The 144,179-nt window shown below is 42.1% G+C and overlaps 1 protein-coding gene across 11 annotated transcripts; it reads right to left on the reverse strand.

Annotated features, from left to right (window-relative positions):
* Positions 1–28,503: 28,503 nt before the first annotated feature.
* On the reverse strand, positions 28,504–116,522 carry PRRX1 (paired related homeobox 1). 11 transcript variants are annotated; one of them, XR_010321603.1, is made up of 6 exons: positions 115,202–116,513; positions 56,893–57,083; positions 50,488–50,669; positions 46,606–46,677; positions 40,660–40,780; positions 39,068–39,082 (listed from the first exon to the last, which is right to left on the reverse strand). XR_010321603.1 is itself a non-coding variant. In XM_064282939.1 (5 exons), the coding sequence occupies exons 1-4, from the start codon at positions 115,440–115,442 to the stop codon at positions 46,623–46,625; spliced, it is 669 nt and encodes a 222-aa protein (XP_064139009.1). In that variant the 5' UTR covers positions 115,443–116,515; the 3' UTR covers positions 28,505–30,892; positions 46,606–46,622. The 11 variants fall into 11 exon arrangements, 9 of the variants coding, with proteins under 9 accessions (XP_064139010.1, XP_064139009.1, XP_064139006.1 ...); XR_010321604.1 differs by having other exon boundaries at positions 56,893–57,068; positions 115,202–116,505; XM_064282939.1 differs by lacking the exons at positions 39,068–39,082; positions 40,660–40,780 and adding an exon at positions 28,505–30,892 and having other exon boundaries at positions 115,202–116,515.
* Positions 116,523–144,179: the final 27,657 nt, after the last annotated feature.

A 144,179-nucleotide genomic window follows, 5' to 3' on the forward strand; every position in this document is an offset into this window, starting at 1 on the left:
CTCTGTCCTGTGCTCTAGTCTTGGGTTGTTATCGGATGTTACCGACTTTCTAATCAGAGAATTCCCTTTAGTATTTATCGTAGTTTTGGTTTGGTTTTTACAAATTCCCCAAACTTCTGTTTATCTGAAAATGCCCTAATTTCACCATAATATTTGAGACATGTATATATATAATTCTTGCCTAGCAGTTTTTTTCCTTCAAAGCTTTATATATGTCATCCGATTGCCTTCTTGCCTCCATGGTTTCTGCCGAACAGTCCTAGTTTAGTCTTATTGATTCTCCTTTGTAGGTGGCTTTTCATTTATCCCTAGCCACTCTTAAAATTCTCTCTTTATCTTTGGTTTTGGCAAATTTGATTATAATACATCTTGGTGACTTTCTTTTGGGATCTACCTCTTTTGGGGTTTGATGAGTTTTTTGGATCTATATCTTCTAATCTTTCATGACATCAAGGAAGTTTTCTGCGAACAAATCTTCAACAATTCTCTCTATATCCTCTATTATGCGCCCCCCCCCCCCATTCTGGTACTCCAGTCACTTGTGGGTTACTCCTCTTGACAGAGTCTCACATAATTCTCAGGGTTTTTTCATTTTTTTTTTTTATTCTTTGATTTTTCCTCAAATAAGTTGGTGTCAAGTGCTTTATCTTCAATCTCACTGATTCTGACTTCGATTGTCTCAATTCTGCTCCTATGATTTTTTACTGAGTTATCTAATTCTGATATTTTGTTGTTAATCTTCTGGACTTCTGTTTGCTGTCTCTCTTTGGGTTCTTGCTGCCCATTAAATTTGTCATTATGCTCTTCTATAACCTTCTTAAGTTCCTTTATTGCTTAATCTGTGTGTTCCTTGGCTTGTTCTGCATTTTGCCTGATCTTTCTGATCTCTTGAAGCATTCTATGTATTAGTCTTTTGAATTCTACCTCTGGTAATTCCAAGAAAGTCTCTTCATCTAGAAGTTTTCTTGATTCTTTGTTTTGGTGGCTGCTGAAGCCATCATGGTCTGCCTCTTTATGTGATTTGATATTGACTATTATCTCCAAGTCATCAATAAGTTATTATATTTATTTATTTTATGTTTGCTTACTATGTCTTAGCTTCTTGTTTTGTTTTGTTCTGATATGCCCAAATAGACTGGTTGTGTAAACTAGTTTGATTGTTGGTGTCTTTGAAGCTCTCACATCCTGTCTCCAGGTGGCTAGAGCTGTTACTAGGTATGTGAGCTCAGGAGTCCATTCACTTTTCCTATGTGGAATTCAGCTTAGGTGTTGAGGTCATCAGTAATTGAGTGTGTGGTGCAGGCTCTCACCTACAGTCCTAGACGGGAAGAGGTGATTGGAGTAGGCACAGGTATCTGGCTGCAGTAGGGCGTCATGTGCAGATCAAGGCATGGGGCTGACTGTTGCCCTTGAGTGGGTGGAAGGTGTGCCCCTGTTCCCTAAAGTGCATAAGTAGGTGGGTTTTGCAGCCAGACTATGGTTACCCAGTGCTGTTGGCTGTAAGAACTGGGAGTTGCCACTTAGTCTTGGACTCCTGTCGTGGGTGGCTCAGTAATGTGGATGGAGCCACCAGTCTTCAGGCCCCTGATGTGGGTAGGTGAGAACCCTGCTTAATGGGCAGGGCAGTGCCAAATGTAACAAATCCACCACTCCCTCTTATAGCAGACACAGATGAAAATAGGTTTCAGGGGTATACCCTGGGCTAATGAAGGCCTACATTGTTGAAATGGGCCCACACAGGTCTATGCAGGGGTGAAAAGCATTCAAAGTCCATGAACTCCTTATGACTGATCTTAGACAAAGGGGCTGTGCTTGCTGGCTTAGGGGAGGTGGCAGATTATTTTGCCTGTTTGTTAATGTGTTCCCTCTCTAAAGCTGGGAGAATGGCTCAGGATGTGGGACAGGTCCTACTTCCAGCCCAGGGAGTGCCGCAATCACTGAAGCCAGCCCAGGACCTGGAACAGAGTAGGGAGGGGGCAGGTAAATGGGAGAAAGGTACTTCCCAAAAGGGTTTTTTTGTTGTTGTTGTTCTGTGCAGTAGGTTAAATGCTTTGTACTTATCTTTCACAGATTGAGTGCTGTTTTTCGCTGCTGGTTCTGGAGGCTTGAACAGACTCTGTGCCACTTGGTCTCTCCCAATATGGAAAATATGCCCTGAGTGCCACTGTTTGCCTCACCACGTGTGCCAGCTGATCCAGCATGCATGGTGCTAATGCCAGCCAGGTCAGATCTAACAAGTCCTCACTGCTTCTGAACAGTCTCTCCCTCCCCCTACCACTCAGTCTGATTCCTCAACTTTGTCTTTGATGATCAGGGCTCCTAGACTGTCATATATAATAGATTCACTTATTTTTTCGAGTCTTTGTTGTAAGAGGGACCAAGGAAGCATCTGACTACTCTGCCATCTTGGCCCCACCTCCAAAATAGATATTTTGATCTTGACTTTTCAAAATTGGAAGCTAACTTTAATAAGTAAGTAATTCTCTCAAGGTTACATAGTTAACCCTGGAAGGGTCAGCATAGAAACCCAGGTCTGTACCTCACTGAAGCACTTGCTGTTTCTACCATACTAGCCTTCCTTTCAGAGATGAAAGACATAGCCCTGTCCTCAAGGAATTTACATCTACTGGGGGGGGGGTGGCAAGGGAGTCCCTAGGAGGTGCAAATGGTTAACGCACTCTTCTACTAACCAAAAAGTTGGAGGTTCAAGTTGGAGGAATGACTTGGGAATCTAGTTCCAAAAGATCAGCCACTGAGAACTCCATGGAGCACACAATTCTACTTTGGCACACGTGGGATTACCATGAGTCAGAAATGATTCAAAAGTAACTACTTTGAGGGAGAAAGACATGTAAACTGGGCAGCGACCACAGGCACAGAGTGCTGTGAGGTTCCCATCTGCCTGGGAGAGCATCAGAGAAAACATTCATAAAGTATAATAATCTAAAATATTTCTTTGAAACATTTAAGAAAGTATTTCTGATACTGAGGAAATTTTCTCTTTCTAACTGTGGTGCATTTGTGAAATTCTCACAATGCCCAGAGAAAGGAGCTGCACAGGGAGGAAAACTGCTTTTGTGCATGTGGCACTCTCAATGCAGTTCTTTGAGGCACCACCATGTGGTATTGTTGTGCAATTAAAATAACTGCTGCTTTCAACAATCTGCCTTTTCCTTTGACTAGTTATAATCTAAGATCTTTACCGAATCTTACTCTGTCAATTCCATGTTGTCAGCCTTTCTGTTAGCAGTCAAGTGCTTAACTGTTGCACTACCAGGGCTCCTTTTTCAGGTAGAGCTTTTTAAAGTTCCTGTAGTCTCAAATTTCTCCAGAGGCTGAGGGAATGGCTGGTAGTGTATGTTTGTTCAGAAAAAGTCATGAGGGCACTTTTGCCCATGTCATTACTTCAAAGCAGAGGTACTATTCTGTACTTGTTGTCTGGCCGCATTTCATCACGGCACCTCACTGGGCAGCAGGGCTTGGCACAGACCCCATCAGGAGAGGCCCCATTGCCTGTGCACAGGGTATTGCCACATGGATACACCGGCGTGAGTTGTTCTCGATGCTCTCCAACTCTTCCATCATGAGTGACACATAAAAGCACAAGTAAAGTCATATCTCCCTAAGGGAGCTATTGCTGGTAGTGCAATAGAAGGCATGTACTGAGGTTTGGGATTTGCTATCAGAAGTCCTGGAATCTCCTTGGTAATCTCTACAAAGCTTCAGGCCTCAAGTTTCCCACTTGTGCTTGAAAGATTATTCTTGCTTACTTTCCATCACAATCATCATCATTAGTGTTTATTAAGCTTTTATCGATTTTTGATTATTTTGCTGTAATGTCCAGACACCCTAAAGAGTAATTCCTTGTATTTGAAGGGAGACAGCACATCAAATCAAATATAAAGATGCACCTAAGGCAAATAGTAACACTTAGCTTTTTTTTTTTTTTAATGGAAACTCTGATGGTGTAGCAGTTGAGAGCTACGGCTGCTAACCAAAAGGTTGGCAGTTCGAATTCATCAGGTGCTCCTTGGAAACCTTATGGGGCAATTCTAGTCCATTGTATAGGGTCACTATAAGTCAGAATCAACTCGATAGCAACTGGGTTTAGTATTTTTAGGGAGCCCTGTTGGCGCAGTGGTTAAGAACCTGGCTGCTAACCAAAAGGTCATCAGTTCAAGTCCACTAGTCACTCTTTGTAAACCCTATGTGGCAGTTCTACTCTGTCTCACAGGGTCACTATGAGTTGGAATAAACTTGCTGGCAAAGGGTATTTTTATATTATGTAGGGGTCTTCAATGTGTTTTCTCACACATTGTCTCATTCATTCCCACAGCTGTCCTTCAAGGCAGGTATTGTTAAAAACAAGGAGGAAACTGAGCTTCTATGAGGCTAAACGTTTCTCCTCAAATCACAAAATGACAGACGCAAGGTGGAACTCAGGATCCTGATTCTTAGTGCAGTGCACTTCCACTGTACCTCAGCTACCCAGCTAAGTGGCAGAATATTACTAGTAAATGTTGCCCAACAAATGGGGCTTGGAATAAAGGGCAAAGGTAAGAACATAAGTTCTGGGAAAGTGGGGGAACAGAGGTCTCCCATGAACTGAGTGGGATTTTAATAATTAAAATATAGTACTTGCTTTGACGGGCTCTGGTGGCACAGTGGTTAAGAGCTCAGATGCTGTCTTAGTTACCTAGTGCTGATATAACAGAAATACTACAAGTGGATGGCTTTAACAAAGAGAAATTTATTCTCTCACAGTCTAGGAGGCTAGAAGTCCAAATTCAGGGTGTCAGCTCCAGGGGAAGGCTCTCTCTCTCTGTCAGCTCTGGGGGAAAGTCCTCGTCATCAATCTTCCCCTGGTTGAGGAGCTTCTCAGCACAGGGACCCCAGGTCCAAAGGACACACTGTTCTCCTGGCTCTTGTTTCTTGGTGATACGAGGTCCCCATGTCTCTCTGCTTGCTTCTCTCTTTTGTATCTCAAAATAGATTGATTTAAGACACAAACTAATTTCATAGGTTGAATCCTGCCTCATTAATGTAACTGCTGCTAATCCTGCCTCATTAATATCATAGAGGCAGGATTTACAACACATAGGAAAATCACATGAGATGACAAAACAGTAGACAATCACACAATACTGGGAATCACGGCCTAGCCAAGTTGACAGATATTTTGGGGGGACACAATTCAATCCGTTACAGCTGCTAACCAAAAAGTCAACAGTTTGAATCTACCAGCTGCTCCTTGGAGCAGTTCTCCTATGGGAAATTCTACTTTGTAGTATAGGGTCTCTATGAGTTGGAACTGGCTTAATGCCAATGGGTTCACTTGCTTTGAACTTCCCTTAGGTAGAATTCTTAGAAAATATCTTGGAAGACAGCAGGAAAGTTGATTCCACAGCTTAAAAAGCCCTCAACAACTAATGTTTGTCATGATGTCTTTCATTTGAAAATGTGCTTTGCACATGTGAGTGCCTAATAAATGCTAGCTGATAATGACAATGAGGACTGATGAACTGAGATCACCTTTGGCACCACACTTGTCAGCTTTCATATGAGTAGCAGATGATGAAAAACTCTGTGTGGCATTAACAGCTTGCTGAACACTTAGGCCTGTAATAGCAGCTTTTTGAACACACTGTGGAGGGATATAGGATTGATAACACAAGACCATATACACCCAATGCCAATCATTCCAATGAAAACTGAAAGATTCAGTCAATCACCTGGAGATTTATCCACACTACCGTAAACATCTGGATGACTGTTCCCAGTTTGCACCAGGATGGTGCCGTGTGAATGATCACATCTACGCTGAGATATCAGTAATGCTCCAAAGTAAATAAAATGTAAAATAGCATGGCATATTTGGGAGCCACAAGATGCCAGTGTATATTTCATTAATTCATTCCCTCAGTAAATATGTTTGCAGGGTGGAGTGCAATGCACCATCATTCTTTTGGTGCAAGGGACCAAATATGATGATTCAAGTCCCTTCCCGCAAAGCATTCCCAGTCTATTAGTGGAAATAGTGATACAATACAATGTTATAAAGCCTTTCAGGAAGGCATAAATAAAATACCAAGGGAATGCAAAACAAGAATAGGCCAACTCTGCCTGGGACAGTCTGCAAAGCTTCAAAGTTGAAGTGGCGTTTGAACAAGGTCTTGTGGTACTTGAAATGAGCAGACACTACTGTCTTAGGTGAAAAAGAAAGGCAGAGGGGGTGGCATATGCACAGACAAAGAGATATTTATTTTAAAAAGAGAAATTGCAGGCAGAGCCAAGATGGTGGAATAGACAGACGCTTCCGGTGAGCCCTCTTACAACAAAGACCCTAAGAAACAAGTGAAACGAGTATATTTATGAAAAGCTAGGAGCCCAGAGCACAAAGGCAAGCTTAGAAAATGAACTGAGGGACAGGGGGAGTAAGAGATGGTTCGAAAGCAGAGAGGAGTTACCAGACCTGAATCACAGGGAGCCCTCAGGCTCCATTCCCAGGAGTGGTGGTGGTGGGCTGGTACTAGCATCTGGCCACAGTTTCCTCAAGGAGAAGCAGCCAGCCACACAGCCTACTCACACTTCCAGAACCAGAGAAGATCGGCATTCTCAGCAAAAGCTAAGTACTTGGGTATATTTTACTGTGCCCCCGCCCCACCAGCTCCAAAGCTGGCTTCAGCGGATGATTTGCCTGGGCCTGAGATAGGCCCTGTTGAGCGCCTAGAGCCACCCTCCTGGCCTCGGAGAAGGAATAAATTTGCAATCGGGGAAAAGAAAATTTGCCAGCTCCACTAACCAGGGGACCTCAGGACAGAAGTGGCTCCTGTCCAGGCATAAACAGTCTGTGGACTTTGAGTACTTTTCCCCTCTGCATGGACCTGTGTGAGCCTGTTTCAGGAGAATAGGCCCTTGTTGGCAGACTCCAACCATTTCAGCCATGAAGCGGAGAGTTGGGTGTTTGATGTTTGACATTGCTTTACCTGTTAAACAGGGTCCTCACCTACCCACATCAGGGGCCTAAGCACTGGTAGCTCCACTCAGGTCACCCAGCCACCTGCAACAGGGGTCTAAGGATAACTGGTACCTCCCAGTCCTTACTACCAAAAACATTGGGTGCCCATGGTCCATCTGCAGAACCCACCCACCTGTACACTCTAGGGAACAGGGACATGCTTTCCTCAGAGACACAAGGGGGATGAATCTCAGCCTCCCACCTTGTTCAGAGTGTGACCCCCTGCTGCAGCCAGTTACCAGTACCTACACCAATCACCCCTGCCTCTCTAAGACTGTAGGACAGAGCCTGTACCACACACTTGATGGTCAGCTACCTGGACACCTCAGCTGAATTCATCCAAGAAAAGTGAATGGACTCCTAGACTGGTATACCTGATAACAGGTCTAACCATCTTGGGACAGGATGTCAGAGCTCCAAAGGCAAAAATAATTAAGCTAGCTCACTCAAGCAACCCATTTGGGCATCTCAAAACAAAACAGAGCAAGAAGCTATGACACAGTAAGCAAACATAAAATAAACTAATACAAGAACTTATAGATGGCTTGGAACAACAGTCAATATCAAATTGCATAAAGAAACAGACCATGATCACCTCAACAAGCTCTCAAAACAAAGAATCCAGGGATCTTCTAGATGAAAATGCCTTCCTGGAATTACGAGGGGCAGGATACAAAGGATTAATATGCAGAACCCTTCAAGATATCAGGAAGGAAATGAGGCAATATGCAGAGCAAGCCAAGGAACACACAGATAAAGCAATTGAAGAAATTAAAAAGATTATTCAGGAACATAATGAAAAATTTAGTAAGCTGGAAAAATCCATAGACAGCAATCAGAAATTCAGAAGATTAACAATAAAATTACAGAAGTAGACAACTCAGTAGAAAGTCACAGGAGCAGAATTGAGCAAGTGGAAGGCAGAATTTCTGAACTCGAAGATAAAGCACTTGGCACTAATATACTGGAGGAAAAGTCAGATAAAAGAATTTAAAAAAAGAAGACATCTTAAGAATAATTTGGGACTCTATCAAGAGAAATAACTTATGAGTGATTAGAGTACTAGAACAGGGAGGGATAACAGAAAATACAGAGAGAATTGTTGAAGATATGTTGGTAGAAAATTTCCCTGATATCATGAAAGATGAGAAGACATCTATCCAAGATGCTCATCGAACTCCACATAAGGTAGATTTTAAAAGAAAGTCACCAAGATATATTATAATCAAACTTGCCAAAGCCAAAGGTAAAGACAGAATTTTAAGCGCAGCTAGGGATAAACAAAAAGTCACCTACAAAGGAGAGTCAATAAGACTAAGCTAAAACTACTCGGCAGAAACCGTGCAGGCAAGAAAGCAATGGGATGACTTATATAAAAAATTGAAGGAAAAAATTGACAGCCAAGAATCTTATATCCAGCAAAGCTGTCTCTCAAATATGAAGGTGAAATTAGGACATTTTCAGATAAACAGAAGTTTAGGGGATTTGTAAAAATGAAACCAAAACTGCAGTAAATACTAAAGGGAGTTCTTTGGTTAGAAAATGAATATCAGGTATCAACCCAAGACTAGAACACTGGGCAGAGCAATCAGAAGTCAACCCACACAGGGAAATCACAAAAATAAATCAAGATAAAAATAAGTCTCAAAATAGGGAAACAACGATGTTATTATGTAAAAGGAGACAACATTAAAACAATATTAATTAATTAATTAAAACAATAAATTTAATTAATTAATAAAATTAATTAATTAAAACAATAAAAAGGGACTAAGAAATAGATCTTCCATATGGACAGGAAGTCAAGGTGATACAAAGAAATAAAACTTAGGTTTAAATTTAGAAAAATGGAGGTAAATAATAAGGTAACCACAAAGGAGACGAACTATCCTACACATTAAAATAAAATGTAAGAAAAAAATAGTCAGCAGAAACAAAATCAACAATAAAGAATATGAGGAAAGGACAATATATAAAGATAATCTACTCAGCACATAAAATGAAATGGGAAAAAGAAACAGTCAACAACACAGAAAGAAAGACATCAAAATGATAGCATTAAATTCATAAAAAAACAAACAAATTCATACCTATCTGTAATTACGCTAAATGTAAATGGACTAAATTCACCAATAAAGAGACAGAGTGGCAGAATGGATTAAAAACCACTATTCGTCTATACGCTGCCTACAAGAGACAGACCTTAGACTTAGAGACAAAAACAAACTAAAAAAAGAGAAATTGGTGGGGGGAGGGTATACATACAGTATAGTGGCAGTACCTGTTCTCAGCTCTGAGTGTTAGAGAGCCAGGCATCAGCCCTCCTAGCCCTCCTCCAGCTACATGCCTTCCCATAAGACATGAAGTCCATGGGCAAAGAAGACATGCTCATCCAGAGCCCACACCCATACCTCCCTAAACTGACCACAATCTGGTTTCCTGGGATCTAGAATTTCCTGCCCAAATGGCCCCAAAACTCACCTGAAGGCTTGCACAGGCTTCTTAGGGAATTCCATCCTCCAAGGGTGGATAGTGTGCCTGTTGTGAGCACCCCTACACTAAGGTGAGATCAAGGTTCTGCTGTTTATGGGGTGTGGACACATTTGGATATGTGATCTGGAGTCCACGTGGTGTGCATGAGGCCTCTTGCGCTTCGGGCCACAGAGGATATGGGGAGGAAAGTGGAACCGGTTGAAAGGCTGGGGCTGAGGGCCAGCTATCCTCACCACACCTTGTTCAACTGTGGAATTCCCAAGAGTTCAAGAATTCTAAATCTAAAGCTAGACTTCCAAATTGTTATAAAGGTACTATTTCTCAAAGTAGGAAAATATGACATATTCTATTTAACCCTTTGTTATCCTGCTTTATAACATTTAAATATTTAGATACATGGTCTGTGAGTCTCCATTGATACATTTGACCTGAGCATCACAAATGTTAGGGACAGGCCTGTGTTTTGGGAAAGTGGTAAAGGAAACAGCTGGAGAGAAAAGTTGGAACTAGACTGTGAAGGGCTGTACATGGTAGGCATAGTTTAGACATTTCTAAAAGTAGATATGTGAGATGTTAAATTGTTCAAATCCTTCCCCTTTCATATTTCTCCAACCCCTCCTGTCCCCAGAGAAGCTTCATTTTCTAAACTACTATTGTAATTATTATCCATAGTATACAATTTAGATGTTAATTATGGAATATCTAATGGCTTAATGAATATCAATCTTATCTCTCCAATCTGACCATAAGCCCTAATATTAGATAATAAATATCTAATATTCTTTTCTCTCTTTCATAGGTGTCTTGCATAGTTTTAGCTTGTCGGTTTTTTTTTTTTTCTGATAACTACTTATTGACTCATTGAAAATAATCTGTCTATGAAAAATTCCAGAGTGACAACTGAGCCATGTTCCAGTGCCAACTCTTTTGTATTCCTCTAGCTCTTTGAGAGCTAGAGGAATATAATTTGTGGCTATATAATGTGGGATTTGATGCAAAATTAAAGTGTGAGGCTCCTTGTTCAAAAATGATTAAGAATTTCAAGACTGTGACAGCAGAGCCCTTCAGCTGGGGCCCTTCTGAGTGTGGGGCCCTGTGTGACTGCACAGGTCAGCTTCCCTTTACTCATTTAAGGCATGATGCCCTTTCTTCAGCCTTTTTCAGTAAACTCAGTGAAAATAGTCAATGTCAATCTTCCCCAAAGCGTGGTCCAGTGGTACACAAGACGGTTCACAGATGGATATTTGTTTAGTGCAATACCTATGTTATGATATATGTAGTCATTGTGTAAATGTGCTTTAAGAAAATATCATTTGTACATCAATCAATAATTCCATGTTTATTATTGCTTGGGATGAGGCTAAATTTAAAAATGGGCCAGATTTAAGAAAAATATTAAGTAAATAAGAGTACGGGTGTTATGCAGATGTGTCAGAAGGAGTAAAATGGTTTTTAAATGACTAAAGTTCAGAAACAATGAAAAAATTGGATGGCTAAGATATCCTAATGATCTTAAGTATTTCAGTAGCATTCTTGGATTACTTCTGACTTTCTATTTTCTGTTTTGGTTGGTCCCTTTGTCTAGGTTGTTCCATTAGACTGGCAAAAGAGCTCCCACTATTGAAAAAAGAAAGGCCACTGATTCTGGAGCCTCATTGGAGGCAGTCACCAGAAACTTCCTAGGTCGCAAAGTCTACTAGCCACTCACCAAACTCTTTTCTGAACCTATTTTGCAGAGGGGAAGGCTCTTCACTAGGGAAAAATTCTTAGGACTAGTCCTAAAACTCCTTCTACCAATTCCCTAGTCTCCTCTCCACTCCAGTGATTCCCTTTCCCAATTATATACATTAGTATGCAAAATTTAACAAAGAACACTTGAAATAATTACTAGTGTGTATATCCCTTATATATCTAAAGCACATAAAAGGGTACAACATTAAATTCCCAATCTTATTTGATTTTATCAACAATCCTGTGAAGGAAAGCATTAATATTTCCATACTGTAGGCACTGGGTTTGTTTAGAAAAGAAAACTTAGTCTCAGAAGGCCAAATGGCTTGCCCAAGGCTGTCTAGGGGGCAAGTCTCTGAAGGAAGGGTTATATCTAGCTATTACAGTTCCCAAGTCCAAAAGTTTTTCACTAATCCTTGCTAGGGCACTGTGATAGTTGAAGGAAAGAGTAGCCATTCAGTTGAAAGGGAGTTTCCTTGGCAGTGTGGCCTACATCCAATATAGGTGGACTCTCTGGCAAGGCTTGAAGGCTTTTGCTCACTCTGGATCCTGCAGCTGGCTTCTGTTCATCTGACCTCTGGTTCTTCGGACTTGAGCTAGCAGCTTACCTGCCATCTTGCCTGACAACCTTGTGAGTTGTCAGTCTTCGAAGCCTGTGAGCCAGAGCCCTTCTGTCTGACCTGCTGATCTTGGGTTTGCCACCCCAGTGTCTATGTGAATTAGAAGCCTCCAGCCTGAACCACCGGCTGGGGACATTCCAGCCCCTACAACCATGTGAGTCATTTCCTTGATACAAACCTCTCTGTAAATATATTTACACACTTTACTGGTTTTGCTTTTCTAGAGAACCCAGACTAAGACATTTGGTACCAGGAGTGGTTCCAGAGAAACAAAGTTGTAAGGATGAGTTTTCTAAATTGGTTTGCAAGTCTGTTTAGTCTTAAAAATGATGATGATTCTGCTTCTAGCAGTAAAGAGGGCACTCCTAATCCATGGCTGGAAGTGGCAATAGAACTACAGAAAATATCATGATCCATAGATTAGGTATTGGTGAGAGGTGAGGCTCTGGATGATTGCATGTTTGATACCTTTCTACAATTTTGTCATAATGAAAAGTATAAGGAAACTGGTTGGTTAGTCCTGCTTTCACTACACAGAGTGGTGAAAGAAAGAGATGAGCTCAGGGCTTCAGAGTCAAAGCTCAAGCACTGCATAAACGACCTCAAAGTTTCCACTTGAGCCTTGAAAGAAACCCTTATTTCTTGCAGTAATACAGCTGATGGTGCCAAAAACCAAAACCAGAATCATATTATAAGAGTGGCTGAATTATAATGCCAGCTGAATTCTCAACCTCAAGTGGCATCTGAGGTCAAAGTGAGGGCACTGACTGGGAAGAAATGGGATCCTGAAACTTGGGATGGGGACATATGGGCAGGTAATCAGAAAGCTGGGAACACTGAGCCCCTAAATTCTGTTGAACTACTCCTGCCAACAGAGCGAGCCTTCTAACTCTCATCTGAAGAGGGCAGTCCATCTTTATTTGCTAAGCCACCCTCCCCAATAAAACTATTATCCCCTCCGCCCCCATCTGATGAGATTAGTCCAGTTATATCTGAAGAGCCTTTGTCTGAGTCACTGCCTCTGGCATTACCTGAGGTAGATTTCTTATAACACAATGCTGAATGTTCTCAAAACATATCCCCATGACCCATTTTGGCTTCTAGACCTATACCTAGACTTAAATCCCAGCACGACCCAAAAGGCGAAGTACAAACTGTGACCCAGGAGGGTGTGTGCTATACTTCAAAAGAACTGCTTGAGTGTTCTAATATATACAAAAAGGGATATGTGTGGGGAATATGTGTGGGGATGGTTATTAAAGGTGTGGGATAATGGTGCAAGGAACATAAAGATGGATCAGTTTGAGTTTATTGATATGGTCCCACTAAGCACAGATTCTTCCGTCAATGTTTCAGCTAGAGAGGTTAGAAAAGGAGCTAATAGTTTATTTGGTTGGGTCACTGAAGTATGGCTTATTCAGTGACCTACACTAAATCAGGAAACCCTTGTGGCATAGCGGTTAAGTGCTACGGCTGCTGCCCAAGAAGTCGGCAGTTCGAATCCACCAGGCACTCCTTGGAAACTGTATAGGGCAGTTCTACTCTGTCCTATAGGGTCGTTATGAGTTGGAATTGAGTTGACAGGAGTGGGTTTGGTTTTGGCTTACACTAAATCAAGTTGAAACACCAGATCTGCCTTGGTATACTGCAGAAGAAAGTATTCAAAGACTTAGGGAAATTAGCATGTTAGAGTAGATTTATCAGGTTAGACCCACATACAGAGTGCCCAGAGGACATCTTTTACTGCAAGAGTGAAGAACAAATTTGTGAAGGGAGTTCCAGCATCCTTGAAGACTGCTGTGATTGCTATTTTATGTAAGTCAGATTCGACAGTGGGAAATGGCCCAGCTGAATTAAGATGCCTTAACTACAATAGGGCTGATTGGACCCCATGGTGGTAGGGGCCGAGCTGTGGCACTCAATCAGCAAAGACTAAGTGGGCATAGTTACTGTGATGGAGAGTAGAGTCAAAGCAGCAATCAGGATAGTCTGATTCATATGGACTTATGGCATTGGCTGCTTAGTTATGGTCTCCCTAGGAGTGAAATAGATAAGAAATCTACTAAATATTTGCTTGATCCATACAAGTGAAAGAATTCTAGGTCAAGTGAACAACAGTCAAATTCGAATTGCCAGAATAGAAAGTCATAACCCATCAATCCATTCCCAAACTTGAGCAAGTTTACAGGCCCATGACCCCTTAATGAAGGAGAGGCTGGGTCCCGTTGAGGAAGAACTCCAACACACTGTCAAAAACTTATTCTGTTAATCTTTCTCCCAGACTTCCCTAAAGGAATCTACAGCCTTTTACAATAGTGACTGTTCAATGGGGAAAAGGAAATAATCACACTTTTCTGGGGTTACTGAATACTGGCTCTGAAATGACACTAACTCCAGGAGACCCAAAATGTCACAGTGGCCTACCAGTCTTAGTGGGAGCATATGGAGGTTAGGTTATTAATGGAGTCTTTGCTCATATCCATCTCACAGTAGGTCCAGTGAGTCCCTCAACCCATCCTGTAGTGATTTCCCCAGTTCCAGAATGCATATTTGGAATAGATACACTCAGCAACCAGCAGAACTCCCACAATGAATTCCTGACTTGTGGAGTAAGGGCTATTATGGTAGAAAACCAAGTGGAAGCCATTAGAACTGCCCTTGCCTAGGAAAATAGTAAACCCAAAACAATACCACATTCCTGGAGGGATTGCAGAGATTACTGCCACCATTAAGGACTTCAAGGATGCAGGGGTGGTGATTCCCACCACACTCCCATTCAACACACCTGTCTGACACATGCAAGAAAAAAAAAAATAGATAGATCTTGGAGAATGACAGTGGATTATCGAAAACTTAACCAGGTGGTGACTCTAATTGCAGCTGCTATTCCAGATTGGTTTCATTGCTTGAGCAAATTAATACATCTCCCGGTACCTGGTATGCAACTGTTAATCTGACGAATGCCTTTTTCTCCATACCTGTTTCAAAGGACCACCAGAGGCAGTTTGTCTTCAGTTGGCAAGGCCAGCAATACACCTTCAGCATACTAACTTAAAAGTATATCAACTCTCCAACCCTATGACATGATTTAGTCTGCAGCGACCTTGAACATCTTTCCCTTCCACAAGACATCACACTGGTCTGTTACATTGATGACATTATGCTGATTGGGCTTAGTAAGTAAGAAGTGTCAATGACTCTGGACTTATTGGTAAAACATTTTTGCGATAGAGGGTGGGAAAATAATCCCACAAAAATTCAGGTGCCTTCTACCTCAGTGAAATTTCTAGGAGTCTAGTTGTGTGGGGCATGTTGAGATATTCCTTCCAAAGTGAAGGATAACTTATTGCATCTGGCTCCTCCCACAAATAAAAAGGAGGCCAATGCCTAGTGGGCCTTTTTGAATTTTGGAGGTAACCTATCCCTCATTTGGGTGTGCTACTCCAGCCTATTTATCAAGTGACTCAAAAAGCTGCTATTTTTGAGCATGGCCCAAAACAAGAGAAGGCTCTACAACAGGTTAAGGCTGCCGTGCAAGCAGCTTTGCCACTTCGGCCATATGATTTGGCTGCTCCAATGGAGCTTGAAGTGTCAGTGACAGATTGAGACGTCGTTTAGAGTCTTTGACAGGCACCTATTGGTGAATCACAGCTCGGTCCCTTAGGATTTTGAAGCAAAGCCCTTCCATCCTCTGCAGATAACCACTCTTTTTTTTTTTTTTTTTTTTTTTGAGACAGCATTTGGCTTGTAATTGGGCCTTAGTAAAGACTAAACACTTAACCACGGGCCACCAAGTCACCATGCAGCCTGAGCTGCCCATCATGAACTGGATGTTTTCTGAACCACACAGCCATGAAGTTGGACATGCCCAGCAGCACTCCATCATTAAATGGCAGTGGTATATATGAGATCAGGACCTGAAGGCACAAGTAAGTTGCATGAGGAGGTGGCCTAAATACCTATGGCCTCCACTGCTGTCACATTATCTTCCATCTCTAAGTCTGCACCTGTGACCTCATGGGGAGTTCCTTATGATCAGTTGACTAAGGAAAAGAAAACTCATGCCTGGTTTACAGATGGTTCTGTGCAATATGTAAGCACAACTCAAAAGTGGACAGTGGCAGCACTACAGTCCCTTTCTGGGACCTCCCTGAAGGACAGTGGTGGAGGGAAATTCTCCCAATGGGCAGAACTTCAAGCAGTGCATCTGGTTGTTCACTTTGCTTGGAAGGAGAAATGGACAGATGCGTGAGATTGTATCCTGATTCATGGACTTTGCCCAATGGTTTGGCTGAATGGTCAGGGGCTTGGATGGAACATGACTGGAAAATTGGTGACAAGGTATTATGGAGAAGAGGTATATGAATAGACATCTGAGTGGGCCAAAGAGGTGAAGATATTTGTGTCTCATGTGAATGGTCACCAGAGGGTGACCTCAGCAGAGGAGGATTTTAACAATCAAGTGGATAGGATGATGAGCTCTGTGGAAAGCAGTCATCCTCTTTTCCCAGCCACTCTCTTCATTGCCCAGTGGGCTCACGAATAAAGTGGCCATGGTTGTAGGGGTGGAGATTATGCATGGGCTCAGCAACATAGACTGGTACTCGCCAAAGCCGACTTGGCTACAGCCACTGCATGTGTACCCAGTCTGTCAGCAGCAGAAACCAACTTTGAATCCCCAATATGGCATCGTTCCTTGCGGTGATCAGCCAGGAACCTAGTGGCAGGTTGACTACATTGGACTACTTCCATCATGGAAAGGGCAGAGTTTTGTTCTTCTTGGAATAGACACTTACTATGGATATGGGTTTACTTTCCCTACATGCAATGCTTCTCCTAAAATTACCATCCATGAACTTACAGAATGCCTTATACAATGTCATGGTATCCAACACAGCATGGCCTCAGATCAAGGGACTCACTTCACAGCAAATGAAGTGTGGCAGTGGGACCCATGATCATGGAATTCACTGGTCTTGCCATGTACCCCGTTATCCTGAAGCAGCCGGCTTGATAGAATGATGGAATGGACTTCTAAAGACACAATTACAGTACCAGCTAAGTGGCAATACTTTGCAAGGTCGGGGCATTATTCCCTGTTGTTGTTGTTGGGTGCTGTTGAGTCAATTCCAACTCATAGTGACCCTACAGGACAGAGTAAAACTGCCCCACAGGGCTTCCAATGAGCGGCTGGTGGATTCAAACTGGTAACCTTTTGGTGAGCAGCCTGAGCTCTTAACCACTATGAGGCTGTATATGCTGTAAACCAGCTTCCAATGTATGCTGCTGTTTCTCACATAGCCAGGATTCATGTGTCCAGGAATCAAGGGATGGAAATGGGAGTGGCACCACTCACTATTACTCCTAGTGACCCACTCACCAAATTTTTGCTTTCTGTCCCCATCACCGTATGCTCTGTAGGTCTAGATGTCTTAGTTCCAAAAGGAAGAATACTCCTACCTGGAGACAAAACAGTGATTCCATTGAACTGGAAATTAAGAATACCACCTGGCCACTTTGGGCTCCTATGTCTTTGGATGAACAGGAAAAGAAGGGAGTTACCATATTGGCTGGTGTGATTGCTACTGATTACCAAGAAGAAATCTGATTGATATTACATAATGGAGGTAAAGAAGAGTATGTATGGAATGCAAGTGATCTCTTAGGGCATCTCTTAATAGTATCATGCCCTGAGATTAAAATCAATGGACAACTACAGCAACCCAATTCCAACATCATTACTAATGGCTGTGACCCTTCTGGAATGAAGGTTTAGGTCATCCCACCAGACAACAAACCACAGCCAGCTGAGGTGCTTACTGAGGGCATAGGGAATATGGAATGAGTGGTGGAAGAGAAGGTAGTTCTAAATACCAGTTATGACCACGTGACTGATTGCAGAAACAAGGACTGTAATAGTTATGAGTATTTCTGCCTTGTATGTGTGTTCATTGTATCTTGTTAAGCACAAGTATGACTTTTATAATTATCTTTATTCAGAGATTATGTATGGTTTAAGGAGATGTGTACAGGTGCCAAGTTGACAAGTGGTGGACTGTTTTGGTTAAGGTTGTGCGTCAACTTGGCTGGACCATGATTCTCAGTGATTTGGCAGTATGATGTATTTTGGCAGTTGTATGATGATGTAATCATTTCGATGATGAGATTTGATATAATGGGATCACCTCTCTGATGGAATCTGCTCCGAGTAACCAGTCATTTGAAAGGGAGTTTCTTTGAGGGTGTGGCCTCCATTCAATATACGTGGACCCTCTGGCAAGACTCCCAGGCTTTTGCTTGCTCTGGATCCTGCAGCTGACTCCTGTTCATGTGACTTCTGGTTTTGGGGACTTGAGCTAGCAGCTTACCTGCCGTATTACCTGCTGATCTTGGGATTCGTCAGTCTTCACAGCCTGTGAGCCAAAGCCCTGCTGTCTGACCTGTTGATCTTGGGGTCACCAGCCCCTGTGTCTACGTGAATCACGAGAAGCCTCCAGCCTGACCCGTAGACTGGGGATGTTCTAGCCTCTACAACCATGTGAGCCATTCCTTGTTGTAAATCTCTCTCTCTCTCTCTCTCTCTATACATATATTTATACACTTTGCCTAAGACAGGCACTTAGTACTGGGGGCCTAGTGCTCCGTTCTTGAATGATGTTTCTTCTAACTTCACCAATAGCTGTTGTTGTTGTTAGATGCCACTGAGTCAGTTCCAACTCATAGTGACCCTATGCACAACAGAACAAAACACCGCCTGGTCCTGCGGCATCCTCACAAATACCCAACAATTGTAAGGATGATGCACCAATAGCTAGTGTTTCCTAATTCCCAACAAATAATAATCTTAGGGATATGGGAATAAGAAATTGGAATTTCTGGGAATTCCCAAGAATCCCTCCAGTGATAAGCTATTCTTAAAATACTTTCAACTATCTTTATACTGTTTACCCCTTACTGTGGATATCTAAAAATTGTTTAATAAATAAGAAATATTAACTTTAGATATAGAGGTAAAGCCAACCTGGCACCCTAGACAACCACACCATGCCATCCCTCTGTGGCAAAGACTGGAAAAACTAAGTAAAACAGATACAAACATCAACCCTGGAACTCTAGGCATCAAACAAAGGGATAAAGAACTAGATAAAACCCCAGATGGAAGAAGAAACTGACAGAAAACAGATCAAGGAGAGATACAGAGTGGAAGTCCCCTGCCAACTAACACAACACAACATCATCATCTTGGAAAACAGCCAGCAACAACCCCAGACAGGGAGTATGGAATGGCAACTTCAAGCAGCTCCCAACAGGAAACAGAGCACCCTATAACCAAAAAAGTATGCTTTCCTACCTCTCACCCTTCTGATAACATCAAGAAAACCTCCACCCCAGCAGCCCCCACCACTGGAGTCCACAATATAAGCCACTCCCATTTTGCATTTTTTTCCCCCTCTATTTCTTCCTTTTCTTTCTCCCTAACAATTAGCCCCTTACACCACCTCCCCACCTTCCCAAAGGCCTCCACCACACCACGGTGGCCAGAGAGCCATGAGCCCACCGTCATCCCATGTCCACCCAGCCCCAACCCTCCGACTCCCACCATGCTGCCATTTTTATTTATTTTCTTTTTCCCCCTTCTCCCTTTTTTTTCTCCCTCTCACCAACCCTGTTACATTACCTTCCCCCACCTCCCACTGAAAGCCACCAGCTCACCACTGCCTCAGGTCCACTCCACTCCCACTCACTGGCTCTCACCACACCACCATTTTTTTCTTTCATTCATTTTTTATTTTTTCTTTCTCTTCTGTCTTTTCTTTCTCCCTCCCACCTAGCGCTGTACATCACCTCCCCACCCTTCCCACCAGCCCCCATATCTGACCTGCCACCACCTGCTGGCTCCAACCATGCAACAGTTTTTTTGGTTTGTTTGTTTTTTACTGGTTTCTTTTACTCCTTTTTTTCTTTCCCTCCTACCTAGCCCCATACAACACACCCTCCCTTCATGCTGAACCCCTGCTGTACTACTAGAGCTAGAGAGCCATCAACCTGCCACTGCCCCAGGTCTGCCCCCACCCACACAGTTCCATCCCCACTGCTCAGCCATTTATTTATTTTTTATTATTTTGTTAACTTCTTTTTTCTTTTTCTTTCTGTTCTTTCTCCCTGCCACCTATCCCCATACACCACCTCACTCCCCTTCCCTCTGCCCCCCAGGTCCAACCCATCCCCACCCAGCCATGTTTCTGTGGCTAGAGCCTCCCTGGTGCTCAGGCCCACTGCCACACTGCTGGGTCTGCACCACCCCACCCCTCCTGATACTCAACCAATTGCTGAAAGGCAGGATGTGAGTCCATACTCCCCATATGATACCCTGCCCATCTGGCAAGAGGCTGTGAACACTCCCACATGCTGGACCAACATCAGGAGGCAGACAGCACCTGCTCAGTCTGCCCTCAGCCACCTCACTAAACCAGTGAATAGGGAAGTGGGCTTGCCATTCCTGCTGCTGCCCTGCCCACCTGGACAAGGTGGTGAAAGCTATCATGCCCACAGACAAGCAAGCAGCAATGCACACCCAGCCTGCCTGCCCTGACATATCAAAACAAAACAAAAAGCAAGATGAAAAAAAAATATAACATAAAAAAGAAAAGAATACCTCAATGTCTCAGAGACAGCAGACAACATGAAAACATATCAAAAAGTAGGACAAGATGGCTCCAGCAAATGACCAAAACAAACACTCAGATAACCTTCCGGTAGAAGAAAAGGCAGTGGAACTACCTGATATGAAATTCAGAAGACTGGTAGTTAAGGCTTTCCAAGAGATTAAGAATGAGATCAAGGAAAACACAGGCAAAACCAAGCAAAAAATAGACAAAATCATGTAAAACATAGGCCAAACCAACATATACATAGCCAAGATCAAGGAAAACACAGACAAAGCAATAGAAGAATTTGGGAAAATAATGCAAGAACAAAATGTCAAAATAAAAAACAATTAGAAATCACACAAAAACAGCAACTAGAAATCCAAAAGAGAAACAACAAAATTTCAGAAATGGACTATGCAATAGAAAGTTTTAGGAGAAAACTTGAAACAATGGAAGACAGAGTTAGTGAGATTGAAGAAAAATCATGAATGCCGCTTTGTTAAAGGAAAAATCAGAGAAAAGAATGAAGAAAACCTAAGAATTATGTGGAACACAATCAAGAGCAAAAATTTGTGCATCATTGAAGTTCCAGAACAGGGGGAGAAAATGGAAAACACAGAGAAGATTGTTGAAGATTTGCTGACAGAAAACTTCTCAAATATCATGAAAGATGAAAAGCTGACTATCCAAGAAGATCAATGAACCCCATATAGGGTAGATCTTCCAAAAGAAAGTCACCAAGACACATCATAATCATATTACCAAAATCAAAGAAAGAATCCTGAGAGCAGCTTGAGAAAAACGAAAAGTCACTTACAAAGTGAAAACAAAGAGACTGAACTCTGATTACTTGTTAGAAACTATGCAGGCAAGAAAGCAATGGAATGACATACATAAAATCTTGAAGGGAAAAAATTGCCAACCAAGAAAAATATATCCTGCCATACTGTCTCTCAAATATGATGGCAAAATTAGAACATTTCCAGATAAACAGAAATTAAGGGAAGTCACAAAAACCAAATCAAGCATACAAGAAATATTAAAGGGAGTCCTTCAGTTAGAGAGTCAACATCAGACAAGAACCTGAGTCTAGGACACAGGACAGCATTAGCCAGATACCAACCTAGGTATAGAACTCTCAAAAATAGAGCTAAAAGACTTAAAACAGAGACATCAATCTGTAAATGACCACCACGTTAAAACAATAAAAGGAGGAAAAAAACGGTATAGGTATAGAACTTTCAAATGGAGAAGGCAAGGCGATATCAAGGAATAAAAGACTGGTTCAAACTTAAGAAGAGTAAATTTCAAGGTAACCCCAAAGAAAATTAACAAACCTCCTCATCAAAATAAAGAAGAAAAATATGAAGACTCAGTAAACACAAAATCTATAGTAATGAAAGAAAAGAAAATTCACAACAAAAATAGCTCAGCACAGGAAAGAGGAACAAAGAAAATGTCAGCACCACATGACAAAGCACAATAATATGGCAGCAATGAGCTCTTCCCCGACCCAGTGTCGCTGAGTCGATTCCGACTCATAGTGACCCTATCGGACAGAGTAGAACTGCCCCACAGAGTTTCCAAGGAGCTCCTGGCAGATTCAAACTGCCAGCCCTTTGGTTAGCAGCCGTAGCACTTAACCACTATGCCACCAGGGTTTACCTATTGACAATGACACTGAATGTAAGTGGCTTAAATGCACCCATAAAGAGATAGAGTGTGGCAGAATGGATTAAAAAAAAAAACAAAAACACAGCCCATCAAGAGACATACCTTAGACACGAAGGCACAAATATATTGAAAGTCAAAGGGTGGAAAAAATTATATCAAACAAACAGTAACCACAAAAGAGCAGGACTGGTAATACCAATCTCAGATAAAACAGACTTAAAGGCTGAATCAACCACAAAAGACAAGGAACAACATTGTATAATGATTAAAGGGACAGTCCTCCAAGAAGACATAAGCCTGATAAATGTCTATGCACCCAACGACAGGGCTCCAAAATACGTAAAACAAACTCTGAAAGCACTGAAAAATTTCGATTGTACCTGCCGCCAAGCTGACTCCAACTCATGGCAACCTCATGCCCAACAGAACAAAATGTCGTCTGGTCCTTCGTCATCCTCAGGATCACCAGTATGTTTCAGTCCATTGTCGTGGCTATTGTGTCAGTCCATTTCACAAGGGTCTCCCATATCCTTTTTGGCCCTCTACTTCAACAAACGTGATGACTTCTAGCAACTGATTGCTCCTGATGATGTATTCAAAGCAAGATGAACAATATAGTCTCTCGTGATTCGTAAGTTTTTCGTTGGCTGATTTTTGGAAGTAGTCTGGAAGCTCTGCTGAAACCTGTCCACCATGGGTGACCAGGCTGGTATTTGAAATACCAGTGGCATAGCTTCCAGCATAGCTTCTGACACTCAAGCCACCACAGTAAGACAAACTGACAGATGGGTATTAAATTTAGCTTGTATTAAAAAGAACTATATCCTATAACAAATATCTATATCCTATAACAAATATTCAAGCACTGGGAAACATCAGAAAATCCTATTGGATAATATTTTAATAATGTGACATTCAGACCTTCTAACAAGGTTAATAGCAATACATAGAATCACAAGTCAATATTACCAATTTAAGGACTTACTGTGCTTTTAAAACATGTTATTTCTTGAAACATCATTCATAAAACTTGCATCAAATATACCATGTGATTAAACTTACTAGTATTTATTAAACTTACAAGAATGACTCACCATTAGCAGCATACAGGGCCATGAGCACACACATACATCATGGCAATAGCTGCAATCAAGTCTGACTGATTAGGCTGTGATTGCTTCTCTCCTATGCACTCCTGTTCTGGTACCAAAAATGCCACCCTTAGCCTTTCACTTCGAAGAGCACAGGCAGCTCAGTAATTAAGCACTTGGCTGCTAACCAAAAGGTGGGTAGTTTGAACCCACCAGCCACTCTGCAGGAGAAAGATGTGGCAATCTGCTTTCATAAATATTTATAGCCTTGAAAACCCTATGGGGCAATTCTACCCTGTCCTTTAGGGTCACTATGAGTCGGAATCAACTCGTTGACCCCAGATTTAACCTTCTACTTCACATGTCACTGTTTCTTGTGATTCCTTTGACTCAGTAATTATAACGTTTATTAAGTTTAATTTCTCATGAGATGTAATACTTTTTCCCATTTTCCCAATTTCTTAACTGATTTTTCTTGGCATTCAGGATTTAGAAAAGGATTAAAAAAAAAAAAAGACTGGGGAAGAATATTTCAGCGGAAACACTACCTAGGACAGGCAACAATCTGGGATATGAGCATTTGGGCAAGCAGTTAGGTCAAATTATTGTGTTCCAAGAGAGAAGGGCAACAACTAAATAAGGTTTTTAACAGCACTTCCTCCTTTTTGAAATAAAGAGCACTTTAAACCTTATGTTAGCTAATGGGTGTTCTACGTGGAATTAAAATCTACTATCTTCCCAGGAAGAACTATTATTTAGGAGTTAATTGCTAGTTGCTTGTTTAGTCTTTCTGTGGCTGTCAGATTATTGCCGAGTGGGGGCCTCATAAACAAGAAGCTTCCTAGCATGTCCTCTGCAGACCAAAAGGACATGTGTTTCCCATTTAAACATTTCATTACCCCAACTGAAAACAAATCAGCTGTGTCTTTGAGTTCTTAAGGGGAGAAGGTTGGGATTTATTCCTGGACAAGCCTGAGGAAAACATTACCCTAATGGATGAAATATGTTTGTACTAAAGACTTCTTAAAAGTGTTGAATTAGTCTTTCCCAACTTGATCTCCTATTCCTTGCAAAGAGAGAAAATGCAAAAAAAAAAAAGTCCACCTGGTTTTAGCCTAGCTTTTTCCTTAATGGAGGAGTAAGGGATAAGCCTTGTTTTGGTTTACAAAAGCATCAAAAGGAATAGTTACTGTCTCTAGAGTTGATTTGCACACCTTCAACAATGTGGTCTAGAAGTCCAATTCTCTCTTGGCTGTATACATCAATAGAAACCCACTTCCTGTTTTCTAAAGGCAAATTTCTCCATCAATTCAATTTTTCCCAAGAAGGCTGTCACTGATTTCTCAATGCTCAGTGTGGTCAGAAAGAAAATTGGTTCTGGAAAAAGCATTTGACTTTCTGCGTAGAAAATAACCGTCTCCTCCAGACTGCAAGCCCACTGTGGAGGAACGTTAGCTTATTTTATGTTTTGTACCCTCATGGAGCATAGGAAATAGAAGATAAATTTTCTTTGGCAGACCTGGGGTACGCTTAGTTTAGCACTTAGACAATTTTTAGAGTCCAAGGTGGGCAGCACAACATGAAGCCACTCCTAAAATTTTGTGTCAGGCTCTCAAGCATAATTAGGAAAATTCATCAACGCTAATGATTTTATTCTGAAATCTACATGATAGGATAGCCCAACAAATAGTATGTTATGTATTTTTCCTTTTTCTTAGTTTAATTTTTGCCATTAAAAAGTTCAGAAACTCAAAGAAATTGAGAGCTGGAAAATACCACAATGTACCCAAAGAATTGCACTGTGCTGGATAACCAGAAGCTGGCATCTTGTTTCTGTTGGAGCCAGGCCACTCAAGCACCAGAAATACATCAGAATCATGTTTTTTGGTTTTTTATTAAGTATTTGATAATTACGCTCATACAGATATTTGATTCAAATTTAGAATGAAATGTAGAAGTCACTTTTCCATCACTTAATTAGGCGCGCCTCCATCTGGAGAGAGTACGATATATAGCTCTTCTTGATTTAAGCTTGCTTCTAGAACCATCTTGAATTTGTGTCTCTTAACAGAGAAAATTTTAACAATCATTAAGCTTCAATTCTGTGATTTTATCTAAATTGTCTTCTGGCTTTATTATTCCATAATCGTGGTATCCTTTTTTTAATTTAAAATTTTTGAGCTAAGTAAGACCCTAAGGTTTTCCTTAGAATTGTCATTCTGTAATGTAGAGTGAGGCTTTGCTGACAAGATAGTTCACATTCATGTGAAATATAAACACATTAGCTCTCGCTGGGAAATAACATTCATTTGTATTTGGTACCAACATTCTCATCTCCATTAAGAGGATGAACTTGAATTTCAGGAAACTTTACTGTAAACACGTACATATATTATTTGCCAAGACAAGTATAAATATAATCAAACATAATGTAATAATTATGATATTATAATTATCGTTACTTCTTTTCAGACTCTAGTCTACATCCTTTAGGTCTTGAGGGTTTTTTGGAATATTATATATTTCAGTTATTTGAACTAACCAAACATAGCAAGAGTTTGTTCATTGCTTTCCAGCTGGGCCATTATTAACAACTTTTGTTCCTAGATTCTTTTTTTTTTTAATCCTTTATCCCGGAGCCATTTAGGGAGCTTCTGTTTCTACCACTGCAGATTTTATTGGTCAGGCTCCCGTTTGTTCTTAAAGTTCTACAATCAGGATATTTTTTAAATCAACTTTATTGAAGTACAATTTACATACAATAAAATGTACATATTTTGAGTAAACAATTTAGTGGGCTTTGACAAATATATATAGTCATGTAAGCACCACCTCAGTCAAGATACGGAACTGTTCCATTTCCTCAGAAAGACCCCTCAGGACACTTTGCAGCCATTCCTCTCTGTCTACTCTAGGGGAAGGTCCTTTCTTGTCTCTCCTAGCTTCTGGTAGCCACAGGAGTCTCTTGGCATCTCTTGGCTTGTAGGTGTTGTATGCGGGGTGGCCATGAGTCAGAACCAACTTGATGGCAACTGGCAAAAACAACAGTGATCGTTCTTCTCCCTAATAGTGACTTTTTGCCTTGAAATCTACACATCTGTCATTAGTATGGATACACAAAATTTTTTCCCTAGTATTCATTTTTTTTTATTCATTTTATTTAAATTTTCCCATACTTTTATCTTCAAAATTCTGTGTTCTTTTTCTTTATCTCAACAGCATATTTGCAGCATAATTTTTAATTGTACCTGACCATCAACAATTTATTTGGTGTTGGGGTGAGGTGAGGAAAGAGGTACATGCTTTCCTGGAGAGGGCAAGGCTGAATTAGTATCTAGCGATACAGACAGCAGGGGCATGTGGAGCCTGCCCCAGACATCAATTTCCTGATGCGCAGAGAAGGACAAGTCAGCAGTTGTCCTTGGGCATTCATGGTGACTGCTTTTTTCCTCGCCATTCCCCCAATAGTTATCTTTAAGGAGACCCTTTGAAAACTCACCTGAAATGAGGAGAGGTCAGGTTCGGGGAGCAGGTGGAGTAGAGACTACTGTTTGGGATGATGGAAGTTCTTCATAGATGACCACCATCCCTGATGAGAGGGGCATTTCACAGGAAAGAAATAGCAGGGAGAGGGAATTGAAGTAAACACTTCTATCACTAGTTAACTCTGTGCTCTGCTGCTTTGGGGCTGGGCTCTGGGGTTACTAAGGAGGAAGAAATGTATCAGAACTCTCTTTAGCTACTGTTCTATAGAATTTCCATTGGGCTGGGAAAGAGCTTTTAAGCTTGAGTGCCACTTTTTACCCAAGCCAAAAGATAAAGAGAGAGAGAGAGAGAGATTGGCTGGTAACCAGTTCTACTCTGCAACACATGGGGTCGCTATGATTAGAAGTAATCAGGCAGCAGGGAAAACATCTTATGTCTAATTCTGAGAAGAGCAGGACAGTCATACACATTCTATATGTTCTCTCTTTTCTATTCTGCATTCTTTTTCCTCCTATTGCTGCCACACTTTTCTCACCTTTGAATCCCTTCTGCTATAATGCTTTGGAAACCACGGTGGCATAGTGGTTAAGATCTACAGCTGCTAACCAAAAGGTTGGCAGTTTGAATCCACCAGGTGCTCCTTGGAAACTCTATAGGGCAGTTCTACTCTGTCCTACAGGGTCACTATGAGTCAGAATCGACTAGATGTCAATTTTTTTTTTAATGATGCTGTACAAAGAGCCTATGCCTCCTGACGTACAGCCCAGTACTCTCTCTGTATCAGATTTTTCCTTGATCATATGGTAGTAAAAGGAACCCTACTGTATGATACAGGTCCTGTGTTAATTCTTTATGTGTATTGTCTCATTTAATTCTCCCAGTTAACCTATGATGTAGATATGACTTTACAGAAGAAGAAAATGAGACTAGTACAGGGTAAGTAACTTGCCCAAGATGGAACTGAAAATAAGCAGCCAAGCAGGAACTGGAATCAAGGCCTATGCTTTTCCTATTACATCATGCTGTCCCCTGAAACTCCCTCTGTCAAGTTCCCATCAATGTTTGCTATTCTGCAGCAGGACTCCCACACCCACACCCATACTTCTCTTTTGCCCCATTCCATACATCAAACCTAAATCCTATTCCTTTAAGACCAGGCTGTAGTGATAAAGGCTAGTAGTGACCTCAAGGCATCTAGTGTTTTGCTAAAGCAAAGCCTAGTATTACATAAACACACTGCCCAGCCCACATCTCCCCAGCTGAGGTTGTAAGATATGTGTGCCCCTTCTTTATTCCTACATTAAAATGCTTTGAAATATAACAAACTCAGAGAGAAGTACAGACATTAAGATCATGAACTCTCTGTACTCACCATCCAGCTTTGTCAAATGTTAATATCTCACTATATTTGCTTTTTATCTTTTTTAAGAAATAAATTTGGCCCCCAGACACTCTGTTAACCCAGAACTAAAATCATTCCCGAAGACAGCTCTTCAGACAAAGATTGGACTGGACCATAAAACCTAAAATAATACTCATGAAGAGTGTGCTTCTTAGATGACGAAGACTGAATGGGTAGCTCCTGTCTGGAGGTGGGATGAGAAGGCAGAAAGGGACAGGAGCTGGTTGAATGGACATGGGAAACCTGGAGTGGAAAGGGGTAGTATGCTGTCACATTACAGGGATTGCAACTAGGGTATATAACGATATGTGTATAAATTTTTGTAGGAGAAATTAACTTCAGCTGTAAACTTACACCTAAAAACAATTAAAAAAATTAAAAAAAAACCAAGCTTATATACACTATTATTACTAGCTGTAAACTTAAATTTTATGTGCATATACCTTTTTTAAAAAGTAAATTGCATTCCCTTCCCATTCCATCCAGAAAAAAAAAAAAAGAAATTATTTCAAACACATTTGAAGCACCAAGCATACCCCTCCCAGCCAATCCCCTTCCTCTCTTCAGAAATGTTTTCTTCTGATACTTTTATGCTGAAATTGATTTTAATTCCCAGGCATTTTTAAATATTTTTGCTCTGTGCATATGTTTACAAACAATACATGGATATAGCATATACTTTTAAACTTTACGTAAATAGCAACAAGTATCCTTTGGCAACTTGCCTCCCCACCATGTTAGGTTTCTCAAAGGTGTCCAAGTGGATATATGTAGCCATGGTTCATTCATTTTTTATTTCTGAATAGTATTCCATTGTATAAATATATCACAGTTTGTTTATTCTCCCGTTGATGGACAGTTCGTTTGTTTCCAATATTTTGTTATTACAAACCATGAGGCAATGAACATTTCTGTTCATGTCTTCCTGTGCACATGTGTGAGTTTCTCTAGCTGTCCAAGATTGCTAGCCTTATTTTACCTCTGCTTAACTGAGTGACACTAAGCAAATAAATATGTCTCTAAGAAATAGTTTTCAGATGCCTTCAATTTGTAGGTGAGCTGGCTATCTTCGTTTTAGGAATGCTGCCCTTTTATAGCTAGAATAACATTTTGAGATATTTCCCAGGCACATCATTAATTTATTGAAAGTGCTATTTAGTGTATTCATTTACTATAACATTCAATTAATTTTTTTAGGTTGTAAACAAAAGGTCACATGATGTCACAAAATTATACATTATATATTCAAATATCCTGATGTGGAAGAACAATTTCTCCTGATCAATGATAGCAATGAGTCTAAGAGTTATGACAGGGATCCTGAAATACTGAAGGGAAGGAAGGAAGGAAAGGAGGGAGGGAGGGAGGAAGGAAGGAAGGAAAGGAGGCAGTAAGGCAGGAAAGAAGGAAGGAAGGGAGGCAGGGAGGCAGGGAGGGAGGAAGAGAATAAGGAAGGAGGAAAGAAGAAAAAAAAGAGGGAGGTGATATGTAAGTTAGGTCAGGCTAAGCTGCAGTAGCAAATAAGCAGTTGCCCAGGGGCAAATTATCCAATAGGCGAAGTAAGCACGGTGCTTACCTTGCTTACCAGATCATCTGTAGTGAAAAATTTCACATTTTTTCACCACATCAAAGATTCTGCTTCTAGGTATGGCTGGCATCTGTCTCTCTTCCAACCCCACAGCATCTTCCTACAAAATCAAAGCCTTTTTTCAAATTTACAATCCCTGACAGGGTTGGATGACTCAGTAAACAAGGTAAGCACTTGTGCTTACTTACTGATCTATAGTGAAAATTTTCACATAAGTTTCTCCATGTGAAATTGTTCAATACAGATGATGTGGCAAGCAAAGTTAGCACCATGTTTACCTTGCCTGCTGGGTAATCCACCCCTGCCAGTTGCTGTTGGGTCAACTCTGATTCATGGCGACCTCAGGTGTGTCAGAGTAGAACTGGACTCCATTGGATATTCAATGGCTGAACTTCAGAATTAGCTCGCCAGACATTTCTTTTGAGGCACTTCTGGGTCAACTTGAACTGCCATCCTTTTCATTAGTTTGCAACACCCAGGGACTCCACAGTAACAAAGAGACCTTGTTATGTCATGCCTCAACAGAATAGAACGTTATTTCACTGTCATATGATGGTTCCACTTCAGTGAGGGTTGCAGCTTAGCTTCCCATGGTCATTTTTCAGGGTTCCAGAATGACGGCTACTTTACTATCTTTAAAGTGTAGTTCCCAAAGTTGATTGGAAGTTGTCATGTCAGTCAGCCAGAAGGAAGAAAGATCAAGGAAGAGTGAAAATGGAAGATATTTTCATTAGCCAGAATTGACATTGGCAAACGCTTCTGCTGACATTCCATTAGCTAGAAATTAGTGAGGGGCCACATCTAGATGCCAAGGATGCTGGGAAATGAGATCTACCTGTGTGCCCAGAAAGTAGAGTAAATAGACTTTGTTGAAATTCTAGCTCTCTTTTCCACAGGAAAGAGAAAAGGATTTGGTATATTTTTAATTGAAGTATTTGCAACAAATATTTGCCAACATTGGTAAGAAGTAGTTATAATCAATTGATCTGGAAAACAATCTACAATCAAAAGCTTCCTCTCTTCTTCTTGCTCTGGAGGACCAAGCTTTGATTTTTGTCTCCTTACATTTCATTTCCTCCTCCTTCTGGTTACAACAGGTCACCATTACTCAATGCACACGGTTTTGGTGAGGTTGTCCCTGGCAAAAGAGCATAGGGTCTTGTGTTAGCCTGGGACCTCCCACCCCCTCACCCACCACCAAAAAAAAACAGCAGAGTCTGAGGTAAAGGCTGGCATGCAGGTAGTTTATTTGGAAAATGATCCCAGGGAGCAGGAATGAGGGACCAAGGAATGGAATAGTTAAAAAGGAAAAACACATGATGCATTATCAAGGTGGCCAGCATCACTGTGAAGGCTGGTGCTAAATAATTATCCGCCTGTAGATGCAAGTGGGGAGCATTTATCCATTGCTTCAGTTGAGATTCTGTCTGCAAGGCTGGTCAAAATATCCTGGGGGCTGTCCAGTGTAGTAGTGACTGGAGCTGGAGGTGGGACAAGAGGAGTTGCATTGGTGCTCAAGCAATATCTGATAGAAGCAGGCACCCAGGTCTGGCTACTCAGGACACCTCCACCCCAGGGCACAGTGACTGGTTCATGGGTGGGCACAAACCAAGTCAGGCCAATACAGTCCCCTCAGATCTTTCTCCCAGAAGTTGAATGGGTACACATCTGTATCTGCCAGTTGTCATTTTCCCTACTACATAGAAAAACCTTACCTGCAGAGGTGAATCCTGGTAAGATGAGATCTCAGCTCCAGTACCTGAGGTTCTCAGAGTTACCCTGATTTCTGTAGCTTTTCCTTTCATTATATGACCTAACTTTTACCCCTATATTAAATTTCCTAATCAAATCACCATAACTTAATCTGAGTTGGGTTTTTGCCACTTGAAACTAAAGCAAGGTACCTGAAAATATAGATATTGATAGGTGAAAATGGAGTGTTATTAATTATAGGCCTTAAAATCTAGAACTATATGACTTAAGATAGTTTGGGGAGCAGAGAATAACCCAACCCAAAGCCAGCTTGCCAAGACTCCTAAGGTCATACAATAGCAAACTCTGCCCAACTGCAAAAGGATTTTCCCTTTTTTAAGCAAAGTAAGAAGTTTGAAACATAGCAGGGTATGAGAAGAGCTAGAGAAATGACTGGAAGTCTCCTTTCTCAATCCCTTCCAAACCTCTCCTTCTTCTCCCACTTCCTCACAGGCCTGCATCACATAATAAACACTACGGCTGCTAATCAAAAGTTCGGCCATTCAAATCCATCAGTTGCTCCTTGGAAACCATATCGGGCAGTTCTACTCTGCCCTATAGTGTCACTATGAGTCAGAATCAATTCAACAGCAATGAATTTTTGCACTGTAAATAACAATCTACTGGAATGTTGTCTGAGAGTAGATGATAGGTTACTGCATCACCCTGTCCCAAGGCAGAAGACTCAACAAGGCTTCTGGCGTTGGTTACTAGCTAATGGAGTCTCCACAAATTAAATCAAAATGCAGCTAAGCTAGGTCTTAAAGGAGATGTATGTCACTCCTCCACTGGGATGTTAGAGCAATGCAGCTTTCAAGAGCCCTCCCCCGACCTGGCCATGGAGGACAACGGTGGAAGGGGATTCTGCCAATGGGCACGAGAGGTGGCAGCCAGATCTACTGGCCAAGCAACTCATTTTATTGCCAAGGAAATGAGTCCTCAACACTTCTGGTGTCGAATGCTACAGACTAGTGACCAGTATATATAATTTTCCCTTCTTATTTCCCCAAATGAGAATTTTTATTGTGGTCAGCCTCTCTTCTCCCTTCCCATTCCCATTGCTGTTGAGTTAATTCTGACTCACGGTGACATCCACTAGAGATGGTTAAAATGATCACTTAGCTATAGACTGTACAATTCTACTGATCTGACTGAAAAGTACATGTGCCTCTAAGTTTCTAAATCAGTACTTTATGGAGTAAGTAAATATGTTTTCAGCATCATGTTAGGCAAAGGCATTTTTGAAATTGTATGAATGGGAAGAAGGTGGTGTTTGTGTGTGCTGAGGAGCCAAGCATGGAATGCACTGGACAGGTATTGTTTTCTGTCAGTCCATTATCTCTTCCCTTCTGGTAATAGTATTTCTCCCTCTTGTAGGAGGCTGTCCCTGCTCCACAACCGTTTCCACATGGTACTAGTGAACTGTCAGGTTATTCCACATGAAGCAGTCTGGCCAATCAGAGCACTCTATCCCCCTGACCACAGTGACCCATTCAGGGATGGCCATATAACCTGAACCAGGCCACTCAGAATCCTTCCTTTGGATCTTTCTGCTTAGAGTCAGCATGGAAGATCCCTTGCCTTTGGAAGCATGTGTATCTAAAGCTGCTACTAGTAGTGTTTTCCATGACAAAGTATGAATAATATTGCAAAGAATGAGACTTACAGAACACTTAATTGTGCTCATGTGGAACATATACACAGACCAAGAGGCAGTCATTCAAACAGATCAAGGGGATATCACGTGGTTTAAAATCAGGAAAGGTGTGCTTCAGGGTTGTGTCCTTTTACCATATTTATTCAATCTATATGCTGAGCAGATAATCCAAGAAGCTGGACTCTATGAAGAAGAATGTGGCATCAGGATTGGTAGAAGGCTCATTAACAACCTGCACTATGTAGATGACACAACTTGCTGAAAGTGAAGTGGATTCAAAGTACTTACTGATGAAGATCGAAGACTACAACCTTCAGTATGGATTACACTTCAACATAAAAAAAAAAACAACCCACTGCTGTCGAGTTGATTCCGACTCATAGCAACCCTAAAGGACAGAGTAGAACTGCCCCATAGAGTTTCCAAGAAGTGCCTGGTGGATTTGAACTGCCGACCTCTTGGCCAGCAGCCATAGCACTTAACCACTACGCTACCAGGGTTTCCGCTTCAACATAAAGAAAAGAAAAATCTTCACAACTAGACCAATAAGCAACATCACAATAAATGGAGAAAAGATTGAAGTTGTCAAGGATTTCATTTTACTTGGATCCACAATCAATGCCCATGGAAGCAGCCAGTCAAAAAATCAAATGATGCATTCCACTGGTCAAATCTGCTGCAAAAGAACTTTAAAAATGTTAAAAAGTAAAGATGTCACCCTGAAGACTAAGGTGTGCCTGACCCAAGCCATGGTGTTTTCAATCACCTCATATACATGGGAAAGTTGGATGAAGACTAAGGAAGACTGAAGAATTGATGACTTTAAATTATGGTGTTGGCAAAGAATATTGACTATACCATGCAGTGCCAGAAGAACGAACAAGTCTGTCTTGAAAGAAGTACAGCCAGAGTGCTCCTTGGAAGCAAGGATGGCGAGACTTTGTCTCACGTACTTTGGACCTTTTATCAGGAGGGACCAGTCCCTGGAGAAGGACATCATGCTTCATAAGATAGGGGGTCAGCATAAAAGAGGAAGACCCTTAACAAGGCGGATTGACACAGTGGCTGCAACAATGGGCTCAAAGATGGCACCAATTGTGAGGATGGTACAGTACCCGGCAGTGTTTCATTCTGTTGTACATAGGGTCGTCATGAATTGAAATCAACTCGATGGCACTCAACAAGAACAACAGCTCAAAATCTGATCAGCTGGAACAAACTTAGATAAGCAGAGAAAGTAAGAGGCAAATCCCCCATCCCCCCAAAAAAAACAAACCCACTGCAGTCAAGTCAATTCTGATTCATAGCGATCCTATAGGACAGAGTAGAACTGCCCCATTGGGTTTCCAAGTCTGTAAGTATTTTTCAAAAGCAGACTGCCACATTCTTCTACCTTGTAGAGGCTGGTGGGTTCAAACCACCGACCTTTTGGTTAGCAGCCAGCACTTAACCTCTGAGCCACCAGGGCTCCTTAGGAAGCAAAAAACAGGTGAAAAAAGAGACTTCTTGACGGTTGAGGCCTCGTCAAGCCCCACCCCCAGGGTAAGAGTGCAAATGAAGGTCCACGTATTTATGCCCATGTATTTACATATAAATCAAGCTAATGAATGTTACACAAATTATGTTCTTAACAAATATTCAGAATGACCTAAAAAGCCCGGTTTAAATTTAGAGCCCTCAGACTATTCGGAGTTCCTTTCCAGATCTTGGCACTGTGGGGAGGGTTGGGCCCTAGCCCTCAGGCCCCAGCCTGCAAACTTCCCTTCTAACCCCAGTTCCATCCTGCACAAAAGTAGACACACATCTGTCTCTGACAACTCCAGCGCGCACATTCAAGGTCCATCCACACAACCCCACTCCCACAAACAGCAGCCCCTTGGCCTCTCCTCAAAAGTATGAACAAGGGGAAAGTGGTATAGGTATGCGTGGTATAGTATGAACCCTGAAAGTGGGTCTGGGCTCATTTGGGGAGGGGATCCTGAATCCCAAGTGCCTGGAGTGTGGTCTAGAACAGAGGGAGAAAGGGAAGGGGGGCAGGCACTTATCTATATCATAACTTGCCAAAGTTAGTCTTCTTCCTCTAACACTCTAGTAAACTGCACTCTTGAAAGTCCAATGGCTTTTTCTTGATCCCCAGTTGGCTGGTCTACTCTACAGTATTTGAGTATATTAAACATTCCCTTCTTTTTGAAAACTTCTCTTTTCTTAACTGCTGGGATAAAAAACAAGCATGATTTTCCTCCAAACTTTCCAGACAGCTCTTTTTAAATTGCCTCTTATAGCCCTGTCCCAAACTGTAGATGTTCTTCAAGGTCCAATCTTCCTCCCTGGACTGAAACTATTTCCAAAAGCCATTTATCAAAATTATTATTTTGAGTCACAATGACACTCTTTCATTTCAAAGAACAAACTCATTCTTATAGACCTTAAGGTGTTACCTCCTTAAAGATTAATCCCAGATTTATATAAGTGGCCCCTGACTTTACCATGGTCCCATTCTGATGACTCTCTTGTTAAGTGGGTTCTGATGTAAGTTGAGTATCTCTTTTTTTTCCTCATTATTATTGCCTTCTATTATCAGTATCTTTATAAATCTGATCTTTATTTGTCTTTGGGGGTTGGAAATAGTGCTTATAAACTTACAGATATGATGACATCAGTAAATTAGACATTGCAACATTATATGTAGTACATATTACTAACAATAAGGTGCAAAAAAAAGGACCACCATAAGAGCCAAACCCATTGCCATGGAATCAATTACGACTCATAGCAACCCTACAGGACAGAGTAGAACTGCCCTATAGGGTTTCCAAGGAGCCACTGGTGGATTTGAACTGCTGACTTTTTGGTTGGCAGCTGAGCTTTTAACCACCACACCACCAGGGCTAGTATCTTGAATGCATCGTAAGTTGAGGTTTGAGTGTATCTTCAGTCTTGGTCTCGGTACTAAACCTAACTTTCATATCTTCATGCACTGAACATTTATATTTGAGTTTTCAAATTCAATACTACATCTAAATTGAACTGAAACGATCTTCTCCTGAATTGAGGTTACTCCCTTGGTTTTTTGTTTGTTTGGTTGGTTTTTTGTTTGGCTGGTTTGTCAGTTTTTGTTCATTTTGTCCATGATTTTTTCTCTCAGTCTTCAAGTTTCAAAAGTGTTATCTTTGATTCTGTTTACCATGAAATTCTATCACTTTCTCCCCTTGCAAGATGTTTCCTATTCATCCTTTCTTTATTGGTTCTCATTGCAACAAGCTCAATATGATCTCCTGCTTCCAGCTCTTGTTCTGCTCCAGTTTATCTTCATTCTCTTACCAAAATAATCCTGCTGAAGTAGCATTTTTTGAGTGGCATTATTATTATTGTTATTTTCCCGGCTTGAAAACCATCAGTGGATTTCTATGGCCTGAGGAAAAGTCCAAATTCCTTTATCTGATACTCAGGGCCTTGCAAGAGGAAGGCTCATGAATCTCTAATCTTTTCTTCCACTCTGCTTCAAGATAAACTCTCCATCCTGTCCAGGACCCTTCTGCCACAGTTCCTGAACACAGATTTCTCTTCCCTGTATCCGCCAACTCTTCACCAAATCCTTGCTGGTGAGACTCGAGTCCCGGCTCCTCCATGAAATCCTCTCCCTTTCCAGAGTGCAGTGTATTCTTTCTTCCTCTTCTGAATTCCTTCTGCCTGCTCTGTTTGTTTGACACTTGAATTAATTCATTGTCTTAAACTGAATTTGTTCATGCTACACTTGCCTTTTAAAGCAGATTTTAACTTGTGTAGAAACAGAACCCTTGTCTCAAAATTTGTTTTATCTATTCTCCCCATTACCACACACCCAACAATATACTCAATTAAAAAAAAAACTCAATAGGTGCCTAAAAAAAACTTAGTTTGCTACTTCTTTGTTTTAAAATTAAAGGCTGTGCTTTATGTGAATTATTTTTTGTTTTATGGTACCTGGTATTGTGGATACTAAAGATGTTGGTAAATATCTGCTAAACTCTTTCATGAAATTCCATTCCACACTTACCCATTATACTAATAAATGTTCCCTCTTTTTTCCCACAATTAGATTTGCTTTTGAATAACAAGTTATTTTTCTCTTTTATAGAAAATGTCAGACTCTGGGGAAAAAAAAAAACCACTCATGTTTTCACACTTTTCTGAATGTCGTCTCAGATCCTAGCAGATCTGTGTTTTCAAAATTCAGAAAGAGAAGAATCAACACTCAAATATATAACAGAAGACATAGTAGTATCCTTCTTTCTTTTTATTGAAAAGGAATAATTTCTATTCTAGCGCAAATAATGTATATTTTACATCATAAAGCAAGATATAATTTACATATTACATTTCTTATGAGATCTTTATACCCTAAATGTCATTCCCTTTTTTATTCCCTCATCTTTTTTGGTTTGATTGAAACTGCCAAGTACCTTAGGAATCAGCGTCTTGTTGGGGAAGGATTAGGAACGCAGAGAGATTGTTTGCATGTATTCACCTGTTCTCCATATATCGGTGATGGTGAGGAGCAGGGACGTACCTTGAACTTCATGGCCCTGAGGACCTCCTCGACATCTGGTTTAGGGGCCAGAAGACTACTCCTCCAAATCATGTATAAAAATTTGTATCATTAAAAAAATAATAAACAGAAATGAGTGCTTGCACCGCATGTATGTTTCTTGATCAAGTGCTTAGATAATAGAAGCCTGGGGTATGGGATCGCTAGCAATGGAAGCTCCTATGGCTGACCAGTACTGGCTATGCTATGTATGATGCTCCCAGATACCGCCTGGCCAAGCATTGGCCAGTGTCACCTAGCATTTGGGTTATGATGGTTCAGGCTCTTTCTGTTCTCCACTGAAAATGAATGTCAAGATACAAATGTTAAGTGATTTTGTTTCATGTGACCCACTCTCTCTCCACCTCCTCTCAGATAGTCTCCCTTCTCCATGTATGATTTCAGTTCCCTGCACTGTAATCCCAGCCCTCTTTTCACAGTTCTCCCCAAGCTCCAAGTCCTACAAATCTACTAATTTCTTGGATTGCACTCACTTCACAAATCAAAGAACGTTTCAGTCTGTTAGGATACACTACTGGCTGGAATTTGATAATCCGCAGTGGCCAGTAAGATAAAAGAATGAGTGTTCAGGAAGTGTTCAGCCAACCTGCATGATCCATTCAGTGAGAAATGTTTTCAAAGTGGGTTAAAAGAAGGAGGAATCAGTTGATGAAATCATCAGATGGGCTTCCTTCTTGTTGTTCTCAGAAGTACTTCTGTAACATTTAGAATACATTTTCAGATTGGTGGCCGTTAGATTTAAAAATACCATTTGTTCAGTCTGATATGCCAAGGGAAATACAAGTTTGCACTGAAAGTGTACCTTAAAACCAAAATTCCTTGCCTGCCGCTCACAATACAAAGTTAGCACATTTGGCCAGAGTCAGAGTAAAGCTTTTTAATCACTAATAATTAAAATTATTAGCACCAAGCTGGTCAGACGAGAATATAAGTGAAAAAAAAAAATGTTTGTTGCATGTGGCTTAAATTACTCTTTGGTCAAATGAAGTGATGTTTGAGAGATCTGGAAATATAAATCTATTTTTCATTTCCAAGTACAAGGTTTTAACTATTTACAGCAAGGTAGCAATTCCTTGCCAGAAAACAAGGCTACCAGGTACCGTATCATTCTGCTAATATTCTACACTGTTACCACCCCTTCCCTCCCATGGCTACAAAGTGCTGGACTTACAGGACATACAGGAAAGAAGGAAGGAGCAAATGAATAGAGCCTCACAACACCCCTGTGAGGTAGGTAAGTATTGTTAAACCCATTTTACAGACAGGCAAACTGAGGCACAGCATGGTAATGCAGTTTGGTCAAGTCCACTTGGGAAGTTTCAAAAGCCTGGCTGGGAACAGAGAGAAAGAAACAAAGAACGATCAGTCCTGGCTCCCAGCCCTAGACACTAAACTATTTCAAAATGTTAAAAAAAAAAAAAAAAAGCCCACAATGGCCTTTTAAATATTTGGAATTTAGACAAACCTTTAAGTATTCCACTTAAACATGTGTCTTTCAATTTCCTGTTAAATGGAGAAAAGGCAAATGGCTAAACGGCTTTCCCTTCTCTCTAAGTGCAATCCCCATGCAATCCCCACGGTAGATGGAAGCATACCATCGTTCCACTGGAGCTTGGGCTCCAAACGAAAGGACTTTTTTTTTTTTTTTTTTTTGATAGCCTCAAATGCTTTCTAATTCATCTAAAGCCATAATGTGAAGATGAGGCCTGTTGTCAAAGAGCTGACCTATCAACTCCTTATGGCCTTAATGAGAATTTTGCATAGACAAAGAAAAGAAGCAGGGTTCCAAATTAATAAGTCTCATCACTGTGGAAATAAGGACAGCAGTAATAGTGTGGAATTTGCTTTCTGTAGTGTTTGAGAAACTATAAACTCAAGCTTGAAAGAATATTTTATATATATATAAAATATATAAATATATACAGTATATATATAAGTGTGCATATGACTAGTCTTTACCCAGGGCACCAAAGACACGTAGACAATGCCCTTCTCAGCCCAGTCTTTGTTTCCCTAGAGAAATTTATCTTCCTGTCTCAAAGGAAAAGCCTTTATCCCATCCAATAGACTGTGACCACAAATCATTCAAAAGCAATGAATATTTTAAAACTTACAACGGTTGACTGGATGGGGTGAGGGATGGTGGTGATGATGATATTTTAATCTACAGCTTAGAATTTAAATCTAGAGCTTATACCTAGAGCCTAGATCTATAGCTTGGAGTTTAGAATCAGCCAGACACAGCCAATCACATTGGACCAGATAGGCCAGTGACCAGATATTCTACACAATTTTTTTTTTTTTCCCCAGCAGCTGATTCAAAAACCTTACCATGACCAACAGAGATGGAGACAATGAGAAAGGGAATCATGTCTGGCACAGATTTTTCAGAAAGACTTTGGATTTTCAAAAGCTCCTAGAGCTTGTATGACGAGAATTGGGAAGAAAGACAGGGGAAGCCACTGAGGTTCAAACAGGCCCACGAGTAGACTATAGGCACTTATTCTGAGTATATATATATATGGCATCTTTGGTTGCTGTGGGTTTTTTTTTTTAATCTCATACAACCAACGGGGTGGGTGGGCTGGACCTAACTGAAGAAGCTTGGAGAATATTAAGCAAAGCATGAATGGAAGGAAAACAAAATAAACACACAGAGAAACAAGTGGTGGCGGTATCCCAGAGGGAGGAGGAACATTTGTTAACTAATTTTCGTTTTGCTCCTCTCCTGCTTTTGTCTGCCATGGTCCCAATATTTTAGTTCTGTTTTTTGTTTGTTTTTTCCCAGCGGATGAAGAAATGACAGAGCAGGATAGGTGTCTTATGGTTTTTGATTTCTTCTTAGGCCTGTTTTTTGGTTTTTGTTTTTTTGGTTTTTGTTTATTTTTCCTCAGTTGACTGTTGGCACCTGGTTCCTCTGTAAACTATATTCCTTGGCCTTCAGTCTCAGGTTGGCAATGCTGTTGGCCATGTTGAGGCCCTGTGCAGGGCTATTGTTGGCACATGTGGCAGAATAAGTAGCCATGGCGCTGTAGGGACAAAGGAGAGAGCAGGGAGAAGAACAGGCATTAGTTTCACAAAGCGGAAGTCTGTGGCCCACGATGGAGGCAGGGTCAGGATGGGGCAGGTGGCTTGGACTAGATGTTTCTTTCTCTTTGCTCCCTTTTGGCCCAGCGCTCCATCAGTCTTAAGGCACTTGGAGAAGTGCAGCAGTGTTGTAATGGGCTGGGGAAAATGATGGGGGATGGAACCAGGACAGGGAAGGTATTTGCTGTGCTGGACACAGTGAGTAATGATTTATTTCTGAGGTGAAAAGAAATCTGCTTATGTGGAGTAGCAGGTGCTTCATCAGCTGACTAATGGAGTTTCATCTCTCTTCCTGCCTACATGGCCAGCCTGTTGGCACAATGAAGAAGAGGAGTAGGCATCTGAAAATAAATGAAAGAGAATTTTGCCTTCCTCACTCTTACTCATCATTTCTAGGTAGCTGGCCTTCATTCTAACACATTTGAGAGAATCAATAAATACCATATTAAATAGCATGCTTGGAGAACCAGCTAAAGAACCCAAGAAAACTTCTCTGTGATTCTTGACTCATGTGGTTGATAGTGCCGGGTATGGCTGAATTAAGATAGTCCCATCCCGACGGCCCTGACTCTATAACCTCTCTTCAAAAGTACTTGTATCTCATGCTGCCTTTTGGGTAAGTTATTTTAAATCTCCTAAATAAACTAACAAAAGCTGCAGTTTCAGGATTCCCGGCCTCACAGGTAATTGCTTCTCACCATCTTTATTGCTTAGAAAAACCTGAAGTTGTTTTTCATTGTCAGAGATTGTAATTAAGACCTAGAAACACCGCTTGCAGAAATTTGTAATTGGCGGTTTTCTGCTAGTTGCATCTAAACATTTGTTTTAAATGAGAAAGAAAAAAAAATTTTTTTTTAGACTTGGATGCAAATTATCCATTACTTATACCAGATGGTTGAAAAGGGATTCATTTTAATGAAATGAAAATGTTTTCTAATTGTTTCTTAAAACCAGAAAACCCAACCCACTGCCATTGAGTCGATTCTGACTCATAGCGACCCTATAGAACAGAGTAGAACTGCCCCATAGAGTTTCCAAGGAGCACCTGGCAGATTCAAACTGCTGAACTCTTGGTTAGCAGCCATAGCACTTAACCACTATGCCACCAGGGTTTCCAATTGTTTCTTAAGCTTAGCAAAATCTCTTTCAATTGCAGGGCTGGAATGAGATAGATTTATAAATGGACTAGCACGTGCTTTTCCTTTGCCTGCATTCCAGTGGAATTCTGTCAGCCACACAGGAGTTTGTGGTTCTGAGGATCAGGTGACAAGACCAGGGAAAGAGAAAAAATAAAGCTACTCTACAAATATACAGAATATATCATTAATGCTTATTTGGAACACCACATAGTCAAGACTTCACAGTCAAGACCATGGTCAAAACTCACAATAGTCCATTTCTGCTCAGCTACTAGCAATTAACACAAAATTAAAAAATATATAGTCCTATATCACTAGGTCTTTCCAGAAAAACACATCCTTAATTCAAAATCCTTATAACACTGATACGTGTGTGTGTGTGCATGTAATAAAGAAAGACTTAGAAGGTTACAAAAAGAATCCTAATTTCTTCTATTTCATCTTTGCTTGCTCCACTCATTCGTCATGTCTAGTAGATGATCTTCACCCTCTAGACAACGTAGGTTCTCCTATAACATCTTGTACTTTTCATTTCAGCACTTATTTCATTGTTGATTACTGATAATTTGTTTAATATTTATCTCTTTCCTCAACTATAAACTCCATAAATCAGAGACCACGTCTGCCTTGTTCTCCATTATAGCCTCAGGTAACTCTAACACCATACCTGGCACGTATTTGGTGTCCAAGAAGGTGTCTAATGAATAAATAAATGAGAAATGTCTAGATAGATTATGATTACACTGGGTCCTGCTCAATGTCATCAATCTCTTCCATTCTGAGTAATGATTTCTAAAAAAACAAAATCATCAACATGCTTCAGAGCTACTGCTTATTAAACTTGCTGTTTTAATACAAAAAGCAAAATCAGGAGGGAAATGACAAAAGTAGGGCCCGATGATCCCATATTCTTGGATCGATCAAAAAATATCTTTTCACAATAAAGGGTATACAAATATCAGTACAGGCTAGACTTTATTATAGAATAGACTATTACTTCTACCACTCTCTACCAAAGGACAGAAGCAGAGGAGTCCCCAGTTAAGGTAGGTTTCAATTAAGATGGGTCAAGTTTTTCACCATGTACCAAGAAAGGTCATTTATTTTCAAAACCTGTATACATATCATCATTTAATTCCTATATGAGTTACATGCTTCCATTTGAGACCTTACCAGGAATGTATACAAATTCATAAAACCTATAATCCAGAAGTTTCTAGGATATACCAAGGACCCAAAGATCAAGGTAGCTAAGAAAAGAGACAACTGGATTTGGGAAATGTATCTAGCTATGGGTTATGATGACATCAATCAAATCAACCTTTCTTAACTAGGCTTCTGTGAGAGAATTAAGGCCCAAAGATAGTACATGATTTGTACCATTTTAAATACATAGGAAAGAAGCCTGAAATGCAAGTTATCTGTATTATTTGCAAAGTACTGAGAATACACTTGAATGGCTCTGAAAACTTCATGCAAAAGCATAAAATGAAAAACTCTCTGATGGTAAATTACAGATTGTCATGGAGTATTGTACTTTTAAGTACTTGGACTAGTTTTCTGAGGGATATTTTTTCTATCCTTTGAGTTTTGCTCCCCACCCCACCCCCCAAATGGATTCAAAATCCCTTCTTAAATGAGTAAGGGTTCGGTCCATTTCCTTAACAGGCAAAGGGAATCAGAACCTTGGAGGATCATGCTGGTGTACTGAAGATGCCATTAGTGTCTTCTCAAAATGTCTGCTGTAGTAGAGATTTCACTGCTACCTATTATATAACCATTTTTGTCATCTGATATTTTAGTCTGAGGACTCAGCATGGTAACTCATTTCTTGGAAATAGTGAGGCTCTCTCTCTTCATAATGCAGGCCAAATAGTAACATCCAAATCCATGAGCTGAATGTTGACCCACTTTCTATCTCAAAACCAGATTAATGAAAATTAGAATTATATTTTGAGTAGGATATTGGACTGTCACCAGGACATGGCCACTTCATGCTGTCTGATGTTTCCAGAGTGGAGAGCAGCAGCCTTGTCTGATGGTTGCTGTTATGAGGATACCACTGTGTTAGTGAGTCTGTGACAATGCCCTATGGGTAGCAGTCAGATTAGCAGGTGTGAGCATAACAAAGCAACTGATGTTAACAAATGAGTTTCAGAATTCCCTAGGAGCTCCACGAGTGATAGCATTTTTACTTGGTAAATGTTTAGAAAAGTTATAAAATTTCAAAAATTGATGTAACTTGTTCCAGCTTTTCACAGCCGTAAAAGTAGAGTTTTAAAAAAAAAAAGGACATTTTCATTAACAGACTCTTAACAAACGTTTAGAACCTATGACACCACAAGCAGGAACTCCAGTGACATGTTGTGCACATAGTAAAGAATTACAAGAGTCCCTTTTCCCTCCAATGCTTTGACATGGGCCTAGATTCTCAACCTGGGCTAGAAGTTCTGTCTAGGCAAGCAGTGAGCAGCCTTTTGACACAGCAGTGCCAAGCAACACTTGTTAGAGGTCATAAAGGACAGAACTAATGAGTGGGTCATCTAAGAGTAGCTTAGTCATGCTATAAAAATGGCGATCGAAGGTGGGAGGACCTTCTCCCTAAAATGACAACAGATGCAAGAGGGCCTTAAGCAGCTGCCAATCTGACAGATTGTCCCTGACCACTTGTTCTCCACGTCATCAAAGCTTCTAAAGCTCTGTTTTTTGGAAAAGAGAGCCCTGAAATGTTCTTTCACAAGGCAGGAAGCGGAGAGGGCAAGTAGCTATTCAACTCATTTTATAGGACCATTCAAACCATGTAAAATGAACACTCCTTCTCATATGGGAATAAACTTCCTGGGATAAGAAGGTGAGATTGAAGCTAAGTCATTTGTATAGATTAAGCACATGATAACCACCAAGAGCCGGCTTACCAGCACCCTGAGATCCCACCTGTTGGAGTAGCTCTAGGTGAGCACCATCGTATTCCTCTCAGCAGTACACAGACACTGATATGTCCAAGTCCTGAGACTGGGTTTACGGGTTTTGGCTAACACACCTTTTCTAGTTAGCTTTTAAGAACATAAAGTTTTGTCTATTACCAAGAATCTATATAGCCAAATAAAGGGCATTGAGGGATTAGAGATGAGAAAGGAGTGCTTCTATCACATCAGTTCATTCAGCAAGCCTGCACTGGGACTTGCAAGATTGAAATTTTCCCATCTCCATATCTGGAGATTTCTAGCAGATGTAGCTCAGCCAGAGACAGGACGGTGCTAACCACTAGTGGGGTTAGAATTCTGTTTCCACTGGGGACAAATCATTTCTGACCATTTCAACCTTCCCTGAAAAGCTGTCTGTCATGAGGAAGAATGTATTAACCTGACTTCCAAACACCAAGGAAGAATGGGAAATATTACACATGGTATGATTTTAAGGCCAGGAAACGTATGGACATCTGCCCCTCTTCTTTCTAATCACCCAGAGTGTAAAAGTCCTACAAATCACAAGACAATTGGGGATACCTTGGAGAAGAATACCAGGCTCAGTTTTCAACTCTAATTTTGTTTTCCATTTGGCTCTCTTGGACAAATGATGGCGTGCTGTTTAAAATTTTACCCCAAAGACAAATCTGTCAGCCCAAGAAGTCTGGGAGTCTTCCTGAAATCCAAGGCTTTCACCAGCTCAGGATTTTTTAAAGGCTATAGAGCCTGCGGTTCTTTGCATTTCTTGACTCAGCCTGTGATGTGTGGAAATTGAAGGTCGTCTCTTGGTTCATCCTTTGGTCAGAGCAAGAACAATGGAGGTCCATTGTTTTTCCAGGGAAATTTACTTCTAAGGGGGAGATCCCATACACCCTTTTAGAAGTGATTTTTGGTGACTTAATCATTTCTAACTTCTGTTTTTAAAATTCAGGATTTGACTTTTTAAATGCAATTTAGCTCTTTAAACTGAACACACATGGACTTCATTTCATTAGTAAGGCTTCAGTTTGCACTGCATATTGCGTTCCTTCTGCTACTTTTAACTTTTCTGATAGAATGTTTTACTATATAAAGCAATTTGCATTTTTTATTGTTTCAAGGGTTTTTGCTTTTTTTTTTTAAGCTTCCTTTTTTTTTTTTTTTTATAGGTCTCAAACATCCTGCAGTATATATAATAGGGAAACTCTTGCTAGCTCCATTTGAGATACAAAGGCTACATAAGAGATCAGTGACTCAACTAGCCTGGGTGCAATGGGAGCCAGGACAAGCACATAGTTCTTCCAACCCCTGCTCTATACCCTACAGTCCCCTGAAGCCTCACTACTCAAAGTATGTACCAAGTGTCAACAGCATCGCCATCACCTGGGAGGGATTTGACATTCAAAATCTCAGGCCCTGCCCCAGACCCACTGAATCAGAGTCTGTGCTGTAACAAGGTCCCAGGTGATTCCTAAGCACAGTCCTCTTTGAGGAACTCTGTTCTGGACTACCCTTAAGTGTAGGGACACATTTTCCTGTAGCTCCAGTTTCCAGTTGTATTTTTCACTCAAGGATCTCACTGCTTACATTTCTAAGACGGCAAATCCCACTTTCTTGAACACACTTACTTCCCACTTAAACCCTACCCCCAACAACCCCCCTCTTCCCCCTCTGACAAGTTACCTTTTCAGTGTCTTCCGTTAGAATCCGTTATGAAGCCCCTCGTGTAAACAACATCTTGGGAGGGACGAGGATCTATTTTTGAAAGTGTGAAAGGGAGAAATGAGCCAAATGCGTTCAGCAGATGTCAGGCAGCACGTGACCACGATCGGATGAGGGGAGGAGGATGGGGAAGGGAAGCCGCGGACAGGGATAGAGATGCCTGCTATGACTTGTCATTAGTTTTTGGGTTTTTGGGCTTTTTTTTTTTTTAAAGCCCAGCCCTCCCTCTGGAAATAGCACTGTAGACCAACATTGCAAAGCCCGGATGTTCTCTATCTACCTCTCACAGGAAAGAATTTCTCTGGGGAAAGGTTTCTTGGCCACTTCATTTCAAATAACCATTAGAAGTCCAGGACTAGGTTAACCACTGCTACCCAAGAGGCACAGCACTGCAAGAGGAGCAAGTCTTATAACTCGGGTGCTTGGCTGTGCTTTTATCCCCACGATTTGCCTAAGGAAAATCGTTCTGAGCCAAGCAGTGGGGTCTGTGCCAAAAACAAGCTTTCTTCAACCGACCGTGGGTAGATACAGAAGACACCTGCCAGGACAGTAGTGTTAATTCCTTGCTCCCTCTGGTGACTCAGTTGCCTGCCTGACATTCTCAGTAGTGCTCTGGTAATGATCCAGGTCATGCCGTGCTATAAATAGAGTGAGTCATATGTTCCAGTTTGCCAGTGACAAGCTCAGCTTATGCCTGTTGTCCCCCTGCAATTATTAATGGCATTCCCTTTTCACTCTCAAAGTGCCCCAGTTTGGATGATAAATTATACAGCCACTCTGGATATAAATGACACCCAGAAAAAAAAATGCACTGGCTATTTCCCAATCCTGGATGCTGACAACATGCTAACGATTGCTTTAGAGCCTTGGTTTGCTCCTCTCTTCTTCAAGGGGAGAGCTGTCAAAGTCAGCAGCCGTCCTCTCTTGCACAGCTGCCTGCTCACTGTCCCTGGGTTGCAAGACCCAGCCACATGGGTCGCCCTGGTGTGATGATGCCCACACACCCCAGAACGTGGACCTCAGCTGAAGGCATGCTTCTCTGATCGGAGAACAGGCTCTGAATCAAAAGGGGATGTTTTGATATTTTTCCAACTGTGTATGTTTTACCACTTTCAGTGCAGTGTAAGGTTTATGGTCATGTGGCCTAATACGTTGAACAGAAGCAGGCACCACAAGCACCGATCCTAATTCTGCCGAAGATTTAAACTTGGGCAAGTGTTCCGTTTCGTCTTCTTTGGAACTGGAGCAAGGACAGGGCTACCGCAGAGCAGTGTTCCAAGGATTAACCAAGAGACAAGCCTTTTAATGAATGTCACATGTGAGATAACTAACTTGACATAATGGCACCAACAGGGAGAATGAGTTACTTTTCTAGAGCACAAAAGGCCTAAAATGTCCTTTACTTCTTGTCACTTGTTTTCCTTTTATATGTCCTTACCAATAGCTGTATTTCCTAGCAAGCTTCAAAACATGAATGAAATAATAATGCAGTTTGGTTCTAAACATCACAGAAAAATCTCTAAGTAACAGAACAGCTATTTACTGCTTTTAGTAATTAACCAAAATATAAACACTTGAGTCGACATTGGGCCAAAAGCATTATTACAGATTAAATTACTGCTTTAATCCATCAGTCCTCGACTTATATCTGGAGATTACTTTATTCTTCACACAGAACAGGAACGACCAGGTTCTATGATATTGTTTTAATTAATTTTTACAAGCTGCATCTAAGAGAGAAACGATATAAAAGTATATACCATGAAATGAGTAAGTACTAGGCTATACGATGTCATGTAAAAAGAGCAAAATACAAAATAATATGTACACTAAGACTATACCTATAGAAGATATTGAACAAACTAGTTATGTCGGGATCGTGGAAATATGGGTAATTTTTTAAATTTATCTAGTATTTCTATATAATCTTTTCAGTTAAAATAGAATATTTCCCAAAAAGGCACATGGCCATGTTAATACTTGCAGTTAGGTGCTCATATACAGAATACATATGATGCAGACACCAGGACTTGAGCTTCTGATGAGTCCAGCAATCTAATCCAATCATAATCCGGGAGGATTTCAACCCCTCTCTCACGCAGTATTCTGCCCTCAGCCTCTCCCTGGCAAGGACCACATGACCGCCATCTCGACTGTTTACGGCTGCTGCGAAAGTTCCTAACTAGGACCCAAGCAGGAAAAGGAGCAATGCTTCCTGGTTGTGACCAAATTCAAACCAGAGACCTGGAAACATCAGGCTTTGAACCACACCCACTTCCCAACCCATTTAGTGGGTCTGCCATTAACTACTAATATTTATAAGAGAAACAAGTCAGCCTTCCAATATCAAAGACTGTGATTTTAGAACGCACCTCACAATGTTCTTAGAGTAAACATATAGTAAACATCCCTGTGGGAAAGGAGTCTAAATTTTAGGTATGAGTCGTCTCTCAAAATCAACAAGGCACAGTGTCTGAGAGCAATGGGGGCCCAGATTAAGACTTTCCTAGGCAAGAGGCCTCTAGGTACTAAGACCAAAGTAATTCTGGCTAATTTCACGTGGGAAGATACAAAAGAAATGTTCAAATGCATTTATGCTGTTTCTCTCAAGGAACTGAGCTGGAACAAAAAGCGCATGGGGAAGGACTTTTGCTTTGATTAGGGTCATCAGCCTTTGAAAGGCATCTGCATTTCACAAGCGTGGCATTTCAAATCAGGAGCTCAACTTCAGCTGGGAGATAATCTAAAATCAATCTAAATCACTCCTTAAACCAAAAATTAACTTTAACAATAAAAATGGTAAACAAAGCATAATAAATGAATTTGTGAATACTTCTGCCTCCACCAAAACTGACCAGCCTGGATCGTCAGCCTTGATCTGGCTTCTCAGAGTACTCAGGTTTATGTTCCGTGAAAGGCACTCTAGGCTAATCACAACGTGTTAGGCACCTGTGTCTGTATGCTCCCCATAGCATTTGGACAGCATAATAAAGGGGGGTCAAAAGCCTCTCCATGAGACTGAAATACACTTTGTTATTTTCTTTGAAAATTTTCACCTTCGTAATATAAAAGCTTAGGTTTGGGTTTTGGAGCGTAACTTTTACATTCTTTTTATATTAAAAAAAAAACACACACGTACAAACTGACCCCCAAAGAGACCTTTAGACAAGTAGATAAGAATTGGCAATAGAATAGGAAGGCATTTTGGATAAGACATCCCCACGTACAAATGAAGAACTATGGCCAGGAAAGTGATCAGAAGGAACTTGGGTTTTCTTTCTTTCTTACTTTCGTTCATTCTTTCATCCTTTCTTTTCCTTTCCTTCCTCCCTTCCTTCTTTCTTTCTTCCTCCTCTCCCTCTCTCTCCCCTTCTTCCTCCCTTTATCCTTTCTTCCTTTTATTAGAAACCAAGTTTACTGTGACTTTTGCCTTCAGTACCACACTCAGAGCCTCACAAGTCAAGTTCCCACTTAAGCATAATAACAACAACTCTGTCTTAAGTTGGGATATGGGGTAAAGCTTTGTTCCAGAAAGGTTGCAAGCGGGACACTGGGTACAGCTTAATGATCTTTACTTTCAGATTCTTTCCCATCTTTGAAACCTTTGCAAGAGTTCCTGAGTCCAAAGGAGACGGCTGAGGGCCTGCCCTCTCTCTTCTGCCCCAAACCCTGCTCCTGGGGCAACTAGGAATCTCCTGTGAAATCTGGGGATGTCAGCAAGTTCAATGTCTCTGAAGAGGTTAACCCAGTAAGAAACGTCAGCCAGCTGCACAGGCAGCTTTGAACACGCCCCACGCTGAGAAGCGCGCAAGTGGAGCAAGGGAGAGCGGGCCGGTCATTCACCTGTACGGAGAGGCCGTCCCCCACGAGAGGTAATCGGTGGGTCTCGGAGCAGGACGAGGGACGATGGGCTGCTCCACGGCAGTCACCTCCCCTGAGTAGGATTTAAGGAGGGAAGCGTTTTTATTGGCCAGCATGGCTCTCTCATTCCTGCGGAATTTAGCTCTTCGGTTCTGAAACCACACCTGGAAGATTGCAGGGAGGCGAGAAGGGCAGGTGGAGGGAGAGAAAAAAGAAAAGAAGAAGTTACACGAGTGAAGTTCTGGTTCATTTTACCATATAAGGCTTTCCACGGATGATATCTCATGGGTCCGGAATTTCCCCGAGAACAGCAGAAATATGCCATTATCCTCTCCTAGTGGGCCACGTTGTAGAGCTATTAAGGGTTAAGACTATTGTAACAGGACGATGAAGTACTTCCAATAATCAAGCCTCCAGAGATGGGATCCATGACTGAGCCACGTGATGTGAAAACGTAGGTTATGGACCCTGCTGTAATCAACAATCAAGAAGAAGAAGAAAAATCTCATTAGACTTCGGCCGCAGGTAACAATACCATTTCTAAAAGTTGTTTTTTTGTTGTTGTTCAAAATTCTCCAAAACGTGAAAATTTCACCTGCTACTTTTTCATGAAAATTATTAGATATTTAAAGAAAATTCCAGATTCCCCCAAAAGTAGATCCTGAGGCAAGGATTTAAGAAGTAAATGGTTAATTTGGGAAGTGTACTGAACATCAGTAGGGGACAGGAGGACTGTAGAGAAGAAAAGGCGGCCACCGAAGGGGCACTATTCGCAGCCCCTAGGTGGTGCAAACGTAAGAGCTCGGCTGCTAACTAAAAGTTAGAGGTTCGAGTCCACCCGGAGGTGCTTCAGAAGAAAGGCCTGGTGATCTCCTTCTGAAAAATGAGTACTGAACACCCTGTGGAGCCCAGTTCTACTCTGACATAGGTCACCAAGGGTCAGGGTCGACTCTATGGCAACTTTATTTTTTTATTTTTAAACTAAGCCAGCTATCTCTGTGGCCGATTGGAGCTCGCTCCCACAGGGACTCTGAAGACTCATGTAGGTCACATTCTTGGGAGTTAGCCACCCGAAGTTTGAGAAGCTGGGTATTTTGACACCAGCTCCCATCAGTCAGTGCTGTTGACGTTCCAGCGCTCCTGGCATGCTGAATGCAGGCAGCATAGTCCCTGCAGGTCTAGCAAGAACCTTCTGGCTTGGAAATGCAGATGCTAAAGGTTGGAAGTCGGCTGGAGTACCTTCAATTGTAGGGTTTGTGTGAGCAACACTGACAGCATGTGCCGTGGCTAAAAGCAGACCTACCATTTAGTAAGTGCCGGGACAGCTAAGAGCTGATAGGGGCACATTACATGGTTTCCAGTCACCCTGACAATTCCACATATTCGTTTTTTTTATTTATATTTTTAGAGTTGAGCCAGCAGAGGTTCCATGAGATTAAGTCATCTGTTCAAGAGCACTCAAGTAAATGGCAGAGATTGTTAACTCCAGAATGCCCAACTCATGATCACACAATCATCTTAAACTACCGTGAAAGTATTTCACTCATTTACTCATTCAAGACCTGTTTCTGGAGTACCTGCTGGGTCCCAGTCCCTGTGCCAAACCCTGGGAGGACAGAGTAGAGAAAGGCCGATTCTCTCCTTGGTCACTTGCTCACTCTTTCTCATTTTTAGCTTGAGATACAATTATACCAAAACAAAAATAGTGCTTAATTCCATGTGATGAAAATCAATTCACCAGAGGAAATAGAAATAAAAAATCCACATGTGAAATGATAATCAATCATGAACATTACAGTAATGTAAATGGTAAATAAAATAATGAGATATTATCTCCCAACATAGTTAACTTTTTAAAAAATTCTAATAATCAAGGTGCTCATAGGAAGGGGGAGTGTATACTGGCATGTTCCTTGCTGGGCAGTAATTTGGCAAGACGTATAAAGATCCTTTTAAAATGCTCATGACAATTATGCATAAAAAATTCCAAACATTATACAAAAAGTTATATAGTTATACAATTATACAAGAAGTTAACCATCTTAACATCTGAGTCTTGGGATTTTGGGTGATATTTGTATTCTCTGCCCTTAAACAGCTCATAAACTATTAAAGGAAGGCAAGCATGCGAATTTGAAAACCACAAAACAAGAATTACAGGCACAGTTACAGAAACACAGGACAAGGTGTGGGAGGAGGACATCCTATGGTGTGGAGCAGGGCAGCTGCACAGCGTAGGGGACACGAGTCCCGTGAACTGTTATGTCACCGGTGCTTTGTGGAGTTTTGCAGCATGAAGGCCCTGGGTGGGAATCAGTAAAGCTGGAATCTGGACATCTCGTCCTCGACTTCCCAGCCACCTGCTCTTCTGCTTCTAATGTGCCCTTTACGTTGCTATTGTTGTTCGTTGCCATGAGCTGGCTTCAACTCATGGTGACCTGAAGTAGAACAGAACCAGATGTTGCCAGTTCTATCCCATCCTCATGATCACTGGTATGTCTGAGTCCATTGCTGCAGCCAGTGTGTATGCTGAGCGCCTTCCAGCCTAGCGGCTCATCTTCCAGCACTGTACCAGACAATATTCTGTTGTGGTCCACAGGGCTTTCACGGACTAATTTTCAGAAGTACCTCATCACCAGGCCTTTCTTCCTAACCCATCCTAGTCTGGAAGTCCACTGAAACCTGGTCACCATGGGAGACCCTACTGGTATTTGAAATGTTGGTAGCATCATAGAAACATGTAAGCTACCACACTGTGACAAACTGACAGATAGTTGGTGGATATTGCTATTAGGGTTATCATTTTAAATGCAAATATAATCACATAAGCACCCTGCTTTATACCATCCATGGCTCCCCATCACTCCCAGAATGGAATCAAAACTTCTTACCATGGAACAAAAGGCTCCTCAGGAACTAGCTATTTGTCCACCAATCCAGCCACACCATGCATCACTCAGACCTCATGACTGGCCCTGTATCATTCCACCTCACACTTGGAACTCATGACAACCTGCAGACTCGGCCTGTATGTGTTAGGCTAGTTCCCTTCATATACTCATGCCAGTGCTGCCTCTGTCTGTAAGTCTTCCTCTCTTTGTCCAGCTGTTAAAACCCATGTGGGTTTCAAGATTCAACTTTAATGTTACCCCCTCTGTAAACTGTTTCAGTGGAAAGAACATGAACTTTTAAAGTGTGCCTAACAGAGTTGGATAAAAATACTGTTCCATTACTTTAAAGATTTGTCCTTGGATGAGCTATGTAATTTATCTGATCCTTTGCCTCCCAATCAATAAAATGGAGATAACAACACTCTCAAGTCTGCTTTGAGAGTTGGCACATAAAGAGAGCTCAACCAAAAACCAAATCCAATGCTGTTGAGTCAATTCTGACTCACGGTGACCCTACAGGACAGAGTAGAACTGCTCCATAGGGTTTCCAAGGAGTGACTGGTGGATTCAAACTGCTGACCTTTCAGTTAGCAGCCAAACACTTAACCGCTGTGCCACCAGGGCTCCAAAGAGTGCTTACCAACCAAAAAAAAACCAAACCCAGTGCCGTCGAGTTGATTCCGACTGATAGCGATGGTGCTTGGTAAATGTTTATTCTCTCCCTCTTTCTCCAGGCAGGTTCAATCATTCCTTCCTCTGGGCTATCACTAATTCTTGTGCATCCCTTTAGTGTCGGAATTATGTCACCACATTACATGAGCGTGGTTTGTACATCTATATTCTCGGCTCCCAGTCCATAACATCCTTGAGGGAAGGAACTTGTCCATTTGTCCCCGACACCAAAACAGTTCCAAGTATATAATAGGTGCTCAATAAATGTTTGAGGGGAAAAAAGGAGAAGAAAATGAGGGAAGGAGGAAGAAATGAATTTTGCAAGACTCTTCTGGGTGTTATGGGACTTACAAAGATGAATTAGCCATAGCCTCCATCCAAAAGGAGCTTGCTATGTAGCAGGGGAAATTGACCCACAGACAAGATAATACCCATCAGGTTATGGTAAACGCCATGAGTATATAAGCAAAGAAGCCCAGCGTCAGAAGGGACTGGTTTAAACTGGGAAAGAGTAAGACTTCACGAGCGAGGGGGGAGAAACTTCTGTCCCACTCATTTAGGAAAAGGTCACAGCTCTGACAGCCATTAGGACATAGTGCGGGGGGAATGGAGGAAAAGAACATCATTTTAACATATAAGAAAAGCATTTGTCTGTTGCTTGATGGGGGCGAAATAGTCCCCCAACCAAAAATCCCTCTCTCATATTTCTTTTTTTAATTTCCAGCATCAACCAGCCCAGCGTTATCCTCTTCAGGTTTCCTTCTTTAATATTCAAATCTCTGGGGCAAAAGGGTGTTTCCAGGTACATCGGGCCATTGCTCTAAAATTATTCATTACACCACTGCAGGCCAAGCTCTGGGCAAAAGACATAGGGTTTGCAAGAGAAAGGAAGGGATTTAAGTGCAGAAGTAGAGAGCTATGGTAAGTGCCACGGGGGAGAAACGTAGGAAAACTAACCTCACAGTTCTGCTTGGATGGTGGATGGAAGAGCCAGATTGAGTTTTGTTCCTCTGGCTTACGCTGAGCTGAGTCCTGAGGGATTGTGAACCAGTAACGTATACACCTTCATCCATTCTTTCTTCTAGCCTGTCCTCTGGTAGCCCCACAGGGCCCAGACAACTTCCCCTTTTGTTACTGACATTTTCCTTCAGTCTCTTGGGTACTGCTTTTAGGTGAGGTCTCTGCCTTCCGGTGCAGAAACACTTGATAATTTCTCCTCAGGCTGCAGGGACCTCTAGGACCCTCTCCCTCAGCCCAACAACTATCTGTCACACTTTGCTGTGCCTCAGGGTGGAGACATGTTTCCAACCCTCAAGGCCTTTCAGTCTAGCTGAGGTCTGTTAGTGAAGAGGGTTATCATTTGCAGAAAGAACGCCCTCAAACTCAGACTAAACATAGCTATACAAACAATAATCTCTTTAAGGAGAAAGATTTGGCCCACCCCTCATCAAAACAGCAGCTGACCACTGCAGCATGGAAGACAACATAGCCCCTGTAATCTGACTTCAGCACAGATTGCAAAGCACTCCTCAAAAATGCATTTAGCCATTCAAAGTTCATTGTAGTGGTTAAAAACATGAGCTCTGGGTCTGCGTATCTGTGTTCAAATTCTAGTTCAGCCGCTTCTGAGCTGTGTGGCTTTGGCAAAATACCTTAACCTCTCTGTGCCTCAGTTTCCTCAGTTGCAAGGTGAAGAACAGTATCCATCTCATCGAATTGTTATATTCAACAGATTAGTTTATATAAAGGACTTACAACACTACTTGGCAAATCAGGGCTCAAGGATTACTAGTTATTGTATTATTATCATTATCATTTTTCCTAACTACAGATTAAATCATTTTCTAACGACACCTGTCTGTCAGTTTGTTGCACTGTGCTGGCTTGTGTGTTGCTGAAAGCTAAGCCACCAGTATTTCAAATACCAGCAGGGTCACTCATGGTGGACAGGTTTCAGTGAAGCTCCCGGACTAAGACAGACTAGGAAGAAAGGTCTGGAGATCTATTTCCAAAAATTAGCCAATGAAACTGTATGGAACACAACACAATATTGTCCTATATAATAATGCAAGGTGAGTGCCCTAGGTTGAAAGGCACTGCACGAAAACCACAATGATGGACTCAAACATGCCGATGATCATGAAGACGGAGCAGGAATGGAGCCAAACCAATGGCAACTAATAACAACATCATTTTATAAACGTCTGGCTTGCACTTGATATGCCATAGCATTAATGTTGGAAAAAATTGATATTATCTCTTTACCCAGTTTTCCCTGCCCTTATCCTTCCTCACTTTACAGAGAGGCCGTGAGGATAAATGAAATCATCCCCTGAATCTGCTCTCAAGGCAGTTCCTGAGTACAGAGTCTTTAATGTATTCATGTCTCACTCCCACCGGTGTCTGTCATCGTGTGTCATGAGTGTCTTGAAGATCTTCACGTTCACAAAGGCTGGGAGGAAAGCCAAAGGAGGACAGAGCGTTCATCTCTTTGGCCACCTTAGAGCTTATCTTGAAAGCTGGGGCAGCGAAGTCAAATGCTCAGAGGGATGGTGTTGGTGTCATGAATCTGGGAAGGTGGGAAATGACAGGGAGGAGGAGGGACTGTAGCAAGGACAATCCCATCCTACCTAAAAGCATTCTATTCAATTCTTTAAAATACTTGGCTACCCAAAGAAACAGCTAGAAACTGGATTCTGCTTTCATGCAGCCACTTTTGAGTACCAGCCCAGCCTGAAACCTAAAATTGGGGTTTAGGTGGTCTTCATAGATGTGCCCGTGGGAAGGAGGCTCTGCAGTGCCAGCCTCCCACAGTGTGAATTACCTGCACTCTTGCCTCAGTGAGGTTCACCCTGCGGGCCAGGTCTTCTCTCACAAAAGCATCCGGGTAGTGTGTCCGCTCGAAGACGCGCTCCAGAGCCTGCAGCTGGCTGCTGTTGAACGTGGTCCTGTTCCTCCTCTGCTTTCTCTTCTTCTTCTCTTCTGAGTTCAGCTGGTCATCTGGAATTGAAGAGACTGAGGATAAGGAGCCAAAATCACTTTGGGGATCCAGGTGACCCTTCTTTACTATATACCTACAGTAAGATATTGCTTCATTTCCTCACTCCCGTCTACAGCCAAATGCCACTGTCAGTGGGCAAATGTGGGAACTGGTGTTTGCGAGTTTATATGTCAAGAACTCCTAGAAGTTCTGAGGCTTGCTTTTTCTTCTAAATCTCGGCCCAGACCTGATCTGTCAGAGGGACATTTCACGCATTCTCCTTCAAGCCCGTTTTGTCAAAGAGGGTTAAAGGAAAACCTGGTCCTGCCCATGTTCTCTGAACTCCAGAGATGGGAGAATTATATATTGCTTTTAGTTTATTTTTCTTAGACAATATATATTCATTCATTTAGTTTCATAATCCAAGTAGACCGCCTGTTCCCTGGTTCCTTCTCTCCCAACATATACATGCAGGGACCCAAATTCAGAGTAGGAGAGGCGAAACCATTTGCAAACCAAATTAGAAGGGTTTCTGTCTTACCCCGCACCCTCCTGGAAGCTGTAACTCATGACTGCATTCCTTCAAGGCTCCACGCTGTTGCTAAGGGGGTTTCTGGTCCTCAGCCTAGATCAAGGCTAGTGCCGCAACACCATCTGCCCAAGCTGCCATTAGCCTGGGATTCATTCGCCCTTTGAGGTCCCAAGAACAGGGAGCCACACTGAAAGATCCCTGAAGCTCTTTTACCCAAAAGTGAGTTTGGGGCCTTATTTAGGAACTGTTGGAGAATCACGTCCCCAAGTTTTGCCTATCAAGACCCCTCCTCGGTTTTCCGAGTTCCCTGGAAGCTAATCATGCAGCCTGCCCATGGCAGTTAGGGAATGGTGTACTCCCATCCCACCCCCTCCCATTCCACCCCTGTCAGGAGTGATGGATGTGTGAAGCTGAGCAGAATTCCAGCTGTGCTAACACGGCCATCAAACTATCACCCTGAGGCCCAAGCCGCTGCAGAGCCTGTGCGTCTTTCAGAGATTTACAGCACGGAGCTGTCAGGGTCCATGTCACATGCTCATTCTGGTGAACTGCACTTGTATTTCCAATAGTCAGCTCAGCCCAAAGAAACATACAAGGAGTGAGAGTGAGGGTGGAAGGAAGGAGGCCTTGGCCACTTGCTCACATTCTACAGAGAGTAGTTCTCAGCCTCTTTTTTTGCAGTGTGCGAAGTCTCCTAATCCTGTTTGAGTATAAACACTCAACACGAACACTCAACAAAACTGTGAGCACGAATCATGCTATCCTCCCTTAGCTATAATATTATTCTTATTGCAAACTGAGGGCATGTTCTACATTTGGTGTGAAATCAAGGTGTAAAGAGAGGGGCTCCTAGCCCAGGTCTCTCAAAGGCTGATGAGTGAGGCCTCTAAGTCTTGCTGCCTTGCCAGTGGAGATGCCCTCCTCCACAAGGCTGCCTCACCAGGAATGCCCTTAGAGCTCAGAACAGCGTCGCCACATTTCCTCTGGATACTGAAAGCACCCAGGCATAGAAAGCGCTTGCTGAATTTGTTTTCAGGGGAAAGTGAAACTTCTTGTGTCCTTAGCAAACTGTTCCTGTAGCAGAAAATCAGATGATCTCAACCAAATTTCTCCATCCAAGAAGCTGCTGTCACCCATTCTCTCTGCTTCATGGTAGAGCTGAATTTGATCTCATTTTTCTCATTTGTGGTATCTCAGCTAGGAGCCTGCTTTGATGGCACTTCTGTGACATTCAGTAAAAATGTCAGATCGGTGGCATCTTAAGAATGGAGCCAATTCAGCTTTCATGATTTCTGGGATCTGTCAAGGCCTGGAATATTCTAACCAACATCACCGATTATACCACTGTTCTTGGTAGTTGCCATTAAGTGGGCTCCAACTCGTGGCAATGTTATGTATAACAGAACTCAGTGCTGCCTGGTCCTGTGCCATCTTCATGATCATTGGTATGTTTGAGTCCACTGTTGTGGCTATCATGTCAACCCATCTCATTGAGGGTTTCTCTCATTTTTGCTGACCCTGTATAAGCAAAATTAGTTTACAATAATGTCAATAGTAGAATTCAACATCTAGGAGCAAATACCTTTCAGTAGATTTCTTGCATTTGTACTCTCATTCCTTTTTAACAATTTGGAGACATTGTTGTTGTCCCCAGTATCGTTCCCAAGTCCTTCTGTCCAGGGTTCTATGTGTCTTGCACATCAAGTCTCTCTAGGCCATCCAAGCCTTTGTGACAGCACCGAGATCTGAATCCCACGCCTCAGTTAGATAGAACTCTGCAAAATCTCCTTAGCTTCCATACCTACCCCAAACTGGGACCAATTACAGAGATCTTAGGCTATTATTTTTCATCACATAAAGGAAATCCCTTATTAAACCGATCCTGTGATTTGTTTTCTTCCTTCGAAGAAAATTCTTTCTCAGCTATAACCACAAATCCTAAATCCTTTATGCTATTTTGTAAGCCTGTTTCTTCTGGTACTGCCAAAGTATGATCAAGACCCAGGATATTTTATGTTTTGTTCTTAGTACCACAACCTGCTACATAATCTCTCAGTAGTTCTCTGAGATCTTCCACTCTTCACTCAAATCCCACTGACTGTCCACCATAAACCACTGACTCCCCTGACGTGGGAGTAAGGGAAATGGAGAATTATCGTTTATGACAGGGAATAAATAGCTATGATGACCTGAAATGACGCCAGCAAAAGTTTCCCAGTGAATGTTCTTGTTGTTTTTAACAAATGAAAACACCAGTCCAGAACATGTTGAAGGTGAGAAAAGACATACAAATAAAAAGGATCTGGGGAGTCTGGATCTGGGAAATGTCCTTCAAAGCCCAAGGATAATGGAAAGAGACAATGAGCGGGCAACTGAGACAGCTTGAGCGGCAGCTCTGCGGCCCGTCTGTCTTTGCTCACTAATCACTAGCTGTGAGCTCCCTGCTTTCCTCCAATTTCCTCCAAGAGCACAGGAGAGCAGAAGCCAACACAGGATCTTCAGCAGCACCACCAGAGGAAACGTAAACATTGCAGAGGCTTACAAATGTGGGCCATGTGAAGGACCTGGGACAAATACTTTTATCAGATTCTGTGCTCTGGTTGAATATCGGGATGGGGAGAAAACTGTATTTTTATCATTGCAAGAGGATCATCTTACTCGTAAAAACAGCCTTTACAAAGGTTGATTTTAAAGCATGCTAGCCAAGAATGTTGTCGTTGTTATTGTTAGGTGCTGTTGAGTCGATTTTGGCTCACAGCAGTCCCACATGACAGAGTAGAACTTTGTCATAAGGTTTTTTTTTTTTTTTTAATATTTATGGGAGCAGATCACCAGGTTTTACTTCATGGAGCTGCTGGTGGGTTCAAACAGCCAACCTTTCTGTTATGAGCTGAGCATTTAACCATTGGTCCCCCAGGGCTCCTTTTTTTATCCAAGGGTACTGATGACCAGTTGAACATCAGGAAGCATCTCATTCTTTGGAATGAGGTTTTACCAACTGAATTGGGTAGGGTTGGGTAGGTTCACCAAGCTGCAGAATACCACAGGGGACGTGGATGTATTCTTATCAAAATCATAATGTTTCAAATCCAAGACAGTTGTGGATTTTATAATTTTTTTGATGATTGAGTCAACTGCAAGTATGACCTATTGCTACTCTTTCTAATAAAAACAAGCAACGTGACCTTATGAACACGTGTATTCTCGCTTAGAACCATGAGTCATTAAATATGAGCACCAAATAAAACTAAAGATACTGTCTAATACGCCCCCTTTATTTTACAGATAAGGTAAATGAAACCTAGAAGATTAAGGCCCTGAAGATTAAGCAAACATTGCTGAACACCGTAATGCAAGTTCATGACTGCGCCACAGCTACAATCTGGGGCTCCTAGTTCCATTCCACTCTTCACTGCAAATGACTATGTAAGAGAGGAAGGAACAAAGAAGCACCAGAGATATAAATAGAAACCACAACCCAGGGAAAATATTTACGGGAAAGATAGGGTTTTCCATACGAGCTATTATAAAGAAGGTCTCAGAAAGGTCCATGTGCATCACCTATTGTCATTCTTACCAGAATAGCTATAAAAAATACGCAACGGTTCTCATCTAGAATAGTGATTTTGATCCAAGTGTTTTGCTTTTTTTTTTTTTTCATTGGCCCCCGTAAGTCCTTGCTTCATGAACTAAATATGTGCAGGGTTATTTTAGCACAGTAGTATACCTCCATCAAGGAGCCCTGGTGGTGCAATTAACCACTCAGCTGCTAACAGAAAGGTTGGCCATTCAAACTCACTTAGCAACTGCAGGGGAGAAAGCCCTGGCATTCTGCTTCCCTAAAGATTACAGCCTAGAAAACCCTATGTGGCAGGTCTACTCTGTCACATGGGGTTGCTATGAGTCGAAAGCAGCTCGATGGTGCCCAACAACAACATACCCCCATCTTCTCCCTATAACCATGTCAGTAGTTCTCTTTCATTTTAGGACACAGCTCAGAATCTCTGTTTTCTAAGACACGTCTCAAGTTTTACCCCTCTATAAAACCTTCCTGATGTGAGTCCATCTTTAGCTCTCTGTTTTCTCAATTCCTATAGAGTATATTTTAGTATGGGGCCCCTGGATGGTGCAAATAGTTAAATGTGCTCTGCGGCTAGCCGAAAGGTTGGAGGCTTGAGTTCACCCAGAAGCACCTCAGAAGAAAGTCCTGATAATCTGCTTGTGAGAAATGAGTCATTGAAAACACCGTGGAGCACAGTTCCACTCGGACACGGATGAGGCCACACGTGGGGCCACCACGAGTCCAAGTTAACTTGATGGCAACTAGTGTTATTTCAGTATACAAATCAAATGCTTTTTATAAATGATGGTCTAATGCTCTCTATGGAAATATTTTGTCACCTCAATATGTTTAACTATTTCTCTAAAAAGAGATAAGAGCCCCTTGATAAATGAAATGACAATAAAATCTGAAAGAGTTTGAATAGTGGTATGGAATGGAAGCAGCTCTAGAAAGTTAGACCTTCGATGATCTATCCAAAGTTCTCAAGGGCCGAGTAATTTCTGATTCTAATCATTCTTAACAGTGCATAGTGAATAATTAGGTTAGTATGATCTCTTATCTCTGGGTAGTTTTACTTGTAGTGTAAAATATCCTTTCCATGTTTCTTTTGCAAACAGGTTAGTCATGATGTTAGAGGTGGAAGAAGCACCGCAGTTCTGATTCCTTTGTAAATGTGGGAATTAGTCCTTCATTTCTATTCCTTCCTAGAGAAGCAGCTCCAGGATAAATAGATGCTTTAAACAAACAGGAACACACACTAGAAGAAAATCTGTGCTGCTAGAGACACGGTGTTTCCAACGGATCGAGGTGCTAGAACACAGATGAAGCACTTCTGAAGAAAGAAACCCATGAGCACAAGGTAGGATACCCCTGTGCATTCGAACGTGAGTTAAGAGAACGATAGCTCTGCCTTCAGCTCTAGCAGGAAATTCACTCCAGACTTCACATCTGGCTGCTGAAATTGCCCTGGAAGAAGGGTGGAGAAAACCGTGCGAAGTGCCATCCCCAAATGTGAGGACCAGGTAGTGTGTGGTGATCCGTACTCATTAAGTCCCTCCACTCAAGCTTGGCTGCTAACTAAAAGGTCAGCAGTTCAAATCCACGAGCTGCTCCTTGGGTACCTTGTGGGGCAGCTCTACTATGTCTTATAGGGTCGCCATGAGTCGGCATTGACTCCACAGCAACAGGGTTGGTTTTATGATACTCGCCATGCAAGTTCCAGTCAGCTCCCAAAGTCCCTGACCGGCTTCTGCTTTCCATCCCGGGGGGGTCCTTGGAGATACCCAAATCAATGCTAGGCCAAACATAATTTAAAGGTATAGCAAAAACATATTTTAGGAATAAAATCTGAAGAAAAACGTGTTTGGTATGCCTGAGTCACATCAATTTGGGGAGAAATCTGATGCAAGAAGATAAAACGCCAGCTTCAGTAGCAGAGACCGACCACCACATCAAAGCTTGTCATCTGCCTTTTGGTGGAAACAGGGCAGGCAAGCGGATCTGAAGCGTAGCCTGCCGATCGTTTTATGGGCATTGAAGAATGTTTTCAGAGGAACTTGTATTGCACAACAGCTACTTACGTTAATGGGATTTGTGTGGTTCAGGCCCTGTAACCTTTGGAAAATTGAAGGGAAGTATAATTGCAAAAGCCACTAAAAACTGTTTAGCTTTTATTGCAAGGCCTATGAAAAGCAGTGAAATACAGCTGTGGCGTTTATTTGAGTCTCTTTGGTTACACCGAGCTCCAACTGCAATTACGACGGCATCCTTCTAGTCCTGTTATCATCAGTGAGCCTTGATAAATGGAACACGATTCACTTAACCAGGATGACCATCCTAGCACTGCCCAAGCTTAGTTCATCGCAGTGACCCAGACCAAGGTGAGCAGCACACCCACACCTTCTCAACAGCACACCTGGTCTCCTCTGCCATGGAAGCCCAGCAACTGTCGAGAGTGGCCAGGTCTCTGCCAGTACAAACACCCAGCTATGCTGCCATCGTTCCCCTTAGGCTGCGTTACCAGATCCTAAACTTGTATGATGGTCTTCGATGTGTGTATTTTTTCCTTTACTGTCCACATGGCGTAAAGGCATAAAAAAAAAAAAAAAAAAAAGGCATAGGCGTGGTTTATTTTTAGTGAAGTGTTAGTCTGAACCTTTGTAGATAACCTTCAAATGCATTAAATGTAATTTGGGGGAAGACATGTTATTAAAGAATCAAATGCTCTAAAAGGTGTGGAATTGCATTATTTTGAATAGGTCTGACCAAAGAGTCAGTGGCTCTGTGTAAGCCACAATTATTCTTTGTAGACACATATCAAGGTTTAGCTTTCTCAGTATAGCCAATTCTCCTGTGGAACAGAAAACACTGAGGAATTTGAGGTACCGTAATGTGATTTGTACTTCTTTCCGCTTCTTCACTGCAGCTTTCCTTCCCCTATCAATCAATGTATGTTCAGAGCCAAAGATGTGAACACAGTTCCCATCACCTTCTCTGTTTTAATTCTCTCAATAATTTTTCTTAAAGGACTCCTGATTAGAAGCCCCGGGTATACCCAACTTCAAGCAAAGCTTTCTGTGTAATCCTATATTAGAACACTTTGTTGATGCTTTCCGCTGGGCTGGCATTTCCCAGGTAACCGGGAGTCGATTTGAGACTACGGATCCAGAGCGACTCTTTGTGCTTGCATTTAACTGAGGCTCTTATCAATTCTTGGTAAATACAAATTAGTAATCAGACATGAGATACATGTATTCGCATATTTTAGAAATGTTACTGCAGGAGCTGAGTTACTGAACAGACCCCTTCTCTTAGATAAAGGGAAAAATTGTGGCTTCAGACACAGAAACGCCCCCAGATTTCTTGGGTGGACACAGTGGCTGCAACAATGGACTCAAGCATGGCAACGATCTCAAGGATGGCGCAGGACCGGGCCATCTTTCCTTCTGTTGTACGTGGGCTTGCTATGAGTTGGAACTGACTCGAGGGCACCTAGCAAGAGCAGATTTCTCTATGGAGAAGTCACTGATTTACTCATTTATTAACCTATTTCAGGATGCCAAAAAAAGTGGAAAATACGAATGTTTGCCCCAGACTCAATCAACCGTCATCGGGCGGGGGCGCAGTGAAGCGGAGTGGAAACTCGACTGGGTTGGGATCAGAAGCACCTGTGTTCTCCTGCAGGCCTTGCCACTCACTAGCTGAGCCTCAGTTTCCAAAATAATAAAACGGGAGGAAGACTGCCTATTCCCAAGGTCATCTGAGGATTAAAGAACAAGGATCTGGCACAAAGAAGGCAACTGGCAAGTGGTGGGCTTTGCTGCTACTGCAGCAGCAGCCAATTTCTCCTCCTCAGAAACTTCTGCTGGTGTTCCTTTTTCCTTCTGTTCCCTGTTTGTGGGTATTTGTCTCTTTGACAAGACTTTTATCAGGGAATAAATGGGGAGAGAGTGAGAAAGCCATTCAGAAGTATTGATATGGCTTTGCCTGGTTTCATGGACAGCATAATTGTGATCTAGGAAGCTGGAAGAAGGAATAAAACCTTTAAAAATCAGCAAAAGCTGAGTCATGGTGGTAGAACGAAAATTGTACAAAGAAATCACACATAGACGTTTCTACAAAAAGCACCCTTTGAGACACTTTTCTGCTGTTAGTCAATTCTTGTCTTTCTAACAAGCTTATTTTCCTTTTGAAATGCAAATTTTAAAAAGAAACATTCAGAACACAAGCAGATTTTAGTATTTAAAGACAGATAAGTACTTGGTACCCTTATTAAGTAAGCTCACCAGAAATGAGTTTTTTTAAAGAAAAAAAAGGAGACAGGAGAAAAAAGGAGAGGGCGAAGGACTAAAGTCAGGCTATGCAATTTCAATTATTTCCCAGCCAGTGATCCTCAAGTTGGCTAATTTGGTTGCCACATGTTTAAAAACACAAAAGTTGGGTCATATTACTCAATTTTGCTTGGGGACTTTTTTTAAATGCCTGGGCACTTTGGTAAATTCCAAAGGGATAAAAAGAAACCCAGGAAGGTGAAGTTCTGGGGAAAGGGTGAGCTCTGACAGAGATTTTAAAAGCTTTTTGAACTTGCGATATTCCAGGTGTGTGGTCCCATTGGCAGTGCCTCTTGACTAGGATTACAGAGCTCTAGATGAGGTCTGCGCTCCTGCCTCCTCCTGAGGGTGCTTTTCCTTTGTAGTGAGAGTGGCATCGCTTTGTAAAATACACAGTATCAATCGTGATATCACCAGGAGAAAACTGGTATCTCCACCTGAGCAACCTCCACGTGTATTTTTTTTTTTTTTTTTTTAGTGATTTATATTTTGTGGAATACTTTGTAATGCCCTAAAGAAAAATCTGGCAAAACAACAGGTTTCTAAAAAATGCCTACTGGAAGTGGACAGCAATGGAGGACATGTACACAATTAACGAGTAAGCACAGCTCCTGGAAGGAAAGGAGTGGTGGAACACGAATCTTCTGCTGATAAAGACACAGACAATTAGGAGGCATTTGAACTCTTCAGCAAGATGCATGACTTGCATATCCTTATAATTTTTCACGTCAAATTAAAAAGATATCTATAGCAGAGAAAGCCACAGGAAACAAAGAAGTAGCTTGTCATCACAAAAGAAAGGAGACAGAGATAATTGTACAGCAGTAGATAGAGTAAGGAAACCCTGGTGGCGTAGTGGTTAAGAGCTACAGCTGCTAACCAAAAGGTCCACAGTTTGAATCCTTGGAAACTCTATGGGGTGGTGCAAATGATTATTAACACACACAGCTATTAACCAAAAGGTTAGAGGCTCAAATCCACTCAGGTGGGGCCCTGGAAGAAAGGCCTGTTGATCTACTTCTGAAAAATCAACCATTGAAAACCCTATGGAGCACAGTTCTACTCTGACACGTATGGGGTCACCAAGATTTGGAATCAACTTGATGGCAGCTGGTCTTAAAGGAGAAATTAAGGCTCCTCTTGGGCGTTACTCTGGTTTTTGACACTAAATTAATCTGAAGACCAAAATGTGATAAACGACCAATGTAAGAAAACTTGGTGTTTTAAAACACTGTTTAACGGAAAGAAAATTAAAGTTCTCCCTTAAGAACAAGAAAAGCCAAAATGTAAGCACTAGTTCAAATTTTGACATTTTTTGAGTGAAGTGCCATATTGTAAGATCCCTGCATTTCACTTTTCCCATTTGTAAAATGGGTTTCTCTCCGATATAAATAAAATATGCGTTTAAAATGATACCAAATTTAACAACTAACTAGAACATTTCCATGTATTTTGTTTAAATTTTAGTACAGAGAAATTGCGGGAAGGGCTTTGGATTGGGAAAAAGGCAGCTCCTATTCTCATCTGGAAGGGTCACTGCTAAGTCTCTGCTGTTAGGCCTCACTGTCCTTACTGACAAAATTATAGGTTGGGTTAGGTGACTAAGCAAAAAAAAAAAACACCCAAACTCTCTCAAACGCAGCATTCAGGGATCGTAGAATTGTCTTTTTATATTTTCAATACCTGGCCCAAAAGAAAATTTTCAGCAAGTGTTCATTTAAGGTGATGATCGCATTTTGCCCTTTTTGTTATTGTTGTTGCTGCTATTGGTTTTTGTGTGTTTGGGCTTTTTTGTTTGTTTGTTAGTGTTGTAGAAAACCTTCGGCTGGATGAGGCTGACGTTAATTATCCAGGCCTGGGGAAAGCTTGGGTGATTGATCTATTCCTCCATGCCCATTTGTACTCTCCAAATAGATATCAGTCTAAATCTTTATTTTAAAAGAAATTAGTTCACCTATAACCACAGTGGAAACCCTGGTGGTGTAGTAGTTTAGTCCTATGCCTTTTAACCAAGAGGTTGGCAGTTCAAATCCAACAGCCTCTCCTTGGAAACCCTATGGGGCAGTTCTATGCTGTCCTATAGGGTCGCTATGAGTCAGAATGAACTCAATGGCATTATATATATATAACCACAGTACAGAATAAAAGAAAGCCTGAAAGTTTTCTGAGATGTTATTTTTATCCTCTAAATTTACTAACAAAAAATGAGAATAACTTCAGCCTTTTCATTCTCTACCAGCCTTGCTGCGAACACTGCTTATGTCAGCCGCCTGAGGCTAATCTCCAAACTGCTGCCTCCACCAACAGCCAGGCTTGATCCTGAGCTGCACACCCTCTTGCTAGCACCTGATTCATTCACTTGAACAAATATTTATTGAGCACTTGCTGCATGCCAGGCAAGTAGGTGCTTTGAGGAATGGAGAGAAATATTACATGGAGTCTGCCCTAAGGGGCTTCATAACTGATTTGAGGATAGACATCACCAGCACATGAAAAGCAAAGTAACAGTAGGAAAAAAAGTATCCCAGCAGGCTTGGCGTCCATCAGAGCCAGCAGTGGGCTGGGAAGAGCACAGAGCCACTGAAGCAGGTGATAAGACACCGTCAGCATAGGCTCTGTCTATCATGCTTGGAGTTCAACAGCCCTGTCTCAATTGCACCCATTCACCCCACTCGAGTTGTGCTGCCGATGGTGACTAACACTTGTCTGTCATTTAGAGTTCTCTATGATCTTGACTCTCTTTGTCTAACAAAACATGCTAGCCCTTGCCCCTATCCACTGACTATATTGATGGCTTTTTCACCCCCAGGCCTCAGTTTACTTGTCAGCTCCTCACAAGGACCTTCTCTGACCACTGACCACAAGTAGCCGTTCTCTCATTATTCTCTGTCCCAGCATCCTAACCATCTGCTTTATAGCACTTACTTTATCTGTAATTATTTATTCTGATTGCCTCACATGCTAGAATGTGAGCTTTGTTTGACTTGTTAACTGCGGTGGCCCAGCATCTGGTATCAGCGCCTGCCATACTACAGGCATTCTCCTTAGAATGAGTGGATGAACTGCGCTTGGGGAGAATTCTGCACACCCTGGCCAACTCACACTCGGCCCCCGAGTCTGATAGTCCTTGCAGGGATGAGCTTTTGTCAGAAGATCTTGTCATGCAAGCTTTCCTGCTCTGAAGGCTCACCGCATTCTCTGCAGGGCGTGTAAATTTCAGGAGCGGGTGTTATCCAGCCGTCACGCACTTTCTCTGCAGGATTTTTCATCTTCAGTTAGACTGCAAGCCTTGAAGGCAGGCACTATGAATGAAGTGTGTAGAACAGAGTCCTGTACGTCTTAGTAACCAAACCAGTTGCTGTTGAGTCGATTTCAAGTTCTGGCAATCCCATGTGTTGCAGAGTAGAACTGTGCTCCATAGGGTTTTCAAGGCTGTGATCTTTCAGAAGCAGATCACCTGGCCTTTCTTCTGAGGATCCTCTGGGTGGATTCCAACCACCAACCTTTTGGTTAGTAGTCGAGCACTTGACCATTTCCACCACCCAGGGGCTCAACATACATCTTAGTTGTGCTCCCTACTAAGTTTGATAGTGATGAAACATAAGGAAATATTGACCAGCTTTGGCCCCAGCAAAGACAAAGAAAATGCAAAAGATGTGTCCTGGTACAGCTATTTCTATGTTCCCCAAAATACATAAGTTTAGCTCTAGGTTGTATTCCCTTACAGTTAGTCGTTTCCAGTCACTGTGTTTCCTGTTCCCCTTCACTGGCAAAGGGGCCTGGGCAACAGCCTGACTAATTCGTTCTCCAACATACAGGACCATTACTGCCTGTCAACCACACCTAAGCCTTAATTACGTGGTGATTTCCTCTTCAGGGATATGTGACTATTTTAACTAGTAAGGACACTCATGCACTAAGGTCATAGAGAAAAAGGAGTCTAATTTGGACAAAACATCCAAAAATCCACGTGGAATAATCTTATTCCACTGAATCATGTCCTTTGTCGCTGGACAGCCCTAAAGAGCTGTTGTTGGACAGCCCTAATAGGTGATTCTGTCTGCCAGGAGTGGAAACCTGTGAGTAATCTGTGTGTCACTGTGACTCATGTCACAGCCACCACTTCCAAATCTCCACCATCTGCAAGTTGGCAAGAAGAGCTCAGGCTGCTCAGCTCATAACAGGAAGAAGCCACATGGAGAAAAGACCTAATAAAAAGTTTTACTGATGAAAAATACAGTGATAACTTGAATGATAACCAAGGATAAAGGCAACAACTTTTCAGTTGTATTGTTGGTCACTCTCTGGCATCTGTTTCCAACGTGTCTTCAACGCCAATCCAGACATTCTTCCTTCCAAATCCTAGGGCCCTTTTTAAAGTTTCCCACATTTTAAGAATTTTTCATATTTTAAATTGCTCTTTAAGAAGGGACTTGATAGTCCCATGTTGAACCAGCAGCAAGGACAAACCGGGACAAGCTAATATTTAATTCCGCTATATCACCCATCTCTAGTCATTGATAGAGCATTTATTTCTCTGTCCCTCTACAATTTCAATTAAAATGTCCCAGGATTTACTCAGTGGTTAACTTTCTTAGAAATCAGCACTTTTAAAATAAAGCATCTTAGGAGAAAACGTTAAGGTTCTATGGACTCGGGACACTTAAAGGGATTTTAGAAAATCAGATTTTTATAAACATAGTGTTTCCCATAAACCAGTTAAAGAAACTATGCGTTTAGTAACTGATTTGGTGGAGTATCCTAGGGTGCAGTTTTAAAAATTATTATCTAGCCAAAGAGGAAGGACCCCAGTGGTGCAATAGTTTAGCTCTTGGCTGTTAACCAAAAGGTTGGCAGTTCAAACCTACCCAGTTGCTCTACAAGGGTAAGACCTGGCAATCTGCTTCTGTAAAGACTGTAGCCAAGAAAACCCTGTGGGGCAGTTCTATTCCATCACATGGGGTCGCTATGACTCAGAACCGACTCAATGGCACCCAACAACAACAGCCAAAGTGAAGGTTATTTACAAGGAAATCTGCCCCTTTCTTGCTATTCGAATGTGTTCTGTGGACCCCTGCTGGACTACTTCATTTTGTTCTATTTGGTTGATTCTATTCTAAGGTTTTATAGGGGTAGCGGTCGTGTCTTCCTTGATAACATCGTTAAGCCTCTTCCTTAATACAGATCTGTTTGCTTTGGGGGTACACTCCTTGGCTAGAAAGATGATCATAATTCCCTTTCCTAGAGACTTCCACTTTTAGCACCAGCCCTAGGTCTTCCCAAGGCCAAGTGGTATTGAGTCTTTCTGAGCATTAAGCCAATATGGCTACAGATTTATTGCCTCTCCTGGTCACCAAGAGTTATCATATAGCTAACTTCTTGATCTGAAAGAGCCCATTTTTAATATCAAAGCTTACCTTGAGTTAGTCATAGCCCTGGACAAAATTTACACAATAGTGATTTTATACTCTTCCTCACATTTTCAGCAATCTGATATTGGTAAAATGTTTTCCATAGAGTTTTTATCAGAAAGACAACTTCATGTAATGAAACTCCAGTGATTAGAAGTCATATAACCTGGGTTCTCACCCTGGGTCTAGCCCTAAAAAGTCATGTGATCTTAAGAATGTCACTTTGCTAACATGGGTTTGCAGTTCTATTGTCAAACAAGGGCATGGTAACAGATCATTTTTAATATCTCTTCTTAATTTAAAATTAAAAATTCCTCTTCAAATACTTGACCAATGGACAAGTCTGTGCCCTCAAAGAGATACATAGTAAATAATATATTTATTTACTGATTATCTCCGGTCTGGGAATCTGTGAACTTAACGATGGGTTAACTAGATATGACGTAATTCCACGGATGTACATTTTGTAGTCAAATCTTCAGTGCCCTTGATATTTTAAACACATTATTGATGATCTTTGTGGATACCAGGGTTATTTCAATAGTTCATGGATGCTTATTTTCTATTAAATGCTTTCTAAAGAAAACATTTAGGTTTAGCAGGTATTCAAACATTTGAGAAGGGAACAAAGGTGAAAAGCTTTTTTAAGTTCTGAAAATTTTAAATATTTCCAACATTGAAAGACAGGGGCTGAATTTCTGATAAAATGTGTGTTTGTGTGTACGTGTGTGTGTGTGCATCAGCTCGGAGAACTCTCAGATGAAATGGTAACAACAGTGTTATAAACATGAGAGCTAGAAGCATATCCAATTTCCCACAGTGGAAAGGACCAACCTGTTGTATTGTGAACAGTTTACTGTTTGGGCTGTCTGCATAGCCCACTAAAACTGCTGAGAACTATCATCATTACCTAGCCCAATACCACCTATGTCTGGCAACTCACTTTGACATATTAGGTTCTAGGTAGGGGCTCCCAGACAATGACTCATGTGATGCCACTGCCAGCTGGACTAAGCTGCAAATAAAAATTGTATTTTAAATAGATAATTTATATGTTTAAAATTTAAGTAAACTGGCATCAACAAGGCAGAGTCTGTAAGATCCAAGTGAAGTCAATTGCCAAGTTGTGCTGATCAGTGCAATCAAGTACTCCATCAATGGGATCTTAAATGGCTGCATAATGCAGACATGGAGAAAGAAGGAAAGGGCCAAAAAAATGAATGGAGCACATTAAACATCAATCATTAAGGATAGGTATTTTTCTTCCATTAAACTTTAAAAGTTTATACGTTGAGACCATCCCACTAGGACCCAAGTAATATGTGAGCCTTTGGAACCATTCACAGTACTCGTTTCAAAGTCCAGAGCAAAGCCACTAGGTAAGTTTTATGGGTCCCTCCAGAATCACAGTTTCTTGTCAGAGCTGGAAAAATAATGGCACAAAGGATCCAGTAACAACAGAACCCAGGCCTGTTAGTTAGATTGCTAGCTGATGCTTCTTCCAAAGGAGAGCATCCAGAAAAACAACTTATTCCCCAGACTTTGAGTGAAAATCTAATATTTAAGATTAAGAAAGGTTTGGCGTGTAGCTTGTTTACAGAAGGAAGGTGAAGGGCGCATGCATATCTGTTGCAGCAACCCTGTTGAGCATTGTATATGTTTCGACCAAGGCTATTTGTTGTGAAGGTGGTTTCTGCAACAACACCACCGGTGGGGCTCAGCAGAGGAGACAGGAAGACGTATGTCACTGGATCTCCAAAGCATATCTTACTTCTCAAGGTCCCTTTAAGACTATAGTCCAGTTCAAAAGGCAAGTTTGCATAAGTCCCATACAATGACTGCAGTGACCAATGGCTAATAAATCAATTACGTCTTGTGTACTCTACTTAACCTTTGGATAGAATGGATACTTGGAGTGTGTTTTTTGTGGTCTCAAGCCAAATGTTAACCACAGCCTAAAGATTTGAAACCTCAGGAAAAAAAACTGGAAGTCCCCACTTTACTCTCAGTGCAGCTGGAGAGAAGAGAATTCCATTAGAAAGAGACCATGTAATTGTGTTCATAATTTCTGAGGATTGCAAGGTGGCATTTATATGGTGCCTTTTTTCCAAAGAGCATAAAACACCTCACATATGTTATTTCATCCATATTACAAATGCCTTATGGTATAATAAAAGGGCAGTTAATACGATTTTAGCAAAAATTATACTAATAATAATTTAATATCATTCAGTGAAACTGAGCAATGTAACATTTACCTGAATAATATGCAAGGGGAACCAATATTTAATAATAATTCAGAATAAAAAAATGGCCACTGAGTGATTCCATTGTTTTTACCTTTAATTGAGATTTTTGTTTTACTTTTCTCGACTCCTCTAAGCCATAATAACTATTCTCCTTTCTTAACTCTAATTGAAGCACCGAGTGCTTGAGTCGCGTCATTTAGCACGTTGTTATTACGCTGTCATAGTGTGTTCTTTGTTTTCTGTGTATTTTAGTCTCCCCTCCAGACTCAGAGTGAGGGACTGCCGGGTATTGGAAATGACACTAACTGGAAGACAGAGGCCCTGAGTTTCAGTTCTGACTCTGTCTCTCGCCATCTTTGAGCAAACTCATTCTTCCCGAGTTCCGGTTCTTAACTAACAAATGGAAAAAGAAAAAAAGTCCCCAAAACCCTAAAGCCCTTAAACAACTTAAAGGGTTGTTATCAGGCTCAAATAAGATGATTTATCTAGCAACACTGTAAGTTAGCCATTCTTATTACAAACTCTGTGAAGGTAGAGGAAATATGCTTTTCTTATACACTTTTCAGGATCTAAATGTTATGTTGGGCCAGTATGACTTCCAAAGTAAGGACTTAAAATGTCTCTTAGTAACAATTACTGAGTACCTACTGTTTGCCAGAAACTACTGTTAAGGGCTTCCCACGGATTCTTTCAATTAGTCTTTACAGCAACTCTATGAGGCAGTACTATTACTATCTGCATATTGCAGATGAGGAAACCGAGGCACAGAGAGCCAAGAGCAAGGGCACAACGCTGATGCTTGATACCTGGTAGTTTGGTGCCAGAGCCCCAGTTCTGGAATGCTCTGTTCTACTTGACATCATAGAAGCAGTGATCTTGAAAGAATTCTTTGGTGTGGCAGAAGTTATGAAATTTCCTTCCTAAAAACTTTTAAGAAATGGAAAAACTTTCAAGAAGTGGAGAGGAACTTGTGAGAATGTGGTGAGTATAATGTTAATTAACCCAGAAATTGAGATAAATAGACCAACTACTTTATGGGTTACCATCACGATTTTTACAAAAGGTGTTTTCTCTAGAGAAAGACTTCTGGGCCTTTGATTTGGCAAACGTTGAGAACTGAAGTTCCAGTCTGCAAGATATTTCTAGTCTTCTCTCCAATCGACTAGTTACATACCCCTCCCAGCATCGTGGGAGCATAAATCTGATCATGTAGGAGCCCAATGGGAACAAGATAATTGCATAGATCTAGTACCCAGCCATTACGCTCGACATCATAAATCACCCAACTGCCACAACCTCAGCTTTCTGGAATCTCCAACTTGTTTAAAATACTCTGCTCTTGCCATTTATGGGAGAGCCATAGTATACTGTCTTTGCCTTAAGTACTATAAAAATAAAATTAAAAATTCTAGTGCTTGCCCTTCAGAGGGTGCTCCTTTGATAGAAGAATGGGAAATATGAGATAACAAGCCAAAAATCGATTATGTTCTAACGTGAACATGGGACTGCACTTCAGTCTAAGGGACTGAGTAGCAAAAAGTTTATAAACAGATACTGGTGATGGGTGCACAACATGATAAATGTAATTAATGTCACTGAGTCACACGGGTAAAAAATGTTGAAATGGCAAATGTTTTGTTATACATACGCTCAGCACAAATTTTTTTTTTTTTAAGTTGGAAAGTTCCTTTTATTTAAATCCTTGGGTGGCACAAATGATTAAGTGCTCAGCTACTAACCAAAAGGTTGGTGGCTCGAATCCACCCAGAGGCACCTGGGAATATAGGCAGGTGATCTGCTTCCTAAAGGTCACAGCCTTGAAAGCCCTCTGGAGCAGCTGTGCTCTACACTATCTGGTTGCCATGAGTTGGAATCAACTCCACAATGGAAACTAAAAACTGAACAGTTACCTTTTCAGTCTTTTTGTGATGGAAATCACATCTGTTGGCAGAAATGTAGGTCTGCTTTTCTCTTCGAGCCCCACAGGAAGGAGCCTGATAAATGTGTACTCCTTGAGCAAAACCAAGCACTTGGCCTGAGCAGAGGTGCAATGATCAGGTGCCCACAAACTAAATTGAGTTCATTCCGAAGGCTTACATGAACCTTTAAACCACAGGACTCGAATTAAGTTACAATGATAACTTAGATTTCCTATCCTGTATTTTCTTTCTATGCATTGGAACATATATTTCTCCAACACCAACTGGCTGATGGGTATGTAAGATCTGTGGTCCTCACCCCCGCAAGGAGCTCACAGTTTAGTGAAAAGAACAGATACATAAATAACTTCAAAAATGCATTAATTTAAGTAACGTCATGGAGCGGTATACACTGTAACTTTGTTACACAAAAGAGAGATCAACTGTACTTTAATAAAGCTAATTGCCATCACGGTGACCCCATGTGTGTCAGAGTAGAACTGTGTTCCACAGGGTTTCCCATGGCTGTTATTTTCGAAGTAGATCACCAGGCCTTCCTTTCAAGGTGCCTCTGGGTGGACTCGAACCTCTAACCTTTTGGTTAGCAGCCAAGCATGTTAACCTTTTGCACCACCCAGGGACTCCAGAGTCACAGAAAATGAGAAACTATTTGCACTGAATTTGGAAGGAAAAATATTCATTTTGACCAATAAAAAAAAAAAAATAGAAAAAGACTATTTGCAATGCCCAGAACACAGTTATTAAAGGTGGTATTACTAAATCCTAACAGTAGATTTTCACCTCTTTCATTCCTCACAACAGGACTATGAAGACGCAGGCTGAGAAAAGCAGTCTTCTCAAGAACGCCCAGCTGGTAAGCGGTACAACCATGACTTTCTGGGGTTTCTGCAGCAGAGCATGTAGGAGTGTTAAAGAGACAAGAAAGATGGAGCTGTAGGGCAAGCAGAGTCAGAGGGTGAAGAGCCTCTTACAAAACACGAAGGAGTTTAGACTTCACCCTCTAGGGCAGGGAAGTCAGGAACAGCTTTCAGCTGGGAAATGGATGACAAGGGCAATTTTGCATTTCAGAAAGCATCCTAGTAATTGCATAGAGCTTGGTTTGGGGCTGGATGTGAGACAAACATTGATGCCTTATAGATTCAGAAGGTCAGTACTAATAATATGGCCCTGTCCTGACACTTTTCATGGTCAGGGCTCTCCTTGAGGCCTCTCTGATTCCTCAACTTCCATGGCATCCCGTTTTCTGCCCTGTCTGGGCCCCTCTTTAACGCTTCTTCTTGTTTTCTTTAAATCTATGAAGTGTATGTGTATCCAAGTTACTAAAGAAGCAAAGTATGAATTCAAAAAGTGAGGGTGTGCAATTATTTTAATGCATGGGAGAGCTCAGAAGGACTTTCCAAATGGTTCAAACATATATCCTAAGCATCCACTCACCCCTCTGTTAGGAACCTGAACTAACACAATCCCTCTCTACCAACTGGGTATGAATCTACCCTCTAACATTTCACCTGAGAACTACTGGAGCTTTCTGGGCTCCTGGGGAGCCTCCCTTTAAGCAACCCGATTTATGAAAAATCAAGATTTCCAAAAACATAAAATCATAGAAATGTATTTGTTTAAAAAATTGACCATACACTGCTTTTAATCACTAACTCCACTGGTACATTTGAAATGTGATTAAATTTATATGGAAGACCCAGAAATCCATCCATTTGTACTCTGAGGCATACTGGTATTTCTCAGTGTATTTTTGTGTTGCTTTGTTTCATGTTTAAAGATAGTAATCTCAACTCAGTTCCAAGCAAGCTTGCCTCCTTTGAGCCCAAAGGAAACCTCACTACTCTCCTCTTTGCCATTTTCCAGCCCCTTTTACTATGTTGTTGTTGATAAGTCAACTCTGATATGCAGCCACCCCATAGGACAGAATGGAATTGTCCCATATGGTTTCCTAGGCTGTAATCTTCATGGGAGCAGATAGCCAGGTCTTTTTTCCAGAGGAGCAGCGAGTGGGTTCAAACTACCAGCCTTTCGGTTAGCAGCCGAGTGCTTAACCATTGTACCACCAGGGCGTCTTCCTTTTACTATAACTTTCCCTTTAGTCTTGAGATAGGCAGATCCCTTGAGAACCTCTTTCCCAAGCCTGTTGCCCATAAAACAGTCTTCTGTGAACTGACTAGATAGTTACCTTCTTGCCACTTCTCCAGAGAAGCTGTGTGCACACTGGAGCAGAAAAAGAAGTGAGACACATTTACATATGCGAAGAGTCCCATTTATTTCACGGAACCAAACATTTACTGCTCTGAATGGGTTTTGTAAAAGAATAAAAATAAAAGGTAAAAAAAAAAAAAAAAAACCTTATGAACCTTTTCTGGAGAACGAGAAAAGTATTTTCCACAAGAAAAGTCCTTTCTCTACTAAAATTGGCAGCCAGACTGCCTGAGCGTTTATCTCCTACATAGAGAGTGCTCTGTCAGGCAGGCTGTGACTAACAATAAGCTGAAAAGCACGCCACAGACTTCCACTGTAGTTTATTTGGCAGGGAGGAACGACTCCTCAGCACAAAGTATTTGCAACTGGCATCGGTTAAACAAGAAATTACAACCTTTAAAAGCCCTATTTATCATTAGCTGCAAAAGTGCAGACTTCACCATCAATTACTCTGACAAAGGATTACAGACCGTCAACACCGCACACAGGATAACAACAGCCTTGGGGCCCAACAGGCCTCGCTGAAGGGAGGGTTAGAAAGTTAACAGCCAGGGGCGCCTGCTCCATAACACCCCTCACCTTCCTCACCCACCCCTCCCTCATCACACTCACCTTCCTCACCCATCCCTCCCTCATCACACTCACCTTCCTCACCCACCCCTCCCTCATCACACTCACCTTCCTCACCCACCCCTCCCTCATCACAGACTGGCTCTCCAGTCTCTAGCACTCTCTCCTCTCCCATCGGGTAGCAGAGGGTGGCAGACAGTCATGAAACAGTTATTTTTCAAAAATTATCCGGCAAAGCAAATCAGCAACAACTTTACTCCAGTTCTGCCCTGAATGCGTCCTGCTGATAAGAATGGAATTTACAAGATTAATCTCTGAAAACTAAAGAAATAATATGGTTTTATTCCTGTGAGCTGCTTCAAGAGGCTAGTCAGAAAAATAATGGATATTTCAACAAGCAAAGTCTCCACTGCGATTCTAAGGCCACCTCCCAGACCCTTTCGGAAGAAGCCATTTTGTATTTTGCTGGGGCATTAACCCATCCTTAAATGATTTCACAGAAATGCTTTGTTTTCCAGTCTTTAAATTATTTTTCTTTTTCTCAAGTGGTGAGAATATATATGGTAAGAGACCTCTCTCAAAAAACATAGTTATGTATACCTATTAAGCTTTAACTTCCCAGTGAAGTATGAGGGTAAGTCAAAAAGTATTGCTACAAAATCATAAAAACCTTTATTAAGTGAAAATATCAAAATGTGAAACTATTGTTTCTTGACATACTCACCATCTGGGTCTATAACCTTCTGAAGGTGGGGTTTCCATCTCCCTAACCCTTCCCGGAAGAATTCTGGGCTCTTTGATTTACACCACGTCAGAACATCAGTTTTAGTGTCCTTTAGAGACTCAAATTGTGTTCCTTTTAAATATTCTTTGAGTTTGGGGAACAAAAAGAAGTCTGCAAGGGGCAAGATCAGGGCTGTAGGATGGATAGGATAAGGACTCCCAATGAGATTCTCATAGGACAGCCCTTGCTACCCTCAAAGAATGAGCAGGTGCATTGTTGCAATGGAAAAAAATTCCTCAACGCAAATTTCCTGGCCTTTTTCTCACTAATGCAGTTTTCAGTTTTCTTATCTTAAAACTTCTTCATAACAAGCCCCCATGATTGTCCTGTGTCCTTCAAGAAAATCTATCAGTATTACCCCTTTGTTGCTGTTGACATTAGGTACCGTTGAGTCGGTTCTGACTCGTAGTGACCCTGTGTGCCACAGAACAAAACACTGCCCAGTCCTGCGCTGTGCTCACGATTGTTGTTATGCTTGAGCCCGTCGTCACAGCCACTGTGTCAGGCCATCTTATTGAGGGTCTTCCTCTTTTCTGCTGCCCTTGTACTTTACCAAGCATGATGTCCTTCTCCAGGGACTGATCCTTCCTGACAACATGCCCAAAGTATGTAAGATGCGGCCCTGCCATCCATGCTTCTAAGGAGCATTCTGTTGTACTTCTTCCAAGACAGATTGGTTCGTTCTTTTGGCAGTCCATGGTATATTCAATATTCTTTGCCAACACCACAGTTCGAAGGTATCAATTCTTTTTCAATCTTCCTTATTCACTTTTTTTTTTTTATTCACTGTCCAGCTTTCGCATGCCTGTGAGGCTATTGAAAACACCATGGCTTGTGTCAGACACATCTTAGTCCTCAAGGTGACATTTTTGCTTTTTAACACTTTAAAGAGGTCTCTTGCAGCCGATTTGCTCAATGCATTTCATCTTTTAATTTCTTGACTCCTGCTTCCATGGGTGTTGACTGTGGGTCTAAGTAAAATGAAATCCTTGACAATCTCATTGTTCCCACTTTATCATGATGTTGCTTATTGGTCCAGTAGTGAGGATTTTTGTTTTCTTTATGTTGAGGTGTAATCCAGTCTGAAGGCTGTGGTCTTTGCTCTTCATCAGCAAGTGTTTTGGAATCCCAAAAAACAGTCACCATAACATTTTGAGCAGTCTTCCCTTTCTTGGCTTATCTTTTTTTTTTAATTAATTTTTATTGTGCTTTAAGTGGAAGTTTACAAATCAGGTCAGTCTCTCATACAAAAATTTACATACACCTTACTATCCACTCCTAATTGCTCCCCCTCTAATAAGATAGCAAGCACAGTTCTTGCCTCCACTCTGCCTCGTCGTGTCCATTTGGGCAGCTTCTGGCCCCCTCTGCCCTCTCATCTCCCCTCCAGGCAGGAGGTGCCAACATAGTCTCATGTGTCTACTTGATCCAAGAAGCTCGTTCTTCACCAGTATCATTTCCATCCCATATTCCAGTCCAATCCCTGTCTGAAGAGTAGGCTTTGGGCATGGTTCCAGTCTTGGGCTAACAGAAGGTCTGTAGACCATAGCCTCCAGGGTCCTTCTCGTCCCAGTCTGACCATTAATTTTGGTCTTTTTATGAGAATTTGGGGTCTGCATCCCACTGCTCTTCTGCTCCCTCAGGGGCTCTCTGTTGTGTTCCCTGTCAGGGCAGTCATCGGTTGTGGCTGGGCACCATCTAGTTCTTCTGGTCTCAGGCTGGTGTAGTCCCTGGTTTATGTGGTCCTTTCTGTCTCTTAGGTTCAGAATTACCTTGTGTCTTTGGTGTTCTTCATTCTTCCTTGCTCCAGGTGGGTTGAGACCAATTGATGCATCCTACATGGCCGCTTGCTAGTGTTTAAGACCTGAGACACCACTCTCCAAAGTGGGATGCAGAATGTTTTCTTAATAGATTTTATTATGCCAATTACTTAGATATCCCTTGAAACCATGGTCCTCAAACTCCCGCCCCTGCTACGCTGGTCTTGGCTCATCTTTGAGGTCTTCCCGACCTTCCTTAAAATGCTTGATCCATCTAAAAACTGTTGTGTTATATGGGGCAGCATTCCCATAAACTTGTTGCAAAGCTTCAATGATTTGGGAAGATGTTCACTTGAGTTTTGTTAAAAAAATTGATATTAGCCCTGACCTCAAAATCATTTTTTTCCATGTCACTGAAAGTATCCTTTTTTCAAAGGCACCCTAATAAGACTAAGACAAATATATTACTGAGAGAATTTGTCTGCAGCCATGCACTGATCACAGAGACATGTTTGAACATGTTTTGTTTGGAATTACTGGAACCCTAGTAGCAATACTTTTTGACTTACCCTCATATAAGGTTATCATCAGTATTACTGAAAATGCTGCCAGGTAGGTTAATTTAAATGGTCCCAGAGTTTCTCTCAGAGGCAAAGCTTAAGGTTAATGTTATTATTCTCTTCAATATTTTTGTTTCTTACTGGCTGCATTTGTCTCAGTATATAAATATTAATAATTCATGAGAATGAAGTAAGAAAACAATATTATATGTAAACCACTTATGTAGTGCCTGGCATAGCATGGTCAATAAATGATAATGATGGTGGTGGTGGTGACAATGGCACTATGGCAATGATGAGGGATAAAGATGAAGATGATGATGATGGGGAGGGGAAGAGGCAGTATTAAAAGTTATGTTAACAAAGCCTTTTTAAAGATATAAAAGATACATATTTGTAATACATATTTTTTAAAAAAGATGCCAGTTACATATATGCTATATTCTTAATCATATTCAAAAAATTCATTAAAAAAAAAAAGACTGGAAGGAAATAAGTCAAAATGTTAAGAGCAGTCGGCTCTGAATGGGGCAATAATGGATAATTTTTTCCTTACTTTCTTTTCTATACTTCCTTTTAGCTTTCTGTGGTAAAACTGTATTACATTTTTATTAGAAAAAAACAGAAAAAGTGAATACAGGCAAGCGAAAAATCAGAAAGACAATATTACATTGTCATATATCATGATGATTATGAATTTATGAACTATTTTCACTTATAATGTTATAACCTTTCAAGGCAGATAATGATTCTCATTTTACAATAAAGAAACTAGAGTTCCAAGAGAGTAAGTGCTTTGCCCGGTGGAAATCAGTTCAATGTCACAACCAAAACCACGACACAGATGATTGTGTTCACAGCCATATCTTTTCCTGTTACTGTACGTGTAAAATAGAGGCCCATTCGTGTATGAGGTCCCTAATCTCTCCAGATTAGAAACACTTCTTTCACATTCATAAAAACGATCGCAATGCTATCACTTGTAGACATCCTCCTCCAAAAATCGCAGGAGTTTGGATAGCTTTATTTAGCTCTATTAAGTTCAAAGAATGTGCCAGGCAGATTCTCAGTCCAAAAATAATCTCCTTTTATTGGCGCTCTAAATTAACTCATGGAGGAGTGAGCTGAGCTAAATTAAAGCTTTCATACAGCAAGGCCCGGGGATTTTTACTGAGTGGTAAACGGTTTCTCGCTCTGTGAGAACTTTACTGTTTCCTTCCTCTAAGAGAGGCTGTGCTTAGATGCAGAAAAAGTAGCTCCAAGCAGATCTGAGAGAACTCATTTTATTTGACAAAGACTTTTAGTTGAAGCCCCCAGTGAGGAGCATTTAAAACTTTACAGGTTTTCCTAGCTTTTAAAGTGATTTGCATGTAAATAAAGGATATCCATCTCTAGCACAAATGGCAAAATGTACACTTTGCCTTTTAACTGGAAAATTGGACTCTGTAAGTGTCATTGGGTTATTTTTACTTATAAACCACTTCCAATAGCTTGACGAATCATAACCACATCCTTTCTGGACCCCCGGCTGCAGCTTGTGTTATCTTTTCATAACTACTGGAAGACTGGTACATTCCCCTGAGAGCCGCAAACTAGGGAACAGGCAGTGCTAGGGCGTAACATATGATGCTGAGATTCATGGTGGCCTCTTTTGCTCTAATACAGACATGTCACTGCTACTCACAGCTGATGGTGTGTTTACCACCATTCCTGCAGTGGGGGGTAACACCCACTGAGTTTTCAAATAGCCACAGCCAAGCACGCCTGGCTTTCCCATTGCCATCTGGCCCTGGGATTTTCATGTGTCACTGTCTCCTGCGCTCCTGTCTACCTTGCACCTTCAGCGAGTGACCACTGCAGGTGTGAGGCACGTATTGATCCTCTCTGACTCTCTACTGGTTTTGGACATGCACACCACTATAGACAGAGGAAGCTGAATTAAAGTGCCAAAGCCTTTTATATTGAAGTCTGGAGAAGATTAGGGGTCTGGATGGTTGAGGGGAAAGATGCAAGTTCATCCTTGACACACAAAGAGATGTAAGAAAGAGAGAGAGAAAGGGAGAATGTGTATGGAGATGGGGGAAGAGAGAGCCAGAGAGAGATGTGTTATAGATGTCTTGACCGGAGAAGTGGTTTAAACTAACGAAAGTGGTTTGAACCACTAATAGGACTAGGAGTTGATATTTGTGAATGGAAAAATCCCAAGGCTGGCATATAAAGGTTTTTGGTCCTGACTTTCTGAAGAAGAAAATACTCTCTTCTAGCCATAGTGGAAGATCTTACTCATGTATGTATTCCCAGCAGAAAAGACTGGCCCTTGGATCCCAGGACACTCACTCCTTCTGCTGAGCTTGTAAGAACAGATGCATACACTAGCATCAAATGTTTTCTACAAAGGCTTTGGTAAAGGAAAAAAAGAATAACTGATTAATTGTTAAAGTGTGTAGTACTTATATAGCATCTTATGTTGAGTGGCTATAATCATATTGCAACCAGGGAAAGCCATTGGTGGAACATAAAAAAAATAATAACATTGAGTTGATGCCAATTCATGGTGACCCCATGTGTGTAGAGTAGAACTGCATTCCATAGAGTTTTCAAAGCTGTGACCTTTTGGAAGCAGATTGCCAGGCACTTTCTGGGTGGGTCAAACTGCCAATCTTTCCATTAGTAGTTGAGCACTTAACCGTTTGCACCACCCAAAGTTTCCAAGGAATGTAACGAGCATTAAGCAGAGTCTCGGGTTCTACACACAGTTCTGTATCTACTTGGCTGACCTTGTGCAAGTCACCCCAGTTTCCTCCTTTTGCAAATTAGGAATTTGGAAGGACACCCTCTCTGGAGCCCTCCAGCCCTGACAAAACCTGCAGTACAGCTATCTCACATGTCCATACTAACGCCAGGTATCCTGCAGATCAGGCCTCCAAAGGCATCCCAGAGAGCCTTCCCCTGCGGCTACCAGCATAGCCAGGTTGCCCAGCATCTCTCCCTGTGCAGTGGACAGTTAGGCTCACCAGCTTCATAATTTATTACACCAAGAGGCTGAATGACCAGTTCCAAGAATTGATGCCTTTAAAAAAAAAATTAGCCTCCTCTTAATCTCTAAGTCTATTGTTATTCTAACAGCAAAAAATATCCCTAGATATTATCACGCTTTTAATTTTTATCTACAGGAACACTTCAAGCACAGCTGTTACTCATTAGACACTAGTGGCTAAAAGCATTTGGTTGCTACAGGAAAAGGCAAAAAGAAAATCAGTGAAGTTTTATTTACAGTCCACTTTCATTGTGAAATAGTAGAAGTCCCTGAATCAATAAAAAGAAGTGGTTGGTACTAAAAGCATAAATATGCTTTCTGAAAACACCAATAAATACTGCGAGCTTGTTTCCCCGATTTTTAAAACCACTATCCCAGTTTTATCTTGTTTTTCCTATAAGTATGCTTATACTTCTTGTTATGGATTGAATTGTGTCCCCCAAAAATATGTGTTGTAAATCCTAACCCCTATACCTGTGGATATAATCCCTTTTGAGAATAGGGTTTTCTTTGTGCTAATGAGGCCATAGTGTAGGGCGTCCCTTAAACCGATCACTTTTGAGATACAGAAGGAGCAGATTAGACACAGGAACAAGCAAGCACCAATGCCGGGAGGATAGATGCCTTATGTAGATCTCCAAGGAGCTCTGAGAAGAATCCTAGAGAAGCTGAGACAAGGATTCTCCCCCAGAGCAAACAGAGAGCCTTCCCCTCAAGCCGGTACCCCGATTTTGGACTTCTAGCCTCCTAAACTGTGAGAAAATAAATTTCTGTTCTTTAAAATCACTCACTTCACTTGTGGTATTTTTGTTACAGCAGCTCTAAGAAACTAAGACACTTCTCAACCCATCTGACTGGTTTTGGAAGAAGAAGATGCTATTACATAGGAAATGTATGTTTTCTAAACAGGTATGTACATTATGCATGCAGATAGACACACATGCACGCACATACAGAGACTTTCACGTAAACGTTATAAAGAAAATTCTACCCCTAGAAAGGAAACAGCTGTTCTGTGAGACAGCACGCTCCCTATCTTTGAAAATCTTTAAGCAAGACTGAATGCCGTCTGCCAGGAACACCAGAGAAGGAATTTCAACTCCCGGAATAAATTTGATTCGGTTACTTATAAGATCTCTTTCAACTCGGAATTCGATGATTCTGTTAAGTTACTGCTTTTTCCTAAATTCATTTTTAAAAATGGACCTATGCCTTCTACTGAGTTTCGTGTGTTGGCAGGTATGATAACAAACACAAGCTATAAACTGAGGCCTTGTGGTGCTGAATTTTGGAAGCGTTTGTACCTGGGGTTTGGGTATCCTTGCACCTGGAAACCCAAGTATGTGGTAATAAAGTCCTTCATGGCAGCAACTTTCCTCCAAGAAAACCGCAAAGTGCTGTAGAAACCAACACTGTATTTTCTTCATGAACCCTGTGTGGTAAACCGTCCTGGTCCCACTTCTCACAGGCAGAAAATATATGAAAAGCTGGAATCAAATGTGTGTAAATAAGATGAAATTATTGCTCCCAACCATTTTACTTTATGGGCACAAAACTCACCTGAATTTTATACTGTTGTTGTTAGTTGTCTTCGAGTCAATTCTGGCTCACGTGGTGACCCCATGTGTCAGGGCGGAACTGCTCCATAGAGTTTTCAAGGCTGTAACATTTCTGAATCAGATCGCCAGGCCTGTCTACTGAGGCACCTCTGAGTAGGTTCAAAACGCCAACCTTTCAGCTAGTAGTTGAGTGTTTAACCTTTTGCGCCACCCAGGGACACCGAGCTTTATATGATATAGACTTGTTGTCTTGACACTACATTTTACCTTCCCCAATCAGATCAGATTCTCATGGAAGACATTTCCCTTCCTCCAGTTTCAGCATGTACATTTAGTCGGATTCAAGGTCTGAGTTTCTCATATTTTTATTCAGTTTCCAAAGAAGTTACAAGTAATACATGCCACATCTACCCCATGGCCTCTCCGCCCCACCCCCCCCCCATACTATTCATACTGTCAAACTTCTTATTCCTAAAAGTTGTCATTTTTAGAGTCTGGCTGAGCGAGTTTTACTGAGCAACAGATATTTTCAAATTATTTACAATGGTTAATTGTTGAGTTTAGTAGGGGTGGGGAATAGGGGAAGAGGGGGATCACAGCCTAGCAAGAAAGTCAACTGTTGTTCTTTCCTGGTCCCCTTCATAAGGGAGGCAGTACCGCCGTATCAAATATCCTGTTTCCTGAAAGCCTGCCTCTGAGGTTGGTATGTGCAGGAAATTACATCATACATAGCAGAATTCAGTCACACGGACCCTAAGTGCACCCATATTCCAGCATTTACCCTCTGACCCCATCTCCTTAATCACATTTGCATGCTGTCTCTGCTCTTTATAGCAATATTCAGAACTTTCCTATGGCATTTTCTATTTTGCAAGTCATTTATCAAGGCTAATTCATCTCTTCTCACCCTCATTTCTTTGAGGTAGAGCTCTGTGATTACCAATAATAACACAACCATGGTATTTGGCTTTTCTAAATCTTCTGTCTCCTGAAAGCTCCACAGACATTAACACAACGCATGGCCGTCCCTCGGAAGGGCTCAGGTCACAGGAGGAATGAAGAAGAATGCTATGACTAGCCTCAGGGGAACAAAATTCAAGGTTGGGTTGGAACTGAATCAAGGTGCTGGTGTTAACATGCCCCACTATTTAGGAACATTTCCAGGATCACTTCATGATGAAAAGCAATGAGACTGTTAAAATGTGCCTGGAATATATATAAGATCAGGCTAAAAAAGATCAGGCTAGCTCCTAAAATTTCCCAAGGTACCTCTGGGTCAATGGTTCTCTGCCAAAGGTAAGCCTTTTTGATGATGTAAAAATTCCAGAAGTCCCAGTTTCATAAAAGTTTAAGAAACATGTATGTATGTGTATGAGAGAGAAAGAGTTAATTAGTGTTATGGATTTAATTGTGTCCCTCCCAAAATATGTGTTGAATTCCTGGTCCTTGTACCTGTGGATATGATCTTTGTTTGGAAATAAGGTTTTTATTTTGTTGTGTTATTGAGGTCATACCAGTGTAGGGTTGACCCTAAATCTAATCACTCCTTAGTTCCAGAATGACCAGAATAGGCACCAGACACACACAGGGGAAGACAGACACCAAGGAACCCCAAGGAATGCCGGCAGACACCGGAAACTAACAGAGGTTTACAGAAGGAACTGATCCAGCCAACAGCTTGGTTTGGATGTTCAGCCTCCAGAACTGTGAGAAAATAAATTTCTGTTCTTTAAAGCCACCCACTTGTGGTAATTTTGTTACGGCAGTACTGGGTAATAAAGATAGTTAGTTAGTTGTTTCCTTTTTCTCACTTCCACCAAGGTTCTCTGTTGAACCCATTTCAATCCTCAGTATTTATAGACTATCACTTCTTATCCTGGAAAAAAAAATTCTACTTCGAGGACAGATCTAAATCTTAAGTAATAAAATAACTTAATTGCCTGAAATAAAAACAGCTTTAATTCTTTATCAAACAAATTCAGCAACTGAATCACAATGTAAGGTGATTTTTTAAGAAGCCCTGGTGGTGCAGTGGTTAAGCGCTCGGCTGCGAGCTGAAAGGTCAGCTGTTCAAACCCACCAGCTGCTCTGCAGCAGAAAGATGTGACAGTCTGCCTCCATAAAGATTTCAGCCTTGGAAACCCTATGGGCAGTTCTACTCCGTCCTGCGGGGTCGCTATGAGTCAGAATCAACTGGACGGCAACAGGTGGGTAAGGTGATTCTTTAACTAAAGTTAGCAACATTCTAAAAAACAATTTAAAGTGAACCAAGGAGGAACGTTCCAGCAGACTCAATAACCCCATTTATTGGGACTTTTAGGTTCTTCTCCTGGGCTAAACCATTTAAATTAAGACTTAATTAAAAGTGTGAAAATTATGGGAAAAATAAGAAATTGGACTCTTAACATGTAAGAATTTATGTCTGTTATCAGGAAGGACTTCCTGATCCTGAACAACTGTTAATATAATAAACACACATTCTTTCCTGGAAATGTAGATCTAAATAAACTCTACTGCAATGTTAGACCGTCCAGATAAAAACAACTCCTATATTACGTCGTTTGTTCCTCTCTCAGAGTATCGCTTTCCGCTTGATGCTATACTCATTTGTGTACGTATCAAATCGAGTCTAGATTCTGGATAGACCCACACTCTTAAGTTTCTTGAAGGACGAGGGACTCTGTATCCCTCAGAGTGCTTAGCGTAGTGCCTTGTACACAGTAGGTGTGCCTTCAATGTTTCTTGAATAAATGTAATAAACCAGCCTTAGAGAAGACTCAAAACTAATTGCCATCGAGTTGATTCCAACTCATAGCAACCGTATAGGACAGTGTCAAACTGCCTCATGGGTTTTCCGAAGTTGTAATCTTTACGGAAGCATCTTTCTCCCATGGAGCAGCTGGTAGGTTCAAGCTGCCAACCTTTTGGTTAGCAGCTGAGTGCTTAACCGCTGTGCCACCAGGGCTCGTTCTGGAGAAGACTAGAAAAAAAAAAATACTTCCCCAAAATTCTACATAAAGGACTCATAGTTTCCTGAACCTACTGCTGGAATTCTGTCAACCACCCAGAGCACAAGGGTTAATATTTTCCCACTTCACATTAAATCCTTAGGACCATGATCCTTTGGAAACAATGGTGGCGTAACGGTTAAGAGCTATAGCTGCCAACCAAAAGGTTGGCAGTTCAAATCCACCAGGCGCTCCTTGGAAACTCTATGGGGCAGTTCTACTCTGCCCTATAGGATCATTATGAGTCAGAATCAACTCAACAGCAATGGGCTTATGCTCCTTTGTTTCATTTATTTTCAATATTATCTTTGTCACAACATGCAAGAGTAGGGGAAAAGGAGGAGAAACAGGAGAAAGAAGGAGAAGAGGGGAGGGAAGGGGGAAGGTGGAGAATAGTGGAGAATAAGAGAAAGAAATGGTAGAGAAGGAGGGGGAGAAAAAGAAGAAAAGGGAGGGAAAAGGAGTGGAGGGAAGGGAGGAAGAAAAAAGGAGGGAGGGAAGGAAAAAAATCTCTTCTCAGTGATATCAGAATCCATTTGAGCCGCAATTCTACTTTTTTTTTTTTTTTGCCTGTCTGTAGCTCTCTCTCAAACACATACATACAGTATCAAATCTGACCAATTTGCTCTTCAGATCTCTATATGTTTCATCTTTAACTATGACATAATCCAACGTCTGGGCCCCATGCACCCCACACCTCACCCTATATTGCCACCTGGCGTCCAAAAGAAAGAAAAATACCTAAGAAATGAAGACTATTATTTTTTTAACTGATAAATATCAGGTCCTGGAACCATATACTGAAAGCTTTAAAAAAAAAAAAAAAAATTACCTGCTTCTTGGCATGGACTTCTGGTCATAAATATTAAAAAGTAAATGTACAACATACCTAAAAACACAGTCTTGTCTCCACTCACATCTTCACAAAATGTATAATGAATGTTCTCAATCTTTTCAGCCCCACAAACCCCCTACCCGCAAAGACTCCATGTTTTAAAAACCTTCTCTATCAAGTAAACTGCATTTTATCGTTTGCATTAAGTAAACTGAAAATTGCCAGTAGGAGGTACCGTCTATCTAGCCTGTGACGGCCAGGAATATCATCCACACATTCATTCGTTCAACTCCTTAATGAGTCCCAACTGTGTTGCAAGAACTGTGCAGGGCTCCACAGAAAGTCACACTAAACTGATATTAATCCAATCAAAATTAAAAATCTTGAGTTTTTTTGTATGTAAAGAGTAAACATACATGTTGTTATTGTGTGCCATTGAGTCGATTCCGACTCTTAGCGACCCTACAGGACAGAGTAGAACTGCCCCATAGGGAGCCGGCTGCTACATTTTTCTCCTGCAGAACAGGTGGTGGGCTCAAACCACCGACCTGTTGGTTAGCAGCAGAGAACTTAACCATTCACCCACCAGAGCTACTTGTAAACATACACAGGCTTCTTGAAATAATTGAAAATAAAGAAAGATCCCCTATTATACCTCCCCCCAAAACTGGGGAATCTGAGATTGGCAACTACTAAATTAGGGAAAAGTGTATCAAATAGATTAAGCACAATTCGAATCAATAATTCCTGAAGAAAATGTCTCAAACATCTACTTTTAGCTCAGATTATCTTTCACTTAAGTCTTAAATGTGCTATTGATTGTGTTAATGCATATTGATGATAATAATTTTGTTGTCACAGAACTAAAAACCAAAAAATGTGTAGGTAAATAATATGAATTTTACTTGAACGTGAGTTTCAGATGAGTTTCAATAATAAAATCAGTGATTATATAGTGAAGAAATAGGAAGCAAAAGGGAATATCTCAATCAGTGATTCCCAGTCGACAGTCCTCAGAACAATGAGAAAGTTTTCAAGGTTTCACAGTAAAATGGGAAGAAATAAATACAATACAGTAAGTTTTTTTTCATAAGCTAAATGTATCTATTTTATTTTGAGATTATAGTCATTTTATTATTTGGGTGCTATAATGTCTCTTCTTTTCTGAAATGATATCATCAGCCGATGGTAGGAGGTTGATTAGCTTACGTGGCTAAATAAGTAAGGATGCTCATTTTTTAAATAAATTTCTACTGGTAAATACATTTCTAAAGTCTGGCTAACCCTGAGCGTGAATATGAAACTATTTTTAAAGGACTAAAACTTGAAACAAGCCTGACTTTATGGTAGGTTTAAGAGCAATCCAATTACTTTTCCAAATGGATTGGTTAAATAAAGGCAAGTTTAAAGAATAGAAAAAAAACGTACCTTAATTTCCTGCCACAAGTATGGCCCGATTCCAGACATATATATTGGCAACATATTACATTTTTCTGACCCACTCTGTGATTTAAGTGTTAATAACTCCATAAGCAATTATTTTATTCCACTTTTGTGTCCACAGTCAAGAGGTTTTTATTTTAACTCCTAAAACCTCTAAGTTAATAGATACAATAATAATAGGAAATTAGAGAAATGTATTTAGTCACACAGCAAGCACATGGGTAGATAGCCTAGACACTTTGGCTTCTAAATCACTAGATTAAGCAACGTGTTGTTTCTCCGTAGAAATATTCTTGATGCTTAGCTTTAAGCAAAATCTGTTTTACTCTCCCATCTCTTCTTTTTCTCCCTCTCTTTTTCCCCTTTCACCACATAGCTTTCTGGATTGAGTAGAAGTATTCGGTCACTTGCTCTTTGACCCTAGAGTCTCCTGGGACTCTATATTCACTTTAAGAATGAGTCCCTTTAGTTACCTAAAGTGTCCTCAGACTAAATCGTTTCCAGATGTTTACAAATATTCCAAGGAAATATCCACCCAGCTTTTATGGCTGAGTGATAAAGGACTCCACAATGTCTGCTGAATTGTAAAATAGGGATCAAGCCCTTATTAGAGATTAACTTCCACTAGGCAAATACCTACTATGTGCCAGGTACAGAGCTAAGTACGTTCAATCATTATCTTATCCAATGCCCACAGAAACCCTATAAGGGAGGTATTACTACCCTCATTTTGAGAAAAAGAAAGTGATACTCAGAGAGTAACTTCACAGAATTTCATGGGAGTGACGGAGCTCAGATGCCACACCACGTCTACGCTCTCAGTCCGTATGTCCGGCTGCTCTCAGTGCACAGCTCTTCTAACTGTCAGCTTCTGACAGAAAAGAAATGAAAGAATTTTCAAAAGGGGTGTGCATTCTTGCACAGCCAAAGAGATTGCTTTTGAGAGGCTAGAGAAGGAGGCTGGTAGACCGAGAGCCCTTCTTTAGTTTCGACAAGCACCTCCAATGGACTTTTTCACAGAGTACAATTTCAGGAGATTGCAAGTATAGATGCCAAAATTTTCTCATTATTTAAAAACCAGCTGTCTCATAAGCAGTTCTGAAATTTGCTTGTTTGGTGTTTATATAGTTCTTAACTCACAATATTCTGACTCGTAAAAAAAAAAAAGTTCTAAATGGTCAAGGTGACCTTTATTTAAAAACAGTCTTATAACCCATAAAACACTCTTATTATCATGGAAATCATGCGTTTTGTTTAACCATGTAGTACCCTGAAAAGGAGTGACTATTAGTAGGAAAATGTCCCTGGGTAGTGCAGATGGTTTTTTCTCTACCGCTAACCGAAAAGTGCACAGTCCTAACCCACACAGCGGCACCACAGAAGAAATGGACCTGGCGATCTGCTCCCATAAAAATTAAAAAAACAAAAACAAAAACAATTGCTGTCAAGTCGATTCTGACTCATAGCGACCCTATAGGACAGAGTAGAACTGCCCCATATGGTCTCCAGGGAGCACCTGGTGGATTCGAACTGCTAACCTTTTGGTCAGCAACAGTAGCTTTTACCCACTACACCACCAGGGTTTCCCTCGTAAAGATTACAGCCAAGAAAATCCTATGGAGGTCGCCATGAGTTGGAATTGATGATAATTGGTTTGTTTTTTTATTTTATTAGTAGGGGAACCTAAATGGGTTGGGGGTGGGGAAATGTCCAAATAATTCTTGATTATTTTAAGTAATGGAGAGAACCAAGGTATAACCATTTTACACAGCACCTAAGAAAAGTTAGTTCCAACCCCTAAAACAAAAGATCATCAAAAAGCCTTCTGTACTTATGTTTGAAAAATATAGTTTCTATGTTTTTATTTTCCCAGCACATGTCTATTTCTACTGAGTTTTGTATAGGTTTAGTTTCCAAATTGGCTTAAAATCAGGAATGATGTATGTCAGAGTTGTATCCTTTCACCATACTTATTTAATCTGTATGCTCAGCAAATAATCCAAGAAGCTGGAATATATGCAAAAGAACGAAGAACATGGCATCAGGATTGGTGGAAGAAGGCTCATTAACAATCTGTGATATGCAAAAGACCCAACCTTGCTTACTGAAAGCTAAGCGGACTTGAAGCACTTACTGATGAAAGTTAGACTACAAAAACTACACCCTTCAGTATGGATTACACCTTAACATAAAGAAAACAAAAATCCTCACAATTGGACTAGTAAGCAACATCGTGATAAATTGAGAAAATATTAAAGCTGTCAAGGATTTCTATTTCACTTGGATCCACAATCAACACCCTTGGAAGCAGCAGTCAAGGAATCAAAGGAAGTATTGCATTGGGCAAATGTGCTGCAAAACACCTCTTTAAAGTGTTAAAAAGCAAAAATGTCACTTTGAGGACTAAGGTACACCTGGCCCAAGCCATGGTATTTTCAACCGCCTCATATGCACGCAAAATCTACCCGATGAATAAGGAAGACCGAAGAAGAATTGATGCCTTTGAATTATGGTGTTGGCAAACAATGCTGAATATACCGTGGACTGTTAGAAAAACTAACACATCTGTCTTGGAATAAGTACAGCCAGAATGCTCCTTGGAAGCAAGGATGGGGAGACTTCATCTCACATACTTTAGACATGTCGTCAGGAGGGACCAGTCCCTGGAGGACACCATGCTTGGTAAAGTAGAAGGTCAGTGAAAGAGAGGAAGACTCTCAGCGAGATAGATTGACACGTGGCTGCAACAATGGGCTCAAACATATTAAGGATCGTGAGGGTGGAGCATGACCAGGCAGTGTTTCATTTTGTTATACATAGAGTCACTATGAGTTGGAACCAACTCGACGGCACCTAACAACAATTTCCAAATGACTTTGGTTTCTCAAAGTGTAGACTCTGATAATGAAGTGAAGTAACTCTGGAGTGTGCAAGTTAGAGTGACGTGTCAACTGTAGATTTTAAAGGAATCCACCAAGTGGGAAATCCATGTGCAGGCAATTAAGAGGTGACGCTGTTTGTTCTGGGAATGTCTCTCATGGAATTGACTACACAAGCTGCTACAGCCGCCTGTCTCCCACCGATGTTAAATGTCATCTATTCAAGCCACCTCGGTTCTCATCAAATAGCTAGTCCCTAAGGCTAGAATTTGAATCGGTGTCAGAAATCGCTGACCTTGGCAAGTCACGTTTTCCTATGTCCCCTTCCCCAAGGTACCACAGAACTCTCAGGCTTTTGACCTTGCTGAAAACCACAGGATTATCTGAATGAGAAATTCTCTTCCATGCTGCTCACTTCCCTTTCTGCTTTCCCCCTCTCCAGCAGTGCCATAGCTCCTTTGAAAGAAAAGCTGGGTTGTAGGCTGCAGAGCTGCCTACAACCCAGCCTGTTAAGTTTCTGCTCCTCGAAGCCAGCATTTTTTCCAAGCTGCTATTCTCCACTCACCAGACCATATTTTTTAAAAATATCTGGAACACAAACAGAAACTTGTTTTTCTGTACCCTTGACTAAAAGTCTAGCAGTCTTTTTTTTTTTTTTTTTAATGTAATGTTGTTTCAGATCATTTTCTGAGTAAGTTTCATGCTGGTGAAAGGTTCCAGATTGACAGCCTCGGAGGCGGAGGGGCTGTGCTTTTAACTATGAGAGGGTGGAGCAATGTCAGCTGCTGCCAAGGAAACCCACAGGCCTCACTCTTGAGCCCTGAGAGAGTTCTTGTGAGATTGAACAGGATACGTCCAAGAGAGTACACTCCAGGTCCAGTCAAAGGCTGCCTCTTCCATGAAGCCTTTCTTCAAGCATCCCTGCTAGATATGACAAATCTGACCTCTGAAGCCCTAGCAGCTTGTCCCTTCTTATCATACAGACTGCAAACCATCCTACATTGTGCACCTCAAGGCCCCATAATAAAAAATTCAGGCAGGCACTATCATTTCCATTTTCAGGCACCTGACAGAGCCGAACACTGCAAACTTCTGCAGCAGCAAGGGAAGGACTGAAACCTAGATTTCCTGATTCCAAATTCAAAATTCTTTTAGTCTCTGTCTATCAAAACTTTTTAAACTTCCAGGGCTGTATGAAAGCACTTTAATTCCCAAATCATTGTCCCTGTAAATGTGTCTCACAGATTGCTGTAATAAGCCTCCTGGCTTCCAGTCAGCCTTCTGATGGCTGCTGAGTCGTTCACTAGTCAGCCGCCAGTCCAGACCTGAGTCACCCTTTGACAAGACTCACCAAGCCCGAGTGACTCTGCTGGCCTTCCCAGGCTGCAGGCCTTACCCACCTCGCACTGTCCCCTGGGCATCCCAGACTAGGAGCTCTGCATGATTGATGGTCCTAGCCACAGTGGGTGTGGACTCACATGTCCCAACACAATTTCCTCTGCTCCTTTTTTCAGCTCATTAACGAAGACATCAGTAGAGGCTCAGAAGAAGGGATAAATCTAATAAAACCACACACACATACAAAAGCCCTGATTAAATTCCCTGTATGAAGAACTTAATAAATTGATTGGCTCTAAATTGTGGCTTTGAAGTCAGGTGGCTGTCATTTTATTCCAAGGTTCAATTTATATAAAGTCTAGTTTTTCCTTCTATACAGTGAATTTCCTTGTGTGGCTTCCTTAATAAACTGCCAAACTATTTTGAAAAATCCTAAGAAGTGTTGGGAGGTTCAGAATGCTGAGGAAGAGACAGTGAGGCATTTCTTAACTCTCTTCTATGGTGCTACGAGCTGCCCAAAGCCTAAAGTATTTGGGGTCCAACATCTTCATTAAAAGCAAGATGTATCTATTCAAACAGATTCTTCTGATAGTTTTTCAACTAGTAGTTTCTAACAGGTTCAAAATTCCTACAGTCTAGAATCACTTCAAGCTCATAGAAAATTCCATCTGTAAGGAACTACAAGAACAGACCTGATCAAGCCCTTGGGAGATAAAATGTGTGTCCTGGAAAAGAGAGGGCAGACCTGAGAAACAGGCGTGTGGAATGAAAAACAGGAGGGACTAGGGTTGCCATTGAAGTTTTGAGCTGGAGTCCCCCAGACAGCGAGATTCCATTGAGTAACAGAGAAAAGAGAAAGGGTAAGTTTGGAAGAACAATGATTTTAGGACTGAACATGTTAAAATTACACTGAATGTAAGTTACGTGGGTCACAGTGTTAGATTCATCTTGCCAATTAAATGGTTGGCTCTTTTGGCCTGAAGACATGCCATACGCTTCTTTAGCATTATCCGAAGTGCTTGGCATGGTGCTGAACACAACAAATAGTTGTTAGCTGAATGACTGGTCTTAGCTCGTGATTTCAGCTTACCTGGAATGTGATTAATATTTCACTGGTTGGAGAAAAGAGCTGACCTATTTTTGTTCTTCACTCCATTAATGTACATGCTCAAAAAGGAGTGGACCCAGGCCTAGGAATTACAAGTAAGTACTGAAGTCATTTCAGTTACACAAGTCTTCACGTATCTGAATTGTGGTCTTTAGTCGTGCTGCCTTCTAATGTTCTGCTAAATTACAAAGAGGCTGCTTTCCAGAACATAAGACAAAACCCTCCCTTTCTTGCAAAATTACAGGTGGTACCTGAATTACAGGCTCTAACTTTCAAATAACAAACTCAAAAAATTGCTTCCATTTCACACCCAACCAATCCCTCTCCTCTGTTAACTTCTTCCATTGAGCCCACCGTTAAAAGCCTTGAGATTTTGCAGAAAACCTGGGTATAGAAACTGAGAAAAGGTGAGCTAAGAAAAGTGAGTATCCTAAGTAAGTCCTCCGGGCAAAACACAGAATCTCAAGAGCAATGCCTCCCCTTTCATCTACTAAGCTCAGCTGGTTCTGTTCAGCCTCCTGCATAGATAGCTATAGTAAACACAGCCTGTGTGTGCGCACCACACTGCTCAGCTCCTCATCCACACAGCTCGTTCAAAACACCACCATCTTTCATCTGGACCAGTGAGATAAGCTCCTAAAACTGCTTCTCCTTCCTCGAAAATCCGTTCTCTATATACCAGCCTGTTTGAGCTTTAACCAGAAACCAGTTGCCATGGAGTCAACTCCAAATTATGGTGACCCCACGTGTGTCAAAGTAGACCTGGACTCCACAGGGTTTTCAACGACTGCTTTTTTGGAAGTAGATCACCACATCTTTCTTCTGGAGAGTTTCTGGGAGGACCCCAAACTCCAAACTTTCCATTAGCAGCCAAGTACATGAACCGTTTGTACCACCCAGGGACTCCGCTTGTTCTTTACAATATATAAATAGATTAGCACACTCCCCAATTTAAATCTCTCCAATGACTTCCCAATGCCATCGCACTTAGAAGGTAAGCCCAGCTTTTCACTGTGGCCTGTAAGGTCCCTACCACCTGACCCCTACGCGCTTTCCTGAACTCACGCTCTATCAAACTCGCATCACTTGCTATCTTCCCATCACATTGACCTTTTTTCTTTCCTTGGATACACCAAGCTTGTTCCTTGGGCCTTGCTGTCCTCTCTGCCTGGGAGGCTTTTCACAGGGTCAGCTCCTTCTTTTCACTCAAATCCCTGCTCAAATTAGCCTGTTTCCTTTACAGAACTTATTGTTATTCATCCTTGAATTATTGATCTAATTGTTTTATTAATTATTTATTTCTCGGTGAAAATACACACAGTAAAAGTTACACTATTTCAACAATTTCTATATATGCTATTCTGTGACATTAATTATTTGTTTACTTGTTGATTGTTTCTCTTCCCCAGAAGAATGAAGCTGCCTGAGAGGAAGCAATGTTCCTTGAGTTCACTGCTGTTATCTCAAGCATCTAGTGACTGGCACACAGCCCCTAATCAATATGTATTTGTTGAATGTAGGAAAGAATGAGTGAGTGAAGGAGAAAGAGAGTGGAATGGGAGACTATTTTGCAAACATAACAAGCTAACCCTAGGCTTCCAACTTTGTTTTAGCAATGAATCCCAGAAGATGAGGGTATGGGGTATTTAGAGTTATTGGCTGTTGGCCCAAACAATGATAATTCAGGACATTATTTCCCACTTGGCTGCTGCCCTATGTGTTTATCTTCCTCAACAGGGAACTAGAGAAGAGGGATGAGTAGATAATTCGGTCACCAAATCCACCACTGCCAGCATTTCTAAGAACCGATGTACTACATCAAAGCTCTAAAAGATGGCGTGAGAGCACATGGGAGGAGCTCCTAACTTAGACATGGGGCATATGTTGGAGAAGGCTGCTCAGAGAAGAGCTTCATCGAGCTCTAAATTTTGCCCAGTACTGTTCCTATACCAGTAAAGTAAAGAAGGCAGGCTACCACTTTCCTTTTCACCATTGTGCCTCATGACGATGTCCTCCCAGGATGCAACACTCTGGCCACTTCCATCATCGCTACCGTTCATCTGCATCATAAATTTACTAGTTGTTTGGAGACTAGCCTGGGAGCCTAGTCACTGTTTATAACATTGCATCTGGACAAATAAATTTCTAGTTCTAAACAACCAAATTAGAAATGACTGAACTTTTCTTATAAAATCTTATTCTTAAATCTGAAGTAATAATAATAATCATTTCCATATCAGGAAAGAACACAACTATAAAAGCAGAAATTTTAGACCTGTCACTTTTTTTTTTTTTCAGAGTTTTACAATTCACTATTAGACCTGACACAAGTTAGGAGCTTGGTGCCACCTGTGAAGTAAGGTAGCCCCATCTCCACCTGATTTAATCTTCAATAGCCTTGCCAAGAAGACATTGCTGCTATTCTTTTTCATAGGATTAGGGCTCAGAAGGGCTAGGTGGCATGCTCAAGGCCATCCTGTCAGCAAGGGCCGCAGTCAGAATCAACTCCTTGCCCTCAGGTAAACTTCCCGACTCACTCCATTTTCTTCTCGAGTACTATCTTTCAATACAGTTCTTCATTCATATTCCCAGAGCCCCATAATTAGCCTTCTCAACTGTCAATAAGGTGGCCAGTGCCATCAGGGGCTTTCTTTGCAGAGAGGTAATTTCTGAAGGGTTATTTGTACTGGAGGTAGAGGAGCTCTGTGTTTCCATGAGTAAATGCCACAGAAAAACCGTTCAACTCAAGCATCTGTTTCCAGTTGTCTAGCCATTGGAGGAAAGTGACAGAATAAAGGAATAATATGTACCGAGGCCTCAACACAAGCTCTGGCTCCATCACTAACTACCCCTGTAGCTTTGGGGAAGTCGATAAGTCCCTTTGAGTCTCACAGCTCTATTTGTAAACCGAGGGTGACAATATCTACAACTAAGCATTGCTGTGAACAATTTTAAGGCATAAGTTAACATAAATTATCCAGCACAGTACTTGGGCCATGACGAGTGATCTTAATTTCTTTCTTTTTAGCTCCGTCCTACCATGGAGAGACCCACAGCCAAGGGATGATTTCTGAGCCACGGGCTTAAACACAAAGAAATACGGAGACTAATCCCCAATTCTCCTTGTTTTCCCAGAAAACTTTGTTTTCTCTTTGATACCTTTCATATCCTCCTGGGTTCACAGGCAGAGGCACATGTTACAGTTGCATTACGGAAGTCAGCGTCACCTGGAGATTCTCTTGCTGTGGAAACATTATCCCGCTGCTCAGAAAGCTACGTTGCAACCAGGAAGCCCAGCTGTGTGTGGTAACTGGTCCCCAAAAGGAAAACTCACTGAGAAGGTGAGTCAGTCAGGACAACTTTCAGGACAATCACAACCCAGACCAGCATCTGCAAGGCCTGAAATACGGGATGTTATGCCACTTGGTGAATTACTTCTGACGTACTTAATTATGCAACAGCCAGATTTGCAGGAGCATAACCACATAGCTCCCCTGCGTATGCTGCCAGTGCGCTCCACAAATGATTAAATAGAAAATAAACAACAGCTGACTATGAATTATGAAGTTGTAATTCCACCAAGGGGGCTCCAGTGATGTCATAAACCACTAGAGCAAAGCTCATGTCACCAAAGGGTCCCAGATGGGCTTAGAGGCCTGCAGCTCAGCAGCGGTCTCTGCTGCAGACTACGGCTCCAGGGGTGATTTCCCCTCCCCTCCCGTGTGCCCCTTCCTGCCTCTGTAAGGGTCCTCCTTTCTTGTTTCCTGCCTCTGAGCTTTCTAAAAATCACGCCAATCATGCTTTTCTAAATGTACTTCCTTTATAAGTACTTAAATAATCTCTCATTTAGGAGGTTATTTCCCACCCCCACAGCCTAACCTACACTTTTGGGTAGCAATCTATGAATTACGTATACTTCATTAGAAAAAATTAATTCTGATACTTAGTAGAAAATCTATTTAGGGCAAGAGCCTTGGAGCACGCCTTAAGAAGGGATATTTGAGATATAACTTTAGTATGTGCCGAGCCTGTTGTGTGCCATTGAGTGGATGCTGACTCATGGTAACCCTTTAGGACAGAGTAGAATTGTCCCATAGGGTTTCCAAGGCGTGGCTGGTGGATTCGAACCACGAACTTTTTTGTTGTTGTCGTTTGGCAGCTGAACTCCTAACCGCTGCTCCACCAGGGCTCCTAGTAGGAAGATTGTCAGTGTTTTAGCAACCATCTGAAAGTAAAGCCATTTAAGGAAAGAAGATACAAAAAGCTATAACTTCCTAAATGTCGCACAGTTTCATTTAAAAGCTTACTTACACTTAAAGCTAAAGTTAAATTACAAACATTAGGATTTGCAAGCTAGGTTGTCACATCTTTGAAATGTGCTTTTCTCCTAAAAAAAAAAAAAAAAAAGTAACTGAGAAAGCAATCACCTAAAATTAGTCTTAGCGTGGTTACATTTTCCAAGAGTTGCCTTAAACTGCTTCCTCTTTGCTTTATGTAAAGTGCTTAGAACAGTGCCAGGCATCCAGTACACACTGTATTCTTACTACCTCTGGGCTTTTTGGTTCCTCACTTGTTAGTTCATGGATTCTTTTATTCAGTGATGGTGGATCAAGCCACCTGCACTGTGAAAAGCACCATGATGAGTACTTTGAGGTACAAAAAGTCTGCCTGTGTCTTCAAAACTGTATACACCTGGCTGAGGAGGTAAGGCTGACGCTCACAAAGTGTTAAGTAACAATGGAATACACAAGACACAGTGACTATCACTCAATATCAAATTACTTTGGGAGAAAGTGGCCTACAGCCGTGTTGTCAAACGTCAAGGGATGTAACAATCACCTGGGACATTTAAAATGTGCGTATTTGAAGGAGTCTGGGTTACTGGGATATGGGTGGGGCCTTGGATTCTGCATTTTTCAGAAGCTTTAGTTCATTCTGATGCAGTTACAAGCATCACACTTTGGTATATACAGGACTAGGCTGTAAGCAGTTAGAGAAAGAATCATATCGTTGTTTATTATTTCTCTTTATCCTTTTCCCTAAATCTTTAGAAACAAACTGCATATGGAATATAAACAGCAGAAAAAAGAAATGAAGAAAACAAGATCCAAAGGAAACGTCCTAGATGAAGGACCCCATGCTCCCTAAAGGAGAACAGTAGCCCAGAGTCGTCTACCCAGCTGGAGACTCTGCACCATATCATAAAGCCACACACCATTGTCAGCAAACACACACACACACACACACACACACACACGTTTCCCTATGTCAGAACGGATGTCCCCAACTGAGCTGTGCTCCTGATCTCTGGCTAACACCTGCAGAGCGTGGTTAGGAGGTGACCTGCCCCTCTCTTGCATAAGGCACAGAAGTTCTGCTCCCTTAGACCACTAGCACGCTAGTCTCGCAATAAACTTGTCCAAGTGCCCCACCCACAGTGACCCATATTCTCCACATGTACTACAGCTCTTAGCCATGCTGGCCTATTACCTAAGAATGCCAGGGAGATATAATTTTTAATTACTTGGCCAAATAAATAAATAAATAAAAGCCCTGGTACTTCATGATATAGAAATGCAGTCTGCATGTCTTCCAGTCTTACCAGATTTCAAAGCAATATATATGAAAGCAGATCACATACCAAACTGGGGACAGGATTTTCATCATACTCAACTGGTTCGGAAATCTAAGTTGGCAAAAGAAGGCAACTTTATGTACAATCACCATTAATGCGGTTCATTTCATTCACATACAAAAAATTAAGTGAACCCCACAGAGGTTAAGTAGCAAGATTGTGCTGTGTTGAAGACATTGTACAACAGAGAGAATTCAGCATGATTGGGCTCCTGGAAACTTACTATGCCAGGTTTGGAATAAGAAGTCTTGATATCTGGTCTCTTGACCATATGTCATATATTCACCATAAAATCCAGTCATTAAATTATAAGAGAAGAATTTATCTTCAGTCACACTAGAGTCTGTGGTGATGAATGAAGCAAGTGGCTGATGCCATCTAAAGGTTAACCACAAAGATTTATGTTACTGTTTCATACTAAAGAAAGGAAGGGCGGTCCTCAGGGCATGACTATAGTCAGAAACTTCTGAGCAAACTCCTGGCTCTGCCAGAGACTCGGGGTGTTGCTGCGTGAGTGGCACTACAAAATCATAAGGCATGAATTTCTAGCTGTAGGTAGAAAACAAACTTCTACTTAGTCACTGAACAGGTATGGTCCTAATTTCAGTGGCATTAAATGGCTTCCAACACGGCTTGGGAAACCACATTGAATATGTATCCAAGACTGGAGTAAGTCAGCAACCTTGTGGAAGTTGGGAGTAGGAAAAGGGCAAGCATCTATTGAGTGTCTTCATTGGGTAGAGTCAGGAACTGGGCACTTTGCCTATGTTATCTCATTATTCCAAACCACCAGGTTGTATGGTAGCTATTAATGTGTAACCTTTACAGATGAAGAAATTGAAGCCCAGAGATTTGTCTAAGGTCAAGCAGAAAGTAAATGGTGGACCCATAATTTAACCCACGGAACTCTGGTTCCGGTGTTAAACTCTTGGAAACTCCTAATATCCCTATCGAAACTAAAGATTGTCACTTTATGATGAAATAAGTCATCAATTTATGTAAATAACAGGGAAAAAGAAGTCAATAAACCAGCAGTTTGATTATATTAAGTCAGTTAAAATGATTGTCTTCTAAGGCCTACGGGAACACAGCTTGAATTTCCCGGAGTCCAAGGCAGCCTTGAATCTCCAAACCAGAATAAATAAATAAATAATGCAAAACAGAGATTCTCACCAACCTGAGAAAGGAGGATGTTGGAGTAAAGAATAAAAATTCAACTACAGCAGTCCATATATTCTGAGTAAAAATGATCACACCCAGAAAAATCTCCTCTTCCCGGAGGGGAGCTGGAAACAGACCATACCAGCCCAAACACGCAGTGATATTATTTTCTGTTTCTCTTGTCAAAAGGGATTCAGTCTTTGAAATATGTCTGCAGATTTTAGTTTCGTGATTAATGAACTAAACCACGTTTTATGTCTTAAATGCATTGAGGATTCATCCTGTGGTCTTCCCAGATCTTGATGATTAAAGCTGCTGAACAGCACATCTGGTTATGGGCAAAGAGCTCTCTGGGTGGCTCTTTCTTTCCTCCCTTAGAAACAGGCATATGGGGGAACTGCAGAGACGTTTATTGAGCAAGTGTGGTTTCTTGTCTTCAAAAACGGTGATTTCTTTCTCTTCCCCTTCTCGTGAGTAAAAAGACTAATTATTAAGATATATTTTAAAATTTTTATTCAACAAGTGATTTCATATCACTCGTTAACACTTCCCCTAAATAAGATATATGTACTATATCAAATGAGTGTTGTAACATCAACTTGTCTGGGAATGATTTTAAATATACCTTACAATAATAATTCCAATTTTCTCTGTAATTATCACTTGAAGTAATGGGCTGGGATACTGTAGGCTCTCACATCTGGATTAATGCATTATCTTTCATTTTTATCAGTGTTTTTCCCTTTGTCAAAACACACTACCATGTGCAAATATGTCCTTATCCTACCTGATCATCCTTCTACAATGTAGGGAAACAAATGTCACCTGTCCTTCTTTTACTACAAAAGCACGTCTGAGTCTTAAAACATTTAATAAAAGGCAATTCAAGATCCAGGGATCCACAATAATAGAAAATTTTCAGTCCCCTACAATATTTTTCTCCCTCACTCATTTTATTGAGCTCTTCCTCACAAAACCACATAAAAATTAAATTCTTGAGCAGTAGTTTTCTAACTGTGGTCTGGGAAAGTCCATTAGGTACTGCGCAGGCTTTTCCAAATTTCAAAAAGGAGACATGTGCTCATGTCTAGGGAAGGTTCCCGGCTAGAACAAGAAAAAAAGGAAAGAGAAACTATTCAGGCTGAAGCGTTTTTGCTGCTGGAAACATGTCCACTGGAACTGGAGCTGCTGGGAGGTGACCACAATGCTACAGCCCTCCTAGTCCTTGGGGACCTTTTGTTTGCTGTTTGTGCGTCTGATTTTCCTGAGGAGAGCAAGTGGGGTAAATGTTTCTGTGTTTCTGTTGGGGAAATACAATTTTGGAAATGGGATTAAAAATTCCTCCCTTGATTGAAAAAAAAATTAGAAATCAAGAATGTTAATACAATAGAATCCAATAATGTGTAAAAAAGAAAATAATTTAACACTAAAATATAACTCAGAGTGGTGAAATATGGCTGAATTTACATTGTCATTTAATTATTTAATGTAAAATAATGCATTTTCTAAAATAAGTAGGAATTGCTCGTTAGTGTTGCTCTTATAATTTAAAAAATTGCTTGCAGATAGAGATGGCAAAACAGTAATATCACAATACAAAAAAATTATTTGTTAAATGCAGCTGTGCACTGCACAATATACCAAAAAGTTTTTAAAACTTTAAAGTCTCTAAAGAAACAGCAGCCCTGGTGGTGCAGTGGTTAAAATGCTCAACTGCTTACTGAAAGGACGACAGTTGGAACCCACCAGCCGCTCAGTGGCTCTGCGGGAGAAAGATGTGGCAGTCTGCTTCCGCAAAGATTTACAGCCTTGGAAAACCTATGGGGCACTTCTGCTTTGTCCTATATGGTTCCTGAGTCAGAATCGGCTCGACAGCAGTGAGTTTTGGTTTTTGGTTTAATCTTAAGAAAAAATTGAAAGTGAGTTAACAAGCATAAAATACTTAGGAAATAATTAAGCAGTACTTTGTGGAGGCATTGCTTATTTCTAGAGTAAGCATTGAAAAAAGAGGTTTGTTTGGTCTGGAGTGAAGCAGTAGGGGAAGGTGGTATGATAGGAACAGAATCTTGTAAACTATCCAGGGTAGGTTTCCAAAAAGAGGCATGAAGCAAGGACATTTCAGATACAAGTTAGAGAAGAAGAACTGAGAACAGAGCACCTGGGGAATATACTAACCTAACTAGCGTCCTGGGGAGCAGGAGGGAAGCAGCTGGGATCTGAACCCTGTGTGTTGTTGGAGCAGGGGTGGGAATGCAGACAATAATTGTGATTAAAAAAAAAGAAAAAGAAAAACAGGATAAGTAATTTGGTCTGGATGTAGAAAAAAAATAAGCAATTGTGAGTTCTAAAGAAAAAGAACTTTTTTAAAAAAAGAATTGTTTGTAGAAGAATATACTAGCATTCATCATTCATTCATTCAACAAGTAATCTTTGAGGATCTATTAGAGTAGGCACTGTTCCCGTCACCTGCACACAGAGGGGGACAAGCAGAGATGCAGAGAGACCCAACTGGCTGTTACAGCAGTGCACATGACATATCGTGGAGATTTAAGAAGTGGACAGGTTCAAGTGATTTTAGAAAGTAAATTTGTTGGGACTTGAAGATGGATGGGACAGTGGCATAAAGGAAGAAGTCAGGATGAGTCTGAAATCTCTGGGTTTTGCAGTTAGATGTTGTTATGCAGGAAAACAGAGAATCAAGGAGCCCCATGGCACAATGGTTAAGCACTGGGCTGCTAACAGAAAGGCTTGCGATTCAAACCCAGCCAGAGGCTCAGCAGAAGTCCTGGTGATCTGCTCCCATAAATATTACCACCTAGAAAACCCTCTAAGGCAGCTCTCCTCTGTCACATGGGGTCACTATGGGGAAAATCAATCGACTGGATAGCACTTAACAAATGAAAGGATCGGACTGGGAGAGGGGAGCTCATTGTTTCCATGTTTTGTCTCTTTTGATGTTGAAGCTCAAATGGAAATGTCAAATAGGTAGTTGCATATACGGATCTACAACTCTAAGGGGGGCCTTGAAACTATAAGGGAGGCATTAGTACGTAGACAGCTACCGAAATGCTACACCCAGATGAGATCCTGGATGCCATCTCCCAGGCACAGGGTATAAAGTGTGCAGGGGAAGGGAGGGGCCTAGTTCCTAGGCTGGATTGAAAGGGGGATCGACTACAGATGGACCTTTCACCCTGCCACTTAATAAGCATTTACTGAGCTCAGCAGCAGTTCAGCAGCTTTCCCAGTGGTCTGACTGCTGCAGTCCAGCCCAGTATTCAGGAAAGCAGGGCTGCTGGAAAATGGAAAAGGACACAATGGACATCATTATTTAACGCCACTTCCCAGTCTAATGACGATATATGTTAATCCCCAGGTGTAAAGTTTAGATTTAATACCTATTTCTACTGGAACCTTTAGCTTCATATAGTTACGAGCTTCCTGAAAAGGAAACAGAATGGTAACCATTTCCCCAAACCTCCATCTCCAAGAAGCCTCAAACTGGGCCGTTATGCAATGAATTAGCAGAAAGGAAAAATATATGAAGATACCTCTACCTGAGACGTTAGATGTCATTGAGCTCAACAGCCCTTTCTTTTTTCTGAGGATTCTGAAAACAGCATTTAGGGGTCTCTGTGGCTTCCAGGTCCCAGATTTCTCTGTGTAGATCTTGGACAGCTAGCTGGGACCGAGAAAGTACAAAGAAGAAAAGGATGGTAGACAGGACAAGAGGCTGAAATACTAATTCACCCATGTCTCACCAGCTCTAGCCAATCCCACAAAGCCTTTGGCAGACCAGCACTGAATTTATGTGCATATGTACAATGGAAATCTGAGAAAATGTGGTTCTCTGTAAGTATCTCAAGTACTGGCTAGGCCTTATACTTTGCCCCTAGTCAAGCTGATTGAATTTAGCATATCCTGGCTCAAATTTTGATTGAGTTGGGCCCCTCGGCCTTTAAGCTGTATATCTGAATCCTCTTTGAAAAGGTTTGGCTTTACCATATACATTTAGAATGCTGGGAAAACACCCATCTGTTTTCATGCTTATTTATAACTATAACACCTTCCAGCGCTGTGAGGTCCTTTAAAATATAATGACATGACTGATGATGAGAAATTAAGTGAATGGGGTGGATGTTCTTACTTTTAGACAAACGTTTGTGGGAAAGCAATTTCCCTTACAGTTCTGGCCTCATGCTTCTGTTTCCAGTGGTCACCCAAGCTCAGATTCTCTTGGAAGGCATGTATAACCACCACCTAAGTTAAGAAGGGGGTCCCTGACAGGTACAAACAGTTAACATGCTTGGCTGCTAACCAAAAGGTGGAGGTTCAAGTCCCTTTAGAGGTGCCTCAAAAGAAAGGCCTGGAAGCCTACTTCTGAAAAACAAGCCATTGAAAACCCTATGGAGCCCAGTTCTGCTCTGACACACATGGGGTCACCATGGGTCAGAGTCGACTCTGTGGCAACTGGTTTTATGCTAAAAAGACAAACCATTCGTTCTGCCAGTTTGTTGCTCTCAGTGTCACCTTGCCTTGTTAACCTCCAATGCCAGGGCGTGGTAAGGAGTAAAGTAGGAAATTCCAAGATTTAAGGATGGGGGGGCAGAGGCTAAGAATATATCCTCTTCTGTTGTGTGTGTCTGTGGAAACCCCTGACCATAAAGGGAGAATCAGAGGAGGCCAGGAAGCAGCTTGGGGGATTGGCAAGGGCTTTAGACACCCAAGTAGCAGGCACATACCAGGCTTGGCGCAGCTGTTGTCCTTCCTTTGGGAGAAAGAGGGTTACCCTAATTCCAGGGTCTAACTCTAGAGTGGCTAGTTTTCTGCATCAGCTGAGGACTCCATGCACTCTGAGGATTTCTGTGGCAGTTTTGTAGCATCTCACTAATAACAGCTGGGTCTCTGTCTCACAAATCTGCCCCCTCTTTCTTTAAATACACACAGTTCCAAAGAGTCACACCCATCTCTACAGGGACAGACTCTCCTTCCTCAGGCAATCCGGGCACTGTCACCAGCACCCACTGACCCCAGGGCTGTCTGGTCCCACAGTCCTCCTGCCCCTTCATGCTCGCCCTGGGATCCTGGCCATCCTCACTTCAAAGAGGCAAGGAAGAAGTGGAGGGCAGCCCTCTATCAGCCATCTCCACTTCTCCCTGAACTGCGATGCACATGTGTAGCATATATACACACAGGCCCTCAAGTGTCTTCATGCTCTTGGCATTTCCACCTTCAGTAGGGGGATCTCAGACTACGTCTCATGACGGAGTCCAAGGGTTTCTGAGAGCAAGGTGGGTCCCTGTCCCCGCCTGAGAGGAAAGCGCCCCCTTTGGGCAGGAGAAGGCGTGGAACCGCTCGTCTGCTGGGGCTCGAGGGCACGTTTCACCCGCAGAGCCCAGGGCCCCAGCGCCCTTAGAACCTGGCGGAAAAGGGCGGGATGGGTGGGGACGTTTGCAGCTTTGCCCCAGCGAAGATCCAAAAGTTAAAACTCTTCGCTGAATTAATTCCTCCTCACTCTGCCGCGCCCTCCTCCCCCCCAAAAAGTGGAGATTCAAAGAGCCTGTCTTTCAGCCCCAGTGAGAGCGAGTACAGTCTCTCATCGGTTGAGAAAATTACCAATGGCTTGCAAATAACCCAGAGACAGCAGACAGTTTTGGAAGCAAAGGACCCAGCCTTACCCTTTCACAGGACGCTATCTTGAGGACTGCAATTAATACACGTTTTTCAAATGTATTCCTCGTTTAGAGCTGAGCGTGGGGAACCAATACTGCTAAATACATATATGTAAGCCCCAGAGTTCTTGGGGATAAGTTCCTCCATGACCGGGTGCAGAGAAGGGGCTGGGACACGCGGCACCAGAGGAAGGGAGGTATTCCTGACGGAGCTCAGGCTCCCATTCCTATATTTGAAAGCCGAGGAGACAGCAGAATCCTTGAGATTCCGATTGTCCTGAAACTCTTCTGAGAAATCACTTGCTTATGAGATTGATTTGTTCTGACAAGCTTTCTTTTTTCTTTTATAAAATTCCTTTCACTAACCACCATTTGCGCCTCCCACTCCCCAATTCTAAAACGAGCATCGCTCCTTTAATAGGCTTGCCAGCTAGTATTTTTTTCACCAAGAAAAGCGGCTCCAGAGCAAGTGAAAATGTATTTTTTTTTAGTCTATAGTGTATAATTCTTTGTGCGATTAATTCCTGGAGGCCACCGCACTCAAATAGACAAATGACGCCAACACGCTACAAACATCCAGACCACAGTGGAGACTTCCACCCGTGGAAGGAGAGTCCGCCGACCCGGAAACCCCCACGACCTGCTGCCCCTCCGCCGCGTTCTCCGCCACCAATCGCCACACTGACTGATTTAATAAGAAACAGAATTCAGAGAAAAGGGGGTTGCAGCAATGTGTTGGTGTTATTATCACTGTTACCAGGTGGTTGGTTTTTAATCTGATTGCTCACCAAGCTCTTTGATTTTACAAGAATCCAAATACGTGTGGATACATAACAATGCTAACAGATGCATCTTCTTGATTGTTGAGAAGGGAGTTAAAGGACACCAGAGCGGTAGAAGTGGTCCTGGGCCCCCGCAACAAACTAAAACAACGCGACAGGGAGCGCCCTACGGGGTTGCAATGCCTTGGCTCACAGGTAGTTTTGTAAATGTTTGGACACGAAATGGCCACAGGGAGTTGCCCCTTATCCAAATATTTCCTGTGAACCTCTAATCTCTAGCTGCGAGGGATTCTTGGAGAACAGGGTCCTGCTGATTAAGTTTACAAGTGGCATGGAGAATGCTAAGACCCTACTCTTGTTCTTATTTTGGGATGGGGAGGACTTTCCTAACTCTTCCAACCCCTGCAAAAATGAAGAAACAAAACTCAAAGTTTTTCTTCTCTACAAACACACTGTCCCGATTTCTTAAAGCGTGGCCTCCAAAGAGTGAAAAGTAAATATGTATTCCCAGGTGGCTGAAAGTCAGGGGCCAGAGACGCAGGGGAGTCGCCGGCACCGAGAGGCGCGCAGACGTTGACAGTAGCCCTAGACCCGCGGGCCTGGCTCCTCCGCCAAGAGCTTTGGGTGTGCTTCGAGCGCGAGGGGAAGGAGGATGGGGGAGAGGGTAAACAGGGCGGAGGAGAGGAATCGTAAAGAAAACACACCTCTTAAAAATGAAATTCATCTATGAATCCTCCTAGGTGAAAATCTACAGCTGCCATTTAGTGGGAAAAGGCCCCGGAGTTGGCTGCTAGCGGGGAAAGTTGGCCAAAGCCCGGATGCGAACGAATCTCGAAGTGGAGTAAGAAGGCATCGCTGCTTCTGAAGTTGCTGGGCTTTTTTTTTTTTTTTTGCGCGGGGGAGGGTGACATCTCGGTTTAGGGTTGATTTATACACTCCTGTTGTAAAATCTAAAACGAAGCCCCCGAGAAGACGAAAGAACTACTGGGACCATTGTGAACCACCGCTGGCCGCCTGACGCCCAGGCGCTCTGATCTGAGCGAGCCAGGGAAAGGTCCCAGAGCCAGAGCTCTGGTGGCACAGAGGCTGAGTTAACCAAAAGACCTCGAGTTCAATCCACCAGCCGCTCCTCGGAAACTATGGGGAAGTTCTACTCTGTCCTATAGGGTCACTATGAGTGGGAATCCACTCCACCACGACAAGTTTGAGTTTGACCGCCTAAGGCACGCGAGAGGGTTTCACCCGGGAAATGAGAGATGGGGCCAGTGACGCACCATGTCCTAGGACTGAGGGATCTGGCGCCCCGGGGAGGTTTGGCAGCCTGGAGCCTCCGACTTTACAGGCCTATCTCATTGACTTCTCTAACTCGAAGCTGTCCTTGGCCCTAAAGCGAGCAGGAGTCACTGGACTGTCCATTTCTGCAAAATATTGGAGGCCACCCAGCCTCCTGGCCCTGCATGTAAAATAAGCAGATTCACAGCCTCTTCTCTGGCCTTGACGTTGGACCTTGGGGGCTCAGTGACAGCGCCAGGTCCTGGATTTCACCGCCCTTTCTAAAGAGAAAAAGTTACAGGCTGCCCTGCGATTTTGGCTCTCCTCTTAAGTGGAAATAATTGGGGTATAAATTCAGGGGTGTCAGCACGGGCTCCAAGAGTCCCAGGGTGGTGCCACAGAAAAAAATTCTGGCGCCATCCCTGGTAGAAACGCTGGGACTTTAGGAGAATATTATCCTGGAAGGAGCCCTGGTGGCGCAGTGGTTAAAGAGAGCTGGGCTCTCTAAGAGAAAGGTCGCAGCAATTCGAACCCACGAGCTGCTCTGGGAGAAATTTGTGGCAATCTGATTCCATAAAGATTACAGCCTTGGAAACCCTATGGGGCAGTTCTTTGTCCTGTAGGGTCACTATGAGTCGAAATAGACTCCATGGCAAGGGGTATGGTTTGGTTTTTTACATTATTCTGATGCGAATTCCCAACTGGAGAGCGCCCTGAAGACTGTTCCCGCTCCACTGGGCGTCTCTCTGGCGAAGAAAACTTGTCGAAGCTGGGCTACGCAGAGTGTGGTGGGCGGTTTGGGCGAGCGAGTCCTTCCCGCCGCGTTTACACCTCTGCCTTTGTGACTAATCGATTTCCCGCGCCGCTGTTCTGCGTTTGCGTCCCGCCGGGGCCCGGGGCCCAGCTGCGCCCGGTGTACACTTAGCACTGGCTTGTGAGTGTGTGCGTGTGTGCGTGTGTGCGCGCGTGTCTAATTGACTTTCCGTCTACCTTTTTATGACTACATGTGTTTCCAACAAAAGGTCTTATTAGGACAATCTGGTTTCACTAATTTAGAAGGCGGGAACGTGGAAGGCAGGAGTCTTTTTTTTTTTTTTTAAGCGCTTGCAGAAGTTCAGATTAAGAAATGACAGCGGGATCCCCAGTCCTTCTCTGAGCTAGTCTGCCTTTTTTATGACCTGTTCCTCCTTCCTCTGCCTGACTACCTCAGTTCCACTCCTCCCCCGCCCCCCCCCATTCACACTCCACACTACCCCATTAACCTCTGGAGTGCAAATAGTGTTTTTTAAAAAAAAAACAAAACACAACTTTTCTTTCAAAACTTAAGGTATTTGAACCCAGAAGTTTGATAAATTTACTGGGCTGGAAGAATCAGTAAAAGGGGAAAGAAATCCTCCTATAAGGAAAAAACATACAAAAACAAAGTGGAGTGAATATCAACCGAGGAGGTAAACAGTTTCTGGGGATGGAGAGGGGTGGGCAGCTGGAAGTCCTCCCTTTGGACGACTCTTAAGTCTTCTTTGCTAAACTGGGCCCAGGCCATAATTCAAAAATTCTGCAAAATTAAGATCTAATACTGAGGGTGTAGGTGGAGTCTGACTTACCAATTTCAATCAAAAAGGAAATTTCAGAAGAACAAGGATAAAAAATGTTCCTAAATAGATGGAGAAGTAAACAGTCTTTTAAAAGTTCCCCCATAGTGTACCCTTCTGGAGTGGAATCCAAGAGGGCTGCAGGGATCCCCCCAAGCCCTAGCTCAGCTCCTCTGTCCATTGCAGGCAGGAGCCTGTGCTAGCCCTCCTGTGCCCCGAGACTGAGACTCCCCACTTGGCCTAATTGAGTGCGAGCCTCACCAGCCACGACAGGCTAGAGGCACAGCTCGGCCCCACGGGTCCTGACTTTCTAGTATCTCAGGAATCTTCCTTCCTCCTCACCTCTTGGTGGTGGCCCCAGAACTAAGGTCGCTTGCTGTTTATTGCAAGGGACTTATCAGACCTTCCTATTCTTATCCCTAACAACAAATCAGATTAGACCATGGCTGTTTCACCGGGAAGAAAGTCTTTCTGGTGCGTGAGAGAAAGAGGCCGGTCACTTCTCTCTGTCACACCGATCTCCTTCCCGGAGCTGTCTGAAGGCCATCCTTCGGCAGCCCATCCTCTTCCAGACTGGCCCTAGGGGTGGCCAGAGGCTCCCCAGCTTCAGTTGGCTTCCGGGTCCTCTCTCCCTCTGGGTCTCACTACTCCCTTTAACTGTGAGATGTGCTAGAGTTGCGGACTCGGCCGGTTCCCAGAGTCTCATCCCTTTCCATTGAGATGCAGAGTCCCCAACTCCTCTCGCAGCCCTGATTGTGTCCTTGCTGCGCCGGCGGGGGCCACTTGCGCAGCGGCCTGGATCCATCCCCCAGCCCTGGGTGGCCTCTCTGCCACACGCGCGACCTCTGCCTCTCCTCCGGGGCTCTCCTACGGCCGGCCTCCTCGGCCCAGCCTCTCTGCCTGCCCACTACGTGGCCAAAACAAGGTCCGCGGTCCCTTCTGCTTACATCCACTAAGAGCTAAACGACCGGGGTTGTCTGCGATTCTTCAGTCCTGCAACACTCGGCGCCCACTGTGGCCGCCCTGGGCCCTGGGCAGGCTGTGGCCTCGGACCTTGAGCCTGTTTTTCCCACCCCTCAGCCTGTTCTGGGGGTCTCTCCGGCCCCGCCCTCGTCTTCTACCCAGCAGTTTCTTTGGGACTGTTTTCTGCCGAGGGTCCAGCCTCCAGTTCTCCGAGGGGTGACCGACGCTGCGATTCATCATCAGCCTTGGGAAATGAGAACCGCTGGGTGGGCAGAGTTGATGGAGCTGAGTGCTAGGAATATGGGTCGCGGAACACTAGTCTCCCTATCTTTTTATGTTTTAAAATTTCCCTAGTAAAAAGTTTAAAAATGATCGTAGTATTTCGCAGTGCGTTTTGTTAGTGCTCAAGGCTCCTAGCAAACGCTCAACTCCAGCTGCCGGAGCGTGCAACAGGAGTAGCCACGCCTGCGCTGATGGCCTAAACAGGACACCTACGCCTCAGAGCGAGCTCTTACCCAGGTCTTGAGGTCTGCCGGTCTTCATTCCTCAGAGGTGGCCAACTCTCCCCAGGGAAAGGCCAGGCCTGACCCCCTCAGCCAGCGCCCGTCGCCCTTGGTGTGTGAGTAGGTAGAGTGCATCAGCCCCAGGTCGCTTTTGGCTAAAAACACAGAGAGGCGCCCCAGGCCTGGACCAAGGAAGCAGGGCAGGGAAAGGCACCCTGCTGGAGAAAGGGTTCTGCCCGTGGCCGGTGTTAGCTTGACCCTCCCAGCTCCCACCACTTTGCCCGGGCCCTGTTTTCAGCTGTTTCTGCGTCCGGTTTGTTTTGTATGTCCATTTACTGAGAGTCTGAGATTGACCCTGTGATTTGGAAATAATAGAATCCCGGTGGAGCCCCTAGTTCCACAAGTTCCAAAGCTGAAGACAAAACAGCAGTTAGCAAAGCATGACATGGAAAGCTGTCAGTCTTGGAACTTCCGGACAAGTTCAGACTTACAACCTCCAGGAGAGGAGGGAATGTCTGTATTTATCCTGTCCCAGGTCACCTGAAATGAGCCAGGTGACAGGTCTGTTACAGGCTGGGGGATATATCGGCACAACTGAAGTCATCTTTTAAAGCATGGGTAGTACTGAGAGGCGAGATCGAGACTGTGCTTGGACTTTCCTGGAAGTCTAGGGGCCAGAAGGAGAGCTCTTCCTAATCTGACACCAGGATTCCGCGTTCGTTCGAGCAAGCGCTTCCCCTGCGCACCTACAAAGGTGCGGTATCAGTCGGGGCTGTAGCTCGGGTTTCACCCCTAAAGAACACTCCCTTTGCTTGGGATGAGTCTTCCCAAGTCAGCCAAGCCTTTGGCTCTGCGGAGGTCTCTCGAACCCACTGCAGGTGGAGGCATCAGCCGAGGCCAGAGAGCAGCTCGGGCGGCTCCAGCGCTCTCAAGCTCTCTGCCTTCTTGGCCCTGGCCGGGTGCGCAACCAAAGCCGTCCGACGCGCTCCCTTTGCCCGGTGCCCGCCGCCTGTGTGCCCCAGACCCGGCACACGCGACCTCCCGACCAGACTCCGCATCTTTAACCAGCTGCTTCCCAAACAGGGCGGGCTTCCCGAATTTGCGCCCCTCCAGGGCCGGTTTCCCAGCCCAATCTGTCGCGCAGCGAGCGAGGCGAGAAGGCAGCCGCGTTCGCCCGGGACGGAGAGGGAGTCCTGTTGGCCTCAGCGAAACCATCCGCGGTCGGAGCCCACGACCCTGACCACAGGGCGGCGAAGCGGCGCCTGGAGCCTCCGAGCCTCCCTCCGGCGTCCGCCTCGGCCGAGCCCCGGTCTTCTCCCCCGCCTGCGGCCGGCCTTTCCTCCGGGAACCGTCACCACTATTCCTTGCCCCCCAACTTTCCCCCCTGACCCGGACGGGCTCTCGGGCCTCGGTCCCGGCACACCTCCCCCACCTCCTCGGGCCTGCGCCCCTCACTCACTGTCCTGCTGCGGGGTGTCGCTGCCGCTGGTGAGTCCCGGCGACTCCAGCAGGCTCCGGCCCGCCTCGCCCACGCTGTCGTCCGCCTGCGCCGCCACCATGTCTCCGGCCTCCTCCAGGTCTAGCAGGTGACTGACGGAGAAGTTCTTTTTCGCCTGCAGGGTGTCGAGGTTGCCGGGGCTGTCCAAGCGGCCGCCCAGCGCCGGCTGCCGCTCCAGAACGTGCCCGTAGCTGGAGGTCATGGTCTCCCCCTCCGATCCCACCCACCCCCCTCTTCCCGCTCGAATCAACACTAAACGCTGTGGGCGCGAGGGGGGAGAGGAACCGAGTGGGGAAGAGAGAGGGGGAGTGGAGAGAGAGAGAAGGAGAGAGAGAGAGAAAAGGAGGGGAAGACCAAAAAAAAAAAAAAAAAAAAGTGGAAAAGAGGGCGGGGGACCCCCTTCCGAAGAGGAGAGCGTTCTGCACCAGCAGCCTCGGCTGTTTTCCTGAGGCCAAGTCCGGCGCGGTCCAAAGAGATAATCCACACCAAAAAAATAGAATTAAGAAGTCACCCTGTGTTCAAGTCAGGAGAAAAAAATCCGTTCCAGCTCTCCAAAGGCGTCCACACGCACACACTAAAAATAATAATAAGGGGGAGAGAGGAGAGGGGAGGCCAGCAGGGCGGGGGAGTTAGGCAAACGGAAGAAGAGAGAAGGGGTGGGAGAGAAGAATCAAAGTGGGTTTTTCTTAAAAAGGTTAAAAAAGTTATTCCCAGGCAAGAGTTCAAGCACCAACAGAAGAAGGCTTGTTCCAGCTTTAAAACATCTTCAAGAAAACGTGTTCCCCCCTTCTGCACTCCTGTGGATTCTCAGGAGTGACTAAGGTTTCAGGAGGAGAGGGTGATGTCTTGCAGATGTATTGGAGAGAAGGATTCTCACTTTACTTTTCGTAAGGAGTAAAAAAAAAAAAAAAAAAAAAATTAGGGCTTCAAGAGTTCGAAAGAGGGTGGTGGTGGGTTTCCCCCTTTCCCTTCTTCTCTCTCCCCCTCTTCTTGCTGAGCTCCTTTTTCCTTCTCAGTTGGATCAAGAAGCTCTCTGGCACTTCAAAAGGCACAAACTGGCATGCAAAAGAGGCTTTGTAGGGAATACAAGAAAATTGGAGACCCCTGGGAGGGCAGATCTCGACTTAATAGGAGCCTGTAATTACGTGGCAAAGCCTTTGTGCAGTGCCTGACGTTTTACAGACCCCTTTTCTCCATCACAATCTCCTTCTTCCTCCTTTCCCTCGGACCAAAAAAACAGTCTGATTAAGAAAACCCCCTTTGCCAACTTCGGAGCCAGAGAGAAAGGGAGAGGGAGGGAGCAAGAGAGCCGAGAGAGGGAGGGGGAGAGAAGAGGGAGGGAGGCGAGAGCAGAGAGCCCCTTTGGATTTTGTAAGTAAAGGTCTAATTATCATTCCCCTGCAATAGTATCACAGGGAGCAAAGACAAACTGAAACCCACAGTCACTTCAAACGGGCTGATTATTTGGCTTCCGCATTAACTCCTCCAGATTTGGTTCAGATTCTGTTGGAAAATCTCATTTGCATGTTTTGATAACAGCTGCGGGGAAATTGTTGGAAAAAATCCACAGCTATCGCAATCAAAAAAATTTTTTTTTTTTTTTTTAGCGTTTCCTGCTGTTCTAAAAGTTTCTTTGGGTGGGGGAAGGGGGAGCCGAGAGAACGAGTGAGAGGGCAAGCAAGCATTGAAGGTTACGTTTGGCTCTGTAGAGATAGCCTATTAAATAATGTAATGAAGTAAGAGCGATGGAGATGGGAGGCTCTCCCACGCGTTTCCCGCAGACTAAAGGCAAGTTGGGGCGATCCGAGAGGCACGAATCGATTCAAAGCTTTACCGCCAAAAGGAATCCAAAAGGGCAGTAGGAAATTTACATATTTTTTTAGCCGGAGGAAGGACTCTAGGAGAACGTCCTAATTGTTCCCACCCATCCCCAGCCCCTCCACACAGGTATACCCTCCAATTTCCTAGCCTCTGTGGTGCGACCAAAGTCGATGTTCCCTAAGCGACGACGCTAAACGGAGAGGCTCCCACTGCCCAGATGCGGCTTCGGCAGGGGCCTTCGGAGGGCCAGCGGTGGGGCGAGGCTCCAGAGTGGTTGGTGGCTAGTCTTGGTGCAGGGTGTGCGGAGGTGAGGGAGGACCCAAAAGACACACAGCTAAATCCACCGACAACGCTCGGTCGTCCGCTCTGCCTATCCCCAACCTGACAAAGGGCAGAGAGGTGCTGAGCGGTATTTTCATGACCTGCTGGAATTTGGTAACAGCTTTAATAGTCTTATTAGAAATGAGTTACTATATGACAAGTAAGTAAAATATTAAGTGCTTATTTGTGGCGTTTTATGTTCTTGAAACAGCCACACTCCTTCACTCCCTGGAGTGCGAGACTTTTTTTTTCCTCCCCCCCGTAGCCAAGAGGCTGGAGAGAAAGAAGGGTCCGAGTGTGTGTGAATGGTTTCTGAGCTCCAAAGGGCCATAGTTAGCCCAGAACTTCCAGCCCCGGTCTGGGAAAAGAACATCTGATGCCATCAAAGGGCTGCAGATTGAAACCAGATGTGCGAGCCTCGGTTCTTTCCATGCATTTAATTAAGGAGCCGGGATGGAGACTTTTTCATCATTAGTCCACCCACTCCCCCTCCTCTTTCTACCCCCCTCGCCCCCCACCCCGGCCCGCTAGCACCCCGACCGGGAGCACAGAGCCCGGCCAGCGCCTAGCTGTGTGCCTCTCGCGTTGCTCCCTCTCCCCCGCGGTCCCGGCTCTAAGCATTCAACATCTGTCGGCGCCTGGGCCCGGCGAGCGGAACGCGCGTAGGGGGCGGCGGTGCAGCCGGGTGGGCCCGCGCCGAGTCGGGAGTTTTGGGGGGGTGCCTGCCGCGGGAAGCTCCACCGCAGCTGGGGCGAAGAGTGCTGCACGTGCCGATGCCACCGGCTCCAGTGGACGCTACTCAAATTGCAGGGATGTTTCCCCCGGGCGCCTGCTGGATGGTCTTAGGTGAAAGGGCCGATTTCTCCCGTTCCCCTGCACCCCCCTCCCCATCCCCCGCCACGCCGCGCGGGGCACTGCCGGATTTGTCCCGGCTTTCAGTGAGCCTCCTCCAGTCTCCCCAGAGCTGGAGTAGCCTCTCGTCTCTTCCCGCCCCCCACCCCCACTCCCGATTCTCCACCCTCATTTACACAGCTGCATTATAAGGTTTCTTTTCATCCCTGACACCGACCGAACTGCCCTTTATGACAAAAGTCTGGAGGAGAGCGGTCAGGGGCTTCTGGAACCCCCTGGACGTGCTGCTTCCGCTGAAGACCCAGCGACCTCCTGACAGCTGGAGGGAGATGGCCCTTCGGAGGAAGTTGCCCTGCCCCGAGTGCAGTCTGCATGGTTGGTGACCAAGAGGTAGCGACAGGGATAAGAGGTCAGAGATGGCCAGAGATGGGCAGCTGGAAGCATGGTCGAACGTCTCCACTTGTATCTTGAGAGGTTCTCCAGGAGGGATCCGGAGCTCCCCTAAAATCACCCTCTTGTCATTCCTGTTAATAAATAGCATCAACAGATCTTACTAGACCAACTAGGATGCGTAAGGCTTCAACGAAAATACTGGACACCAAATATGTTTATATGTATATAATGTACATAATATATAATATGTATTATATATATGTATTTCATCTATATTAATTTCTGCGGGCAGCGTGTTCTCAGCCTGTCCCTTGGACTGCGAGCTCAAACACCGCCGGACTGTGCCTGTCGGGTTCAGCCCCGGCAGCTTTGCTCCTACATCCGGAAAGGCTCAAGGCCCGACAGTCGCGCCTTCTTTAGGAATGGGGGTAACCTTTGAAGACTGCCCAGGACAGAGTGTCCGCAGAGCCCAAAGCTGAAACTCGAGGACAGAGTCCCAGGATTTCCAGGGAAGCGACAGGAACCGGCATCGGGAACCTGGTCGCTGCCCCAGGGAAAGACGAGGCAGGCGGCAAGGTTCTCTATCTTAGCGCAGCGAGCTTTCCTCCAAAACCTCCCGAGGCTGCCTGCCGCAGCGCGAAAGGCTGATGGGTCTCTTCACCACCGCTGGGCAGCAGGTCCTTCCCGGGGTATACTGTAGGCTTCATCTGCAAAGGATCAGGCCCCGGCGTTCTCGGGGGCCTAACATCCGCAGTATTAGGGGTGGCGGGGAGGGCTGGGGAGACGCGTTTGGAGAGTCCCTAAGGAAGCAAATCCTCGAGGCAAAGACCCTGCTCGATTTGGTCCTTGTGGATTTTTTTTCTATTAACAATTACAAATGGTTTGGATCCACACTATAATTATGTTTACATTCAACATTTGTAATTTTTTGTGATTCTGGATTGTAATTAAAAATCATAAGAATTTAAGACAGGTCAACGCGTGCGTTCACCCGGTAAACTGCGAAGGTTTCCTCTCAGCGGGCGGGGTGGGGAACGCGCTCCCGAGTCCTCGGAGCAGGCGCAGACTCTGCGCCCAAGGCCCCCAGCGGCGGGCCGAGGAGCCACTTCCTGGCGCTCAGGGGCTACCTAGGCGCCAGGCTCGGCTTGTTGGAGGGGTGGAGCGCGGGGAAAATTGGTGGACCGAAGTTGTCTCGGCTCAGGTTGCAGGAACCAGGAGGGCCAAGCACCTTCAGAAGAAGGACCATCTGGCAAAAAGATGTGGAGAGGAGATTGGGGAGAAGCTACAGCTAATCTCCCGAGCTGGCTGCAGGCCTGGCCTGGGAGCTCAGAAGGCCCCAGAGGAGAGTACTCTGCTATAGCCGGTTTTGTCCCTTAATCACCACTTGGCTTTCCCTTTGCAGCTTCCTTTTGGGGAGAGTTGGAAGGCTAGCATTTCTAACTCAAAATTTCTAAGCATATGTAGGCCTTTCCTTGGCTTTGGCTTTGACTTCCACACATCAATCAATATTTATTAAAATTTTGAATCCCTGGATGACGTAACTAACCAGAATTCTCTTCCTCTTGACCCTTTCAACACTAAGAGTGGCCTTAGGATTCCTCTATCTGCCCCACTGTCTTTAAAAGAACTCCTAGTTTTGGATCCCCCACCTCCAAGTATGCAGGGGCAAAGCCGGGACTAGCAGAGAACTTGCCAAGAGATCAGACCAAGGTAGGAAGGAAGCTTGGTTCCAAGCCATGCAAGCTTTAGTCCTATTCATAGTTAGGTTTGGTATTGATTACTGTCAGGATTTCCTTGGCATTGGAAGCTGGCAAAACTCTGCTCATCTGGTTAGCAGAATGTCCCCCACCCTAAGCAATTTCCCTTCTGAGGTAGAAGCCAGGAGTTGCATTTTGTGACATGTTAATCAGCTGACATGATAATCACATGGCAGGTCACAGATTCCATGACACATAAACAAGACAATACCACCCTCATGCAAATAACATGCTTGTTGGGAGGGGGGGTGATCATGGCTGACAATCTAGTATGTATTCATTAACAACGAAATAGGGGAAAAAGAATAAAATACAAGATGTGTTTTGCAGAGTTTCCATATTTTAATGTTTCTGAGACAGACTTTATGCCAGACCTGAAAGAAACTTTCCTTTGCTCTTCGAGTTCTGCTTCTTGTAATCATAAATGGCATTTCAGGAACATTCCTCCCCTGCATGGGTGAATGCTCACCACCACCCATCCAGTAGTTCTACTGAATTATTTTGAAATTTTCCAATAATCAAAAAAGGTAGGATGAAACACATATTTCCAGGTAGTGAGATGATAATGGATTCATCCTGTTATAAGCTGAGAGGCCCAGCATATTTGGCTGGGACCTAGTACAGTTTCCCTGGGCCCATCTATTCCTTAAACCAGTGGACACTGACATTTGCATACCCCTGTGCTGTGCCAGCTTTACCTAAAGACACCAGTGAGTTTCACAATGGCAAATGCAATGAATACTTCTCAGACCTTACCCTGCTAAATGTCTCTGCTATAATTGACAGTGTTGACTACTCTTTGTTTACATTTCTTCTCCTGTTCCCCTATTTCTCTAACTACTTCTTGGTCTTCAGGGAGTACTCCTTTTCCTCTGCTCACTCCTTAAATATTGATATTCTCTAGCATTCCATCCTTCATCCTCACTGTCCTTCCCAATAAAAAGGTTCTTTTTAGAAGATGTCAAACATTTTCATGGGCTGACAACCACCTGTTTGTCGATGAGCCCGAAATTTAAATCTTAAGCTGTGTCACTTATCATCATTTTGGGCAACCTGGATAAGTAACTTACCTCTCTAAGCCTCAGTTCACACATCTTTCAAATAAGGATGACCATGGTGCCTATCACATGTATTTATGAAGATTAAATGAGGATGATGTGAGCATTTAGCACAGTGCTAGCCTGTAGTAAGCACTGAGAAAACATGACACTTTTCTTCTTGCTGGGCATGAATGGTCACTGAGAAACCTTAAATTCAGCATGCCCAAAACTGAATTCACCATCTTCTCCACATACTACTCTTTCCCTGGCAAGAAACACAGCAAGTACCACAAATTCCCTTCTCTCTGACACCCCCTCCATCTTGTCCAATGGCTCACTAAGGCCTGCCTGTTTTATCTAGCTAGCACCACTCTGTCACACACACACAAAAAAAAAAGCCCGTAAATGCTTGTTGAATTGGAACCAAAGATTAAGTAATATTGGAGCATGTGAATAATCAACAGAATAAATATTAATTACTCGTTTAGTCAAATAAGTTATGGGTAATTTAGTAGCATTACATGTGGGTCTGTAGGTATAATGTGTCCATATTATCTAAGCATAAGAACAATTAGTAGTTAAGGTGTCTTGCCAACTTGAGTGTGGCAGAGGAAATTTGAGTGTGCAGGGGCCATCCCTGCTCTGTTCTGAGGAACTCCAAGCCTTACTCCCCAGAAAGATTCAAATCTACCACAATGGCTATCGTGGGAATTAAGAGAGAAAAGAAGAGAAAAGTGCCTAACCATAGGCAATATTCAACAAATGTTGATTCCTTTCTTCTCTTATTTTCCTTACATTCAGATGGTCCAGGTTATAGGTTACTCTGGGCTACATAGGAAAACAGGAGACTCAGTTCATGCTATCTCCATATTTTAGAAAAATTCTATAAGGATGGGCATACGCATGTGAATAAGAGGCATAAAACTGGGAATAGTTCCAAGCAAGCAGCAGCACACAGAACTGCCAGGGAAACCGTTGCTGACCCTTCAGTCGTTTGCTGGAAGAGCTCAAGCCTGGTGGATTTTTGTGTCTCACTGTGAGAACTGAGAACCCATAGGCTCACTGGATTCTTGGCCCTGCATGGACATCTGAGCTGAGGTCTAGGCTGGCTTGCTGCCTCTGCAAGCTCCCAACTCTTGGGCCCTGGAGCTGTTTCTAGGAGCCGAAGTGAGGTGTAATCTTACAGGATAGGTACAAAATGCTTTGGACCAGGGTAATTTTGGCTGATTTGAAACCCAGAAGATTCTTCGGCTGACTTTAGTGCTTATTTATAGCTTACCCAGTGGGCACGCCACTTTGGATAACCTTCCATTGCTTGCTGCTTCCACAAATCTGGAGGCAAGTATAGCCCACTTCTCCATCTGCTTTCTTCCCCTAAATCCTTCCATAAATCCTTCATATTCTAAATAGGTCACTCTCTTCTCTTCACCCAGCTCTCCACCTTTCCTATACTGCTAGCTCACAGGGAAGCAACTAAGCTGGTTGTGTTTTCCATTGTCTAGTAACACTTGTTAGATTAGGTATGTATTCTTACCCTTCTTTTCTTCTGTTTTCATCTTGTTAAATGTGCCAGCATCTGCCTTACCTCAAATTTTGCTGTACAGTAAATAATAGGGACAGAAAATCAGAGGCATTTTTTTTTCTCATCTGCTTCATGGATCTGCTCTAAGACAATGTGTATGTGGAGAGCTCGGTGTAGAAGGCATGACTGTGTACCAGACATGCTGCAGTTGTCATTGCCTCCAGTTGTCGTCTTTCCTGCCACGCTTCTCTTGCCTCTCATCACTACAGAGAAGAAGGAAGGATTTACACAGTGGAGTTTAGAAATCTGATTTTTAAAAAGTCTGAAATAATGTGTCATTTCAACACTTTTCAGATCATGAACCTATTACTTCAACACTTTGTTAAGCAAGTGTTCACCTCTTTTATACAATATGTACCTTTGCCTTTCACAGACCTGTTACCCAGCTCTGCCTCTAAAGCACCAGACCACAGTCCTCCTCCAAAACACACACATTAAAAGTTCGGGTTTTTTTTTTTCCTTTGGCCACTCGTCCTTTTATCCTTTCCTCTTTCCCAAATTGTTCCTTTTAGTCTCTTCTACCCCTTTAAGTCAGAAGTCTGAATTATTTCCTTCAAAATTTGAAGTGTGAGATTTACTGATCTTTCTAACATTCGTTACTGTTGGGTGTCTTAGTTTCACCATTAAAAATGGAGATCTCAGATGTCAACATATACATTCTATTTTGTACATAAAGTAGGGGTTCCCCACAATCTTTTACCATTAACAGGTATCCTATTATGTCCCATGTTGAGGCTAGTATGATGGAAAGAACACAGGGGTCAGAGGCCTTGGGAGTGTATTCCTTGGCTCCACCTCTCGTAAGCAACCTTGAGCAAGTGAGTTCGTCCCTCGGAGCCTCACTATATGAGCATTAGTATCCCAAAGTACTGCTGAAGAAAATGTAAGATAACATAGGTAAAACCTGACACAGGACCTGGAAAATAATAAATATTCAATAAAAGTTAATTCAGAATTTTTAATTTTACCTGTGATGGAGTAGCTTGTAGTAGCTAGTTGCACCAAGAGCAGTGAGAAAGCCTGAAATGTATTGATTCTTCCTTCCCCCAAATATCAGAGAATTGCCAAGCTACCTACTGCTTGAGCAGCCAAGTTCCAGAAAAGGAAGCCCTTTCAGGTAGACCAAACTTTTATTCCTCCTTTATCTTTGAGTTACCTGACCAAGTTTGGCATCGACAAAGGGACTGCAAAGGACAAAGTACTTGCTAAGAAACAGATAACCCAGCAGAGCTTTAAGCAATTGTGAGGCCCTAGAGGAAGAAAAATTAGAGTTAGATGTTCTGAGATTTCATAAAGAAGGGAGGCAGAGAGAAATGAAACTAACATTCACTCCAGTTTTCCCCTTAAGGTATTTGCCAATTAAGTTGCATAAGATAAAAGCCTAAGAAGCAGAGCATAATGGGATTAAAAAGCAGATCAGAGTTTCTGACAAACTGAACATACCAGGGAGACCAAAATTAAAGTTCATAACCTACCAAGGAGGAGAATCTATAAGAAAACTTCAGGCTGTCTGTTAGGAGACTTAGAAAGCTACACCCTAGGAATGCCAGCAAGTTAGATACAGACTGAACCTTAGAAAGGCTGAGCTCAGTTCCAGACCGAACTGGCCCTTTTTCCTCTCTGCTGTGTTTCAAAACAGCTCGAATCCTCTCTGGAAGAATATAACATCTAGAATCACTAATTTTTCCTACCAAAAGTCACAGCATTCAATAAAAAATAACCAGTCTTAATAAGAAAGAAGACCAAGAGGACACATAACACACAGCGGAATATGGAACAGAAGTAGGTAAAGGTAGCAGACATGGACTTAAAAATAACCATAATTAATATAATCATAGTAATAAGTGATAAAATGGACAGTTTTACCAGAAAACTTGAACCTATAAGAATCAAATAAAATTTCTAGAACTGAAAAAGATAACACCTGAGCTTAATAACACAATTGATGAGTTTAAATAAATAATAGACACAGCAAGAATTAGTGACCTGAAACCAGGTTAGAAGAAAATTCCCAGGTTGGAACTTGGAGAGCAAGAAAGGTGGGAGGTTTAGAAAAAGGAAGATGAGACATATGATACACAGTAACAACCCCTGATACACAGGAAATTGAATTCTCAGGAGAATAAGAACGAGGGGATAGGGAAGAAACAAATTTGAACTAATTAGACTGAATGAAATTTATCCAAAGCTGACGAAAGATGATTCAAGAAGCTTCATAAACAACAAGGCTAATAACACAAAGAAAAGAAAAACATACTTAAGCATATCATAGTAAAACTGGTGAGAAGCAAAGAAAGAAAATAAAACAACATCAACAAGGAAAATCTTAAAAAAATAGCCAGAGGAAAAAAAAATATATAACCTACAAAGCAACAAAAATAAGACTTACAACTGATGACAGAAACAACAAAAGCCAGAAGACAAAGGAATAACATCTTTAAAATGCTAGTAAGAAATAACTGCCCTCCTGAAATATTTACTAGTGAAAATACCTTTGTTAAAGCAAAATAAAGATAATGCTAGACGAATAAAAACTGAGATAATTTGCTGCCAGTAAACTCACAGTAAAAGCAGTTCTTTAATGATCCAATATCAAAACATAAAAATTCAAGAATAGATAATGTATAAAATAAATTACAAATATGAGGGCAAGTCTGAATAAATATTATTGATTGTAAAAACAACAACAATAATGTCTTGTGGGGCTATATACATATACATACAGTTAAAATGCAACACCCCCCCTAAAAAAAATGGTGGGGAGAGAGGAATGGAGTGCAAATGCTGTAGAGTCTTTGCATTACGGGGAAGTTGTAAAAGTGCTAATTTATATTATATTCTAATAAGTGACAAATGCATATTGTAATAATAAGGAGGGTCATGAAATGAAAAGTAAAAATAAAAAAAATTAAAAAAACTATGTTATAGAAGGAAAATGCAATATTAAAAAAATACTCGATTAAGAAAAGGCAAGGAATACAGAATATATGAGATAAATAAAAAATAGTAAAACGGTATATATAAATTCAAATGTATTCATAATATTAAATGTAAATGGTCTAAATAAACCAATTAAAAGGCAAGAATTGTCATACAGTTACATGCTGCTGAAACAGACCGTAGTTAAATATAAAAACAAACAAAATTGAAAGCACAAAGATGGAAAATTCATTTCAAGCAAGTATTATTAGCAAAAAGATACAGATGTTAATACTAGATAAGATAGGCTTAAAATCCAGAAGCTTTTTTTGAGATGTAGAAGGATATTTAATAAGGACAAAAAAATCACTACTACAGTAAGATACAACAATTTAAATTTGTATGCATCTATTTCTAAAAAGACAATGCAGAAAGTGGCTGAACTAAGAAGACAAATGTATATATATATCTATAATCACGGGTTCAGTATGTCTCTCAGTAACTGACAGAAAAAGTAAACAAAAAAAATCCTTAAAAAGAGAGATCTGAAAAGCACTTGAACTGATTGACACGTGTAAAATACTGCAGTCAGCAATGACATACTATATATTCCGTCCAAGTGCACATCAGATATTAACCAAAATTGACTGAGGTTTTGAAACGTCTCAAAATTATTCAAAACACAAAAACTGGTTAATTAAGTAATCGAATGGGAAATAAGTGAAATTAAGGTACAAATCAATAAGGAGGTAATAAAAAAACTCAAGAATGTTTCAAAATTCAACTGCCCAATTCCACAAAACCACTGGTCAAAGAAGAAATTCAAGTGGAAATCGGAAACACTTTAGGCTACATGGCAATGAAAACCCTATATATCCGGTATATGAAATGCAGCGAAGGACGTGCTTAAAGGAAATTTTATAGTCTTAAGAATATGCTAGGGATAAAGAAAGACTGAAAAAGAACAACCTAAGTATCTATCTCAAAAAAAGTAAATTAGCTGCAGATTAAACCCTAGGAAAGTAGAAAAAAGGAAACACTAAAAAATAAGAGTTAAAATTAATAAAGATTTTAAAAAGTTGAAATAATTTTTTAAATTAATAAAATTAATTTTAAAAAATTAATAATTAAAATGTTAAAAATAAATTTGCTAAAGATTAAACCCTAGGAAAGTAGAAAAAAGAAAACACTAAAAATAAGAGTTAAAATTAATAAAATTTTTAAAAAGGTGCAATAGAGAAAATTAAAACTAACAGCAGAGACTTTGAAAGACTATAAATCAAAACCCTTGGCAAGCCTGAGCAAGAATAAAAAAAGAACAGATCAACAATATTAAGGATTAAAAAAAAAAAAAGGAAATCACACAGATCTTCTAGATATTAAATAAATCTTAAAAGAGTTTTGTGAACATTTTTATGCCAATAAATTAGAAAATTTCAGAAGAAATGTACTTATTCCTAGAAAATCACAACTTACCAAAATCGTTGTTGGTTGAGACTCATAGCGACCCTATGTAGAGCAGAACAAAACGCCGCCTGGTCCTGCGCCATCCTTACAACCGTCGCTATGTTTGAACGCATTGTTGCAGCCACTGTGTCAATCCATTTCCTTGAGGATCTTCCTCTTTTTTGTTGACCCTCTACTTTACCAAGCACGATGTCCTTCTCCAGGGATTGGTCCCTCCTGATAACATGTCCAAAGTATGTGGGATGAAGTCTCGCGATCCTCACTTCTAAGGAGCATTCGGGCTGTACTTTTTCTAAAACCGATTTGTTCTTCTGGCAGTCCATGGTATGTGCAATGTTCTTCACTAACACTGTGATTCAAAGGCGTCAATTCTTCTTTGCTCTTCCTTAGTCATTGTCCACAAGGTTTAACTGACCAACTTTTTCAGAAGTAGGTTGCCAGGTCCTTCTTCCTAGTCTGTCTTAGTCCGGAAGCTTTGCTGAAACATGTCCACAATGGGTGACCTTGCTGGTATTTGAAATACCGGTGGCATAGCTTCTAGCATTGCAGCAAAACGCAAGCCACCGCAGTACGACAAAATTAACATAAGAATATTTAGAAAATCTAAGAAATTTTACATCTTTCAAAGAAATTGAATGTGTAATACAAAGAAATCTTCAGGTCCAGATGGCATTAATGGTCAATTCTCCCAATAACTTAAAGAAGAAATAGTGTCAATATTACAAAAACATTTCCGAAAAATAGAGTGGGAGCAACTTGTTTTATGAGGCCAGCATAATCCTGACAAGAAAACGAAAATGGGACATTACAAGGAAATAAAATCAGAAAAAAGGAAAAACTATGGGTCAATTTCTTACACGAATAAATGCACTGAACTCATAAAGAAATTATTAGCAAAGCAAATCAAGTGGCATATAAAAAGCACAATACTTCAAACCAGGTTGAGTTTATTCCAAGAATACAAGGTTGGTTTAATACTCAAAAATCAATCAGTGTAACTCATCAGTTTAACAGAAAAAAGGTTCTAAAAAATGCTTGTCTCAATGATGAAGAAAAAGCATTTGATAAAATTCCACATTTATAGTAAAAAAAATAAACTCTTAACAAAGTAGGAATAGAAAGGAATTTCCTCAGTCTGATAAAGGGCATCAGTGAAAAACCTACTGACACATCATACTTAATGATAAATTATTCAAAGTTCTCCCTCTGAGATTTGGAAGGAGACAAGGATGCCCACTAACACTACTTCTCTTCAACGTTGTTTGAAGACCCAAGCAGCAGAGTAAGAAAGAAGAAAATAAGTAAATGAATAAAACCTTATTCATGTGCAAAAGGGAGCCCTGGTGGCCCTGTGGTTAAGAGCTCAGCTGCTAACCAGAAGGGCAACAGTTGGAATCCACTAGCAGCTCCTTGGAAACCCTATGAGGCAGTTCTACTCTGTCCTATAGTGTCGCTACAAGTCAGAATCAACTTGACGGCAACGGGTTTGGTTTTTGGTTTTGGGTATGTACAAAGGACATGTCAAGTACGCCATCTAAAGCCATGTTAAGACACCTCTTTCCACTCACCGTAACGGTTAAGTGAAATAGGCAGTGATTTGGTGGATTTATAACAATTGGAACACTACACTCATACACTGGGACATTTATACATGGTTGTAAATTGGTACAACTAACTGGAACTCTCGTACACCGCTGATAGGACCACATCTTTGGGAAACGGGAAGTAGTTTCTAAAGCAAAATACGTGCTTATGCTATGACCCGGCCATTCGCTCTCTCTCTCTATATATACGTATATAACCTGCTGCTACATGCGACAATATGGGTGAATCTCAAAAAGATAACGGAGAAAGTTGAGTAAAAAATAGACTCTAAAGAGTACATTTTATACACTTCATTTATTAAATTAAAAAAAAAAATTCCCTCCATATTCTATTCTACCTCCCAAGCTAAACACATCCCATATTATGTTTCTCACAGAAACTATAATTCAGGGAGGAATCTTGCCATTCATCCACCCCAGAACATGTCTACAAAGATGAACAGAACCATGTGAATAGGTGCTTCAAACAGAATGCAAATTGGTCTAACAAGTACCAATACTTTCACAAATTGCTGCCTGACATGTAGCAGGGTTTTAGCTATGTTTTGTGTCCCCAATTAAATGATATATTAAGCATATAGCACTGCACACAGACACCTGAAATATATGAGGCATGATAATTTTTACCCAGATACACAGCTGCTCATTCTGACCTCTATGTCATTACACCACTGCAGTGTAATGATAGTAATAATTGCTATACTTTGATAAGTATTTCCTATGTGACAGGTACTGTGCTAAGTGTTTTATATTCATTATCTCACTCCATTTTCACAAAAACTCCATAAGGTAGGTTTGACTTTCTCCTGTTATGGTTAAGGAGATCAATGCCAAGTGACTCAGGCTTGTGCTCTTAACCACCTTGCTAGATGATGTTACATGGTTTAAAGGAATTCCAATTCAATGGTCTGAAACTCTAAATGTAAGATTTAGAGTAAATTGAGCCCTGAGCAGCCCTCTGTTTCCCTTCCATTGGATTCTACTTTACCTTCACTTGATCTCTTGAGTCACGTACACTATAGTGGCAATTGAAAAATGAGAAATATCATGAGAAAGAAGACAACATTCATCTCTTTGCTTTTTCCACCAAAGGGATCATACCTAAGAATGAGATCACCATTGGGTTATTTTAGATGACCCTCTCTAGTCTTTGGCTCCTTCTCTCTGAGAATGAATAACATCAACATTCAGACCTACTATCTTTTCTTGGTAGAACACTGGAAAAGAAAGAACTATAAAATGAAGGCTCAGACAGCATAGAAGTCAGAAGATGCCTGTATTTATAATTTTTCTCTTTATTAATTTTTCACCTCCTTCTTGAGAATCTTTGTGTCTATATCCATGAGGGATTTTAGTCTGTAATTTTCCTTTTTTTTTTTTTTTTTTTGTGGTGTTTTGCCTGGCTTTGGTATCAAGGTTGTGTTGGCTTCATAAATGAATTAGGGAATATTCCATTCTTTTCTCTGTTCTGGAATAGTTTGAGTAGAATTAGTGTCAACTCTTCTCTGAAAGTGTGGTAGGATCTCCAGTGAATCCGTCTGGCCTGGGGCTGTTTATTTTTGGAGGGGTGGATTTTTTTTTAATAATATCTTCAATTTATTCTTTTGTGTGGGTCTGTTCAGATTTACTGCCTCTATTTGTGTTAGTTTAGGTAGATAGTGTATTTCTACCTAGTGTTTAGGTAGAAATTTGCTCATGTGGAAGCTATACATAGACCAAAAGGCAGCTGTTCAAATAGAGCAAGGGGGTACTGCATGCTTTAAAATCAGGAAAAGTGTGTATCAGGGTTGTATCCTTTCACCATACTTATTCAATCTCTAGGCTGAGCAAATAATCTGAGAAGCTGGCCTATATGAAGAACGTGGCATCAGGAACGGAAGACGACTCATTAACAACCTGAGATATGCAGATGACACAACGTTGCTTGCTGAAAGCAAAGAGGACTTGAAGCACTTACTGATGAACATCAAAGACTACAGCTTTTGGTATGAATTACACTTCAATATAAGGAAAACAAAAATCCTCACAATTGGACCAATAAGCAACATCACAATAAATGGAGAAAAGATTGAAGTTGTCAAGGATTTCATTTTACTTAGATCCACAATCAACACTGATGGAAACAACAGTCAAGAAATCAAACGATGTATAGCATTGGTCAAATCTCCTGCAAAAGACCTCTTGGAAGTGTTAAGTTAAAAGTCTTAAGAAGTCACTTTGAAGACTACAGTGTACTTGGCCTCGGCCATGGTATTTTCAGTCACCTCATATGCATGCTAAAGATGGACAACGAATAAGGAAGGCCAAAGAAGAGTAGCTGCCTTTGAATTATGGTGTTGGCAAAGAATATTGAATATAAAACAGTCTGCCAGAAGAACAAATCTGTCTTGGAAGAAGTACAGCCAGAATGCTCCTTAGAATGAAGGATGGTAAGACTTTGCCTCAAGTACTTTGGACATGCTTGGTAAGGTAGAGGGTCAGTGTAATAGAGGAAGATCCTCAGTGAGATGGATTGACACAGTGGTTGCAACAATCAACTCAAGCATAACAATCGTTGTGAGGATGACACAGGTGGTATTTCGTTTTGCTCTATGTAGGGTCACTATGAGTCAGAAGCAACTGGACAGCACCTAACAACAAAAAGAATTTGTTGAATATATTTTCAAGCTCTGTCACTGAGTGCATATTTATTATTGTTACGTCTTATCGGTCAATTGACCATTTATCATTATATAATGCCCTTCTTTGTCTCTTATAATGGATTTTGACTTAAAGTCTATTTTATCAGGGATTATTATTGCTACTTCTGCTCTCTTTTGGTTCCTGTTTGCTTGAAGTATTTTTTCCATCCTTTGATTTTTGACCTATGTCTTTGCGGCTAAGATGTTTTGCTTGTACGCAACTTATTGATCGGTCATTTTTTTTTTTTTAATTCATTCTGCCACTCTCAGTCTCTTGACTGGTGCACTAATCCATTTACGTTCTGCGTGATTATTGATAAGTATGAATTCACTGTTGCCATTTTGTTATGCTTTTTTTTTGTGGTCTTAACAGTTTCTTTCTTGCACTTAATTTTCTGTGCTGAGTTCTTTTTGTATATGGATTTTCTTTTCACATCCTCCGTTGTTGTTTTCGTATTTGTTCTTTCTTATTTTCTTCTTCTTTATTTTGATAAGTAGATTTATTAATTTCCCTTGTGGTAACTCTGGAATTTATCTTTATCTTTCTAAGTTTAAAACAGTCCATTATATCTCGATATCATCTTGACTTCCTCTCCATATGGAAGTTCTGTAACTACACCATTTGCTCCCCCTTTTTGTTTTGAAGTTGTCATCATTTACAGCTCAACATCTCTGGTTCCCTGGTGTCAGTTTTGCAGCTTTATTTTACTACAGTCTTTATCTGGGTTGGCATCTGGGTGATGCTGTCATCTGTGTTTATTTCAGGTTGCGGTCTGATGTCACTGGTTCTCTGTCTGAAGGACTCCTTTTAATATTTCTTGTAAGGCTGGTCTGGTGTTTACAAATTACCTCAATTTCTGCTTATCTAGGAATGTCCTAGTTTTGCCACCATTTTTGAAAGACACTTTTGCTGGATATATGATTCTTGGTTGGAAATTCTTTTCTTTCAGGATTTTATATATGTCATCCCATTCCTTTTTTGCCTGTGTAGTTTTTGCTGCGAAATCAGCACTTAGTCTTATTTGTGCCCCCTTTCAAGTGATATTTTAGTTTTCTCAAGTTGCTTTCAGTATTCTTTCTTTGTCTTTGGTTTTGGAAAGTTTGATTATGATATGTCTTGGTGAATTTCTTTTGGTGTCTATCCTGTATGGGGTTCATTGAGCTTCTTGGATGGAAACCTTGTTATCTTTGGGAAATTTTCTGCCTATCTTCGAGAATTCTCTCTGCAATTTTTTCTCCTCCCCTCTTGGAATTCCTAATTATGCATAAATTATTCCTCTTGATAGTATCCCACATAACTCTTTGGCTTTCTTCATTCTTTGTTTCTGATTGTGGTATGTTAAAGTCTCCTAATGTTAATTAGCATTAAGGGCTCTGTCCTCTGTTTCACTGATTTTTTCTTCCATTTTTTCAATCCTACTTCTTTGTCCTTCCATTGATATTTCTGATTTTTTTTTGTTGTTGTTGTTGTTAATTTTCTGGATTTCTGGTTGTTTTTTGTGTAGTTTCTAGTTGTCCATTTAATTTGTCTTTTTGTTACTGTATTATTTTCCTGAATTCTAGGGTTTTGTCTATAGTTTCCTTGATCTGTTTGAGGGGCCTAAATATGTCTTTTGAATTCCCTATCAGGTAGCTCTATCACTATTTCTTTGTCAGGAAGGTTTCCTGTCCCTTTATTTTGATCACTTGTTCAAGCCATCTTAGCACATTTTTTCATATCATTTGTTATTGTCTGCTGTCTCTGAGGCATTAACGTGTTTATTTATTTATATATTTCTTTACTGATTGTACGTTTGTTTGTTTTGTCCCGATCTGTTTGTTTTGTTTTAATATATCAAGAACTTTGTTTCTTCTTGTGTGATTTTGGTGGTGTCAGTTGACTGAATGTGATTTCCTTTCGCTAGTGGGTATGGAGAGTCATACCCACATGTGAGTCCTCTGTAGTTAGGCTTGTATGTCTTCCCTTACAGGATTAAGTGGAGATGGGACAGCAGGTTCTTTTTCCCTGCTATTGGATGACAAGTGTTGGGTGTTCAAGGTTCCTCACAGCCCTTGTGGAACCATGCGGTCTTTCTGGGTTGGTGCTAGCAGTTAGTGTATCTTCTGGAGGTTATAGCAGAACATCTTCATAGCCGCTGTGAGGGAGTGAGGAGCTAGCCAAATGAGTGGGATAGGCCCTCAGTGTATGCCTAAACTGGCATCTCAATAGGTGGTGGGGGGTCCAGGGGTTTCAGTGCATGTGCAGTTGGCCTGAAGGAACTGTCTGGGTGTGAGATGTGTGATGTTGCAGCCAGGTGACTATTGGATGAGGGCTGCTTGTCATTTGGCAGAGGTGCAGATGGTGCCTATCAGAATGTAACAAGCATTGCTGATGAGGTGATGCACTTATCCAGCTGGTCAGCAGGTGTGACTGCAAGGAGTGCTCTCACTGGTTGCTAGGTTGTGGGTGCTGTGGGTGTGCCAGTTGCTGGGTGGTCAGGGTGGGGCTGCGGGGCTCACCAGTCCCTGGGCTGGTGGCACATGAACTCTCATCACCAGTTGCTAGGCGTCACCCTGTTGTTGAATGCTGCCAATTCTTTGTTTATAATGAAATTCTCCTTTGCCATGTCCACTGGGATGCATATAGTCATCACCATGTTTCTCCACTACCAGGAACCAGCCTGCTGTTCTCACACAATGGGAATGATTTGTTATCAAGACTCTGCCTTTAGACTGTGTTGGTGAACTATGTTCTTTCTGGACATAACAGATATCCATTGAAAAAAGAATCTGTACTTACCCAGGTCGAAGAAGAATTTCAGCTACTGCACCCTGCTGCAGCAAGAGGACTAATAAAAACCTTGAGCCCATTACTCACGTATGAGAACAAAGGGAGATTTATTGAAGATCACATAAAAAATATAAATACTGAGTCAGACAGCACATGAAGTGAGGATTCCAACATTCTTTGTTGCCCATATTGTTTTTAACAGCATCTGAGGTTAAAGGTCAAGTAGAATTCAACACAATGACCCTTGTAAGTCTTGATTTTCTATATTTGCAGATTCTAACTATTCACCTCTCCACCCAGAACTTCACTTCTCAACAAGATGTCTGACTTCATTGTGCTTTTCATGTCTGGTTATCTCAAATCCTAACCAGAAAAATGTGTGTTTCTTTTAAAAGCCTTCAGGCCTTTCTGCATTATCACTCACTCACTGAACACATGTTAAGTGTCTACTAACCCTGAGGATTAAAAAAAAAAAAAAATCTGGCATGCCCACAGTATGTTCACTGTCTAAGAGAGCAGATAAACAAACCAATATTTTATAAAATGATTTGTCTGACAGGGTTAATGGTTGAACACACTATTTCTCAAATCTAAAACAACAAAAAGGTAATTTTTTTTTATTCCTGTAACTGATATACGCCCCCAGCCCTTCATTCAGCATGGTGAAAACAAAAACTTAAATTCATTAATTAGTGGTATCTCAGACTTCTGGGAATTGAATAGCTTCTTAAAGCTAACTCAGTCTATTTTGGGACATTACTGCTCAGTCTTTCAGCTTGCTTTTCCTTCCCCTACTGTGTTGTGCTGGCGCTGTCCAGTCGATTGCAACTCATAGTGATCCCATGTGACAGAGTAGAACTGCCCCATAGGGTTTTCTAGGCTGTAATCTCCTGGGAAAAAGATCTGATGATCTGCCCCTATAAAGATTACAGTCTAGAAAACCTTATGGAACAACACTACTCTGTCACTTGGCATCACTGAGTCAAAATCTACTCAATAGCACCTAACAACAATGATCTTTATGGAACCAGATCACCAGGTCTTTCTCCTGTAGAGCTGTTGGATAAGTTAAAACTGCCAACTTTTCAATTAGCAGTCAAACTTAGCAACCAAATGTTTAACTACTGTGCCACCAGGCCTCTTCCCCTAGATTTCCTCTAAGATGACATCTGGGAGTATATTGAGGGGTTTCAAGTCTCATAGAAGCTGAGTAGAGAGAGTCTTAGATCCACAAATAAAAGGCCTGTAATGACTTTTAGATTCTCTATGACAAGGAGCACAGTGGTTAAGTGCTCGGCTACTAACCGAAATGTTGGTGGCTTGAACCCACCAGCCGTTCCACAGGAGAAAGATGTGGCAGCCTGCTTCTGTAAATATTACAACCTTGAAAACCTTATGGGTAAATTCTACTCTGTCCTACAGGGTTGCTGTGAGTTGGAATCCACTCAATGGCAGTGGTTGACAAGGAGGCTGGTCTAGACCAGTTCCTGGGCTCTCTTTTGCTCCCTTTTCCCTTTCATTGGCGAAATGTGTTTTTTTCTCTTATCTGACCAGGCCCCCTGGTCCTCCCTGGCTCTTACAATTCAATTCTGTCTGGCACTCTACACCCCTCTCAGTCTCAGCCATCCAGTCCTGGGTTCAGCTTCCTTGTGGTGAGCCCTCTCTTCTCTTGCTACAACAACCCCATATAGGTCCACTGTCTCAACTCAATTATCTTCCTTATCCCCGATCAGTCTGTGCCAGGGAGTGTACAGAAACTTCTGGGTCCCTTCAATATTCTAGAGGAGATATGAGCATCTCTGGAGCACTAACAGGATTCTAAGTAAGCCAAGCCTTTTTGTCATTTATTTTGATGTGGGATTGTACCCTTTGAGGCCGTCTCTCTCCACAGCTCCAAATAAGAAGTCAGGAGAAAAGCTCTTGGAGTTGTTGAGGGATGGGGTGAGGAGATTGGTAGTGAGGATGCCTTAGCAAATGAACCTGACTGTTTGCCTCCTTCTATATCTTGTCCTTGCCACCATCCACTAGGCTGGAAGGGGCAGGGTTTCTCTGTTTCCTGTGTGGAAAGGACTTAAGTCTTCTGAATTCTCTCTACTCTTGGGAACTTGATGTTCAGGTTCTTGGTATTTTTAAGGGAGTTAAAAAAAAAAAAATAGAAACTTATTTTCTCTCTCCACAATCCTTGGCTTCTAAGAATATTGTCATAAAATGATTCAAAAATCCTACTTTTTGTAGTCAGTAGTCAAATATCAACTACTTTCATTTCCATTCCTATTTGCCATTTCCAGGTGGGTAGATACCTCTGAATAACTAAAGAATTATACACATGGAAATATAAAAAGAGAAAAGTATGTATTTTAATAGTCACTATATATTACAACATACTTATATTAAGGAACCCTGGTGGTACTATGGTTAAGCACTTGGCTGCTAACCGAAAGGTTGCTGGTTCAAACCCACTCAGCTACTCTGTGGAGAAAGACCTAGCGATCTGCTCTCGTTAAGATTATAGGCTAGAAAGCCCTATGGGGCAGCTCTACTCTGTCACATGGAGTCACTGTGAGTTCAGAATCAACTCGACAGCACCTAACAACAGCATAAATATATTACATACTCATAATTTTTCATAATGCAATGTAATATATGCCATTATATAATATTTAAAACATGTTGTCTTCATTTTGAAGCATAATTTATAATGGAAACTCCAAGAAGGATCTATACATAACTTTGTAGATCATTAGGATATAGAAATATTGATTAAAACCAGATAGAGTTTTAATTAAATTTCTAGAATTGGCTGCCACTTGGGAAACCGGAGCAAAAGGTTTAATAGGGTTTCTTGCTGTTATTATCTCTCAACATTTTCACTGATCAAGCACAGATTTCTCTAGCACACTGGCTAAAGTGCAGTGTCTATTCCAATAAGCCATTAAGACTGAAGGAAAACCAGGCAGGGACTATAATGCAATTTATTAATTTGATTAATGGGTAATCTTTGGGGCCTATAAGATAAAGCTGCTTTAGCATTTCCAAATAAATTCAAATCAAATAGCATTACTAACATTGGATACTTTGGAATATACTTTGGGAGCACAAAGAAAAAAGGCCTAGGGGAGTAGGGTTAAAAAAACCCAAAAACCAAACCCAGTGCCCCTGAGTTGATTCCAACTCATAGCGACCCTATAGGACAGAGTAGAACTGCCCCATAGACTTTCCAAGGAGCGCCTGACAGATTCGAGCTGCCGACCCTTTGGTTAGCAGCTGTAGCACTTAACCACTACGCCACCAGGGAGTAGGGTTACAGACTGATATTCCAGGTAGGGCCTCGTGATTCATTCAGTCATTGATACCTTGTACATCTCACCCTATGCCCCACTGAGACTATTCTCCCTTTTCCCATGAAACCAATAACCTAACTCTGCTAATCTACAGGTTGCTGAAAGAAGTTTGGCTAAGGAAGTTGTATGGTGAAGCGCTGTTGCATTAAAAAAAGGCAGGTTACAATTCTCAATTCTCTTCAGTGCTAATGATGACACTGAGTATTTCAGAAAGAGACATACCATTGACAGGCAGACACTATGCAGCCTAATACTATATCTCAAGTTTGATGATCTCTGTATCTCAAGTTAACAGTGAACTAACCTGTTATTGAGTGTATAGCATTCTGTTAGCAGAAGACAGATAAATCTTAGTCAGAGAATGTTCATTCCATTGGCTTCTGTGATAGGTTGACCAAAGATTAGTTGTACTGGTTGTGGTTATCACAGTCAGGTGCCATTTATTACTACAAATGGCCACCAAAAAGCAGAAATAATTCAGGGTTTCTCTGACAATAAGCCAGTAAAATTAGTCAATGGACTCAAACATGCAAGTAATCGTGAAGATGGAGCAGGATGGGACAACACTTCATATTGCTGTACAGAAGCTTGCCATGAGTCAGAGCCAGCTCAGCAGCAGCTAACAACAACAAATCTCTACCACAATTGCTTCTCCCTGTTTTCTCTGTGCCATCATTCTGAAATTTCTCTTAAGAATATATTGGGATTGTATCCTCTGTCTTTTTTTTTTTTCCTGAACATTTTATTGTGGTTTGGGTGAAAGTTTACAGAGCAAATTAGTTTCCCGTTCAACAGTTTGTACACATTTTGTTTCATAACATTAGTTGCAATCCCCTCAATGTGGCAGCACTCTACCCCCTTCCTCCCTGGTTCCCCATTTCCATTTGCCCACCTTTCCTGCCCCTTCCTGTCTTCTGAACTTTGTTTTTGGGCAAATGCTGCCCTTTTGGTCTGCTGTTTGACCATTCTGAGGAGCACATTCGTCATGACTGTTATTGTTCACTTCATAGGCCTGTCTACTGTTTGGCTGAAAGGTGGATCTCTGGGAATGCTTCAGTTCCAGGTTTGAACAGAGTCTAAAGGCCATAGTCTTGAGGGTTCCACCAGTCTCTATGAGACCAGTAAATTTGGTCTTTTTTTAATGAATTCGAGTTTTGTTCTACATTTTTTTCCCACTCTGTCCAGTACCTTCCACCGTGATCCCTCTCAGAGCAGTCAATAGTGGTAGCCAGGCACCATCTAGTTCTTCTGGTCGTAGGCTAGTGGAGGCTGTGGTTCATGTGGCCCATTAGTCCTTTGGACTGATTGTTTCCTTGAGACTTTGATTTCCTTCATTTTTCTTTGATCCGTATGGGAAGAGACCAAGGGTTGTATTTTAAGATGGCTGCTTTTTAAGACCCCAGTCACTATTCACCGAAGTAGGATGTAGAACATTGTATTTATGGACTATGTTATGACAATTGATCTAGATGTTCACTGAGACTATAGTCTTAAGCCCTCAAGCGCAGTGACTCAGTCCCTCAAGGTGTTTGGTTACGGCTAAGAAGTTTTCATAACTGTGCCCCCTGGGTGCTCTACTATATCGATATAATTGCAGTGCATACAAATACTTATGTAGAAATAAAAAAAAAAAAGAAATAGCCTCTGCCAAATCTACAGATGCTCATGGGTGTACTCCCATACACCATCCTACACCTGTTGAGTTTACATATCTACCTATGTATCCACTTGTAAATTATAGTTTCTTTTTACTGTTATTGCAGGAGTGTGCATGTAATAGTATTTGTCATTGTTGCCTTTTACTCTTGTATACCTTTCAATGTCTTCCTTTGCCTTGGTTATGTTGTACTGACTTACCGGTTTACCCAAGTTAATACATGTCTACTGTCTAGCTATTGATTTTCCCTCCTACCCCCTTGCCAGCCTGGTAACCATCAAAGAATGTTTCTTTCTGTGTGTAAACTTTTTCTTGACTTTTTATAATAGTGGTCTCATACAATATTTGTCCTTTTGTGGTTGACTGATTTCAGTCAGCATATTGTCCTCCAGGTTCATCCATGTTGTGAGACGTTTTGCGGATTCATCATTATTCTTTAACCTTGCATAGTATTCCATTGTGTGTATGTAGAACAGTTTGTTTATCTATTCATCGGTTGATGGACATTATTGTGAATAATGCTGCAATGTACATGGGTGTGCATATATCTGTTCATGTCATGGCTCTACTTTTTCTTTCATGATCTTCATAGTTTTAGGTTTTACATTTAGGTCTTTGATGCATCTTGAGTTAGTTTTTGTGTATAGTGTGAGGTATGAATCCTGTTTCATTTTTCTGCAAATGAATATCCAGTTGAGCCAGCACCATTTTTCAAAGAGACTATCTCTTCCCCATTTAATGGGTTTCAGCCCTTTGTCAAAGATCAGCTGTCCACATGGTTTCAGGGGACATCTAACTCAATTGGCATAATAAAATCTATTAAGAAAACATTCTGCATCCCACTTTGAAGAGTGGCATCTGGGGTTTTAAATGCTAGCAAGCAGCCATCTAAGATGCACCAATTGGTCTCAACCCACCTGGATCAAAGAAGAGTGAAGAACACCAAGGACACAAGGCGATTACGAGCCCAAGAGACAGAAAGGGCCACATGAACCAGAGACTACATCATCCTGAGACCAGAAGAGCTAGATGGTGCCTGGCTACAACTGATGACTGCCCTGACAGGGAACACAACAGAGAACCCCTGGGGGAGCAGGAGAGCAGTGGGATGCAGACCCCAAATTCTCATAAGACCAGACTTAATGGTCTGACTGAGACTAGAAGGACCCCGGTGGTCATGGCCCAGGACAGGAACCATTCCCGAAGCCAACTCTTCAGACATGGATTGGACTGGACAATGGGTTGGAGAGGGATGCTGGTGAGGAGTGAGCTTCTTGGATCAGGTGGACACTTGAGACTATGTTGGCAACTCCTGCCTGGAGGGGAGATGAGAGGGTGGAGGGGGTTAGAAGCTGGCGAAATGGACACGAAAAGAGAGAGTGGAGGGAGAGAGTGGGCTGTCTCATTAGGGGGAGAGTAATTGGGAGCGTGTAGCAAGGTGTATATGGGTTTTTGTGTGAGAGACTGACTTGATCTGTAAACTTTCACTTAAAGCACAATAAAAAATGAAAAAAAAAAAGATCAGCTGTCCATAGGTGCATGGATTTATTTCAGCGTTTTCAATTCTGTTCCATTGGTCTATGTGTCTGTCAACATACCAGTATCAGGCTGTTTTGAGTGCCATTGCTGTAGAGTAGGTTCTCAGATAAGGAAGTGTGAGGCCTCCTACTTTGTACTTCTGTACTGCTTCGGTTACCCAGTGTTGAAGTTTTCCATAAATTTCTATAAATTTTAGAGATTAGATCCTTGCCAGATACGTCATTGCCAATTTTTTTTCCCCAGTCTGTAGGTTCTCTTTTTACTCTTTTGGTGACACCTTTTGATGAGCGTAAATGTTTAATTTTTAGGAGGTCCCAGTTGTGTAGTTTATATTCTGCTGTTTGTGCATTTTTAGTTATGTTTGGTAGTTCATTTATGCCAATTGACCTATATGTCCCCTGAAACCATGGTCCGCAGACCCCCGTCCCTGCTATTCTGGCCTTCAAAGCTTTTGGTTGTATTCAGGAAACTTCTTTGCTTTTGGTTTAGTCTAATTGTACTGACTGCCCCTGTGTTATGTGTTGCCCTTTCCTTCACCTAAAATAATTTTTTGTCTACTGTCTAGTTAGTGAATATCCCTCTCCCTCCTGCTCATCCTCATAACCATCAGAGAATATTTTCTTCTGTGTTTAAACTTTATCTAGAGTTCTTATAATAGCAGTCTCATACAAAATTTGTCCTTTTGCAACTGACTAATTTCACTCAGCATAGTGTCTTCCAGATTCCTCCCTGTTATGAAATGTTTCACAGGTTCATCATTGTTCTTAATTGTGTGACTATACTATAATTTATCCACTCATCCATTGACAGGCATCTTGGTTGCTTCCATCTTTTTGAGGAAGCAAAAATTTTGTGAATATATTTCTAGGGGTAATAGTAAGTGTAGTTACTCCTGTTTCAACTCTTGATTCCCGGAACCATGAATCCTGGCTACAGGAGAAACAACACCATATATTGTCGTAATCGTGTCTGTTTCAGAATGATGGGGAACATAGAAAAACCAGTGAATTCCATAAGCATGGGCTCATTGTGGCACTTCATTTGCTGTGAAGTAAGTTCATTCATCCTAGGTAATGCTGCATGGGGTACCGTGATGGTGGATAAGGCATTCTTTGGGTCCAAGGATGGTGATTTTGGTGGAAGCATAGCATGTATGGAAGGTAAATCTGTATACAGAGTATGTGTCTATCACAGTAAGAACAAAATTCTACCCTTTCTGTGATGGAAGAGGTCCAATGTAATCAACCTGTCACCAGGTTGATGGCTGATCACCTCAAGGAGTGGTGCCATATTAGGGACTCAGTGTTGATCTCTACTGCTGGCAGACTGGGCACTCAGCAGTGGCTGTGGCCAAATTGGTCTTGGTGAGTGAAAGTCCATGTTGCTGAGCCCATGTATAACCTACCTCCCTGCCACCATGGCCTACTTTGTTCATGAGCCCACTGGACAATAACAGGAGTAGCTGGGGAAAGAGAATAACTGATTTCTACAGCACATGTCATCCTATCCTCTTGATTGTTAAAATCCTCCTCTGCTTGTGTCACCCTTTAGTGAGCATTTACATAAGATACAAATATCTTCACTTCTTTGGACCATTCAGAGAGGTATATCCATATATCTCTTCCATGAACTTCCTTGTCACCATTTTCCAATCATGTTCTTTCCAAGGCCCTGACCATCCAGCCAAACCATTGGCCACAGCCCATGAATCAGTATACAATTGCACTTCTGGCCATTTCTCCTTCTAAACAAAGTGAACAACCAGGTGCACTATTTGAAATTCTGTCCATTGGGGACAATTCCCTTCATCACTGTCCTGCAAGGAGGTACCAGAAAGGGGCTATAGTGCTGTTCCTGCATAATGTGCAGAACCATTTATAAACCAGGAACGAGTTTTCTCTTCCTCAGTTAACTGATCATAAGTGACTCCCCATGAGGCCGTAGGTGCAGACTGGGAGATGGAAGGTAACGTGACTAGGAGTGGAGACCATGGGCATTTGGGCCACTTCCTCCCGCAACTTACTTGTGCCTTCAGGTCCTGCTTGGGCCCAGTCTCATATATATTGCTTCCATTTAATGATGGAGTGCTGCTGTGCACGTCCAACTTTATCACTCTGTGGGTCAGACAACACCCAATTCATGATGGGCAGCTCAGGCTGTATGGTGACTTGGTGTCCCGTGGTTAAGTGTTCAGTCTCTGCTAAGGCCCAAATACAAGCCAAATGCTGCTTCTCAAAAAAAAAAAAAAAGGTAGTTATCTGCAGGTAGTTATCTGCAGAGGATGGCAAGGCTTTGCTTAAACTTCCTAAGGGTTGGCAAGACCAAGATGGTGAAGTAGTCAGACATTTCCTGTGGTCCCTCTTAGAACAAAGGCCCCCCCAAAAAGTGAATTGATTATATATGACAATATAGGAGCCCTGAACATCAAATACAAAGTTGAGGAGTCAGACTGCATGGCACAGGGAGGGAGAGACAGTTTGGATGCAGCAAGAATATGTCAGACCTGACCTGGATGGCACCCTGCAGGTGAGACTGGCTGGCCTGCAGAGGCTGAGGAAAGCAGTAGCACTTGGGATGCAATTTCCACACCAGTAGAAACCAAGTGCAGAGAGTCTGCTCAAGCTGCCAGTACCAAGGGGAAGTGGTACTCGATCAGCAAAATATAAGTACAAGTGTCTAAACTACCATGTGGGTCAAAAAAACCTTACCCCTTCAGGAAGTACCTCTCTCACATTTACCTGCCCCCTCCTCACTCTGCTCCAGGTCTTGGTTCAGCTTCAGCAATTCCTGCACCTGCTGGGCTGGAAGTAGGACCTGCCACACACCCTGAGCCATTGTCCCAGCTTTGGAGAGGGAAAGAATTAAGAAACAGGAAAAAATAACCTGCAAGCTCCTCTAAGCCAGAAACTCAGGGCAGGCACAGCCCCTTTGCCTAAGCACAGGTATAAAGGGTTCACGGACTTTGAATGCCTTTCACCCCTGTGAGGACGCATTTCAAAATAGGCCCTCATTAGCACAGTACAAGGGAGTATATACCTGAAGACTGTTTTCAACTGCAACAGCTATAAGAGAGAGTGGCAGATTTGTGACATTTAACACCACCAAGTCCATTAAGCAGCCCTCACCTACTCATCTCAGGGGCTTGAGGACTGGTGACTCCATCCACTCCACCTAGCCACCTGTGACAGGGGTCCA

Source organism: Loxodonta africana, chromosome 3 (assembly GCF_030014295.1).
Source record: "Loxodonta africana isolate mLoxAfr1 chromosome 3, mLoxAfr1.hap2, whole genome shotgun sequence".
Lineage (NCBI taxonomy): Eukaryota > Metazoa > Chordata > Mammalia > Proboscidea > Elephantidae > Loxodonta > Loxodonta africana.

Coding starts and splice junctions, on each gene's coding strand:
- PRRX1 (XM_064282933.1), bottom strand. CDS start 115,442: ATGACCTCCAGCTACGGGCACGTTCTGGAGCGGCAGCCGGCGCTGGGC. Junction 57,084..115,201: donor CGACACCCCGCAGCAGGACA/GTGAGTGAGGGG, acceptor CCTTATCCTCAG/TCTCTTCAATTCCAGATGAC. Junction 40,781..50,487: donor GGGACGGCCTCTCCGTACAG/GTGAATGACCGG, acceptor TTGTCCCTACAG/CGCCATGGCTACTTATTCTG.